At 38.4% G+C, this 134,022-nt stretch overlaps 1 protein-coding gene across 1 annotated transcript; it reads right to left on the reverse strand.

The window, feature by feature from the left end:
* Positions 1-28,918: 28,918 nt before the first annotated feature.
* Positions 28,919-112,051, reverse strand: pcdh1a (protocadherin 1a). Its single transcript, XM_075486297.1, has 5 exons — positions 111,391-112,051; positions 103,740-104,554; positions 100,724-102,910; positions 48,247-48,466; positions 28,919-32,838 (listed from the first exon to the last, which is right to left on the reverse strand). Exons 2-5 carry the CDS (start codon positions 104,532-104,534, stop codon positions 32,468-32,470), a joined length of 3,573 nt encoding a protein of 1,190 aa, XP_075342412.1. The 5' UTR covers positions 104,535-104,554; positions 111,391-112,051; the 3' UTR covers positions 28,919-32,467.
* Positions 112,052-134,022: the final 21,971 nt, after the last annotated feature.

Consider the following 134,022-nt stretch of genomic DNA (forward strand, 5'->3'; position numbering starts at 1 on the left):
TGTTGCGGTATTACCATATGATAAGAGGGCTGTGGAAAGTTTCCATCCAATCCTTTCTTGTGAGAAGAGAATGAAAGAAAACAGGAGAAACTTAAGTAATTGGCTTCAGAAGTTGCAGCTTTCTTGCCTTCCATTTCTAGAGTGAGAGGCGAAAACCTGCCATGCTTGTCAAATCTTCTTGTCTCTCAGTGTGATGGCCAGAGAGAAGCAAAATGGCTTCCATCTACTGTATATGAGTACAGGGGAGATACAGGTTCATTTGAGTGTGGAAGAATGTCTCATTATGAAAGTGAAAATACGTGGCACTGGTTGCTACTGAACAGACATCTTAAAAAGGTATTGCAGTTTGAACAAATGTGAAGTTTCATAACTAATTACACTCATATATAGTCTTTATAATATTTTACTACAACATAATAAACAACACAATAACAGCTCTAGATTAGGAGATGTGCATACGTTAGTATGCTGAGCTATGGAGCACTTGAGTTCTTTTAATAGGGAGAGAGCCTCAGGGAACACACTTGTGAAGGACAGTTATTTCACTGCAAAATACCATAGTACAGTTTACTACGCAAAAGTCTCGAGCTACCCCTCATTTCTTTATATTTTGCCTCCAGCGTCAAACTTTCTGGTAATCTTTTAAACTGGTCTTGAGCAAAAGTTCTCCAGGCTTTTTGAAGGTCCTGAAAGTTTTCGTTTTAGACACTGGCTGTTTTTTTCACTGATTTTCAGTAGAGTCCTTATGCCTGAGTATTGTCAGAGGAATGTGTTTGTGTTTGTTAAACCACTGAGCAGTGAATCATTCAAGCGTTAAAAAAGACACCAAACTCAATGAAAGAATCAGTGTTGTGTCTATGTATAACAACACAGCAAAGAACCCGTTTTAAAAGGTATCATTAAGATACTTTGTTACTGGCAGTATGTTGCAAATAGCAGCGAACAGGCTGGATTTGATTGGATATGATTACAATGAATTGAACTCCAACTGAACTGGAATTGGACTGTGTTATTGAAGTGCCTTGAGATGGCATTAGTTGTAATTTGGCGCTATATGAATAAAACTGCATTGAATTGAATTGAACATCCAAAGAAGAGCTTTGGAACACTTCCTGAATACTACTTAAAGAAATTACAAGAAAACTTGTCTAAGACGGTTCAGGCTGTATTGAATAAGAAAGGTGGTCGTAGCAAATATTGACTCTGAAGCTCATTCAAATTGCCTTGTATTCTATATTTCCATTTATGTTTTCACATGTTTAGATGAATCTATTCTCCTTTCGTCCCCTTCTTTGCAGCAATTTAAAAGAAGAGGGATGGCTCAAGACTTTTGCCGGATTTGTTAAATGATACACAGAAACTCTCAAGTAAGTATGTATCTGACAGGAAATTCAGCTCAAATTAGACACCGGTATATTTTGAGGATAAACTGGTCAATACCCTAACAATGAACGAGGCAAAAAAATCAATTTGTTTCTAACAAATTCTATAGTTATGCCTCCCATAATCCTCTCTCCATGGGAAAGCGTTTGTCCTTCTTTTTTTTTAGTCTATCTTTTCATGTAAAACACATCGTTCTTTTTTTTTAATTTCAGGTTGCTTCGTAGAATCCAAACAGCAAACTGTAATTTTGTAAACCAAAGCAGGTATTGTTTTGAGATCTCTTCATCTATTCACATGTCATCACTGTTAAGCTGAATAAATATTGTGTAATGGGTTATCACTGGAATAAGCGATTGCCAAACGCACTTCAAAATTCAGGTCCGTATATCCAGAAATACTTGTAATCGACTGTGTTTTTATTTCCAAAACTGATTAGCTGCTACCACTCAAAGTTTGGCAAGCAGTATCCCCAACTGTTCATCTTTCAGAGCTGTAGCACCATATAGAATTTATTGTGATTTTGTTTTTGAAACATAACACACTCCAAATGTTTTAAGAAAGTCATATTGCATCAAGTTATCCTTAGTAATTTATGCAGTGCAAATATACAAGCATGAACTTGAGTTAAGCTCATTAGGCAGCAAAAAATCTTTAGTCTTAAATAAATCCATTGGGAGGCAATGTAAAGGTGGATTTTTCACTTGGCAACCAAACAGACTGCGTGGCTTCATTGAAATACTTGCTGCACTGTAGGAGATAAACAGTCAGGCTAAAGGATGTGAGCAGGTGCTGCAGCCTAACATTACATCCTGACTCCACTATAAACACAGCCAGCCCTCCACATGCCCCCTACACCTGCTCAACACAGAAAGCTCAAGGGAAAGCTCCAAAGTAAAGATGTAAAACTATGTATTGGTTTGGAACTTGGTCATAGAGTGGATGCTTTTGCAGTAAAACGCAAATAATATGACTTCTTTGACATGGAAATAAAACAAAGCTGTCAAATCAAAGCATCTTTTGCATTACACATGAATCCAATATCATATCATTTGTCAGGCGCTATACTTTTGAAATGAATGCAGATTTGTACAACTATAAAAAAAAGCAATATTGTATCCCCGACATCACTTAACTTACATGTACTGGACATTTGGTTACACTTAATACACAGGCTCTCTTATCTTTAAGAAGGCAGATTCATTTTTTTGTCAATAATTATGAAAGTACGATACATGACAGCAGAATCATTCACTCTATCAAGCTGAATTTGTGCTTTCTCTTCCAAAACCTTTTCATAATTGAATTGTACATCAAAAAATTAAACGTTCCTTTTTCTCCATGCTCACTGAAGATAAAGGACTTGATGAACAGCAGACTTTTACCATTACAGAATTTCACATCATATGATATTGAAAGAAAAATACATTCTTGATTCACTCTGTTATTGTGGTGGGTGTTCGACTGGGAAAATCTTTGGATGTAAAAAGACATGGTGCTTCGGTTCTCCTTATTGCATCCCATATGTGCAGGATAACAAAGGAAAGACCTCCTGAGAGGAAACAAGAACACTCAGTGGTGATATAGGAAACAGAGTAGTGCTGAGTTGTTAAACTTCTAAAGGAGTAGACTATATTCAAATTGAAAAAACAAAAGAAAAAAAAGTTGCACCATAAACAAGATAGAAGACCCTATTGGCTGAGGAAGTGTTGAGGAAGTACACAGAAAACTCAAAGCCAGCGGGAGGTGGGGGGTTACCACAGATGTGTATACTTGGGGGTAATGGGGAAATGGTTTATTAAGTAAGGAACTGTAGGAAACAAAGTGAGAACGAGGCCCACAATGTGACAGAAATAATAGGATACCTTTAATTAGACAGTACTGACAGTGAGAGGTTGTGAAGTCTAATTAGATATATTTAGAAAAAAAAAACACCTCTGAAAGAGAAATCACTCAACTGAATAAGATACTTCAATATAGCTGACAGAAACCAGGAAGGTGAAAGATAGACAGCAATTTTGTTTTAAATCACTGTGGGCAACATTTTAGATTACAAGTGATTAGCTCTTTTGTCTTTTTCATTAGTAAGGGAATATCCTGTCAATTTAGTTTTCATGATACGAGGGCCATCATTTTGTAACCGATCAAATAAGGCTTAGTGACCGTGTAAAGTCGCTCTCCCATTGGGCACAAGCAGGTATTTTCCTTTCTGCAACCATTTGGTAATTTCTCTCTATTACATTAGGGGTAGCAAAATGTAAGAGGTAGCACACTAAAGGGAAATGTCAATACAAATTGGGCAATCTGGCATCAAAAATTGTCCTGAAAATGTTTTACCACAAAGACTGCTTTATTTCCCTTGATTAAGGGGAAGAAAAGCTTTAACTGAGACAGAGTATGTTGGAAAATGGCTCACTTTTTTTGTATAAATTATTGAAGAAAAAAAGTCCATGTGGAAATAATCATGTTATTATAATGTGTTATTTTTTTTGTAGATATGAATTTGATAGAATTGATATGACTAAATGGCTTACTTCCTTGCAAACATACTTATACAAAGGTTACTGTACTTTAAATGGGGAGGCTGAGTCAATAAGACAAGAATTGATTAATTTGCAAGGAAAGACAAGCAACAAGTGTGTTTCTTACATCCATTACCTTTTTGAATCAATACAGCCTATAACAGCAGCAGTTACAAAGCAACATTAACATTTGCTCAGAGTCATGTTTCTACCAACCTGCTAACAGAGAGATTCTACTGTTGCCTCTTTTACAGCTCTGTACTTGGTGTCATCTTACCATTTGCAGGGAAGACGTCTGTCCAGGGAAATGTCTAGTAGTTAAATGTCTGAAGTTAAATGTTCACTATTCTCTAGTCACTTACTTGAAACAGAGCAAAACAGCGTAGTTTTAGACTAGAAGATCTAATCCATAAGCTGGAGAAAAGCTCCTTAGCAATCAGGTAATTCCATGTGGGCTCTCCTCCAATGATCGACTTTCACTTTACAAAGATATTAATCATAGCAGCTTTAAACTGATGTCTAGCTGACTGTAAGTGCCACATGGCCTATGTTGTGACTCATTAAAGTAAAATAGGGGTTAGAAAGTGAATGACTGTCAATGTTTTACATTAACAATACTCTCAAATCAATCTTGAATTCTAACTAAAATCCCATCATAGAAGGAGAACATCAAAATATTTTCCCCACTTGGGATGCGCTCTTATTTGAAGTCTAATCATTTATACTGGAGTTTAATTGAACTGGTTAAAATTTGCAAATTAAAATGAATCTGTTTCCCTTGAAGTGGAGTTCAAATGAGTTGAACCCGTCATTATCTGTAAATGAAGCACTGGAATCTTTCCCCGCAGTGATTTTCAAGCAGTGACTTTTGTAAACTTACTTGATAAAAGGGAGTAATATCTCAGGGCTTGTTGATCAATACTTATACTTTAATACAGAGGCAACATTCACCCTGAATGTGTTCGGAGCGGCAAATTTGGAGAAATCGTTGCAAACCCAGCAGTTTGTATTCTTGACAGAATTCCTCAAAGGGCCTCAATATATCGCTCACATAGATCTCCAGATCAACACAATTTTCAGTCAATATGTAAGCTACTACTTACTTCTCCCTCTGCGTGAATAGAGCTGACTCATCTTGCCAGGCTCCCACTGTGCTCCCAGGACTCCATTCAATATTCCAAACAAGGATGTTCCACTCAGACTGATATTATAACCAGAAATAGCCTATAGCAACATATAAAATTAAATAAATAAAGAGACACATGAATAAATAAAACTGTATAAATGAAAATTTAACAAAAGCAATTGCTAATGCTCTTTTTTTTAATTTAAATTTCACTGACCCTACTGCACTCTTCCTTAAAGGGGCTCACACTGTTAAGGGAGGACACCGACGTGCTTGTTAGCTGATATGAAAGCAGAAAATGGTTCACACAAATGTGTACAAACACACAGTAGCATATAACTCCAATATATAGAACAGTCATCTCTCCCTTTCCCTCCATCTCCTCTCCGGCTAGAATTTATTGCCAAAAACGTTTCCACTGCATTAACTAAGTCCACATCCAATTAATAAAATCAGGCAGAAAAAAAGCTTGTGCAAAACACGTCCATTGCAAAATCCTAGAAACCAGTCGTAAACCACTGACTGCAGCACCAGAAATAAATTTCTGATCATAGGACCAGAAGTAAACAGCTGACTATGCAACTGGAAACAAACAAGCAGCAATGAGACCAGAAAAAAAATGACCGACCCATTGAGCTGGAACTAAACTGGTGATCACAGGAGGGTGGATAGATGACCAATTATCAAGCAGTGAACAGGCAAAGCTCCAAGGGCTTGACAGACATGAGATATGTACTTACCAACCCTCCATCCAACTCCCCTACCCTCACAACAAGCCGATGCCCTTTCAGCTGCCTTCTAAAAGACTTGTTCTCTGTGAATTTCCTGTCCACACTGATTGTTCCCAAGGAGATGGGCCAGTTCCACCTACATTCGGGGATTTTAAGGTATAGTAAGCTGGTGATCACTGTACAATAGGAATGTGGTTAGAATTGTTAAAAAAAAAATAAAAAAATTATGATGTTGAGATAAAAACAAAATGTGTAGTAAGCACAACTATCTTCTTTACATTGAAACAATCTAGATAAACAAGTTTCATCCACACATTTCCTCTGAGTCTTGATTGATGAAAATCTGAGCTAAAAGAAACCTAAAAGCTCAGTTCATCAGAAGTGTTGATTATGTCTTTACTGTAGCTTAAATAAAACAAATAATACATGAATAATATATACTGCAAAACTGTTTGGAGAGCTTCTTATCTCATTTACAGTACATTTAAAAAAATTGATATCAGGATTACTACAGTTATCTGCAGGTGTGATCACTCAGCCCTTCTCTTCAGTCAGCTTATTCTTTTCATTTTCAACATAAATGAATATCAGACTTGTGTTTTCATTTACATTTACCTGCTTATGCCATGGAACTATGAAACAGTTACACTTAAAGGAGAACTCCGGGGCATTTGAAGCGTAATCCCATTGCTAGAGGTTGTCAAATACTGACAGTAGGACACAGACTGGTGCAAATCGGCGCTCCCTGTGCGGCGATTGCGCTGTTTGCGCAGCCTGTCATGCTAGCCAAATACGTGGTGGCCAAGGGGCAAATTCTAACCCTTCCACGTAAAACAACAACTTGCACACTGCAGAAACGTCACACCACTTTATAAACCATCCGACAATAAAGTCACAAGCCTTACCATCAAAACCATATGCATGGTTCTCACATTACTGGCATGGGGACGTTGCAAAACAACTTTATAAACAGCATGTCACTTACCTCTTGTCGGTATGCGCGCGCTTGTGAAAGCCCAAAAGAGTCAATGGACGATACGAAGCAGTTATCTTCTCTAGAACAGCCATGATAAACTATTTAAAACATTACAACAATATTACTGGGCATGAAACAACATGAAGTAATGCTAACCTAGCAGTATATGGTATTGTTGTTAAATACTTGAACGCAGTTTTACTGGCATGGGGACGTTACAAAACAACTTTATAAACAGCATGTCACTTACCTGTTGTTTGTATGCGCCCGCATGTGAAAGCCCAAAAGAGTCAATGGACGATACTCCCACATCCAAAGCAATTATCTTCTTTAGAAAAACTGCGTTCAAGTATTTAACAACAATACCATATACTGCTAGGTTAGCATTACTTCATGTTGTTTCATGCCCAGTAATATTGTTGTAATGTTTTAAATAGTTTATCATGGCTGTTCTAGAGAAGATAACTGCTTCGTATCGTCCATTGACTCTTTTGGGCTTTCACAAGCGCACGCATACCGACAAGAGGTAAGTGACATGCTGTTTATAAAGTTGTTTTGCAACGTCCCCATGCCAGTAACGTGAGAACCATGCATATGGTTTTGATGGTAAGGCTTGTGACTTTATTGTCGGATGGTTTATAAAGTGGTGTGACGTTTCTGCAGTGTGCAAGTTGTTGTTTTACGTGGAAGGTTTAGAATTTGCCCCTTGGCCACCACGTATTTGGCTAGCATGACAGGCTGCGCAAACAGCGCAATCGCCGCACAGGGAGCGCCGATTTGCACCAGTCTGTGTCCTATTGTCAGTATTTGACAACCTCTAGCAATGGGATTGGGCTTCAAATGCCCCGGAGTTCTCCTTTAAACTGCACTCAGTCAACTTTTCTCATGAATTTCAAATATAGGCCTCGGACATGTCTGTTAAGCCAACCTTTTTACTGTTTTTATTTCTTTTCCTGTCATCAGGGGTTGTTTGAACTCAAAGGATATGTTGTGATTACACATTTATAATTATTTGTTATGCTTATACTTCCATAAACTGTTAGTTTTTATGTTTCCTGTGACGTAGCCAACCATTAATCTGATTGCGCAGTAATGTATCTGCCTGTAATATATGTTGAGGTGAAATTTATTTTATAACCCTAAAATGGTGAGGACCTATGAAATCTGGAGCCTGCAGGATAATTTAAATACCTCAAATAAGAAGTGACTTTTGTTGATATTTTCACATAGGGTTTGACAGCCACTCTCAAAGCCATCGTTAATGAATAAACAAAATCAACAGTGCACTCTGTTGGTTTTTAAAGTGATAAGCAATAACAAAGTAATAAGCAATAACAAAGTAATAAGTAATAACAAAGTAATTTGGCAATAAAGCCCCTAGTGAAATAATGTGTTACTGCAACCAAATATCGTCAAGTCTCACACAGAAAAAAATATGGCGCTAGGATAATGAGACAATCAGTTATTTGCGTCAGCTCAAGATGACAGTTGGCTCTCACTGCTCAGCAAAGTCAACCTGCTGCCTGGAAATGTCACTGGGTGTTTCTGTTTCGCACATGATTCCACTGCCATCTACACCAAAATATCCTGAGAGAGGCGAAGACACACCGAACAAAGGGGAACTAACATCTCCCTCCAAGAAGAAAGTGAACCACAGCCAATTATTCCATCACCTTAAGGCCTCTGTGAAAGGTTGACGGATTGTATGCGGCAGGTGATTAGTTTTAAGTGTCAGATGATTGGGCTGCGAACCCTGCACTTAAAGAACTATTACAAGCTCTAATGGAAGGAAAGCTAATATTCCCCCGAAAAACTCCCTAACAAGCTTTCTTTCACTTTTTTAGTCAAACATAATGAAACACTTCAAATGTTGAAACAGTTCTCTCTGTCAAATACCTGGAAACCCTTTTTGCATCACAGCCCATGCACCAGGCTTAACAGTTAACAGGATAACTTAGAGATAGAAGTGAGAACATCTGCCATAATATATTGCCACATAAACCAGATAATGTTAAACTATATAATAAGCACTGATGTTGCGAACTACTAACGAAGAAAAATTCTGCTTATTAGAGTTAATATTTAATTACAAACCTCAGCCTGTACAAATATAATAGAGCAACGCTATCTTCCAACAGCAGACTGCAATACCCTGAGGCATTACTGTGTTCTAGACATGGCTCTTGGTTAACATATAATTTGCTGTGAGATTTCTCCAGTTTTTCAAGTGACTTTGGATGTCTCATACTGTGACCTATTTGTATGTGCATATATCCATAAAGAAGCAATCTGCAATCTTGATTTTGACTGTTTAGTGGATCATTAATCCCCACCATCATGCAATATTCTTCTTCTTCACAACAAACACTTGCATTTTATCCCCCCTTTTCTACCCATGGTTTTGCGAAAAGCCTATGGTGGCCCCTTTGTGTATTTTTCCACCCCAGCTCACAATGCACACCTCTTCCAATCTGTCTTGTATTCGTTTCCCTTCTATTCCAGTCTCTACCTGGTTTGAATTGGGTGACATTAGTCTCAAAAATATTTTTCCTGTAATTGCACTTGACAAACAACCCGCTGGCCCAAGTAACTGTTTATTGACTTGTCTTTTTACACAGCACTGCTGCTTCTCATGGTGCAGTCACTGTAGTTGCTGTAGACGCATATAAGGTACCGGCTTGCACCCATCCCCACCCAAGTGCCACAACGTATAAATGCAATGATCAATTTCAAATTTCTTGTGAGCTGTGGGGAATGCCGACAGTTATACAGGCTATTCCAAAACAAAACAATCTGAGCTTCTGTTCCTTCAGCATTTTCCCTCAGCTCTATTGGGTAATGTTTCCCCTCACTTCACTCTCATTTTCTGTGTCCCTCTGGAAGAAACAGCTAAAAAAAAAGGGGGCTAATAATAAGATGAAGAAAACAGGCATTTGGAAGCATCTACAGTATATGATCTGGTTTGCCTGCTACTCCAGATTAGTCCAGTTGCATAAAGCATGTTATTGATATGCTCATTACTGTTTTTGGATAGTTTGCAGGAGTTCACATCAAAGGGAAAATAAAAAAATCAGGTCTTAATCAAACGCCATGAATTTTCCAACCATAAATTTAGAAGTCCGACTTCTGACAGCTGTTCTGAGAACAAGCTGGGGCCCAATAGGATTCCTGTATTAGTTAGTAAAAGAAGGAATCGAAAACAGTCAACCTGCTGTGTGAATCTATCTAATCTGTTAACGGTACCACGTACAACTCAGAATACAACAGAGACCAGTGTAAACTCCACAAAGCTAGCCTTACTTAATATTGGATCTCTGTCCAATAAGTCACTGTTAGTTAATGACTTCATAATTCCACACAATTTAGATTTTCTTTTTCTGACAGAAACATGGTTAACAGAGAGCACAAGTGCTACTGTTCTTAATGAAGCAGCTCCCCCAAACTTTAGTTTTATGGATAAATGCCGAAATGGGAGGAAAGGTGGGGGGGAGGCTGCCTTATTTAAAGATACATTCCAGTGTAAAGAGATATCATTTGGTGAATTCACTTCTTTTGAATATCTGAGTTTTATTTTAAAGGGTGTTCCTAAAATCCTGTTCTTAATCATTTACAGATCTCCAGGATACTGTGCAAGTTTTATTGATGATTTTTCTGAATTATTGTCTGTTATTTCGACTGATTTTAACCATTTTATCTTGACCGGGGATTTTAACATTCACATGGATAATATGACGGATGGTACTGCCAAAGAATTTTCTTCTGTGCTGGACATGTTTGGTTTGTGGCAGCATGTAACAGAACCAACCCACCTTCGAGGTCACATTCTGGACCTGGTCATTTCTAAAGGTGTTGATATTTCTTCTGTTGTTGTTATTGATTTGGCCTTGTCTGACCATTTTTGTATTTTATTCGATTTACATATTACTCAGAATGTTCAAACAACGAGCTTCTCAGTTAAGAAGAGGTACATCAATGAGAAAACAAGTGCTCAGTTTAGGGAGGCCATAGCTATGTTACCAACAATGAGTGCAGAGTCGGTTGAAGGAATGCTGGATCATTTTAACTTGAAAATTTGTAATGTAATGGAAGCTGTTGCAACGATAAGAATCAAGAGCACCTTGATCAAACAGAAAACCCCATGGAGAAACACCACTACGGTCAAAAACCTGAAAAGAGAATGCAGGAAAGCTGAACGTAAATGGAGGAAAACAAAGCTTCAGATTCACTATGAGCTGTACAAAGAAAGCCTGCATTGTTATAACAATGAGCTGTGCAAGGCCAGACAGCTGCATTTATCTGAAATGATTAATAAGAATGTCAACAAGTCTCGAACTCTGTTTGCTATGGTTGAAAAACTCACAAATCCTCCTAAACAGTCAAACCCAGACCTCCTCTCCACTGAGAAATGCAACGAATTTGCCAACTTTTTTAGCCAAAAAATCAAAACAATTAGACAAAACATTAACGCAACACAGACAAACAAGAAAACTAATCTGTGTCTAAAACCTAGAAATAACTCTGACGTTATGTCACAATTTAATATTGTTAATTTAAAAATCCTAGAGGAAACAGTTCGGCAGCTGAAATCAACAACTTGTTCTCTGGACATAATACCATCCGACTTTTTAAAAACTGTTTTTACCTCAGTAGAAAGTGATCTCCTACGAATAGTTAACAGCTCACTGGCATCAGGCATTTTTCCCAAGTCACTAAAGACAGCTGCCATTAAGCCACTCCTAAAGAAGAGAACTCTAGACGCTTCTATGATGAACAACTACAGACCTGTCTCTAATCTCTCTTTTATATCCAAGATTATTGAGAAAGTTGTATTTAACCAGCTCAACGACTTTCTGAAGGAAAGTGGAAGTCTTGATAACTTTCAATCAGGCTTCAGACGTCATCACAGCACTGAAACAGCTCTGGTCAAAGTGTTAAACGACATTAGGTTGAATACTGATTCTGGTAATGTTTCAGTCCTGGTTCTGTTGGACCTCAGCGCTGCGTTTGATACTGTAGATCACAGAATCCTGTTGCACAGGCTGGAAAACTGGGTTGGGCTTTCTGGAGCGGTCCTTAACTGGTTCAGGTCCTACTTAGAAGGCCGGAGTTATTTTGTTACAATTGGCAGCTATGAATCTGAGCGAGTGGTCATGACTTGTGGAGTCCCCCAGGGGTCAATTCTTGGACCTCTTCTGTTTAACTTGTATATGCTCCCTTTGGGTCAGATATTGCAGAATTTTAACATCAATTATCACAGTTATGCAGACGATACACAACTTTATGTGTCTCTGTCACCAGACGACTGCAGCCCAGCAGACGTGCTGTGTCAGTGTCTGGAGGAAGTAAACACCTGGATGAGAGATAATTTTCTACAATTAAATGAAGACAAAACTGAGATCATTCTGTTTGGTAGCAAAGAGAAGAGGGTCAGCGTTGGTAAATATCTTGAGACTCGGGACCTTACAATCACTGACCAAGTTCGTAACCTCGGAGTGTTGATAGACTCAGATCTGACTTTCAGCAGCCACATCAGAGCTGTCACCAAGGCAGCTTTTTACCACCTCAGAAACATCAACAGAATTAAAGGTTTCCTCTCCCAAAAAGATCAGGAGAAACTCATCCATGCATTCATCTCCAGTAGACTCGATTACTGTAATGCTCTTTTAACTGGACTTCCCAAAAAGAGCATTAAACATCTGCAGCTCATCCAGAACGCTGCTACTAGAGTTTTAACCCGGACTAAGAGATCTGAACACATCACACCAGTTTTAAAATCTTTACACTGGCTTCCAGTCAGTCACAGAATAGATTTTAAAAGCCTGCTGATGGTTTTCAAATCCCAGAACGGTTTAGGCCCAAAATACATCTGTGATATGTTCAGAGAATATAAACCCAGCAGAGCTCTTAGATCCAAGGACTCAGGTCAGCTGGTCCAGTCCAGAGTCCAGACTAAACATGGAGAAGCAGCATTTAGCTGTTATGCTGCAAATAAGTGGAACAAACTGCCAGTAGAGATTAAACTTTCACCAAATGTAGACATTTTTAAATCCAGGTTAAAGACATTTCGTTTCTCATGTGTCTATGCATGAAATATCTTTTAACTTATCTAGACTGTTGCCTGTTTTTAAATTCATTTAAATGATTTTATTTGTTTCTCTTTATATTCTTTTATGTATTTTTAATGCTTCTTGCACTCCCTGCTGCAATGCTTTTATTTTATGTAAAGCACTTTGAACTGTTTGTACATGAAATGTGCTATACAAATAAATTTGATTTGATTTGATTTGATAAATTTATGTCTATAACAGATTTGACTGGATTTTGAACAGTATATTCAGAAACAATAAGTTGGTGGCTATGAAGAACAAAAAAGAAAATTCTCCAATAACCTCTTAACCCACAGAATCAATTGCTAATGGTAATGAGGGAAGATAGAAACTGTTAATGTAGTTTAGATATCCAAAGACATCTATGTATATGCTGAATACGTCTTATCCGAATGCAAATTGTGTGTTAATGCCATTTGGACCCATAGAGGGGGCTCATTAGATTACTGCATAAATGTCATGTTTATCAGATTTTGAGCACTAAATAGAAGAATTAAAAAGATCCTTTAAGACTACAAAGAGTTAGCGTGCAAGTCTCCTCTGGCAGGCAGAGAGCTTGTGTATAGTTTGGAACAAAATTTGTAGCTGACTGAAATCCAATACTGATTGCTACTGGCCTGCATGCCTTTGAGTGTGTGGGTGGTTTACATTAAGCTAAGTGAATATTTGGTACCACAGTCAGCCCAGACAGTATTTGGACAATGAAATACTGTTTGAGTTTTCGTCTCTATTCTCTGTCTAATTTAAATGTTCAAATAGATGATGCTAAAGAGGTTAGTTCGTTTCCATTTTAGAGTACATTCACTTTCAAATTAATATTCAATGAAGTGCTCGTTCTTTTCTTTTCATTTTAGTGTTGGAGCCATTATGTGCCTGCGGTGCCTGGAGACACAAGTGGCTCTCCATAAACAAGGGGCTCGTTGTGAGCCGAGGCCAGCAGCACTGAAGCACCGATCACCTGTTCAGCTCAATAGCCAACTCCTCTCCTTTCTACTCTGCCAAGCTACACCACAACCAGCTGGTGGCAATCTTCAATTACAACACCTGAACCGCATTAACTTGTCAGCCCGACCCTGAAAACCAGCAGGTGTGTGAGGCAGAATTGCAGGGGCTCACTGGGAAATGAAGACTAGAATTAGCCCATGTGAAAGGAAAGGGGAGTTGTTTTATTAATTTTCATTGTTGAAGATTTTTGCTCACTGTATGTACAAATTAGAGATTAGTCATGAAAAATTGCGCTCTTAAAGAAAAAGTGCAATAAAAACAGTTGAGTTTTACAGCTTGGAATACTGTATCAGTGAAACACATTGTTAATACTGATGATGTTTTAATGTGCAAATGAAATTATAAGCCATCACAATTTGCCTCTGGTAGAATTTCATTACTAATTTGGATGTAATACAAACCCCATTTATCTAACTGATGTTTCCTACTACAGATGTGGTAAATTATATCCTGACAATGGAAAATGATTAGATATTTTTCGCCTAAAGAAATATGAATTTTGGCATTATAAAGCGCTTGTTTTATGTTTTTGCACTAATATCCTCAGGGATTATTGTTTTTATTTAGCTTATTGTCTTTAGTGCTGTTAATGGTATAAGAGGAAAATCCATGAATGGGGTAATTGTTTTTTCGCTCCATTACATTCAGCATTTGGTCACCTTTGCTATAAAAGCTTTTTGTGTAATAGTTAACAAACATATCTCAGGTCGGATAAATACAATTTGAAGTGATAGACAACTTAAGGCTGTGGTTTTGGTTTGAGGACCTGTTGTAATTAGCATCTTTCTCCACAAAACTGACATAAAATTGCACTGTATCCACCTACACAAACACTGACTGCAGCTGTCGCTATCTAATAACTAATAGTGAATTAGTATTACCCACACAAACACAGTTTCTGACAGTCAAATATTAAATTAGTTAATTGATTAATTAAAAAATAACAGCTACAAAACCACCAACATGTTTTACTGTTTAAACTGAAAAACTTAGTTTCAAATGTGGTTTCTACTGTAATGCCCATATAGCTGAAAATGTCAAAGTCTTGCTACTCAGCCAGAAAAAGAGACTAACCACTATATAGTTGTGATGTCTCAGGAGTATTTTTTGCCCACCAGACATTCTCATTGGGTAAGAAAATCCGCTAAAACTAGCTGCAAACATTTGTGTCAGCTAGAAGTAGCTTGTGTTGGCACACTTGGCTCCTGGCTCCAAGGTGCAGTGTATGATGGTCTATTTCTACTACTTTTAAAGCATGGGTGTTATTTTACTCTAGATTTTTACTCTGAGACACTCATGCATAAGAGACTGGCACAGACTGGGTTGGTGTAACATAGTCCTTATTGGCAGTATTGCAAGCCCGATTCTGTTGGAATGGACAGCATCCAAAGCTTGAATCTGTCGAAAAGTTATATTTTCAGCTGCTTCAGTCCTCGCTGTTCTGTTTTACAAAACTATGCACTTGGCACACAACTATGAATTGTTATCGCGCTATAATAGGGCAGGACTATGATTCTATAAAAACTATAACACTATACCTCACTTCATGTCCTGTTCAATCTCATGTTAACCGTAAATACTGCTTGTGAATCCTGTTTCCTGTTGCTTTCAAAGGCGTGTCTGAATGAAGTGGGAGGAGCATTAATGCAAAAGCCATTAATATAATGTTTCGCTTGTCTGAAAAAGACTTAAAACTCATGGGCTTGTCTGCGTGACTACCCCATAAAAAACAAAAATTCTAACAAATCATCATTTTTAACTCTGAATTGTGACATTACTATATTTTGGAGAAGTGGACAAGCATAGCGATAACAGGTTTTCTTGTTAGACTGGACTGGTCACACTGATGGTAAATAATTATTTTTTTACCTATAATATGGTCATTTACTTTCATCATAATAGAATGAGTACTGTGTATTTCTGAAGAGTTTATTTTAAAGAATACTCATATCCCTAATTAATTTTAACCTTCTGTCCTTAAACCTCAAAGTATGTTTTCCGCTGCAAATATGAATGTTCCAACAAACTGAAATTCAATCTCACTCAGTGCTACAGCATTATAACAATTCTTTAATCTTGGTGCCTCATCATTCAAATTAATTAAGAATCACCACCAGTTCGCTTTAGACTAATTTGCTAAAGTAAGGTTTTGAATAAGGGATTTGTTTTCTGTTTTTTCTCCGAGGGACAGAGTGACAGCTAAATGTTTACAGAGAAGATTTGGCCAGAACTCAATCTGTCTCATGTGTGGTATAGATTAAGTTTATCTATGGCTCCAGCTGGTTAAAGTCTTCAAAAAACATCAATCAGCAAAATATGTTTTGGAAATTATGTCTTGAAGATGTTTTGTGGTTTATTTTAGAAGTGCATATTATTTAAATGATTCTGAAATCAGCAGTTTGATCTGAGCCGGTTTAAGAATGTGTGGCTTGATTTCAGAGGGTCTGTCAGCACAATTGGAATCCTTGCATATAATTTATTAATAACTGAGTTATTCTAAATACAAATTAAATAAATCAGTGTCATAAAAGAAATTATATTTTAAGAGAATAATATTCACTGAAGTAAAGCAATATCATCTCAAAAGTAAAACTTGTCAACAAATAATTAGTTTGATTGTTTAAATTTCTGATGTTTTTCTTGCTAACGTCTCCTCTGCGTCTCCCTCACTGATCAAACCTTTGCCCTAGTTGTCAGCCTTGTGGTTACGCTGCCAGCTCTTTTGTTTGTGTTGCCTGACCTTAGCTGCTTTCCTGACACAAGCTTCATTAGCTGACAATTTTTGTCTTTTCCTTTTTTTTTTTTTTTTTGTAGACATGCATCCCAATTGGCTTGTTTTTGAGTTTTTGTCTTTTTGGATGAATCTTATTTTCAATAGAAAACAGTCAACGCAAGTTTTGCTTCCCCCCAAAGAAATACACAGTGTGAGTGGGAGAGAGGAATAGAGCATGCAGGTGACTGTGTCACCACCCGAAGCAAGTCAGCGTAAATGGTGCAGTAAAACATCATAAAATGGCTCATGCCTGACTCACACTGACTCTTCAAATGCTCACAAGCAAGCTGATAGAGGGCTGCATTTCAACTTTGCAGGAGGCTAAATGGGAAAAGTAACACTGAGGATGTTGACAGGGACTTTTTGATATCAGAAGTGTTTATATTCCTAATGTGTCTACTTTTGTAATATAAGGATATTTTTGTGAATTTTGTTTGGTCCTCTATTTCATCCAAAACACAATGACAACTGAACTTAACCTGACATAAATGTACTGTGAAGAACTAATCACTTACTTATCACTGTTTGCTGTCCCTGTCTGACTCCTAGAGTATGGTTAAACAGTTAAAAAAGTCCCTTATCATCTGTGTCTTTTACTAAACGTTTTTCCTTGACCTCAATAAAAAACAAATGAGGTCAAAGACAGAAGATAGGCTGAAGTTGTGTGTAGTTGGAAGAAGGCAACCACATTGCAATGAGAATCTGACCACACTTACATTAACTGTAAATTGCAGCACCAACACATTTTTATTTCCAACTTGTCACATATTAATGTTCGGTCAAGGGTCCTTCAGGTCACTTTTCAAAACACAGGGTACTGCGTTGTAATCATATTGTAACCCGAAAATATCTGCATTTTGCCAGGTATCCTTCTGCGGTGGAAAGCGATGCCTTGGCTTCAACACTACCAAATGGCAAATATAAAAGTTGTGTTCCAGTCAAACTTTGAGACTGCTTTTTTTCACTTCCATTTGAATTAATTATTTATTTTTTGTTATTTTATACTTTGTTCACTCTAACTTCATTGTCATGAAAATAGAGTTTGTGGTTAAGATTTGCAATTGAAAATATTTCAGGCAATGTTGGGCATCATGGTTAGGTGTTAAAATCCACAATATTAAGATTAAGATCTGATTTATTGGTCATGCATACACACAAAATTTGTCCTCCACTTTTAACCCATCCAGGTTGGCATTCAGAGACAGATGCCAACCTGGAGCGGTGGGCAGCCATGAAGCGCCCAGGGAGCATGGGGGTACAGTGCCTTGCTCAAGGGCACCTCAGCCGTGACAAGGAGGTGGACTGACATCCCTCGAACAATCAGTTCCACCAATCTTTTTTGAGTGGCGAGAGTGGGAATTGAACCGCCAACCTTCCAGTTATTGGACTCTAAACACTGAGCCACAGCCGCTTTGCTGACATATTCCACATTGCAACTGTAACCAACTTGTGACTTATGTTCCCAGGCTGGGATAACCTGTAGTCCAAAAGTGATGCATGTTTGCCCCTGTCTAATTGTCAGTAAGTGGTGAGTTAGGACATGCTTAAGGGTGATTTAATTAATTCAGGAACCTTCATAAGCTCGACTTTTTGAGCCCTGACCATCTTTAAAAAAACCTAAACCACCTTTTAATAATGGTCAGAAATCAAGACAAAAATAAGAAAAAATGTTTTCTCTGAAACAAGAAAAAACAAGTAGTTTACAGTGAGGGCAAAAGTTTAATCAGTGTTTTATTTTACTGACACGAGTGTGAGCTGAGGTGGGAAATATTAGAAAGGTAAATGATTGATGTATCTCTTCAAAGACTGATGCATTGACAACCTCCAGTGTCTGCCCACGTACAGACAGTGTTTTCTTCTCTATTTTAGTCCTACATGTGTTAGGGCAGCTTATGGGCAAGATTAAATAAATGATGATGTTTTACAAGAAACATAACAGGCACACTTCTCCTGAAAACTTTTCACTTCGAGCAAATGTCACGTAATGATCATTTCAGTTTAGCTCATCAATTCTAATGCAGAAATAACCTGCAAGGCTGAAGTAAAAACACTGTGAAGAAATATAGAATGAGGACTCTGAGTAGGCTAAAGACTCCAAATAGCATTTAATTCCAGTAATCTTTGAGCTAACAATCATACCTATATAAATGGTCATGAATAGATGAGCAGAAACACTGCCTCACAGTCTTTGTAGCTGAGGTAGTATTGCATAGACAAGGATGTATGATCTTTCATGCTCTTTTAATTTCCTTTGAAATAATCATGACAATGCCTTGGACTTTTGTTTTTTTTGTTCTGTTTATTTAAGCACAAAGCACCTTTGAAAAAACATCACAAGTAACCACGCAGCGTTTGATCCTTGTAACATTTATATTCACTGTAATAAAAGGCATACATTTTATAAGTCATTCATTTGTATAGCAACCATATATTGCAGTCTTTTATAAACATATAGGTCCCAGGTGCATGGTTTATTATATAGAGTACATTCAGCTTAAAGAAAGATTGCTATTTGAAAGTATTTAATTGGAGACTGCATTTCAAGACAGCCAGCACTGTCGCTAGTTTTATTCTAATTGCCAGCAGCAACGCACTTAATGAAGCGAGTGGTGAAGAGTGTGGGTAAAAGAGTGAGAGTGAGCAGGTTTCCATGGCAACAGCAGCAGCAGCTGAGTGGTGATTTCATCTTTAGGAAAAGGCTACAGAAGAGCAATATTTTCCTGCAGTACTTCCCGTAGCTCCATACTAAATATCTATACAGTAATAGGTTTGTGAAACTGTTACAGAATGGAAAATTCCAAAAGGTCTCTACAAGCCACCAGAGGAACATTTTTTCTCCCAAGCCCACACTTGTATAGGCCACTTCTGAAGTACACCAGTGCCCCAGCTTAAAAGTGAGTCTGCTGGGACGAGCTTTGATTTCTTGCTGTCTGTCTTAAGGTTTGAACAAAGACACAAGCTAGTTTTTTTTCCTGGTTATCTTGCTGATATATATCTCTCATGGGCGTTGCAACTGTGGGTAATGTGGGTGTTGTAACACTCCCACTTTCATTGAAACACTAGACTCCCCCAGCTCCAACCCCACTTTTTGTGGGATTAAACAAAACTGGAATATTTTTAGAAAACACATTGATTGAACCAGTCTGGCTCAAACATGTGAAAAAAGCATGACTTCCATAAACTGCATCTCACCATGGCAGAAGCTGCATTGAAATGCCTGTACCAAAGAAAGCAACAAGCTTCTCCTCCAGTGACATGGTTACCAGGGTAACGAGTCAAAAACTTTTGGAGATTTGAAATATGCTTCATTCAGAGGAGAGCAAATATCCGATTTTGTTAATATTATTTAAGTATTGTTGGGCTGAATAATTCATAATCTTTTCCTGAACCTAACTTTTTATTGCCTAATCATAACTAAACTGCTACTTGAAAGGAAGTATATAATATGTTGAAAGGTGGCTATCTAACAGCAATTTTACTAAGAAATCAAACCAAATTTATACAACTTAAAGTCTTATTCAACTCCCCACCATCAGATTGAATTGATCAGCAAGCTTCAGCCAGATAAACAAATTCAAACTTTTAGTGTGAGTAACGTTTGGATGCGTGAGGTGAGGGCCTCTGAAGATGTCACAAAATACATGTATGTCTATGATTACCAGTATATATATTTTTTTCCAGTCCTTCACAGTATGGAATATTAATGATGCATGTATGTCTTTACTCTTTGTCCCTGCCTTTATTTGTTCATTTTCTAAAATTTTCCTCTGTACATTTCTCTAAAGTTATCATCTATGTATTTCATTATCATATAGAATGTACATTGTCATTTTTTTTAGTTATAGATTATTTTATTTCTCTATTACGCTCCCTTTGCATTTTCTCCCTCTATTTTTCCCGAGGACCATTTATTTGAATGTTTTCTTGGTTACATTTCTCTGACTGTATTTCTGCTTCATTATTCAGTGGGGTTGTCTTTAAGAGCATGTCATGGCCTTAGCATCTCACCTACTGGCTGGTCATCAGGGTGCAGAGTTCCTATTTTACAAAATGGATGAAAATGGCTGCATACAAGCAAAATGTAAATATTTGAGAGTGATATTGCCAGTCATCTTTTTCCTCCACACTGGAGTCAGGTAGTTTGAGCTCTCAGGCTAGGCAATGTATACCGTTTCATATGGTAATACTGTTCATCAAGGGTTATTGAGTGTAATTTGTGTCTATAGTTTAGACACAAATTAAAGCCGCACGACGGATTTCAAGTAATGATCAAATAAAACCAGATGTTATGAAGGGCTGTCAAAGCATGGGTGAAAATGGAGTTTTGATGCTCTCTCTCTCTTTTTACCAAAACATATATTCAAAATTTCATTAAGACCTCAGGATATTGTGTGGAAAAAAAGGGTTTGACAAAGGGCCATTTGCTTCAACTTTGTAATTATCAAATGGATGATAATGGATGAGAGAATTCCGGCAGCAGGAACATGTTGTATGCTTGGGGTGAAAGTGAATCCACAACTGGCTGTTTAACCTCAAAGTGCATCATTCAAACAACAGGAAGTCCCTCATTACACTTGTATAACAGTCGGCACAGTTCTGTTATTTTAATGTGAGGGTGTAATTTTCTATATTTAATCAATAAAGATGACTTTCTGCTGATGATGATGTTTTTTTAACTTCTTTCTCTGAATAGTTATTAAGCTTGCAGGATAAGAAAACAAACAGCTTCTCAGATAACTTTGTTTTTATTTGTTTACTGTGTTTGCTGAAATTGAAAGAGATCTAAACAATTTCCAGAGGCTGAAATCTGTGTTCTGTAGCATCTTGACTCAAATATACCTTGATAACTGTGTCACATACAAAAAAAAAAGGTTGGACAAGCTGGATAGAATAATTGCTGCACTATTGTTTCTTGTAAAGAGGAAAACAATATAAGATTACCTTAACTTTGGTTGTAATGGTTGATAAATGCAGGTTAAATTGGTTGGTCAAAGTAAGATTAGTTGTGCAAAATGTTCAGTATTTCATTGGCATTGCCAACTACCAACTATCTTTTCTTCTCTTTAGTTGGATTAGGTAAACATCTCAAAAACTCTCAGGTCACAGTTACCGCTTATTGCCTTTTTTTTTTTTTTTTGACTTTCCTACCCTGTGTTAGCCTATGTGACTGTAATGATACACCAATGAATGTTCATTTTTGTTTTTGATTATTTTGTGTTTTAACATGTTATACTTCCTCTAGAGTTTTATTACCTTCTGGAAACCTCACTTAGATGCTTTTCTTTGTTTTTTCTGCCACATGCTTTGCCGTAGTGGCTATAGCTACTACGGTTGTTATCAGAACCACAACGCTGATTTTGCTTTTTGGTGAGTAAGCATTGGGCTGATGTGGTGTAGTTGAGATAGATAGTAAGAAAAAAAACAACATATGCATACATACATAATATGTGTAAAGTAATGAAGTAATGACCATGATCTCTCCTATACAAGTAGTTGTAGTGCATAAACCTTACCAGAAAATTGTCTTCCATGAACCTAACGAAACAACAAGAGAAAATCAAAGTCAATGGCAAGTGAATAGAAAAGGGAGAACATAAAACTTCTTTCCAAAGTTCAGGTCTCATGATTGTGGGTCATATGACTTTCCACCAACCTCCCCTCATGCTGCCTTATGAGGACATTGTCCTCTCTACTTAAGTAAACACTTCAAAATGACTTCTGGTGCATTAGCTGTCAGTATATAATATCTCATCGATTGGTGCATCAGGCAGCAAATATCAAAGTTCACATTGTCCATATAACAGAAACAACAGGGGTTTTGGCTGAGAGTTGCTGCTCAGCATTTGACACCCTGAGAATGAAAGCAGGTCAAGAATTCAGCTAGCTGACCGGAACTCAATAACCCTAATAAAGCATCATGTTCGTTTCATTGTTAATTTGTTTATTGTTAACCAAACATGAATATCCAGGGTGGGTGGGGGATGGGGTCCTCACATTGTATTCAAGTCTGGTTATTTTGAAAGAAGAAAAAATTCTTTCATCCAATGGTCTCTATTCGTGCATGTGTTTCAAGTAGGACGCACCATGCCCAGCAGAAGAGGAGAAAGGGGGGCAAAGTAAAGCTGATGTGTTGCACTTGCCTAACCTAGTAAGCAATAGATTAGATAAAGCAAAAAAAAAAAAAACTGCTCAAGGGAACAAGTCAAAATCTACATTGATTAAGGAAGGGCTTTTTCACTACAAGAACATTATGACCTTCTATAATCCACGATCTTGGCTGTGCTAAGAATTGTGAAGTTCTGTGGGGAAAGATGCTCAGTATTGAAACAAGCCAGTATGTATCCAGTTTGGAGAAAATAAATTTCATTGACTTCCCGTTTTTTAAACAAATCTATCTTTGTTTCATTTGTTTAAAGTGCAGTTAAACTGAAGATATTTTAGTCTGCTTTTTATTGAATTATATAAGAGTCCATAACTGTGTTTCACCCAAGAGTTTGTAACATCACAAAACATCACATAAAAATATCTTTCTGTAGCCAAAATGTTTCTTGATGCTTGTGGATCAAATTTAGATACTTCATTGAGAGGACACAGTTTGATTTCCACATTTTTTAACAGTAAAACAAGCTCAAATGGTACTTCAGTTTATGCCAGCTCACTTCAATATTAAGTGAACATGATCTGTAAAGCTGAATTATAAGTCAGGCTGCTCATGAGATATGTATGGCATTATTGATTCATTTTAACATCTTCAATTTATCATCTCACTGGCCTCATTTTTATAGGGTTGTCAATTACAGCATGATCTCAGATCTCTCACATTTGTTTCGAGGTGACTCCTCCGAATAGCAAAACACATCCATGAGTCAAAAGGCAGATAATAACCATAATACTAAGACAGCACATCCTTCAAGTAAGATTGTCTCCAGTAGACCACAGACACATCAATAATTGATAGACAGAAAGCCAGCGGACAGGACAGTGCTGAGTGGCCCTACTGCCTGTCACCGGAGAAATTCCTAGCAGCAAATGGGTCCTGAGGGTGCAAGTTATGATAGTGTTCACTACAACAGAGAAGCGAACAAGTCTAATAGACTAAAAAATTAGAAAATTTAGCCCCTTACCTAAAGTCAGAATTCAATGAGGAGTGGAAATGTTTTGAAGCTTAAAGAAAACCTGTATCAGGGTTACTGAGATCACAAAATATATCTGAATGGTAGAAAATATTCTTTAGTCAAAAACTTACAAAAACATTGATAGTATGAATATTTGCCTAAGACGTCCTTCACTTGCCAGCATTCCATACAACTTTTCCCCTCTTGATATTTCAACAATTGGTGTGTAGAGAGTGCATCTACTATGCTTTAGTTTTGCTCATACATACAACATCAAAAGCTTCATATTCTACCATGGCAGTCCCTGTCCAACTGTAAGGTTAGATCCTATCAATAATATTGGCTTTCTCTCACTCCCTGGGACACGAAGGAGGCTAAAATTAGCAGTAAGTTGGAGCATGGCATCAGAGCAGATAAACTCAGTGAAGTTACTCATGCAAGTTATTTTCCAGCAGTTAGTTAGGCATTTTCAAGCTCTTGAAACTCTTTCCCCATCATTCTGTTGCTTGGAGTGAGATACTAATCAGATAAGCTCAACTTAAATTTTAGGATGAGTCACAGTTAAATTTTCAACAACAATTTCCATTTAAATCAAAATTCTCTGTGAGTAATGAAGAACAACTACAGTAATAAGTGCCAGTTAAGTTGTCGATGTATACAGACATTTTGCTGGAAAATGATTGTTTTTCCTAAAAAATTTGGATATATTTAATGGTATAGTGCTAAAATGATTGTTAAGCAACTTCAGATTTGTTCATAACTACACCTGCGTTGATGTTCTTGTGCTTCAACTATGTGCCACAGCCTTCAGTTAAACCCATCAGCTGAATCACTCACAAATCATTTGCTATTAAGACACAAGAACTATTTGCCTTGTCGTGGGGTTTAAGGGTGAGGGACCTTTGCTCTCTTGGAACATTCATTTAACTAAACAATACGTTGTACACAAAAGCACTCTGAGTTTTCCGAAGTTCTCAATGGTTCACTTGGATACTTTTAATCCTGAATATCTCCAAGAGGAAAACAAAATATGGTAGGGTCTGTTTGAACTTAACTTCGAGCAAGCCCTTCACCCACATTTCCGTAGTGCTTTGTTTTCATTGATGCACATCCATCGACTTCAGCCTGCACTAAACACTGCTAAAAAGGCCGGCAAGAGCAGGAGGCCATGCACAATACCCACGTCCAAGAACATTGTATTGCCGAGAGACCTGGGCATGTAAAAGACAATGTTGCTTTATGTGTTCATGTTCATTTGAGCTTTTAGAGTAATTTAAGAATGTCTGCGTGTACTGTGAATAATTTGACCTCACAGCCTTTCACAGTGAAAGTTCAGTTCTATTCTTAACAAGAAATGCTTGACAGCTGCCCTGCACTCAAAGACAAAAATGTTGAGGACTCAAAGCTGCAAATCAGTGGCATGTGTTCCTTTCTTTCGATAAGCCTTTTTGTGCTATGAAAGAGTCATCATCAATTTACTAAGTGTAAATATGTTCTTTGTTGTTTACTGGAGCTGATGTTGGGTTTGTGTCTGTCTTTTGTGTTTCCTGTTTGTCAAGCTGGTCAAGGTGTGAGCTGCTAGCAATTCCTGTCTCCTCATACCACCTGCTGCTGATCTCCTTGATTGCCTCTACTCACCTCCAGTATTTAAGCCCGGCCTGCTCTTCCAGTCTTCGCCAGTTCATCAGTTACTCTCGTGGTAATCTACGGCCACTGATCTTTTTGAACAGAATTTTGTTGCCTAACAGTTTGACTTTGGTATTGCTGTCCAACTCCCTGCCGTCTGCTTTTCCCTCAGCCCCATTCTGTGTCCTGCTCCTCCGCCTCAGCCAGCTCTTTTTCCTGCCTCACCAGTTCATGTCCTGTACTCCAGCATCCAGCCTCCCTATTCTTGACCTCTAAGGACAATCTCTCATCATATTGTGTTTAAATAAACTTCGGTGGTGAAGTTCAGTCTGCATTGTGGATCCAGTTCTTTGAAAAATCATAACAGCTGATCCTCATATATGTACTTAAAAAGAACAAGTGTCAAATTAATTGTGATGTTCTAAATTCAAGAACTTATCATTCTAGGAAGAAAAACAGTGATTCTTCACAAGACTCATTTAAGTGAAATGAGTCATTTTTGTGAAACTATTTTTTACTCAGTCTCATGTTTTGCCAGTGTTTACTGAGATAATGTGTGAGATGCAAGCAGATAATTATTGTCTATGCAGAAATCTTTATATAACAAAGCCATACATTGACTGAAGTCTGAGCACAATGTTCTCTGGCAGCTATGACTGAAGACAATGTGACTAATGAGTGTAGATTAACGCGATTATACGGGGAAGAGAGTGCTTTAATTTCCAGGGGAGTTAAGATTTTCAGGCCACTGCAATTGCTCAACAATCTCAAGGTCTCTGTTTGATCTTTGAAGTGACTATTCTATGGGTACACTAGCAAAGTCCACTCTTATGAGGGTTTGACCATCAGTCGCAAAGGCATGAGTGCTAAATATCTAAGCAATGTTGAATAATTTGTTCTTAGCCATGCAGGTAGCAGGGCAATGTTGGTTGTTGGACTGATCACTTTGATTAAGGGAGAAATATCTGAGATGAAGTTAAATTCAATCAAATTAAATTAATGGGCTACATGGTGCTTGTTGCTCTCACGGAAAGAGGGTTCCTGATTCAAATCCTGGCTTGGGCCTTTGTGTGTGGAGTTTCCATGTTCTCATTGTCCAAAAATGTGCATGTTAGGTTACTTGGTGATTGACCCCGGGAGTGAGTGTGTGTTTACATGTGCAATTTGTTGTTTTATCACTGTTGTGTAGAGGTGTGTGCAGTCTTGTCCATTATGCTAATCAGTTTGTGCAGCATTCCTCTTTGCATAATAAGTTCCACGGGCTTCAGATCAGTCCCCAGCAAAGAATCCCCTCTACTGCTGATGATGATCAGATGGTACTCTCCACAACAGACTTACAGAAGATATGCAACATGCTGATGTGGACACTGAAGAACCTAAGCCTTTTTAAGAAGTATAGTCTGCTTTGTGCCTTAACTTATAGACAATGTTCATTTCAATGTTTCATTTCTGGTCTAGTTTGTTGTCTAGGAATCTGTAGCCCTCCACCACCTCATCCTCCTGTCCCAGCATGAAAACAGTGTTTGGCTTTTTCCTGGTCCTCTTAAAATCCACAATTGTTCCAACACCATGCCACAAAGTGATTGACCAGGTACCTGTCTCTTGTTCATCACTGACACACTCCACAACTACAGAGTCATTTGAATATTTCTGGAGTTGACAGGACTCAGAGTTGTAGAAAATGAAAAAGAAGAAAATGTGTTAGAGTACAGTCCCCTGAGGTGCTCCTGTGCTGCTGACCAGTGAATAATCCGGGTGGTTGTGGAGGCACCCCCCCTATATTTTCTGAATCTTCCTATATAAAAGTAAAGGGTGAATTATATTAAAAACATGATTCTTATTGTGGTGCCTGCTTTGTCCGGATACATGTGGGCTCTCTCAAGCAAGTGGATGATGTCATCTTTAACCCCAACACCATAATGATAAGGATGCTGTGGTGGGTTCGGAAAGGTGTTGACTTGATTGCACATGAGCCAGTAACAGTATCTCCAGGACTTTCATGATGTTAGATGTTAGGGCCACTCATCTGTTGTGAGTCGAGGAAGATGGATGAGATTTTTTAGGTCCCAGAACAATATCTGCTGCATATTGAAATTCATACAGCCGGCCATGATCTACAAAGGGTGAATCCTAATGACATTCCCTAGTTTTTATACTACCCACAGATCAAATGGAGCACTCACATATATCATGATCAGTTTTTCTTCCTTTAATATATGCTGAGCCAGAATTGTTCACTCCTGTGGGACTTACTTTTACTAACTTTTTACTTTCAATAATATTTATATACAGTAAGTGAAGGTTTTTATAGAGATTTATTTCAGATCTCATTCATAGTGCAATTTCTTGAACCATATATTCCTAAAGACATGCCTTTTTCTACCTATAAACAGTACTTTCTTATTTATGGGGTACAAAAAATTAAAGTCCTATCTGTAATATTCTCTAATATATCATCAAAATGTCAAAAGGCAACAGGGTCCTTTGGCTAAGGGATGTATAAGCAATTTGAAAATTGCTGAAAATCACGTTTTTTTTCTTTTTCTAAAAGTTTCTTTTTGGTTTGTTTTTAACTTGATGCAAGCTACGAGTTTTGAAAAAGGGGTCTGTATATCACCGTAAACATTTTGATGATTTTCATTCTACTGTCATTCCATTGCTAAACTCACCTCCCTTCAGTTCTGACAGGCAGACCTTTTAAGACTAAACAACCATCCACCCCAGTGAAAAGATTTTACTTTTTGTAGTAGGATTATACCTCTAAAGACCTAAAATGAGTGCTGTCTTAAAATTTAATGAGTGCAGTTACAACAGCAAAGACTGGACGGCATAATTTCATGCAGACTTAATGTTTTTTACTCCTATTGAAGAAAGAAAATGCAGCATTCAAGTCTTGGTATTAGATAGCAGTCAAACTTTTTAATCACCTCTATTGTATTAATGCAGTTCACACATGATTACATATAATGGAATGTGTGCAACAATGATTAGTCCAATTAAGTTTGTAGCTTACGTGCCAGCAATCAAATATAGCAGGAATGAAATGAGCGTAAACATCCACACATTGAATGGGTCTTCATTGAATGCTTTCAACCGAGCTACTTTTCCATTAAAAAAAAAAAAAAGCCTGTCCTCTCAGACATCTCAAAATTAACATTACAAGACAGCAGGCTTGTAAGTAGGCCTTGCACGAAACATGTAGCAGCACAGAGCTCATCAGTGCTTTGAATAAACTATTGTGTATCCAGATAAAAGCATGATGGGGTTTGTTTTTTCCTGGTTGAAGCGGCGAACACAGGCTCCGAGACTCTCCTACTTCAAAATCCTGAATGCTTCTTTCTCAACATTCTGGGGCTTCCTGACTTAGAAATGAGGTGCTGGTCCCTGCATGACAAGAATACTAGTTCGTCTTAATTAGCTCTGGAGCGAGACACATTTTTACACAATATAGCTTCAAGGCTGCAAAACCTTTTAAAGAACCAAACAGTCAAAAGTAATGAATAATAATAGAGAATGAAAGAAAGCACTGACAGGAATCCTTTTTTTTTTTCCCCTGAAGTGATTTTATTACAAAGTTCATGAGGACTTACAGTATTACAAGAGAATTTGTCAACATGCGGAAACAGAACGAAGCAGAACACAGGAGTTTAACAAACTGGTAAGATAAGACAATCCACTGTTCACAACAAACAGAAAAACTGATTAAGTCCTCAGGAGGTGAGAGCCGGTGAATGACTACAGTGCAGGCATAGAACGGCCACATTCACACTGACTCAGCAAAGGTCAATCCAACCAAGGCAAGATGTGCACATCTCAAGAAAACATGTTACAATTTTTATATGCCATCGGCTTTTCTCAGAACTTTTAGAAAGCTTCACTTGTATGTACATAAAACTGTACAAAAACATGGCATCACAAGCATTTTATCCTATATAAATATACCAACAATTAGGATAACAACTAGATTCTCTCTTGCAAAGACATATTTTCAAGGCAATTGTCTTTGTTCTAGATGAACTGTGAAAAAAATGAAATGTGCAGTCAATTTCAGTTCATTTGGGAGCGGGCCTTTTGAAATATGAACCAGCACTGACATTTCAGAAAGTAAAATTAAACGAGTAAACAGTTTCTACCAATCATCTTTGGAATTCATGCTAAAATCACCGCCTGCACAATAGCAGACTTGTTGTGAAGAGCTATGTACACTACACCACCAAACAGATTTCTTTATTTTTTTCACACAACCAGTTTGCAGAGAGTCTTTGATCAGTGAGAAAAAAAAAAAGTCCCTTGCCAAATTTCATTACAGCAATTTGTCCATCTGTCTACAGAAATGATCACCATACGATACACAGTACAGAGGCAAAAAGATACTCATGTGAATTCAACATTAAATCAATCTTAAGTACAAATTAAACATTAGTCAACACACTTCAGAGTGTATTTAGGTGCTTTGTGACGGCCTCTTACTTTAATCAAGAAGAACAGCTCTGTGTTTGGGAGAGAGGTAAACACAGTTCATTCAGCATAAGTTCAAAACAAAGGGTAAACTTGGTGATATATCCTTCCAGAAGTGAGCAGCAGGAGGTCATTACTGGCCTGGGTGGAAGAGTTTGACCCATCAAAAAAGAGGCGGGTGGGTAGACCCAGGCTTGTTTTTGTTTTGCAGAGGACTAAGTGTAGATCAACTTCCTAAAAAAATATGAATTATCTGTTAAAATCGTGTGATTGCGATCAGAGACAAATTAGGGGATGCATTCCGGATTTACTGAGGTGATAAGTAGACTTGAAATGGGTTAAGATTTTACCCCAGAGCTGAACCTGGATGCAAAGCAGCTGTGAATCTCAATAAAGTCAAACAATTTAAAGACAAAGTTGTGATTGAGGCTATATGACAGTGGTTTTATCACTCATTTCTATCTTTCTCACTCGTCATTAATTCCAGGTCAGTAATCTTGCCCACTGCTCTTGGTTAATGAAGCGGCTATCAGTAGGCCTGAGATGGGTGCTGTGGGGGGTTGGGTGGGGGGGTTAATCACAGTGTACCATGGCTTGTTGTTTGAATTTGACTCCAGTCGCTAAATGGCTTTGAAAATGGCATAATGTGCTTCTGTCCCCCTTCAGGCAGGAAATTCACCAAGCTTATTTAATCATGGCCATGTCCAGTAATTTCCATATGTTTTCGCTTTAATTATTCTAAACGTAGTTTTAAATGGCAGCATGATGAGGTAAGTGCTGATAAAAATACCCCTTTTAACTGATTGTAGCTCAGTGGGTGGATTTGCGTTATCGGGTGGGTTCCTTGTCCCGGGGGTGTGCTCACACATGCCCCAACTCAGTACTCATTACTCAACCTAATTAGGAAATGTCCATTCTAGGCTCCTCCACCCTAACTCAGAGACACACTCACAATGGAAATACTCTGCAGAGGTGAAAGGTATCTACAAATCTAATCAAATCGATGTTAAAATCAAAGACACCAACTGGCGTTGTATCGCAGGCTACTGGAGTCATCATTAACATCCAATTACCAACTAATACATAGTGTCCTTCAGACATATCCTTCAGATTCACTTGAAAAATCTTTGCAAAGATAAATGAATCCCATAGGCATGCCCTATTTTTATTCTCTATTCAATAGCCAGAGGAGAAAACATGCCTAATGACTTATTAAGCATGTTGTCCTCAATACAAATAGAATTATACTTAATTAACAAGACTTGCAGAAAGCCAAGTCAGAATCTTACTGTTAAACTTTCTGTTTAAGATCAACACGCGTGTTTGCAGGCAGCAGCTACTGACATGAAATAAAATATTAATTTCAAATTTTTTTTTTTAATCTACAACGGAAGGTCACCACTTAAAAATATATACTAATCTGGATTTCGTGCACCTATTTAGTTTATATCAGCTTGATATTAAGTTCCATAAGCACTGAATCTTCCCAGTGGCCCTTAACACTCAAGTGCCCTTTCATTTAAATAGTTTCTCAGGCATTCATTAGATCTACATCAGTTTTTATGGATTGTGAGGGGAGAGGACTATGAGCTGTGCAGGGACATACTTGGAGTTACACTTAGAGCCCATCTGATTGTCACAACAGAGGGGAACTTTCTAGTACACTGGTATAATCGCACCGATGGAGTAAAAGCCAATCAGAATGTGTTTGGTGAGTACTCTGCGTCTGGTCATCATGACCCTGGGGTTTTGTGGCCAAGTCAACCGTTTTCATGATGAACGACAGGTCACAGTGCTGCGAGTCAGTGGAACATAACGTCAGTTTAAATGCTGCCACACAGCTCTCTCCACCAGTGGCAGAGCTCTACAGGGAGCAGTGGTAAAGGCCATTCTACTATGATTAGGGGTCGAAGGAGAGCATGTGCTTGTGTGTGTATGTATGTGTGTATATGGGTGACAGCGTAGAGCAGATAAATGCCCTCCACAATATCGAGCTCCACTCTGGGAGATGGTCTCAATCAAGTTTAAACAGCAGCAGTAAAGTAAAAGCTTAAATATGCAAAAATTCAGAGGCATTTTTTTTTTTTTTTTGGCTTATGCCAGACAAAAATATATGTAGAACACACCATTCAAATGTATTTACAGCTCTGTACATTAAGAACGACCATTTAATTTGATTCTTGGTCAAAAGTGTTATGCCTTTTGATATGGCCGGACTGGCTGTCTATTAAATTATATCTAGAAATGGCACAAGAGCACTGATCACAACTTTCAAATTCAAGAGATCACTTCACAGAATGGGACTTGCCTAACTACAACAATAATTAGTTACTACTAAAGTAGCAGTTTCCATTTGCATTTCCTTTTAATCTTTCTGAATTGTATTTGTTGCGATTTTGAACAAATATATGAGTAAGTGCATCAATTAACTTTGTGGAATCATTCATAGATATGCTGATAAATTAATAATTTAGGTAGGAAATGACAAAGTTCATTGTTCACAAGTGTTCATGCCAATGATTGGATGAGTCAGGGCCTATTGTTACCTACAAAACGGCCGTTGGCTTTAGCACATGGACGGCCTGTTTCTTTCTCTGAAGTGGGTGTATATTTTCTTCATCAGAGTACCAATCAGATAAATATGTTACTCACAGGTAAATTTCTCGTTTTGGGGTGTGGGCAGAAGGGGATGTGGGGGGGAACTCTGAGGCTACGCTCAGGGGCATCTCCTCTAATGGGCAGTCCTGATTGGCGTCATGACCACTGTTGGAATAGGCACTGCGGGAGGGCGGAAGGCGAGATCGGTGCTCCTCGCCACCCAGCCTGGCGCTCCCGTTTGCTAGGCGTCCCAGGCTCCCTCTCTCCTGGTAAGGCACGAAGGTGGAGAGTTTCGGGGGGTTCCTGGTCTTGCGTACAGGAGAGGGATGCCCTGGCATCCAGCAGGCGTCTGAGTGGCCCAGTTCGCTGCACTCGGTTGTACAATTTCCGGTCATTGCCACATCAGGGAGGGAGCGGATATCTGTGGGCAGATGAGAGGAAACAGCACATCAAAGAAAGTTTCTAGTAGTAAAGATCTGAACTACACTATAGAAAGTTGGAAAAACGACATTTTTGCGCAGAAATGGTGTCATCTGAAACATCCCATGGAACCCACCTCCCTCCTTGAGGTCTCTGCAGCTGTTGCTAAGCAGTGAGAGGCAGTTGCTATGTGGCTGTCGCTATGCACTGTGTAATGAGCGCTAGTGTGTGTCTAGTCCACAAGCTGGTGTGGTAGATGCAAGAAACAGCATGCTGTGTCTATGTCATTTAGAAGTACCCAGCAGAAGTTTGTCTGGCTTCATTGTAATATATCATCATATAGTTAATATGTTTAATGGAAATATATTTAATTACATGTCGTTTGTATGCTGTAAATAATACACCAAATGTGTATCAACCAAAAAAAAAAAAAAAAAGACTTGGACAATAAACAAAAAAGCACACACACTGGAGACATGCAAGGTTTTGGTTACAAAGGGAGTAGCTGGATCCCTTAGGGAAAAAACCATTGCTGAATGAGTTATTGATTGACAGTGCTGAAATGAGTTTCCTGCCCTTGATTATCATCCATTTTTTATTCAACTGTTTCTAATTAAATAAATGGGTCCACAACCCAGTGACCTCATTTTAATGTACAGGCTGAGAAACCTCCAAAAAAAGTTTGCTTAAGCTATCACTCAAGTATATCACACGCTTCTAAAGGCACCAAACATTCGGCATGTTTGTTCACCAGAAATGTGCATCTGGCAGCCAACAGATTTTCTAAGCAGCGCACCTGTTGACAAGCTAAACATACAGCCCAGATTAAATGGAAATACCACTCAATTTATCTTTTTTATCCCTTCAGCCTCATACTGGGACAGGCGGATCAATGTCTGAGAGAAGAGCAGACCAATAAGATCTGTGCGTCTGTGATGTCACTGAAATGTAAAGTTCTGAATGCTGTGATGAATGCATTACTGTAATGCCACAAGGCTGTCCACACCATGAGAGAACATGTCCATCATGGATGCTCTGTCTTGTTTTGTGGCGACGAGACAGCGTGTAAATGAGACTAAATATATTCCCAGAGAGGGCTGAGAGCTCAGTGTTGCACACAAACACGCACAACAAATGGAAAGATGTTGCTGCATGTGAATGATGCAACCACAAGATATGACGTATTCTAGGCAGTAGTAAGAGTTCACAGTTAATAGAAAGAATGCCAGCTTGACAGTAAGCTTATGCGACATACCATCTGTATTGTGTTCATGGCCAGTGGCAAGATAATTAGCCCACAAGTGTCAGACCTTTGACGGTGGACAAACTGCTTCTGGTTTACCACGCCTTCAGTCAATCAAAGGACAAAGTAAGACAGCGTTTGTTAAGACTTTCAACCCCTTTTACTGTTCAATAACACGGAATGGAGGCTATTTATCTTTAATTTCATTGTCCCTTCTGGTAACTATTTATTTCTCATGGGTAATCCAAATACAATTGTCCCATTGTTTATTGCATAAATAATGATTAGACAAAGAAAAATGGATAACTTGAGCTATTGTTCCAGTTAATCTCATTGTTCCTGTAATCCTAAATAGCTAGATGTTTAGGCTGTTTAATGCATTTACTTCACAATTGACAAATATTCTGCTTTATTCACGCTTAATTATGCCATTATGCGTGAGTAAATTCTTCTCTCTGTTTACTAGGTCATTGTCATTGAGGTAGGATTCTTTTCAAAGGAAAGATTTATATCCTTAATTTAGAGCAAAAAGTGTAAACTTAAACAGTAGATGGAGCTATAAAAAATGAAGACATGATATGTATGTGTACCTGTGTGTGTGTGCATGTATACTGCCTTATGCATGACGAGTGGAGCTTCATTTTCTCAACACTGCTAAGGGAGTCGTCTGTGAGCATCACAGCAGAGGAATGGACTGCAGAGACCGCAATAGATGTTCATGGAGAGTAAAAGAGAGGTTTGAGAAGTGCGCTTCGAAGCACAGGCACAGCCATGTAGGCATCTAACCCAAAAGGATTTCACACTTGATTAAAACCTCTCCACAGCTTTCAGGAGGTTTATGCCTCACCAAGAGGCCCCATGTTATAATCAGCGCAGCTTCACATCTACAGTTCAAATCAGTGTACAGAAACAAAAAAGCTATATTCATGGAGGTTTTCTAAAACACTTCACACGTCGCATTTGGGCATGTTTCTGTCTTTATGAATTAGAAATTGCCATTATATGTGTGCATGTGATCCGGTTTGGTATGAGTACAAGTGCACCTCACTCGCAGTTAGCTGCTGAAAGGGACAATTTTCTCTTTTAAGTCTTCAGTCCTACAATAGAAAAGATGAAAGAATCTAAGGTTAACACGATTGCCATCTCTTGACTGACTGTAAGCTTGGTAATCGGTTTCAGGTTGAGTGTGTTTAAAAAAAAAAAGATAACATGGACTAATTAAAATGAATGCCAAGTAAAAGAAAACATTTTCTGAAAAACGACACCATGCACCAGTGACAAGAATTCACGCTGCACATTCTGAACCCTGCTTATTATCATCATGGGCCAGAAAATCAGCAATGACAGCTAAATACACGTCTAGCATGCCAAAGTCATGTCATTTTCTTCTACTGGTGCCAAATCACATATTGCACGTCATTGAGAGAGAACATCCATGCTCTCATGCCAGCGATTTTAGTAGGTCACTACCTTATCTGCAAGTGTTTTATCCATATTTCATTTAATGAAAAAGCATAAAATGTTGCTTTGGGAAACACTCTGATCTTAACAGACAGTTTAGTACTTTCTTAGTTATTTCTATTCCAGCTCAGAACAGTTTTTCACCATGTAATAATGATGAATTTATTGTGTTGCTCTGACAGCATGTTATGATAGGATATATCATTTGTGAAAGCACAAGTTTTTACATTTGCTTGGACTGACCTTTCTGTCATGCTCAAATCCCATTTCCACAAAAAGATCAATTCTCATAATTATACTTTTGTGTCTGCCTTTTGCTGTGGCCATAACCCATCTGTAGCTGTAGTGTAGTTCACTTACAGTACGACAAAATCCTGTCTGCTCTGCAAATAAAAACATACTCCCACACTGAGATGAAATGATCATTGTTTGAATATTCGGTGGACATGATGAAGCAAATGAATCAACCTTGGGTTAAGGGACCAGCCAAAGGCACTGTGGGAAAATTGGTATTTCTTCGCATAGTCAACCCTGTACACCTACTGTACCTATATCTGAAATAAATCTGCTCACACTCTGGAACAAGCCCTTTAGACTTTATAGTCTTTTATATCATGGATGAATAGCCAAGGTGGGCAATGGAAAACAGATGGGCTAACCACAGCACTATTATGCCAGTGGCTGAAGCAGGGCTGAGTGGAAAATGAGACGTTGTGATTTGGTTTTGAAGAGCAGTGATTCGATGACATTTCCTCCTCTCTGCACAGCAGAATTCCTCTCCTGTACTCTGTGAGATAGATTGCACCTGTACCTTTCGTCCAGTTATTAGGTTCAGTCCCATCTGCTTGGTTACAGCAATATCATTGAAAAGAAAAACAGTACTTTTTACCTTCTCCCACCTCCAGCACCACAATAGATACTCACACAGTGGACCTTTGGGGAGCTTCTAAAAGCACCTTAACTGCAGTGGCAAAACATGCACTCCACAGTGCAGTTACAGAGTGGAGGTACATGCAGAGCTTAACCCGCCGGCTGACAGATACATGTGAGGGGTGGGTTTGCATGCTGCTTGCATCAGGGTGCCAGTGGGAGGTGTTGAGTGTCTGAGGCAGGCTTTCTCATCGTCTGATCCCCTGCCCACGGGCATGGGGGAAGCTGCCTCTTCCTGAGATTTCACACTGCTCTTCTCTGTTTGATTGCAAATGCTGCCTCTCCCCACCGGCTGCTTTCCAGTGTGTACGCCACACCACTATGATCGATGGCTAACAAACAAATATGAGGGACCCACAGCTCATGGAGGGATAATGTGCGAAAAATGTTTGAGAGAGTGCGATAGATGAAAATGGTAGAATTGTGGCCCGTGCAAACAGTTTATGGAGTATGTAACAGTAGTAACAAATGGAAAAGTTCTAAGAAACAATAGGCAAAATGAAGAAAAACAACAAGAAACCCAGCTTTTGTATTAATTTAGCTGTGACATGTCAAGTTTTGTTATTCAAGTAAGCAAAATATACCTAAAACCTTTTTTTCTCCCCCTGCAGAGGGCTACATTTTTAAAAGAAGGAGACTTGCTTCATCCGCACAAACATAGTGTTGACATGGAACATTGTAACTGAGCCCAGAACATTAGGGGTGTTTGTAACTCTTGAAACACACATAATATCTCATCAGCAAAATCAAAATGTGTAGGAAACTTGGTCACCTTAGATATACAGAAAGAGTTGAGTTGTCCCTCTTAGGCAAGAATTGCTTTAGTCTTTTATTGCTTTTTAAAAAAAAAAAAGAAAAACTTGGTGCCTCCCTCTATAAAGCCATAAAGGGAATTCTGTTATTCTGAGGTGCAAAAGGTTAAATGTTTTTTGGACACAGGTTAAGTTCCAAGCCAGACTGTCTACATAAGGTGATGGCAGGATAAGAATTGGTTTGAAGCAAAAGTGTCAAAGTCTCCTTCAGAGATGCAGTGAGATCTGAATTCTTGGCTTCCTGAGGAGGCGAGCCTCTTGCTGACAAAGGCTGATGAGTGGACATGTCGGCCAGAGGCACATCAGGAAAAGATGCTGTAGCTGCTTCAGTGGGTGCTGTTGCACCTCCTGTCAGAGCCCTTGCCATCCACCATTTTGTATTAGAGTTCCTTTATTTGAAGACTGCCTTTTGTATCACTGCATTTGACAAAGCCTTAGCACCTGCTGACAGATCACGCTATGCACCAGCTCCTCCAATTGAGAAGCTGATATGCAGTGTGATATGTCAACCAGCACTAAGGCTTTGTCAAACTGTGACACACACATAAGGCTTCCTCTGATAAAAGCGATTCAAAACATTGTTGGAGGACTGTGAGTAAGGTGTGCTAAATGATTATATAGTTCCTATTCTGAGTAATGTAATTGTTTCTCTGCTAGTGTGCTGAGCTGAGGTGTTTGTGAAATGCATGAGTGGAGAACAGCTTCATGCCTCTGACCACAGCTATATGTTTGACTTGAAGGCCAATTACTGACTGGAAATGGCATTCTGAACCTTCACAACAAAATATTGATTCAAAGCACCAGCCAATGCAAAAAACAAAGCAAATTACTCATTATGAACATTAAAGATTCAGCGTTATGATTATTCTCGTCAACCCCAGCAACTCCAGTACCCAGTTTCTAGACTTTTCATTTGCTAAAAAAGTACCACTTTTATTTATGTACTGGATAAAATGGACTCTAAATAGTCTCCTCATTTGCATTAAGACGTTAAAAGATTTACAGCACTGTATGCCATGACCATATTACAAAAGTTAACCTTGTTAAGAAATGCGGCCCGTAATCCTTTACCAATACCTTTCAGTGGAGTAGCTGGGAGGTTATTAAGAGTCTTTTTCTTTATGAGAGGTCAACTGGGACAGAGTTTGATGTGCATTTAGAGATTGAATAGCATTAGCCATCAATGTTTCACTCTAAATGTGGAATTAGCATTACTTCTTCAGGCTAACGCAGGTAATTAATTAATGCTGCTCATTTAAATCTTTACTGTGAGCTGTTCCACACACAATGAAGGGTTTAATACTAAACAGAGGGATGCTGATTAGGATTAAAAATTAGTATTAGAAAGAACACCTAGTTATTTATATATGTTTTAAATATAACTTAAAATGCAGTCAAACATAGCAGATGGCAAGTACTTTGTCAATTTTTTGTCAAGTTGGTCAAAATTGCTGGAAAGGCAACTTAATCTTGATGAGTGTTTTTTTTTTTTTTTTTCTTAGCAAACAGTGAAGTCTTATAATGTATTTACTCGTGCCTGGGTAATTACATTTCGGCCCATTGTGCTACTTCCTGTCTGTGTTTCTCTCACTCCTGAAATAGGAAACCTTCTATTTCCCATTCAGGTTTCTGTGTGATTAAATTAGAAAAGCTCAAGGAAATATAGAAGGGATCCCTGTGGTGTGGGGTTGTAACTGGACGCTATATATATATATGTATATAAGGCTAGAGAGATGAAACGGAAGATATTGCCATGGTAATTTCAGTCATTTTCAATCATCACCTACTGATTCTCCGTGTTATTGTGTAATACTTATTTTAATACACACTTCTGTATTCATGTCTAGACCCAAATGTTCCTTCTTCCTCTTGTCTGAATGCTGAATGTCTTTTTCTATGCCCTTGCTTTTGAAGCTTTCTGAATGCTTTAGGCCCTTTTTGTGGCCCTTTTAAACTGCCAGCTCTCGATGCCCTCATGCCAGCAGGTACAATTTGTTTAACTAGGAGAGCTTAAAGAAAAGGATGAGGTGTTTATTTCCTTGAAGTGAATTTTCCTCGAGGTATTTTCAGATTTGAGCTTTTATCAAGAAATGTACCTAGAATATTGAAGAAATATCAATGGTTCTATCACACCACAGTATGACCCTGGCAATTTTTATTTGAATCACTTACGAAAAATCTTAAATCTTAAAAAGATCTTAAAAAAATCTTAAAAAATAAAAAAACTCTATACATGAACTTTATCTCTTCTTATCAAAGAATAATCTAATTTCTAATTTCCTCTCCAAAGAGTATATTCGTATGCATGCCTTTCATGCTTATATCTGACTGTCTTATTGACATGGTAAAGGGATGTCTTCCATCATCCGTTTGTTGTTCTTCCTCCCCTTTCGATCGAGACTTTATCTTGTTGCTAATTCTTCCTTTGATCACCAGAGTCTGCTGTGTGAAACATTGGGTGAGCCCACATTAGCTTCTAATTATCCTAAACCTGTGCAGGACTCTAAACTGAACATAGAAATGGTAGACACAGTTTCAAAGAGTTGTTCTGTTCTGTAGCAACACAAGTCTTGTGGGCTACACAACCTTGCCCATGGCTGTGGTTGTTCCATGACAGCTTTTATCATTTGGTCATATATCACATCCCTCAACCAGAAACCGAGTGGTCAGGCTCAGATTTATATCAGAGAACTGTGTGGTCTGGATATATTGCAGGTGAAATGCATGCATCAGCACAACTGATACACAAAGATAACATTTTAAATGAATAGACACAGCAGATATTACGATAATGCTACCAAGGGAGATAGATCATTTCCATGCCCAATATGGACAAATATCAACATAATTTCCCAAAATCTGATATTTTGAGTCATGTAAGCAGCCCATGCAATGGCTAAATAACCACCGTGGAGAGGTGAATCTTTATTTGACCATTTACTGCAGATAGAGACTTGCTGCATGACTGACAATTCCCTGGGAAACTCAGCATGCTAACGCAGTCAGATGGAAAGCTCTATTCACACAATGCTCTGCACAATACAGTTATGTGTTTGGAGCAGGACAATTCAAATTTATAACGTGATGGAATATGAAAATTGCCTTTTGTGTTGCAGAGAGGCAACAGGAAAAGAAGAGCAGCAATATCGCCATGGCGCTCTGCTCACTATGCCCTCTGCCAGGCAATACCTTTTCTGTCAAACCTTTGATTAGGGGAAGGGGAAATAGCACTTGGGATCAAGAACATCCTCGAATTTATCATTTTTAAAGGAAACTGTAAATTTCAATCTTTAAATGTGAATTCAAACAGAACCGCAAAACACAGAAGGCAGTGGGGGGTCATCAAGTCGGCTTTTGAGGCCAGCGTGTTTCCTCCCTCCTCTGGTCTTCCTTACTGATCTGTTGCATTCAGCTGCGGGTATTTGGTGCAGAATTGCTAACATTCATGTTCTTTGATGTTCAAATCCCAGAACAGACAATGATTTAGTACAATAACACCATTAATTTAATATGTGCTCAGATATGGAAAAAAAAAAACCTTTGGGCAGAGGAAGGATCACTAAGGGACACTTATTGTTAACATCTGGCCAGTGAAGACCATACCTGCACTTTAATGCTGTCCTATGTATCGCAGGAAAATTAAGTCGGTGATATAAATTTTTTATCAAAAATACCATACACTGACAGAATAAAAACTACAATATAAGATGATGATATCAAAATTTAATGCACTTATGTACAAATTGGGTCAAGTGCACAACAGTTCCTCTGTTTCTAGCTTTTGCTCCCTGCTTGGCTAAAACGCAGTAAAGTAGTAAATGCTATGTTTGAACAATTTTGGCCTTATTCATCATGTTTTGCTCTGCCATGTGAATATGGGTAGTTGTGAGCTCTAACATGGCAATCAAAGTAAAGGAAGACAAAGCAACAACACAGCCGGAAACAAATGCACAATGAGACTGAACATTGGTGTTGTTTATTCGTTTTTTTTTTTTTGCATTCAAGTGTCTCCTCATGCCATCTGTTTTTCAGTGCCTGTGGCGGCAAAATGTTTGATGGGTACCCCATCTCCAGGCTAGACACTGTTTCAGTAGACAGCTCATCCAGATAAGTGACAAGTTTTGGGGCCTTGCACATGGCATAACCATCTGAAAGGGAGCTACCCAAAAGGAAAAAGAAAGAAAAAACTATCTATCTTACGATCTGATAAACTATAATTGATAGTTTGGAATAAATTGCATGACCATCCAAATATCTGCAGAATGGATTTGGTAGGAATCAGTCTAGACTAACAAGTGCTGTCTAATTAGACCAAAGATCCCACAGAAATACATGGAGTAACCATGCTAACATCGTCATGCAATATTCTGTCACAATTATTCACTTTTTGGCTTGAGAACAAGGATTCTTTGGGGATAAATCACACAGTGTAAGCTTTAAAGCTATTAAAAAATGCCAGAGATTTTTAGAATTGGAGAAGTAATCACTGCGATGTGGCATTGATCAAAATCTCTGTTAAGCCCCAGTCAAAAATGCTTTTGATTCAGTGCAATAGGCCAGTAAAATGTCAGTTATGTCACCTAAAATGCATAACATTGTGATATGCTTGGCCATGAAAGAAAGCAAGACTAATTCTAGTCAATTTTATTCAGCTTAAGGAATGCAGACTATTGACTGAATGATATACCATGTTGACACAAAACTGAAAATTAACCATTGATTATTTTACAAATGGAAAGAAAAAATGTGCTGCCACTTTCCAATCTGTTGTTAAGAGGACCTTTTTAGTTTCACACAATCTAGTCCTCAATGCATTTGTTCAGTCCTTGAACTACTGGGAATTCTGTAATATCTTTAAGAAAGCCTTAAAGCCAGAACTTCTCCATTCCTGTGAGATTCACTGGAAATAAGGAAATGCATGTCAGACCCATACAGTACAATTCAAGTCCCTCAAGTGCCATCCATCATTGAGGAGCAGAACACTAGTTAGAGGGAGGTTCAGCAGCTCACACTATGATGGAGAGATGACCCCTAGGGCCTTTCTCTGACGCTGGCTCGTATAGCCAGACCAAGTGAGGTTGAAGTGGAACTGGCCCAGAGCCAGCTAGCCTCCCCGATGCACAACGTTATACCTGCTCTACGAATCACATCTGAGGTGAGACCGGGTAAGAACCACTGAGAGCAACAGAGCTCTCCCTCCACTTTCTATTTCTGCCTCTATAATTATCCTTAAAGTTTCGACTCAAGATCCCCTGGACCTGCAGGTGCACACTCAGGTAAAAGCGGCATATCCTATGGATCTGAGTGGTACCAGGCTGATTGAGAAATTTCACTCTGTGTCTTTATGAACTAGTACTTTCAAGCTCAAATTTATATACACATTACCAGCTCCAAACCTGCAGCTTCAGCATGTTGCTGCCAAGACTCACTGGCATGGCAAGAGTAGACAACACACTATCCAATTTTTTGCCGAAGTATAGAGAGCCATCCACTTTTGTTAAAGTAATACATGAGCACATCTAAAGCTTAGGGATACTGGCTTAGGCATTCTGGCTCACTCATTCATTTTACAGGCTTAGTGCTAAAACCGGACATTTTCAGTGGTGGCATGGTGTTAAAAAGCACTATTTATGGAACCTAATGTGAGATCATATACATGCACTTTTCTTTCTGCCTGTAATTTTAAACACTTATCTGGGTTTCCATCCATGTTATATTCTGTCAGATAGGACATGAGTTAACTAAAATGGCAATGCTTGAAAAAAAAAGAATGCCACTAGGAAATGTTTTAAACATCTTTTACTCTATTTTTATCAGTTACGCTTAAAGTGCTTTAACTATTTAAGCAAAATCTCATCCTCTTGTTTTATAAAAGACATCATAGCTCAGCAGACAATAACAATGAAAATGGTCAAGTAAATTAATCAGTAAGTTTAGAATAATGATAATAAAAATAATGGAATTATTACAAACCACTCACATATATTTAAACTGCAAGAACTCCAAAATAAATTTCAGGTTTAGACATAAACATCCTTTTATCAGTGATGTTATCAGTCTTTAAGTAAGCTGGACACAGTGAAACTGCAGAGAAATCGCTTTTATGTGTAAAAGTCTCTATGAAATTAAATGCGAGGGGTGGATTTATTGGGATAATGGGGCTTCTACTGTGGTTTCATTTCGATTTCACATGTGGCTGCAATCTCTGCTGCACGATAATTCATTTGACTCTGAAAAACAATAAGCCAATTCCATACTTTGCTGAAGTTAATGGTCTGAGATTTGATAGCATGCCACAATGCCCCTTTCAAAGATCTGGCCTGTCTTCCATAATTTGACAAATACTGTAATGTGTGTGGCCGAAGTTTGGCTCGAGTGCCTTGGTGTCATTGTTGGTGATCATGCAAGCGAAAGCACATATTCCATTTCAAATTGGGCGAAGGGAAATGGAGACACATTCAAAAAGATGACGTGTTGACATATCATCAGTGCCACTGGATTCAGCTGCATTGTCCCATGAAGTAATTTGTAAAAGGGCTATAGTTTACCACTGCCGATGGTGTCAAAGCTTTATCCAGGTTAGAGAATTTAATTCTGCTCCAGTTAGGCTCTTCCAGTGACCTATTTGCTCTGAAATAAAATGGCAAACAATTGGGTGGTAAAAAAAACAGCAGCAGCTAATGTGAGCAAAGCATAACGCTGGTATGAGCGCTAGATTAAAGGCTTATGACTCATGACAACTAGCCTAAAGGGACCACTTGTGAGGACCTTTTTCCACAGAAGCCTCCACAAAACTGCAAGTCCTATGCCCTGTCCCTTCTCTGGATGGTGGCAGCATCAGCATCAATGCTGGCTTAGGTAACAGTGCTGGTTCAAGCTTTCATAGTCTACCACACACCATAAGTACAAAGCGGCAGGGACACTGGCAAAGCCAACCCCAGCATCAACACACAATTGGGCAGTGACCCAAACTGGCACCTAAAGGCTTTACACAAGTTCTTCCTTTAAACATTTATTTGTTAAAAAAATTTCTCATGCTCGGAACATCCAAACAAGATGTTAAGAGAAACTTCATAAAACTAATGCAGTAATGGCTAAAACAGTTGAACCCTGTCTGATACTGATAATGGCAGGCACTAAAAGCAGAGGAAAACCCCTGACAGGAGTTCGAAAGGGACAAATCTGACGCTACAAGCGTCACATGTGAGATGTAAGGTAGGAAAATCAGACAGCATTACTAAAAACCTCATTATCATGCAAACGCTATTTATTCCATTTTATCTCAGCCTTCTCAATAGCCCATATGGCAGTGGGTCCGCAGAGAGGAAGACACGGGGAGGAACCTCACGCTGGGCAAGCGGCCACATCAAAATTCCTCCATCTGTGTTAGATTGAGTCTGTGTGTGTGTGAGTGTGTGCGCATGTTAGTACCTGTCTTCAATCAACTTGTGTCAGTGCTAGCCCTCACATCACAGCCAAGAAGACTAACAACTGATGCCTGGAAGAGTGATTATTGTTAAAGTTGGACCGGACACGAAGGGATTACTGGTTAAATCTGAAAAAAAAAAACAGGAATAAAGATGGAGCGCATCATGGGGGCCGGATGAGTCACACACAAAGTTCTACAGCAGCAGGAGGTTAAACTCGGCTATTTATGTTGTTTGTTATGTGACTCCAAATGTGTTCTGAAGCTCAAAATCCACTCACCGGATTTGGCTAATAACATTGATGTATGAAAAGCGGGAAAAAAAAACTGACATCAATGTATGGCTTTTGATACATAATTGATGAGAGCAATTGAAAAAACTGAGTGGTAATAAATCATATCAAGTCAATTCTGGGATTAAAGTTGGCTAAAGCTGCCTGATCCTTCATCAGCCTGATACATCAATTCATTGTGTTTTTAAGTCATATTCACATACCCACACAAGATGATGTCTCTAACTGAATCGGTCGTCAGCAAATTGTGTAAAATAACATCACTACTTTCAACATCTGACCAGAAACATCCAAAATACAGTAGATGGACAGATGGTCAAGACTGGGCCTTACTCTGATTTCACAGGCATGACAAATCCTGCATTTTAACAGCAACCACACACATAAGATAAGCGGTTTTCATGCGGTGTGAAGCAATCAATTTAAAGTGAATTACAGAGCTCACTGATTATGATGAGAGTCTATTAAAATAAAATAGCACTGTAATCAAAATGATTTACAGATTTGGGTTGCGATGCAACACCCTCTCCTGCAAATAAACACGTGAATGTATGCATGGGTGCATGTACACACACACGGGCGCGCGTTCAATGGACATGCAGTTTTGCACGCTACACGCGTAAAAGTGAGAGTGGAAAATAAACATGGAGAGACTGAAATGGAGTGCACTCTTGACGGCCTGGAGATAGGAATTAGGAAAAGTGGGAGGAGGGAGCAGCTGCTCAGGCACACAAGAAAAAGATCTCCTGAAATTAATTGCTGCAGATTGGGCAGAATGCACGTATCAAAACATTTTATTACTGTAGTTTGAATTTACAGTTACTTCCTAAGCCAAGGACCGTAACGAAAAATGTTGATTTCTACTTCAATGAAGCTGTGACACTGTTACAGACCACACACACACACACACATATTTTTTAAGTTACTCAGTTAAAGAAACCAAGGTTATATTACGTCAGTCGGCAACAAACGAGAACAAATAAAGGATATAACTAATATAACAAATAAAGTCATAACTAATAACGCATGCAGGTAATAAACCACATCTAGAAATAAAATATTTGTCATTGGTGTGTGTCAAAAATCTGACTATTTAAACCAAGACAGAACCACTATCTGGAGTAGCAATCATTTTATCAACTAAAGTGGATTCCAAACTACATCATATTCCACTATAGGCCACTGGCATTCTCTAAAAATGTAGATTTGCGAGTGTCAAAATTCCACTTGTGAGACAAAACACACATCCATGTCAATATTTCTAGGGCCCAGTGATGCAAATGCTGACAGTCTGGGGTTCATATATTGCGTTTTATCCAACTTAAATGGAGTGGCACATCATGCTCACCTCCCCATTTTTTGCCTGTCAGTCATCTTTACTGCAATGAATAAAGCTGTGCACCAGTACAACCTGTCACTCTGCCACTCAGATGCTTAAAAAAGACTTCATGTCACTTTTTCAGGTGGAGCTGGAGAGGAATTCCTGTGTCTCATTTGATTGTCTAATCTTTGTGGGTTTTCTGTTATTTCCCTAAAGTGAGAATGATATTTTAATTAGGTCTACCTTTGGTTAGCAGTTCATCTTTGCGTCTCCCCGTCTTGAATGCTCATAAGGTGGGCTTTGCTTCTTTGTCAGAGGCTCTTAGTCCCCGCTCCCTTTTACTATCTCACATTTCCCCCATCTTGTGCCACCTTTTCATTCTTTAACTGCTCCATCTCCATTCGCAATCTTGCTCTCCTGCTGCTGACAACAAAGAACGTCCTGTCTCACGAAAAAAAAAGACTGTGTTCTGCAGATGGGAATAACACAATAAACAGCCACAACAACGGAAACAAAGGAGAGGAAAAGGCATGAATTGCACATCCTAAGTGCATGGAGAAAATGGAAATGGTCAGCTACCGACTCCTGGGTGACCAACAAGCCTGTATATGAAATGACTAAATCTATCTATTTAATGGGATATGAAGAAATCTCTGACCTCTACAGGGCCTGGGGGAAAAGACAATATTGGCAAGGCTTATCCTCTCCTGCACACGCGCCGCTCTTGAAGCATGGTGCCACTTCTTGACGCAAACAAACATTTCCAATAAAGATGAATAAAAAAACTAATGAGACCCAACATGATTCTCAAGTAAAGAGGCGATACGTCACAATGGAAGATGCTATTCCAATAATGGAGGGTTGGTATCTGCTGTCTTGGCCTGACAGTTATACACTTCTGCCTTTGATCCTATTTTTTTTTTTTCTTTCGAAGGCCAGAAATATTTTTGCGCACATGGTGTACACAACTGTTCCACTTACAATGGATACATTTGTATCTATTCCACCTACAGTGTGACAATCTCAGTGTTAACATTGACAAGCAACTCAATCGATTCCTTGCCGATATGGGATTGCGACCCTTATCCTGAAAATCCATAGCTTCTGCAAAAAAGCAAAGCCTTGCATGATGTTGTGATAAAGCTAACAAACTAATGATCTACAAATATATTGAGAAGAGTGAGATGTTCTTGGTAAGCAGTAAAATATCAAATATGTAAAAATGTCTAGTCCAGAAAGCGGTGCAGTGAGACATACCATAATAATTGGAAATGCACATGTGAATTGCTTATTGCATGTTACAAAACAGGTAATGGATTATATATACAGCTTAAAGCACCAAAATTAGGACAGTGTTCAAAAAATGTTAGTTAGAGTTTCAGTTATGATCTGTTTTTGGACCTCTGCTGTGACCATCAGCCTGTGGATGGATTACTGTGTGAAGAAATTATGACATCTGCAGACCTAGGCTGCTGTGTAACTTAAGTCCACCTAGAGGCAAGGAAATGTTTACAGCAAACACAGTGTTGTCTGCACAGATGTCATGGTTCAGATTTATTTAGAGGGCAAATGCTCCATTAGTTGGGCTTTTTAATTAGCACACTTGTCTGACAGAGGACCTGCTGATGAGGGGAAAGGAAGCACTGCTTACTCTGGCCCCAATACCACACACACGCACACACCGAACAGATCTGCTAAAAGACCAATAACATTTCATGCAGTCATCAACAAACACAGCAAGTGAACGTCACAGGTGCCACATCGTCTCCACTCTGAAATACACACATTACACAAAAGAATCACCCCCGAATGTCTCCATCACCAACAACAACTCACACACGAAGAACAAAGCCCGTTAGAGACATTTACATATAAATGAATATTCATAAAAATAAGACAGAGTGGAGGGTATTGTCGCTGTACCATTTTCCGGATGTTCGGTTTCTCCAATGCTCCCATCTGGGGTGGTTCTCTCATAGTGGTCCTCAGGCAGGGTCAGTGGTCCGATGCGAGGACCAGACGATGACTTACTGCTGGGAGTCTCCGATTCCTCCAAGCCGCTGTCATAGTAGCTGTGCTGAGAGGCATCCTGCAGGTCCTGCACAGGGTTGGTGGTGGAAAAGGTCACTCGACGATGGGCATGCTGAAAAACAGAGACAGAACATGTTTCTTCAACACCAAGAGACAAAATTCCAAATGTATTTTTCAGATACATTTTCTTTGTGTTTGATGTCTCTCTAACGGTAAAAGCTGGAGCTCAAAAAGCACCAATTCAAAACTCCAGTCTGAATACTGCTGACCCTTTAAAGTTCACTCTTCAAAAGTCAGAAAATAGTATCAAATATTAAACACCTTTGAATATTGAGTAGTCTTTTGCACAATTATTATTCTGGAGATTACACAAGGTATGAATATATGAAGAGAATGGGGTTATTGACTTCAGTAATAAGAATGTGCAAATTGGAGGCAGCAGAAATTACTGCAATCCACACTGCATTACAAAGCATTTATATACTATATATACACTATATATATAAAATACTATATATACAGATAACAAATGCTATATGACAGGTTGAACTTTACACTACAATGTCAAAACGTTTCCAGAAAGACAGGTTGATATTGCGGTCTGCCTCTAAGACAATAAAATAGCAGTTGTTGATGTGAGGTGTATTTCATCTTATTAAAAAGTTGAGATGGAGGTGGAGTATGTACAAAGAAGCTATTTACATGAGCTATTTGAAACCATTTGCAGGATATAGCAGCAATAAAAAGAAATTCCCATGTATGGAAACAATCTTTATTCATATGCATGAAGTTGGATACAAACTTGATAAAACAAGCATCACAGGGAGTCAAAGAAAGTGAGAGTGTGAATCGTATCATTATTGCTGTTATTATCATTATTAGTCAGACAGAATTGTCACTGTCAAATTAATTCTGAATACAATGATTGGTGTACTAATCAGTAACCTCAGTGATCGGTTTTCTATCTTTCTATTTCTCTTTTCCAAGCTTCTGATGTGCAACCCAGCCGAAAGTAAGACAATATTTTTGCAATTTCACACTAACAGATTCCCAAGAAGATATAGATAAGACTAACTAAAAAGAACTTTGAGAGGATAGTTTAGGACAAGCATGCTTTTGCAAGCATCATAATGTTATTACATACAGTTTAGCTATTCTATGCAGAAGGGACTTGATCAAAGAATAAAAAAGTAAATTAATGAATGAAAATACTGATGGATTCCTAAATTTGATTGCTAGAAGTCGAGCAGATCAGCATGTAATGAATCATTGGAGATCACACCTTTTATCAAATTGAATGGCTTGTAAATACAGTTAGGAGACCATTAAATTTCCTTATCCAAAGATCAGTTTACTAATGGCTACTTACCACCGATCCACAACAGAAAGATGACTCCTTACAGTGAACGTGCAGTCTCACTCTTCACCCCACCCCCACACACGAGCTCCTCTCGTAAAAGTCAAGAAAGCACTGATACAGCAGAACAGGCTTGCCTCTGCTGTACTAGTCAGCCCAGATCAATATAACTGGCCAGGGCTTTCTACCATTCAACCACTTTTCAAGCAAACAGAAAAGAAAAGAAATGCTTTTAGGGCTTAGGTAAGAGCCATCAACACCGTAATACCATCAGTGGGCTTTACAACATTTCCAGAAAGCTGTTCATCTCCCCATCATCTCGACCCATCATATTTCTAACGGCGCACTAATGCATCTCTTGGACTTTAACCCAAATAATGATTATTAGAGTTGTAGAGTGACTAATGTTTTGTTTTGACTGGATTTCTTTTTTTTCCCCCAATAGTACTGCCACATTGCTAAATCAATAAATACTACATAGTAAAGAAAAAAATAAACTGTCTTGGACTTCTCAGATACCAACAACATGAAATAGAACTAAAGCTACATTTACAACCAACAATATTATTTTACACATAAGGAAACTGAATTTCATGCCTTTTTTTCAAAGAGTTATTTGCATTCTGGGAACACAAATGAAGAAAAATGGTAATATGGTTTATATTCTTTACATTAACCACACTCTTTGCTTGGCATATATTCATATGGAACATATTTAACTGTAGATATATGCTTATTAGCCATGCATCATACTGAAAAATGCACTCTTTATTACATTTAAGAAGAACACAAATTACATTGATCAATCTACGTTATATCAGGAATAATACAATACAAAGTGAAAATAGACCTCACAAAACAAAAGTTCTCAAAACAGAACTCCTCCACCACAAAATATAAAAAAAGTTTCTTTACTGTCTCTTCTGTGATATTTTTTGAAAATCTGCAGTTGATCCAAGCAACTTGACTGGACAATTTACATATTCCAATGGTGCATTCTTAAAATAATTGGTTGTCTTTAAGGCTCCACTTCTCGGTAAATGCAAGGAGGGCATTTAGTTGTCCAAATATGGATTCCTGCTTAAACTTCTCCTCAAGGCATCACCCCAGAGAGTCAGCATGATATGATAACTAGCAAAGGCTGCAGAGATGGGGAAATAGATTCCCCTTTCAGTCAGAGCAAGAATCCTTCGCCAGGCCTAGGGGGGCTGCAGCAAGACAGAGGGATGGAAGGGGGGGGGGGGGGGGGCTAAACAGGAGAGGGGAGCTGGTCAGGCAGACAAGGAAGATGCTTTGGCTGAAGGGGACAAGAAGAAGGATTAGATTATGGGAGACTGGAGGCGGGAGAATGGGATTGTTTGGGCATTGTTATATGAGTAAGAAGCTATGGGGCTGAGAATGGAAGAAGGGGCATTAATTATGGCATCTGAATTCATAACCCCATTTAGATTGGGCTAAAATGGCCTCATTTATAATAATGCAATCCTACAGCAGATGGAGAAGATGCAGCAGGATTCTGTCTTTACAAGAGGAACAAGACAAATTTGCTTTGCTGTTGATAAACCGTAACCATTCACCGCCTACCTAGAGCTCTTTCTTTCTGTAAGACTGCCTGACATGTAATGTGTAATTCACTGACACAGAGTAATTTATTATTACATATTACAATGTTGTTATTCCTTCATTTCATTACTATATTCATGATAAGTCAAAAGTAAACTAGGAAACATTTTGTTAGTTTAAACTTCATACTGGGACACATTAGTGTTATTCCACTCCAGTATAATAATATTTTACTTGACCTTTATGTTGCCACCCAAAAAATCCTACCAAGACACAGTTTCAACTTAAGATACAAGACAATAGACTCATTTGTGTATACGGATATAAAAGTATATTCATGATCACAGCACTTTAACCTCCATCTATTTCACAATACAAGTCTTTAAGGTCCTGCTTCTCAAACTTGAAAACCTTGGTAAGCAGGGGGACTTTGGACAAATATTACTCGCAGATCCCTCCCTCTCCATCTCTCTCTCCAAAACTGCCTGTGGAGGAAGCTGCCTGTTATGCACAAGATTTTGTAAACATTATCTCTGATCTGGCCAATACTAAGGCCATTTAGACACCCCTCCTGGCTCTGAATGGTTGTTTTGGCTCAAGCAAGGTAGATGTTGGCAAACCACATAAAGGGCAATGGGGGGAGCTTAAGGAGCCTGAATTTATTTTACAGATTTTTTTTTTTCACACTAAATTTAATTCAGTAGTTTGTCTCATTCCATGGTTTCAGATAATCTGCTTTGTTACTTAAAATGTTAGTTTTGTCTAATTTTGCAGGCAATTCTGAAACATTGGCTTTATTCTAGTCTAGTCTTTGTTTGACTAGACTAGTCAAAGCGAAAAAGTAGAAAAGCTAAATTATAGACTTCAAATGGGCTACATAGATAATTGGCAATCTTTCTGGAGAAAACCTGGTCTGATGAGGAGAGACGGCATCCATCCCACTTTGGAAGGAGCAGCTCTCATTTCTAGAAATACGGATGAATTTATTTGCCACCCTAAAACATGACAACCCAGGGCTCAGACCAGGATGCAGAGTTGTAGTCTTACACACTTCTCTGCAGCTTCCCACCTGCTGCTACCCACCCAATCGATTAACACAAAAGGAGCAAATCCTCTTGTGCAAAAAGAAATTATTAAAACAAAAACTTTAACTGAACAAAAACATCAAACTATTAAATGTGGTTTGCTGAATATCAGATCTCTCCTTTCGAAGTCTCTGTTAGTGAATGAGTTGATTTGTGATCATCATATTGATATATTTTGTCTTACAGAAACCTGGCTGCAGCAGGAGGATCATGTTAGCATTAATGAAGCAACTCCCTCTGACTGTTTAAATGTTCACGTTCCTCGAACCACAGGCAGAGGAGGAGGAGTGGCAGCTATTTTCAGATCAGGGTTACTCATCAGTCCCAGACCCAAGATTAGTTTGAGCTCTTTTGAATATCTGATTCTCAGTTTTTCCCACGCAAAGTGGAAATCCCAGAAACCTCTTGTGTTTGTTGTTGTGTATCGTCCACCTGGCCCTTATTCTGAGTTTCTGTCTGAATTCTCAGAGTTTTTATCCCAGTTAGTGCTGAGTACAGATAAAGTCATTGTAGTGGGTGACTTTAATATTCATGTAGATGTTGAAAATGACAGCCTGAATATGAACTTTAATTCTATTTTGGACTCTATAGGATTTTCTCAGAGTGTACACAGACCGACTCACTGCCTTGGTCACACCCTTGATCTTGTGCTGACTTATGGCATTGAGAGTGAACAGTTAACAGTGTTCCCTCATAACCCTGTCTTATCTGACCATTTTCTGATAACCTTTGAGTTTACATTACTTGACTATACAGTTTCTGAGAAGAAATTTACGTATAGAAGGTGTCTATCAGAGGATGCTGTAACCAGATTTAAAGAATTAATTCCATCATCCTTTTCTTCACTGCCATGTGCAGATATGACAGAGGACGACTACCTAAACTTTACTCCAGCAGCACTTGACTCTCTTGTTGACAGCACTATAGTTTCAATGCGTACAGCGCTGGACAATGTTGCCCCTCTGAAAAGGAAGGTAATCAGTCAGAAGAGGTTGGCTCCTTGGTAAAATTCACAGCTGCGTGCTTTAAAGCAGACTGCAAGAAAGCTGGAGAGACAGTGGCGTTCCTCTAATTTAGAAGAGTCTCAGTTAGTCTGGAAAGATAGTTTAATAACGTATAAGAAAGCCCTTCGTAAAGCTAGAACTGCTTATTATTCATCATTGATAGAAGAGAATAAGAATAATCCCAGGTTTCTTTTCAGCACTGTAGCCAGTCTGACTAAGAGTCCGAGCTCTGCTGAGCCAGTTATTCCTTTAACTCTCAGCAGTGATGATTTCATGAGCTTCTTTATTAATAAAATTGTTTCTATCAGAGAGAAGATTGATGGAGTCCTTCCCACTATTATCAGTGATGTATCATCAAGTACAGCAGCTTTAGAAGTATCTTTAGAACCTGATTTGTATTTAGACGGCTTCTGTCCAGTTGATCTCTCTGAACTAACAACAGCAATAGTCTCTTCTAAACCATCAACTTGTGTTTTAGACCCAATCCCAACCAGACTGTTCAAGGAGGTTTTCCCATTAATTGACACTTCCATATTGGATTTGATCAATCTGTCTTTGTTGACAGGATATGTACCTCAGACTTTTAAGGTTGCTGTAATTAAACCTTTACTTAAAACACCTACTCTTGATTCAGAAGTGTTGGCTCATTATAGACCTATATCCAATCTCCCTTTTATGTCTAAAGTTCTTGAAAAAATAGTTGCAGCTCAGCTTTGTGATCATTTACACAGAAATAATCTGTTTGAAGAGTTTCAGTCAGGATTCAGAGTGCATCATAGCACAGAAACTGCACTGCTGAAAGTTACCAATGATCTCCTCTTAGCCTCTGATAGCGGACTTGTGTCTGTGCTCGTCCTGTTGGATCTCAGTGCTGCATTTGATACGGTCGATCACAGTATCTTATTACACAGACTTGAACATGTTATTGGGATTAAAGGAACTGCATTAGGCTGGTTTAAATCATATTTATCTGATAGATTTCAGTTTGTTCTTGTAAATGAAGAATCTTCCTCACACACCAGAGTAAGTCATGGAGTTCCCCAGGGTTCTGTGCTTGGACCGATTCTTTTTACTTTATACATGCTTCCATTAGGTAACATTATTAGACAGCATGGCATAAATTTCCATTGCTATGCTGATGATACTCAGCTGTACTTATCTATAAAACCAGATGAACCCAATAGGTTGGTCAGACTACAAGCATGTCTTAAAGACATAAAGACCTGGATGACTCAGAACTGTCTGCTGCTAAATTCAGACAAAACTGAAGTCGTTATCTTTGGACCTGAGCGTTTCAGGGAGAAATTGTCTAGCTATATAGTTACTCTAGATGGTATTTCCTTGGCTTCTAGTTCTACAGTGAGGAACCTTTGAGTTATTTTTGACCAGAACTTATCATTTGACTCGCATATAAAACAGGTTTCTAGGACTGCCTTCTTTCACCTTCGTAATATTGTTAAAATCAGGAACATCTTGTCTCAGAGTGATGCAGAAAAACTAATTCATGCATTTGTTACTTCAAGATTGGACTACTGTAATTCTTTATTATTGGGCTGTCCCACATATTCTCTGAAAAGCCTTCAGTTGATCCAAAATGCTGCAGCCAGAGTTTTGACGAGAACTAACAGGAGAGATCATATTTCTCCAGTTTTAGCTTCTCTTCATTGGCTCCCTGTTAAATTCAGAATAGAATTTAAGATTCTTCTCCTTACACATAAAGCTCTTAATGACCGAGCTCCATCATATCTTAAAGATCTCATTGTAAGATATTTTCCTAACAGAGCACTTCGTTCCCAAACTGCAGGTTTACTTGAGGTTCCCAGAGTTTCTAAAAGTAGAATGGGAGGCAGAGCCTTCAGTTATCAGGCCCCTCTCTTGTGGAATAAGCTGCTAGTAAATGTCCGGGAAGCAGACACCCTTTCCACTTTTAAGACCAGGCTTAAAACTTTCCTTTTTGATAAAGCTTATAGTTAGGGATGGCTCAGGTGATCCTGAAACATCCCATAGTTAAGCTGCTATAGGCCTAGACTGCTGGGGGGCCTCATCTGACACACCTTTCCTTACTTCACTCTCTTTATGTATATGTGATATTATTATGGTCATTAACTCGTGTTTCCCTGTTCCAACAGATATCCTTTGAATGGTGTTACAGTGCCGCCGCCGCGGCAGCCCCCTCCCCCCCTTTCTGTCTTCTCAAACCCCAGCTGGTCGAGGCGGATGGCCACCCTTCCTGAGTCTGGTTCTGCCAGAGGTTTCTTCCTGTTAAAAGGGAGTCGTTTCTCTCCACAGTCGCCTCAGGCACGCTCAGGCCGGGAGATTGGACCGAAAAACAAAAAGTTTTCAGTGCAATCTGTTGGTTTTCTTAGCTAGGAAATTGTTTTTGAATTGGCCCTATATGAACGAATTGGATTATTTTATGAATTATGATTATTATTAATTAATTGAATTCCAATTGGCTTGAATTGGACTTACTATCTAAGTGCCTTGAGATGACATTTGTTGTATTTGGCGCTATATAAATAAAAAAAAAATGAAATGAGAATGTTATGTAAGTTGAACATGCTTTTATAGCTTTTGTTGGCAACAAATAGCACTGCACAGCCCTTTTTATCGATCTGTCTAAAGCTTTTCATACTGTGAACCACTCCATCCTTGAAGATAGATTATATAAAATAATATATATATATATTTATATTTGAAAATGACCTGACGGACAGAACTCAGTGAGTGCAGGTAGACGACTGCACTTCCACCTCACTCACTTTTACAAAAGGAGAGCCACAAGGGTCAGTCTTGGGGCCACTTTTGTTCAAACTTTACATCAATAACATCAATCACAATATATCAAATGCAATTTTTTATTTTGCATTTGATGGGCATTGTAATTGAAAATTCCCTTTTATTTAACTGCTCAGATTCAGCAGCTTGTTAAAAAAAACAAAAAACAACTGAAACTAGGTTTTTTCTTTCGAATAAAATCATGTCTCCCTTTTGAATCTAGAAAAAGACTGATTCCTCTTACATTCATGTCTGTGCTGGACTACGGAGATGTCTTGTATATGCACACCTCCTCTCAAAGCTTACAGTCCCTGGATATTGTCTATCACGGAGCTCGGAGGTTCATCACCAATTTTAAATCTCCTACACATCATTGTTTGCCGTATGCTCATGTTGGATGGTCTTCTTTGTCTGCTCGTAGACTCAATCACTGGCGTATTCTAATTTATAAGTCTATTCTAGGTCTGCTCCCATCCTACCTTCTGACCTACATCAGTCAGAGGAGCACACACTATATTATCATAATATAATCTTCGTTCTTAGGATCTTTTTTTACTGTCTGTTCCTAAAGTCAGAACTGAACTGGGAAAAAAGGCATTCAGGTTTGCGGCTCCATTTACTTGGAATGAGCTTCAAAAAGATCTGAAACTTAACGATCTGGTTTCACTGGACTCTTTTAAGAGGATGTTGAGAGACTTGGAGGCGGACGCATCTGGCTGCAGATTTTGACTGATTTTCTTTTTATGATTGCCTGTGTTTGTCTGAAACTGTTTAATGTGCTGCTGCCCGTCTTGGCCAGGACACTCTTGAAAAAGAGATTTTTTTTTTATCTCAGTGAGGTTTTCCTGGTTAAATAAAGGTTAAATAAAAAAAATAAAAAAATGCTCATTGTTTATTTACAGAACACCTGAAATAAATGAAAGCATGGATTCATGAGCACCTTCTCTCTGTCTTTCACTGATGTGCTGAAGCTGACATGTTTCATAGTTAATGCACACAGTATAGAAGTGTTCTGGTGAATTACAGAGACTTAACAGCTTTTTTCTGAAAAAAAAACAAAAGTTTAATTTATCAGATAAAGTGTATCAGATATTGAACAAATGGAATAAAACATAATGATTTAATAATTCAGCTTGAAATGAAGACTTGTTATTTCAATTGTTAAAGACTGAATTAGACTGAGGACTAGAAAATTCTATTAAATTCTAATAAAATGTACTATTGTAAATAAAGACCTACGTATTGAAGGTAAGGCAGGATCTTGGGATTAAGAGGAGAGAAGCTTGTTGCCATAAACTTGAAAGTGTATTTCAGGTTATGTGAGACTGCTGGTCCATATTACATTTTCTGCACTCTGAGATTTACACCAAACGCATGAGGAATGGTGGGGGTGGGGCGTGTGCATGTTTGTGTGGGTGGGTGAGGGGTAGTGCTGTGTGATTTAAATACAGAACTTAAACTTTCTTTTGCATTACTCTGTATTTGACACATGACAGTGATGTGACATCCGCAAAGCTGTAAGCCCTGTTAGTGAGTGGCAACAGCTGCAGGAAAACGTACAGTATATCACCACCTGTATCACTAATGTTGTCTGGTGTGATGGAGGACTCCTGCACTGGGACGAGATATTGCTTTGGTGTGAGAAGATACATCTTCATTATTCACCCAACCTTTGACTTGCTTCTTTGTGTCTTTATTGGAAAAATGCACCTGCAGTTTATGAATGCGCTTATGCCTAACAGTTATATTTATATCTAATCCCTTGCACATAACAGTCTGCACAGTCTGTACAAACGACTGGATTTAAATCTTTAACTTTGTAAAATTTTATATTAAAAAACAAGTATGTATTTTCCTGCTGCTTGAAGAAATAAGAAGAAGTTTCTGTTGCAAAAAGTTGTTCCTGAACAACAAGGACAGCATCTCGATGACTCTGCAGCGTCTCTATTACAACTGCTGATTTGCACTACTGATCCCTGTTGGGACAGCAGGCCCCCACTACTGCTGTTCTCTCGCAATACACTGAGTTCTCTCTCTATTCAAATTGCCCTGGATTTACTGGAGACCACTCTGCCATCAGGTGCCCTGTCATCCAGCCAAGCCGCACTGATTGCCAGTGTACAGGCCTGCTGAAACTTATGCAGATGGAAAAGTTCTTCCATCTTCTATGCAGAGTCCCAGAAGACTCATAGGAGAGAGATGTGGTGTTTTAATCTCTGTGCTGTTCTTCCAAGTTTGCCAAGTTAGTCATTTTTTGTCTGATCTACGACTGAATATTTGGTTATTAAGCTGGTGACGTAATTGTGTGCATTTTCACTAGATGTTACTGCACTGCAAGATGATGGTTAATTGCACCTATTGCACATTTTAGGTCAAGATCCTTCCCTGTTGTGTACTGGCAGCTGGGTACACCTCACTTTAACAAATCACCAGTATTACTGAAGAACATTGGTAACAAACCCTCTGTAACCATTGTAAACCCTTTTAACCATATCATTCTTTATTATTCAATCTAACCTGAGATTTAAAGGTTGAGACAGCATCTGGTTTTGGAGGCATTAACCTCAGAATTTCCGAGAAGAATCCCTTGTTTTCCATGTGCAAGGAGTAATGTATTTGACACAGTTAAAGTGTTGCCAAAGTTTTCCGTTTAATCTTTTATTACACAAAGGTGTTGCTTGAGCTAAGTCACTGTGGCCAGTGAAACATGCTGAACATTATGAATTTTACAACGCGGAGCGAACCACAACAAAAGCGTGATTTTTATAACTTTGAAAAAGATCAAAACAAAGCTAAACATTACCATTGCTACATTGTGGTGTCTTGGATGCAATTTGTAAGCAGAAAACACAGCTTCTGCAGACACAAAAACAGAAGAGTCTATTTTCCTCTAATGACACCAAACTAAGAAAATAGTGGGCTTCAGGTGGTAGGGTGTATTTCACACAGGGACTGGTGGAGAGAAATCAATGGTTTTAACCAGTTATGATGACAAATGGCAATGATAGACTCTCCTGCAATAGCCACAACTTTTCAAGCTGCAGCTAACCCATGTGGCCCTGTTTATCAATACTAAGTTGGGGTATACCGTTTGTGTACTGATGCTGGAAGCCATATTTTGCCTACTGAATCACGGTTATGTGTCTCTGATATTATGAAATGGGTTTTTTGCCCATGTTAAAGGAAACGGCTGATGTCTCAGTGCCCCTGTGATATGAAAAATTCAATTTAAAAGGATGAGAGAAAGAATGGTGCACGGCCTGTTTTCATTCCCTCACACTGAGATATGAGAATGATGTTCCATTGTGTGGAGGAAATGATGCCAATCGTGCTGCAGAGAAATTCCTTCATAATTCAATTCAATTTCTTCTAAATCCCAATGGCAAGCTCCTCTGCCAAAGAGAGGCCGAATGACAGAGACAAAAAGGGAGGGCTGGAGACTAAGATGGAAGAACAGGCACTACAGATTGAGACTGAGACAATGGAGAAATGGAGACAGTCACAAAGAGCAGCCACACTTTGCGAAAGGTAAGAGGGGGAGACAGTGATACAAAGTGGAGGAGAAAAGGATAGAAGAAAAATGTTTTGTGGAGATTAATTTTAGTCATGGTGGCATTTCAAGTTTAGCCAACTAATACTCTACAATTAATTCTCAGTGACATCTTAAAGAAGCAGGAAGGGAAAAAAAAACATTGTTGAAATTAAATCCAAATTTTTGTGCGATAGTTGAACCAAGTTGAACAGTGGTGTCCAGTGAACCTATACATAATATACACATATTAGCTAAAAACTGTGCGTCTTTGATAGCCCCCCCTCCCCAGTGTAGCAAAATTTCCATTTAGTTACAATGTTCGTTCGTACATCCTGGCTCTGGCATTTTGGCGTGTATGCAGGAATCAATGAGCTGCCGCTTTGAAGGCCCAGAAAAAAAATGAGCTGCACCAACAAATATGACAATGAAGAAGTGCACCTCTCAGTGTATGCAGCAAGCATAAAACCATAAAGACTGAAGCAGTTGCAAAGGGAAATGCATATGGAACTGTTTTTATTTCCCATATCCCATTATGTCCTCCATTCTCACCCTATCTACTGCTCTTTCTCTTTTTACACCCACACCCACACGCACACTCACACAGTTGTTTTTGTAGGTGCAATAGCTCCAAGGCAAGCAGCGTGGAATTGGAGTCTTCAAAGAGTCTTGGATTATCAAAGAGACACAGCTACCAGAAAACTAGGGGACACGCTGGAGAGGGGGAGGGAAGAACATAAGCGTGATGTGGGGAGGGGAAAGTGCAGAGGAGTCAGCATGGGTTTGGGTGGAGGATGAAGTGATCAGACAGTGGAGGGGTGGGGGTGAGGGGTGCATAAAGACCAGAAGTCCCTTTGTTCATTTACTGTAAATGGAGAGAAAAAAGTCTGGAGTGAATGCATTAAAAAACAATCAAATAGACCTTAATAGTCTTGATAGGCAAGACTGAATTTGCATTCTTTGCCGTCTGAGCCGTTACCTATTCCAGAGTGTCTTTTTTTTTATTATTTCAACTGGAGCACTGGCCTTGAAATATCATAATGTTGTCACAGTAAAATCAAGTATTACTGCAGCAAGACCTACCAAGTGTGAACATAACTGCCACATCTAATGACAAATCTGACTGTTCATGCAATTCCATAAGACAGGATGTGGGAGTGTTGGGGTGAATGCATCACCCTTTGACAAAAAGCTCTCAGTCAGCCTTTCTGTCCCTCAATGAGTTATGGATGTCTTTTTTTCCCATTACAAGAACACTTCTCACCATAAAACACATTTCAAGTCAGTGTATAAAACTGATTCTGGTTGGTTCACTGCTGGCAGCTGCAGGGCATTCTTCAGCAATGATCCTGTCCCATTGCCACAGCTACCACACATAACCCTCCCACCCGCAATGACCTGGTTTGAACTAAATTATGTTCCTTTTGCTTCTTAAGAGAGCATATAATGATTTGCACACATAATGTCAAAAGAAAACCATAGCCTTAAAGGTAATATTCTTCCCTGCTCAACTCCAAGGAAACTAGAAACTTGGGCGAATAAAAAAATCCCCCTGTCTGTACCCATTTGGTAGTTTTGGGACATGCCAAACCCCCAATGGTGGGGCAGTAATTTGTTCTGACAAAGGAGGAGTGCAGAGGAGAGTCGTGCAGAAGAAAGAAAGAAAGAAATTGTTGAAGTCAACACAAAACACGTGGAGATGCTCTGTACTGTTTGTAAGAGGTCACGCCATGTTTTTTTTGGTGTGTTTTTTCTTTCCATTGATGTGTTTGGTCACTGCAAAGTTACCAAGGCCAAAGTTCACATGAATTGCTTTGAATTGTGTCATTGACAGCAAAGGCTTTAACGTCTGTTATGTAGTGTATACACACTGCAATTTAAAATACGGTATTTGCATAGAGTCTGCCAAGTACCTAGTCTGGCAGCTCTCAAACTCAGAAAGAACAGACATTTTCTAATTTGCCATTTGTGACAAATCAGCTGACCATGAGCGCGGATGGGGCTTTCATTCTTTAATGTCTTGCTCTACCGTTTAGTAGAACACATTTTTTTAGTAACTAAACTGCAAATCATTCAACATTTGTGGAAGTAAACCTACATAAGCCATCTCTACCACTCAGTTTTGGCGTGCAGTGCTTAAAGTGAGCATACTGTATGTTACTTAATTGTTTTTTTCAAATGTTAATACTTTTTTTATTAGGCGGCATCTCAGGCATATGATCCGTATTATCATTGCCCCAAGGAAAAACTGCAAAGAAACATGATTCTATTGCTTTTTTTTCTCAGATAAGGAGCCTGAAAAGTAAGCGCTTTAAAGAAGCACAAATTAAAACGGAACGTTTCATGTAGAAGGTGCCAAGAGATGCAGCAGGAATGTGCAGTCTAGGAAAGATGTTTTTATAAACATTGAAGGATAAAAATGTAACCTGGAATAATCCTAGGATAAAATAATTAACCTGTAAATGAGCATAATATGGGCTCTTTTACTGCATTTTTTAGTCAAGGTTCTGTAGGTACTGTATACAGACGCAGACAAACACATGAAACTGCCTAAATATAGTCCAAAACATTTCATATCCACTGCTATTTCTAAGGCACACTTCCTGTTATAATGAAGCAATGCCATTTCGATTATTCTAAGTACAGCGACTATATAGCTGAGCTGCGTTTTTAAACCTTTCTCTTAATATCAAATAATCCTTGTGTTTGTAATACGTTCTGATAGTACCAAACCATTTATCTGAGCTTTTATGGGTGTAATGTGCAAGTTAATATAGATACATAACATTCATACAAAATCAGAGCCAGGTTATGATGTACATGAAGGCTTAATGAAATCAGATGATGGGATGGAGAAACAGAAATGTACTATTCTCTAGAGCCAAGAGAGATTTGGAGGTGAGGGATAAGCTTTTGGGAAGCCAGAGAAAGGATCAGTGGTGAAACTTAATTGGGAAGGGCACAGGATTAAAATTTTGATTGGTTTAGGGTTTATTAGGTGATGTCTTTCTACTGACACTCTCATTGTCTTAAACTATGGAGCCTACATATGCTAATGTTAATCAACTAAATGAGTAGAAGGCAATTTTTAGAGTTACGAGTTTGCAAGCAAAGCCTGAAATAGAGGCAGGACAAAGTAAGTTGGCAGGTCAAACATGACAACACAATGCAGTTAAAAAAAAAAGGGTCCACAACGGTGGAGAGGTAAATCAAGAGCTGTTGCTTGTCACATAAGAAAGGGATGTGTTTTTCTTTTGATCATTTGGCTTTGGATAAACCTTACAGTCTTATATATTTCTACTGAAATGCTGTTGCCTCTTAATCTCTATCTTATACATACGTAACTGTTGATGAATGGGGCTGTTAACTAAACTGTTATGTATTTATGTCCTATTTTTTCATGGATAATGTGTAGAGAAAAAAATTAGTAGACTATATTCTTTCATTTTTTCAGTGTAAACTTTGAGCTAATCCACTGACCAAGACGTTAAAGCCGGTTTAGAAGCTAATGTACTGTATCTGCAGTCTAATTTACAGCACAAATAATATGCAGAAACTACCAAAACAGTTGCATTTATGAGAAAAATAGTTGTGAATTATTGTGGCTATAATGTACCTTGGAAATAGACCAACAGTAAATGAGAAGCAGGGGAGGCTTAAGATGTAGACAAATGTTTAGAAACCTGCACAATTTAGAGTAGAAAGACTAATCTTTGTTCTCATTAGATTGCTGGCTTGACTGTGGTTCTTTATGAAAGTTTACCTGTGCTTTTTTTACATTTATATGCAAATACATTATACTGTTTTCTGCCACGGTGCTCATATCGTATGTAGTGCCTGCACAACTTGAGCACCATAAAAACATCAGCAGAAATCTGTATAATATGTAGCGAGAGTCATTGTCTTTCACCTTCATGACTGGAGATGCACATCAGCGCACATGAAAAGCATGGAGACGTTGATTTTAATGCTCACAGAAATTTGGTTTCAGCTTAAAACCTGACAACATGTGACCTCAGCAGGATATTTTGGGAGGCACATATTTGCACTGTGTGACTCTAAAACAAAAATATCACTTTTGTGAAACCCGACTGGAGAAAATCTCAGTTCTCCACTGCTGAAGAGTTCGCTGCTTTTTGTGGGAGTCAGAGTAGCTGCTTTCAACATTGAATATGATCGACAATTTATTCTAATTAGGCCCCTATTGGTGCACTGCAGGTTAAAAAATGTTTGCATCACAGTTATCTTATGATACAAACTTGAGCCAGCATTTGGGTTTGAACTTTAGTGTAGAGTTTCTAATTTTCTATGCCAAAGGCGAGGGAAAACAAATTTGACATAACTGTCAGAACTTGGCCCCAAAGTTTGTCAGCTCACATCTGGTCATACTGGTAATGATGCTGAGCAGACGCTTTGGCAGTTTTGCAAATTGCACTGACAGTGTGCATTTGGCCTTTGGGTTAAGAGCCCTCTAATGGTCAACTGTGGCTATATTTCTTATCTGAATAAATATCCCAAGTGATTATTCCAAATTTAATATTGAGAGATGTGGTGATAAATTAAACATAATTAAAGCCAAACAGATTTTAAGAAAGGCACAAAAAGGACTAAAGCCAATGGACCCATTTTCTAACATACTAATTGTAAGCAGAAACGGATCACAGCAAGCAGCTCATTTGGAGTGTTGGCATGTGTAACTGCTGAAATAAATATCTCTGCTTTTTAGTCCAAGAAGTGTGGACTTCTCTTCTCAGCAATAAATCACAGCCTCGTCAGACATGAATTATAACTGATTATCACCCTTTACTTCTTTTTCTTCGTCTAACCTTGCAAGCAGTTTGCTCCAAGTTCTGAGAAAGCAATCGATATTTACTGTTTTTAAGCCCAGAGCAAAAGTTGCATGGTCACCACACCTTAATAGCTGTCTGTGTGCCAGTATTAACTTCGTCAGTGTATCCATGTCAGCAAGGACTGGTAAGCTCAATTGCACAAGGTTTATGTCAAGAACATACTTGATGCTTCATTAAGTAGACACTCAGTGTAAATTGTAGATGGCTTGTTAGGTACTTCATACATTCTTTCTCCATTTCTCCATTCCTTATAATGGGCTATAATATCAAATACACATCTTCCTAACTGTGCTTCTGGAAGACGTATCAGAAATTGACGCAAGAAGGGAGAGACACAAAGAAGATTGGCTGATGTGGAAGTAAAAAAATCAAGCATGAGAGAAATTAATTCTCAGTATCTACTCCCTGCTGGGTACCTTATTGTCTCTCAAACTTCCCATCTACAGAGTTGATATCTATGTTGCTGCTGCTGCATCTGGCTGAAAAACAAGCATATACTTATATTTGTTTGACATGCAGCATAATTGGATTGGAGAAAGGGATGAAAAACCTTTCAACCATACTTAAAACTTACTTTAATATGTGCACAAGACTGTGCAACTTGATATTTAAGCATGTGAGTGTGTGCCCATGGACATGTACGTGCTGCTATAAATAGCCTCTCTCATGGTCTCGCTTGTCTCGATTTGTTACCTCGCACCAGAGATGTCCCGACTGGTAAATACATTCAAAGATCTGGATGATTTTGGAAGAGTATCTGCATCCTTGCAATCAGAATACTTTTTTAGATGCAACTTGATGGGGAGCCCTCATACGCTGCCATCTTATCAAGGAACTGGAAAATCATGTTTAATTAGATTCATAGTGACCTTTTTCATCTCTGGGTACAAGCTGCCGAGGCAAAATGTGTTCTCAACATTGATCTTTCCGCAACCCGGGGATTGAGAAGACCAAGGCGCAGTGAAACAAGGCAGAAAAACAACATATCGAAAACCATCAGATGAAGAGATTACTCTGTTTGAGTGTGCTCCTCTGTGTGCTGAAGCCTTCAGGAGTTTGAGCGTTTTTTTTTTTTTGCAAGAAGAGCTCTGTAATCCACCAACTGAGTCTCAATCATAGCGCAAACAAACACACACAAGTATGAAGTCCTGCCCTCTGTCTCATCGCTCATTTACCAGACATGCACGTGTAATCCTGCTTCTTTTCTCATTCCTAAATCCTACCTCCTATCTCTTCTCCCTTTGCCTCCTGCTACCCTGCTTCCCCTTTCTTCAACAACATGGTACCAGTGTGCAATGATCTTCCTGGAGAGATCAAACAGAGGATGACTTAGAACTTCAACTCATTGCAGAGCATTGATAATTAGAACACTGAAGGAACTTTTCAATGAGAAACCCTTAAAAAAAACATAAGCGCATTTGCGTCATACTCACATTGCAGCATTTTGATACTGTGGGGCAATACTCCAGCCACAGTTGATACAGATATGGCATGATATTGATGACCATTTTGATTCTGATTTGATTTTAATCTACTGATGAAATTTTGGTGGAGTGCTCCACAATGGGGTTTGAAGAAGGCCACAAGCAAAATATCTAGTATGAATACTCTATTGCCATGTCCTTTCAGTGCTCATTTGAGTCATATCTGACGTATTTATGTCTCATCATGTCACATCGTTGCCATCAGAGAACAACCACCATGAACCATTTAAATACTTTGGGCCATGCTGTCACTTCCTGTAAGAAACATATGTCTGATAGATGCATAAGAAGGGGCACTCAACTTGATTCTTTCATAGCGCTGCAGAGACGTTGGAGCTCAAAGTTGCTGAATTTCCTGGCAGGAAGGGTTTCTGTAAGGATGCCTATTTAGTCAGATGAATAATTAACTGGTTTGCTGTATATTGAATGACATGCAAAAGGTACACAGAAAGCACAGGGAAATGCTACAAACAGAGGCTTTATCTGGATATAGAATGGTATAGTGTCTTTTGAAAGAAGTACAAGTTAACAGTTGCACCCAAGAAATCTATAATGATCCTTTGTGTGCTCTTTAACAGAGTTGCCTGGCAACAGAACTAGAGCTCTGCAGTGAATTAAAGTGTCAAATGAAATACATTTGTAATCCAAAGGAAACATGGATTAAATTCTAGACAGTAGGTGTGCCTCTTGGACAAGATTTCAATAGCTAAGGTGGGCGAAGTGAATTAGAAAAAGGCAAATAATTTTCTGTGCCTCAATAACTTTCTGAACACTGAATGTGGATGCTTGAATGAGCACAAAATAAGCACAACTAATTAACGGTATAGTTTTAAAATGGACGTTCTTAATGGATGCAGTTATTCATGTGCCTTCAGCTAAAATCTATGGTCTGTCACAGGGCTGGACATGAAGCTGATAAATCACGATGACACAGAAATTAAACTATTTCTTATGGAACTGATTAACTCATATACAAGCCCCTGTTTGAATAGCATATTTAATTTGCACATTTGGAAACTAGAAGCTGCATGATAAAAACCGGTTCATGGAAAACAATTCTTCTTCTATCCTTTATACTTGAACAAGATGAGAAATCTGTGAAACACTCTATCAAGCCCCTTATCTTCTACTTTCTGTCTCAAATGCCACACGCATATACAAATAAGCAGCCTGCTTATTTCCCACTTAACAATGTTAAGAATTTAGACAAAGGGACCAAAATGAGTCACTGATTGAAGATAGAATCAGTGCCCGCGCAACTCATCGTAGAGCCTCTCAATCTCACATATGCATGATTAATACATCAAACAACATCAATTCTTCTTCCTCTTCCACTTGTCAATGAGCACACACACGCCCACATACACCCACATACGCACCGTACAGGCAAGCACATGCACACGTGAGCGTCTCCCCCTATGCACACACAGACACAATGTACCCAAATCCTTCCAAGACTGCGCATGAACGTGCAGACACTGCCCCCTCCATCATGGTTAATACATCAAACAGCATTAGCTTCCTGGGTTCCTGAAGCTTAGACAGACATGGTTCTGACAACCAGTGATTCCTCACTGGCTGCCTCCCCCTCCAGCTTCCCCACGTTCTTTATTCCCTATGAAGTATGTTTGGGTGGTTGCAGAACATGCTGCCAAAATAGATTCACTTACATATTACCTTTGCTTTTTGTAAGCTTGTATAATGTCATGTTAGAAAGCCAACTCTGCAGTGAGATGACATTGCTGAGGAGCTTAAGAATCTTTGGAGATGTAACAACAGCAGCGAGCCCTGATCAACAAACCCTTTATTTTATAAGATTTCAATATTTTTTCTGACATCGGTAAGTATTTATAACTGTACATATCATAGAGTTGCTTTTGTACCAGCATCAGCTCACTGAAAGAAAATGAAGCCCCTGATCAGCATAAGAACAAACAGGCCATCAAATGCATTCAAATCTAACCTTTGCAATTCAAGTAGTTCATTTTAAATTCATTTTTTGACTGGTCATACTATAACATCAATGAATCACCACTGAATGCAGAGAGCAGGTGGCTCACTGGATCATGGACTCATAAAATGGACATTCATTTGTATATCTTTAGCATAAAATGGTGTGTAATTACCATGATAAGCCGGCTTCCTTACAATGCCACCCTGCATACAATCTCCATTTGATTTTATCCTGCTTTCAGCAGGACATTGATTTGAACAGGATTTTGGAGATCTGGGCATAAATTAATAAACAGGGGTCCTTGCATATCCTGTACTGAACCACAAAGGAAGCATTAGGCATAGTCTGTCCTCCTAAGTACTGTTGACAAACCGCCAGCTTTTGTGATACTTTCAGCACAAAATGAATAAACACAAAGTTCTCACTTTTCTCCATTTGTTTAAAAAACTCTATGGGACTTTATGAATTTCTGAGAAAAGCCTTTAAATTTAAAGCCAAATGCTTTCTTTATCCCAATACAAACTCCACCATGCTGTTCTCTTTAAACTGTGATCTATTCTGTTTTTTTTTCTTTTTTTAAGAGTGAACATGTGATTTATGAATGAGCTTCTGGGCCTAGAAAGACAGATTCAGCACTAAGATTTTTTCACAATACTTTCATTGGCCTAAAGTAGTAACATTAAGGCACTTAGCAGATTGCTTCTTGAATTTGAATGATATCCAATGTGCATAGCTCCTCAATAAATGCAAAAACAAAATGAAAAGAGGTTGTGTATGTTATGGATAGCCCACTAAGCTGCTGATAGTGTAGCTTAAGTGCAGGGAGACTCACATGTGATCCGCTATACTGCAAATCCTCAAAAAGAGGATAAAGAGGCTTTAAAATCACATTTACAGCACTGGGGCAGCATCCCGCTGATAAATACAGATCATGGTGTTTGACCCTGTCCATCAGTACATTGAAGAAATGTTGGCTCCTACATCATAGAGTCACAAACTAACCTCTCTCTCTAACAGATACATGGCTACACTTCAATAACTCTAAATAATAGTATCGGTTTGTGAAGCCTAAGAACCAACTGGGAGCGAGTCAACAAGGAGTCCAAAATTTTTCAGATATTTGCTCAGTTCCTTGACATTTTTGATGTTTCAATGTGTAAGCAATCAATAGGCTTAGTAAAAGCCAGCATGCCATATGTGTTCCCTAATAACATTTAACAACAACAACCCTAAATGTCAATACTGATCACCATCTGCAAGACATTTTCAGTAGTACCTAAATAAACTCCACCAGATTACAAGAGTGCAATGGCAGCAGGTACATGGATCTTTCTTTTCGCTATGGGTGAATTGTTATTGCCAGAACTAATGACATGCAGTATGTCCCCAAGATGTCTTGGATGCTCAGGAAAACTAAGCTTTAATAGGTTAATGCATCAAAATAGCCTTTTTAGTTAATTTTCCACACATAAACATGCATGTATGAATGTCATTAATTGTTCTGTTAATTTTATAGGTATTCACTGATTGATTTATATCCTTATTGAGGGTTTTCTCAAGGTATATAGCTGTTTATCAATTCTTAGTTCTATTTTGCTAGAGAGAAACCACTCAAAGTTGCATTAGATGTAATTAATGGATATCTAAGTGACTTTTCATATTTTATCAGCTTTGAAGTGGTATAGATGTAATTTTCTTTTTTTCCCCTACAATTTTGCATGAGCTAATCTATGGAGTAACTATTCAATTGTCAAAACCGATTACTGCTAATTGTTTAATTTTGGCAAAACAACAGGAACTAAATTGACACATGTTTTCAAATGAAAGACATAGTATTTGTAGGTATTTCATAGTGTAAACGGTGACACAGTTCCTTAATGTTAATATTATAGAACTTGTCATCAGGGAACTAAATAATTAAGGTGGATGGTAAAACACCATATATAAGCAGACATGTCATGTTTATTTATTTATTCATGTGACAGAAACTCAAAGGAGGAAATTCACTAACCTGTGCAATGTCACACACTGTAGCATCCCCATGCTATAGTCTGCAGCTGTACTTTAAAAAAAGATGCATGTACAGTACAATAGCAAATACATACTTAAGTGACCACACTGATTAGTTGTCACTGAAAAGCACAATGAGAAGTTTTTTTCTTTAAATGATGAGGAGAGCTGCACCATGGCATGCAAAGCCAGTCTGCGGGCAACGCCAGCACTAAGAACTGGTGTTAACTAATTTGTTATTTTGAGATACTGACGCTTCAAAACCAGGTCAGACATCTATATGTCATATAATTGACACACGCATGCAAAAGCATTCAATCACTCACATGCTCACTCCACTGTGACAACATGACATTATGGCTTTGATAATAATCAGTAACTACAGTAACATTAACCTACTCCTTTTCATTTACTTGCTGCTGGTGATGCTGTTGCCGTTTGTTCGTTGTGTGTGTCTCTCAATTTACGTTTCTGCAGGTGCTCCTGACAATCCTGTACATGGCCGCAGTGTGCTTTTTTTTCTCTCCATAGATCTAGTAGTAGTAGTAATCTGTTTATTTTTACTCTCTGTGTCTATCTTTTCAAGCTCTCTTATTTCCTCTCTCCTCACACCCCCACTTTCTTTAATTTCTCCTGTCAAGTATTATTAAAAAAAAGAAAAATATGATAGTGCTGCAAGATATGATGAGAATACTTGCACTGTGGGCTTTGGCTTTGCTGATGCCTGTGTCTCTGAATACAGCCATAAAAAATAAATTAATAAATAAAATAAAAACGTACATGCATGTTAATGCAAACAAAAATACCTTGAGCTCACCTATACCTATTCCTAGCAAAGAATAAATGTCAACAGTAAAGCAACACAACTATTACACAAAGAAGATAACTTCACTGGTGGTAACTAGTCCTTCTGTGAGCAAAAATTCACAAAGTGTTTAAAAATGACTGTTAATCCATCTAAACCTATAGCGGTGGGTAGATCATAAAGTGTATATCTGTTAGTGAGGATGCATTCCTTTAAAACACCCAACTTAGAAAGACATAGACATAATTCCTGACTCTACTAACTGCTTAACACAGATTTTAAGAGGCTTAACTATTGTAGATAATAAAACAATGGTGTTTCATGTTCCTGTACTTCTCAACAGTTGCTACAATGCTACATAACATGAGATGTTTGCTTATTACAGACAGGTTCAGCTATACTGACAGTGTAGGGCAAACAACATTGCCCTTTTTGTGAATTTGTGAACTGATTTATTGTTATCAAAATTCAAATACTGTGGATCATCCTAACTATGCTATTTGACTGAGATAATGAACATCCAATCCAGGATTTTAGCTGTATTTTCTTCCAACAGACATTAGAGGCATATGAGGAAAAAGGATAGCTCAATTTCCCCGATGGCATTTTAGTGACATTTTGATGTGAGGCATCTCTGGTGAGCTGGACGGAAAGAAATCTACTACATATGTTCAAATAAAAAATGTTCTGCACCTGGTAACCACCAACTATATCATCTATCTAAGATCCAGTGCTGAATGCAAAATCCACATGCATACCCTCCGTCAATATAAGAAAATTAAATGTGCATTCTTTAATACATTTTTGTAGAATTTCCCTCATAACTAAAGTGAGCTTACACATTATGATGTTGGCTAATGCTGCTCCCGGGCTTGTTGAAGCAGTATCGCGTAGGTTTCTGTAAGTTTTTGAGTAGATGTACCTGAGGCCAGTTTTGATGAGGGTTAGAGGCGGTTTGTCATGCTATTCCCCTTTCCAAAACTGAATGAGAACAGACCTGGATGACTCATCGGCAATACAGTAGTAGGCTCCTGCTTTATTTATGAGAGCTGGTGGTTTTCTCCTGCTTGTCTCCTAGGCCTAGTGATTCATGAATGGACCAGACAGCCTGATCCTGCAATTGTGGAGGTGCACTGGGAGCAGTGGATATTGAGGATTAATTTCTTTCGTGTCAGACTGTTATTCCCAGCCACGATCAAATCCATCTCTCTCTTGCTCTCCATCTACAGCCACTTTCTCATTTCTCAGTTTAATAGTGCCAAGCACAATTATTTGTCAACTATCTGACAAATGGTCTAAATATTATGATAGAACATCCCTCTGATATACTGTAGTCTATATTATGTTGTTAGTGGTAGTGATGATTGAGATACTATTAGTCAAAATCTGGCTTGTTTTTGAGCATGTATACTGAAGGGGTTTCATTACGTGAATTGGGAACCAAGTCAGATAGAACAGTTGGGCTATTATCCTGCTGGATGATACAACTGAAAGTTCAAAGAGTGAATGAAAGTCGAATATCTGGCAATGCTTATGCAACAATGCCTGCTTTTTGTCCTATAACAAGATCATTTTTCTTTCTCCCTGACCAAACCTTGTTCTCTTGGTGATCAAATGGGGAAAGCCCTCTCATTTAATTGACCTAAATGCTGAAAATCATGCAATATTCTATCACAGCTGGAACACTTACAGAGAATATTTGACATAAACCCTGTGTCTCCAGTTTCAGTGACACAGTAGGTTTCCAGAGCGATCTTGGAAGGAGATGAATGTGTCCTGGTTTCAACAGCATGTGTCCCTAGATATTCAGTTTTTGGCAGATTGTTAAATATTCCTTTCTAAGTAATGTTCCTTCTGCATCCTGACCCACAAAAATCAAACCATAAAACAAACAGCTATAACCCCATGTGGGGTTATTTCTGCAGCTGCTGATGGTTGCTCAGCTGCTGGCATTGCCAGTCAATCATAACAGAAATACTTTGAAAAGTTCTCCTAAAATTGTTTCTGAAGCAGCCCTTTCTGTCTGACAGGAGACACTGCTGACATTCTGCATTTCACCTCAAAAACAACAAAACTGTTTAACAAAACATTCATATTAAGCAAAACAATGAAATTCAGAAAGAAGGAAAAGCAGAGTGAACCATAACCTGACTGAGAATACAACAGGCCTGTTGTGTTGTACACATGGAATGTTTTCTTGAGTCTGGCTGTTTTAAACAGTTATGCATGCAGATATCTATGGTTAAAGTGAATTGACCAATAAGTTCAGCACAAAAGATTTCTAATGGACCAAAAGAGCATTTGCATGAATTATAAAAGAAGCAAGCTCTGCAGACTTTAAAAGACTGATGAGACTATTTTCCTCTGGCCCACTTTGTGTTGTTATTAGATAGCTTCCTGGCTGATCAATGTGTTAATTTGATTTATAAAGAACAAGATGTATTGAACTTAGCAATTACTAAGAGCTGTATGAAATGACAGCAGAGGCTCCATGCACACCCACAAAAACCCATTTTCTGATTGACTGTAGCTTTGATCTATGAGAAAACAGACGCAGATCTGCACTTTACATTCTAATCCCATTTAGTGGTATAATTGGTTTTTGCATAGTTGTATCATAGTTCAGCTGTCACTGTCAAATCTCGCTATTTTTACCCAATGCTTATCATGAATCTACTGTATCCCAAAGTTCAGTGGATCAAGGTTGCTCACCTCAGTTTTGCATTGTCCTCTCTGACATTTTCCAGCAAAAATATCTGCCACCGCAAAAGGCTTTAGAATTCAAGCATTCCTGATACACCACTCTGCCACAGTAAATATCACAAGATAAGCTTCTAGCTTCCAGCAAGGTGGAGCTAATAACCCTCCAAAACAATGCATTAGGGCTATTTTTCCATGTTATCCTGCCAAAATGGAATTCAAAGAGGCTTCTTTGCTGGTGTCTGTGTTGCATGCATATATTCTTCATTCTTTTGTCGTAAAAAAGAGACTTGACCTGGAGATTACTCCTTTTGTTTTAGACAGTGACAAGACAGGTTTAATTTTACAGATAACACAGGAACCAAATGCGGTGTCTGGGCAATAGATATGCAATATTGCTTAAAGACAAAGAAACTAGAGAAAAGAGCGCTTTGGCTAACTGGAACCTTCATTTCATATCTGTGATTTAATGTGATGATTGCTACTGATTGATAGCGTTACAGTTTCAGACTGTAATTTGACAACTTTATATGCTAATATAAAATAGAAGATTCTCTATGTGACTTATGTACAGTGCTTAATATTTTGCCCTGACCACAACTGTAGTTAAGACTTTAACGTTTTGTTAAGGATGAAAAGAAGGAGGGCTTCAGTCTAACTGGGTTCAGGTTAACGTTTTTTGCTTTATTTGCCCTTTTTTAATGTACAGTGTCACAGTTCTGACAGTTCTTTGATATGTGCCTACCATAATTCAGCTAGAAAAATAAATGGCAAGTTTGCTACAGTAAATATCTCTAAGAATGAGTTTTCATTGTGGGTAGATAATTCCCTGTGGAAAGGATAGAATGGGTTTCCTTCATCTCCAGTCAGACCTAACTTTATATCCAGGAGGGTTATGATGAGAACAAAACCAACAGGACTCAGGTAGCCCTGGAGCAAACAGTGACCATATCATGAGATAAATATTAGAGGAAATAGATGGAATAATTCCACACAGCTCAATGGCAGTCAAGCAACATGACCCAGCCACTATTTCTCATCATGACATCCTCTTCTTAACAGCCAAGCAAATATGAGACAGAATTTCCTTTCTTTTTCTTTCCATCTTTCACTTTCTTACCCCAGTCCTCTGTCACTCACTGTCTGTGGTCTGCTGGGTGTAAGAGCATGTCTGACACATTTCCATTAGTGGGGAGACTATTCAATTACCATAGCTCAAGATATTTAAACCTTGCCAATTACTGAACATCTCCCCTTTAAATTATGCATACACAGAGCTGATAAGGTTGTGTGTAGTGATTTCTCCTTTTGACACATTGCAAAATGTTCTGCTGTGTCAGACTCACTTCCTCCGAGTGAATGCTGCCTATTTTGTTTCATCAACACACCCATGCAGGCCTTAGATATCACAGTCATATTAGACATGAGCAGCTTGGATCTACAAGTGTCACTGCCTTAAAGTAGTATTCAACTCAAAAAAGGACTTTTCCTGTATTAAATTTGAGAATGATGAAATTTGCCTGTGCCTGACACATTTCTGTTACCAGTCGTTGCCTCTAATTTTTTTAATGCCCAATCCAGCAAACAAATTCTGTGTGCCCTCCAAGCACATCTGATCTTGTATCCTAGCAACCCCCTCCATTTCAAACACTCCTCCAACATTCTCACATCAGCCTACTTAGCAATCCTACGCACCACTTCCAACCTTCTGCCTTTGACCTGACCCCATCACCAGGTGAGCTTTTTTTTTTCTGAAGCAAATTACACATAAAACAATAAAGACAAACCTCAATTTCCCTCTACTTCTCTCTCTTTTTATATTCTATTCATAAAGACTACAGTTCATGTTTCTAAGTTGCACACACCTTGACACTGAGTGCAAAAAGGTAGTCTGCTTTACAGCTATCATTCACTTAGAGTAAGAGGAGTTTTTGTGACAAATGAAAGAATATTTCCCTCTTTTGTGCTGCTGAAATTAGCTATTTCCATCCTCTCCTTCAACCAGATTGATGAAAGAGGAGCAAACAATTTCGGTTTATAGGAGGTTTCGTCCACAGAGTCTGAAAAAATGTTAACTGGAAGCAATGTGGGAAAGAAATTGATGTGCTGAGGAATTGAGTTAAAAGTAAAATGTTACGATTGAAAGTCCGTATTAATTTTGTATTTAAATAAAGTGTTTTTAATAGTAGCTGACTTGTGAATTCTAAATAATATATAATATTTTTGCTGTTGCATTGCTCTCCATTATCACAGAACTTCCAATTTAACCTATTTCTAGAACCTTTGATAGGAATTTTATGGCTGAAATCGAATTGGTAAAATAATGTTCAAAATGTTTAATACACAAATAATTATGTTATTTCCAACCCACGGCAAAACAACCAGAAAGATTCCAACCAATTTGTCAATAGTGAATGTACCTGTATGCCCAGTACAATATTCAGAAGTTATAAATGGACCTCTTATACTTTCTGAAACGGGTTTAATCCAAAAAGAACTTAAAAAGATTATTAAAGATGATTATGAATTAATTGGTTACTGGAGAAAAGCTTAGTTGGATTACTGGACTTACCTCTTTCCCAGCAATGACGAACAATGACATCAAAAAGAAATGTTACCTGATTCCAAACAGATGAGCCAAGTCATTTGCTTGTAAATCTTATGAAAACACACAGCGTGCCACTGCTGTTGCTCGATGATGTTTGATAGCTGATCTATACTTAGTTTCACATGATACATGAGAACTTAATACTGTAGCAAATACAGCCAAGCATTGCAGTAAACTGCAGAAAATTTAAACTAAGAAAATTTTATTTGGCAGTGACCGGGTTTGTCAACTGTTAAAGATTTACATCATGTATTTACAACTGATGCAAATAGAATGTATTGTGCAATACATTATGAAAAATTTCATCATTCACGTTTGCCATACCATAAACACACTCCAACATCAGCATATATATATAAATACATACATTGGTATCTTTCTCATATATTTCTGTACTTTGAAAGTTCCGGTCCGTAAAAGAAAACGTTTTTAAACAAAAAAACGCCTCACACATAAGCTTTGATTGGGTCTTGTGTATTTAAAAAAGCAAGACATGCTGCAATGTGCTGGTCATCTGTTCCTGTGAAATCTCCTGAAGCTCTTCCTATATTATGGGAAGCCTTGAAGATCAGAGAAAAAAATCAATTCCCTGGAAATACTCATAGCATTTCTGAACCGAACTGCCCAAGGCAGGCAAACTTTGCCAGATTCTTACAATGAGGAAACACTTATGACCAAAACTGGCCCGCATCACAGCAACATCATGTAACCTCTGATCTTATCCCGCAGGAAATGGCACATTGAAGGACCACTTTGATAAGAGGAATGATTTCCGGCTGATTTCCGGGAGGGAAAAGACTTTTTTTTTTGCCTTATATCAAATACTGTCATAATTCCTTGAATCCCATAATTTTTCTTAGACATCTTTACATAACAGCAAATGTGATCAAGATACAGATTAAAGGTGTCAGGATGACTTCAATGGGGCTGTGGCATATTATTAAATACATGTCAAATTTAAACTGAATGAATGAGGCGCATTCTCTTTCCCAACCTATTCAATCACTATTATTGTGACTCACAGGAGAAAAGCAATTGAAAAAAGACAAGAAGAAGGAAAGAAATAGACACATGGAGATTTGAAGTGCATTTGCTGTCTTACAACTCACTGGACATTTTGATAAACATGGTGAGGTCCCAGTGCAAACTCATAAATCATTTAAAATTAAAGAAGAAGACTAAGGAACTGTGTCCCCAAGAAAGCAGAAAAACAGAAGCCAAAACCTTATGTATTTTCTAGAAGTGAGGAAAATGAACTCAGTTATGCATTATTACTTAGGAAATGAAGGAAATTAATTGAATTATTTTCAAGTCATAAGGGTAATTGTTTCTGAGTCGATGACTGTTTCCAACAGGGAGTCAGACAAGCTGAACGACACAAACAAGCTCCCAGCTGGAGCGATGCATCCACAAAATCACAAAATCAAACCAATTGCAAATTGTTCGTATCAAATATATACCCTGGCAGTGTTAAAAACGCACTGAGCTGAAGATATCGGGAAATACTTTTTTTTTTTTTTTTTTTTATCAAAACCATGAAAACAAGTGGCCCTTTTATTACAGTCTGAGATCGCACACATTGGAGCAGCGGTTCTTGGTTTGGCCAGATGACAGCAAAACAGATGAAAAAGGAAGAGTTATCACTGTGACCCTAGTCATAATTGAAGTGTGATATCCTGGTTATACAGGTTCAGCATTACCTTGTTTTGCTTTCTCAAATGCAGCCAAGTCCCCTCTCAGTAAAACCCACAGCCATGATATGAGAAGCTGAGTATTCTGCTCCAAACAATAATCCATTAGCTTAAAAAAATGCCAACCAAGTTAAGGACAATATCACAGAATTACATGCACGGAGAACACAAGATCAACACCGTGTGTTTTATGGATGACTACAGTCAAATTTAAGGCTTATCACACACTTGCAGCACACTGATTTAAGACTGTTGCTTATCCAGCTCAAACAGAATCACTATTAAATGCAGAGACTATTTTCAACAAACTCTTTAAGCTTTCACAACCAGACACCAAAAATGTTCAGGATTCTGTTATGTTGTATTTGAGCTTATCCATCTCTGCAGACTGTGTGCTACCTGGTTAACAATGTGGAGATACTCAAAGGAAGCAGAGTGAGTGAGGATAAATACAGTTCCCGTCAGATAACAAATACCGCAGTGAGTGTCTATCATCTGTGCAAATCTGGTAACCAGCAAAATATTTGTCACATAAAGTAGCATTGTTGTGGCTTTTGAAATGGTAGCACTGCTTTCCTGGAGCTGGTGGACTCTGATCATCAACAGAATATTTGGAGGATATCTAAGCTTTTGGTGAAGTGTATGTGTTCTGTCAGGGGTCAAAATGTTGGGCTGCTATATTTGATGAAATGTGGACTCGTTTTGATGACTTTTATGTCTTTTGCTACTTAAATTGTGGCTTTCACATATCCCTGACACTTTTGGGGAGTTAAAGGCAATGCATCACTGGTGACCAAATGTCACTTTACTGAACATTTAGGGCTCCTATACACTAAGCTGATGTAAAGAAACAAGAGGCCCTGCTGGGACTCTCTGTGAACAGACAAAATAACACTTTAACACAATGCAAAAATAATGTGTACGTGCCAGTCTGGATGTACAATGTATAACTTAAAAAAAAATACATAGTTTCCAGTGCAAGACTGGCAGGTAGTTTGTACATTATACAATAAGTGGAAGAACATATAAAAAGAAAAATTACATCAGTGTGTTCTTTGTGTTTTTAACACTGTCAGGGTTGGTCATGATTATCTGTTGTTCCTCAGTTTCTTCATGCCACAGGACCCTGTTGTTACGAAAGTGTTGCATGTTTAGGAAAAATAATGACAAATGAAAATAGACTGTTGTGATATGTTAAGTTAGCCGTTTCCTTTCTGTTGTCACTGCTGCCTCCAGTCTCGTGCATTCATTCGCCGTGATCGAGCTCTCTCCCACAGCGCCTATTCCACAAGTCGAATCTCTTGAAAAAAATACAATGACAGAGTCTGACAATGACGACGGGGAGCACACCCCAACAATACAATACAGACAGACATTCACCGATGCTCCAGATATCAGTAATTGTGTAAACTTTCAGTGAATCTTCAGCCTAAAGCATCAGATTTTTCACTGCAGAAGATGTTGAACTCATTTTCATTAGGTTTTTATGTGCTTTTAATATGTCTCTGCTTTTTTGTTGTAGTTTTCTTTTCTTATTTGTGTTAGCCTATGTCCTGTACAACACTTTGGTCAGCTGTGGTTGTGTGATGTAAATGTCTTTTATAAATAATTTGAATTGAGTTGAACCTTACCAGTGACCTCTCCTTGGTTTAAATTTTCCTGCACAGACTAATGAGGGAATTTGGAGCAACAAATATATGGCTTTGCGTTTTCTCTATTTTTACTTGATTTAGATTAGGCTTTGATTACTTTTGATTATGTTTGATATCTTTCTTTATTTTAAAAAAAGGCACTCGGAGATGCTTGAAATCAAGTCGAAAAGCTTTTTGGCTGATAAGTAAGAATGGTACAAAAAAAATCTACTGTTCCAACCCTTTTTGTGGGAGAATTACTTTAAATGTACTTGCATTTCTGGTAATGCAGAAAGCCTTCTGTGATTGTGAATACATTTTGCATGAGTTCTTGAGTTAAAAACAGCACCAGTCTGTTTACCATATTAACCCTTTCACATACAGTACCTAGTGTCAGTTTGACTATGTTGAATGCAAATTTCTATGGGAGTATTCAAAAAATGTACCTTTTGGTATGCAACAGTGAATACAGCTGCAGTGGATTCATATTGTCTGAACTGGAGTGGAAGCTGGACAATTGTCCTACTGTAGGATGCCCTGAAGCACAAACTGTGCAGTCATGGAAATATCAATGTGCTACACTAAGCAAAAGAGGCCTTAAATGCAAACCTACTCCAGCTGTGCCACCAAACTTCTCAGCAGATGGAGCCCACTGTTCAAGCCTCAGCAGATCTATGTCTTTACCAACACTTTATGGTACATGTCTGTAGGGTTTTTCTTAGGTAGACGATGGTCGTTTGGGAAAGCAGTCACTCCTTATTCTAATAATAAGATAAAGTTTGAGAAACTGACATTTTTCGATTATCATCGTATGCACCAAGAGAGAGCTACAAATGCATTCTTATTTGAACAGAAATTGATCAGAAAAAAATGATTTTCTTTTTTTATATGTATAACAAGTATACAGTGCAACTGTGTGCATTACTTCAAAGCGGACGTAAAAAGGAACATTTCACCATTTTGATTGCTCGCTAACCCTGATTGCCTTGAAGTATTATAGTTAGAAGTAACAAAGTCAGAAAAAAATGGACAAGCGCCTAAGGGAGTGCTCCAGAAAGAACCCCGTCCAAAAAAGAGCCAGATGTCTGCAAAACCCATGATAGCTGCAAATAAATAAATGAGCAGATGCGTTACCAAATGAATCTTCAAGCAGTTAGTGAAAGAATGTTGAATACTGATATTTTCATAGGTTAGAATAACAGTTTAAAATGAGTGTAAGCATAATGTTTCTGCAAACATCTAATCATAATACACAAGTGTAATAATCCACAGAATTACACAAACACACATGAAAACATGTCCGCTGTTATTGCTCTAAAATGACAATGTAGCACTAATGAAAAGGCAAGCGGGAAAGCTGCTTTGTTTTGTTATATCAACAACAACGTCCACATTCTCGGCCAGAGACACAAAATAATCAATCCAATAGTATAAGAAGGCTGCCAGTTATTCTGACCCCAAGACAGAAGGGCATGCAATAATTCTTGTGGCAAATAATTAGTTTTATCACACAATGACATGGGTCACCCGTAAGGGCATGATTATAACAAGAGAACAATATAAGAAAATGTGCGGTTCAGTGGAGCTCTCAAAGGGGATTGCTTCTTCATATCTTGTCAAATTCCAGATGACATTTCATATGACTGCAAACCAGAAACAATCCTTCCCTGTATGAGCTGCTGCTGCCTCAAAGAGTCATTATGTTGAGAGCTGAAATTCCACACTGCAATGCTTTAGTCTTCACTCTAAGAGCTTTGTTTGTACTGACACTTAGCAAAAAGGAGGAAGGGACAGAAATCAGATTTAAAAATCGATGCTGTTTGCAGGGTTTCTTTGTCTAATATATGCAAAAATGTCAGAAATGTGAACGGAAAATATGAAAATTGTGTAAAGACATTGTGAGCTGCCTTGTTTCCTATTAATCTCTGCCTCTAATTGATTGACAGAATTTACTTGAGGTTGTATTATTCATCACAGTTTCTATTACCACTGGCGAGCTGTTCTCTTAATGGCACGATGTACAGCTGCTGCCTAAAGAAAATGGTGTGGCAAACATGCAGATTTTGCTATTTTATTTACTCTGACTCCCATCTGTGTCGTATTGACCATATGTTAAATAACATAGCCTACTATTTGTTATTCCAATTACAGCCAGTACACTGTATTTTTTAGCTCAGTCTGATGGATTTGCATTCATCTAATGTGTGCAGTGTACTGCTACTTAACAGACTGAGAATTTGCATTATAATGATTTAGAACACCGATGCATTTTTAATGCTCATAAACAACAGTGTGCACTGTAGCTTTTTTTCTTTCACAGAATATATTCTCCACCACTTAACTGTTTGCATGGCTGCGATATTTGTAGCCGGTGCTAGGTAGGAAATTGCTCTTGCTTCTATATGAGACTGATCGTGATAAAAATGTCTCTAAACAGACGCACAAAGACAGATGTTTAGCGTAGAATTTGAGGCACCACAGAGGTGAGCTGCTGAGGTAAAATACATTGACATTGGGTACAGCCCTGTAGAAAATGCTTGTAACTTTGCTTCGGAGACAAACGTGTTCGTCTCGTCTTGCAGTGAAGGGGACCTGATATTTCGATTGTTATGAATGTCACTTCTTTAAGTAAGGCTTCAGATTATTTTTCATTTTAAATGCCCTGATTGTCTCGAGATGCTGTACGTCGTTATTCCTTGACATGTCATATTATTATCCCTTATCTTGGATACCTTTCGTTAAAACCTTTAGAAAATACAAGGAAATTGTACATGTCATCAATGTTTTTAACAAATTTGTCAACACACTTTTCCTAGAGGATGCTGCTATCAAATTGTCACTGTGTACCAACAACAAAGGAACTCAGAGAGGACAGCATACCATGAAGACCTTTTTTATCTATTTGTTTTGTCATAACAAAACAAATAGATATGCTAATACTTGTCAATAATGCTGGACAATGAAGGATGACATTTGCAAAATAGATGACATTTATATAATATATACTGTGGTGCTCTGGCCTTATGATCATCATATCTTGATAGCTACATCCCTGGTCTTTTTTGTCATTCTGTCTGTCCAAATACAATTTACATGAAAAAATATAGGAAAACGTATTTCTCTCTTTAAAATTAGAAACTGCATATCTACCTAAAACCTTAAATTCAATATCCATCGCATTGTGCTTTATGTCATCTTCGTTCTGTCTTTCTGTGTAGCTGTACAGGACAACTTAACTCACACAATAGATCCACAATAAAGGGAAGATAGTCAGCCGAGTGTCTTAAAGTATTAGGGTGGCCCTAAGCTTGTATCTTATCAGGTTTCAGTCCAATACACAGGGGGAGAAGGCGGGGACAAAAGGAAGCCATGCAATTAATTGTCTTCTCTGCTTGGCATCTCATTTCAACACTGCAGAAGGTCTATTACAAGAGCAAGACAGTCATTAAACCTCAACAATAATCACTGCTGAGCTATGCCTTCATCATTCATGCTACTTCAGTGTCTTGTGGTTAATAGCACCCACCTATGACAATTCTACTCAAAAGGAATAAAAATTTTGATACAAGCAAGGTAATTTACACTATTTAAATGACATGTTAGCCTGCGATGGTGACATGAAATAGAAGCATAGAGGTAATTATGGTGTTCTAGAATCAATTTATCAATGAAATGGACTAAATAATCCACCAAGATGACTGTGTAATAGAATGTAATGGGACCTCTTCAGTTGCAAACGCTTTTAAAGCAGAGGAGCACAGAGAATGGGGAGTATAACTGTGGGAGGCCAACAAGAGCACGAAAAGAAACACAAAAAGTAAGTAAAAACCTGGAGCTGAAGCATCTCAGGCTGAAAAAGAGCTTGGTAGGTGAGAATGAATAAGATAGGGGTTAAGGGCACTCAAGAACAAAATGGTGGGGGGAAAGGGGAAGAGACTGAGGGTGAGAAGAGAGTCTGAGAGGCATAAAACTGGCAGTTGGGAAAGAAGAGATGGTTCATTTGTCACTGTCAGATCAGTTTGTTTCTCCTTCATAACTGCAAGGACGAGATCTGGCCCACAACCCAGCCCCAGATCCTCTCCCTCCCTGAGCCAACCACCCATCACCATCTATTCTCCAACTTCTGCCAGCACCTGCCCTCACTGGAGATGTGGATGCACCCATGCTACAGCGCACACTGCACGCTCACAATGTTGTCTGCCTGTGTGGACATGCTCACTGAGCTTAATCAAATGTATGCCGCAGTAACAGAAGCAACCTATAGCCTGGAGTAAAATCCACTGTCCATAGACATGCCTAAATTATATGACATTCTTTTCAGATGAAAATGTACATATCACGAGGCATATCCTTTCAATTGTAGGGGATTTATGTAGGGGATGAATGTTTAATTTAGACTGAGTTTAAGATAAATATCGGACAGCTGCTTATAGCTCAGTTTGACCATGGCCCCTCTTTCTTCTCTATATGGACCTCCTGCAATGAAGTGGAAGCATCATGCTGATATAGCACTTCTGGATGCATCACTGGCAGAATTCAACAAACTTTTATTGGCTGAGTATCCAGCCCAACCTGGGCCCTGTAATGAGTACCATGGTGGTGCTTCCTCAGTAAAAATCTCTCAGTTGGAGGTTAGAAACCACTTTCTTTGGCTCAGAAAATATAGTGTGGTTGGCAATCATATTGCATGTTCATCCCCCTGTGGGTAATGTGTGTAAGCATCCTTCACCAAGTGTAATTAACCTGATCTGTTTGGGTTGTGTAGGTAGGTCTGCAATTACTGCACCTCACTGTGAGATGTTTCTGCTGCTCACAGTTATTTGACTAGTTTCCCAATGATAGGAATGGTGGTGTTTGTTTACTTTCATTCCTTACTTTGGAGTATTGCCTTTGTTTAAAGTAATTGCCTTCTAGCTGTAACTGTCTTATGTCAGCTGGACGTTTTCCTCCATATCTTCCCTGCTATTCACAACTACTTATAAAACACACACCCTGTGGTATGCTTTATCTTAAGCTGTAACTACACATTATTATAATTGTGTTTCACTACTGAAAACTGCAGATTTGCTCACTGACTATCTTTAAACTTCTTGATTAGATTTTGGGATTGTTAGTGAAAAGGGAAACTGAAAATAGCAGACAGAGTGAAAAACATCTTAAAAGGCATTTATATTGTAGGTTGATTACAAAACTCCAGTATTACAAAAAACCAGTTCAACAGTTATACGAATAGTTATATATGAATTTGAAATGAACCAATTTTTGTTGCTTAATAACTCTCATGGAAATGTTTGATGTGTCAAAATGTCCTCAAGTGAAACGTTTGGCATAAATAGAACTGCCATACAATGTCACAAATGTTAATGAAAATCTTTGTTGTTCAACTAATTAGGTAAAAGCTTTATAAAAAAATCACAATGGAACCTTTTGATTTCCTTGTGCAGTGTTGAGCATGTCAAAATTAATGAGATTATTTCCTTTTGACAATTTTCTGCCCTTCCTCTTTCTTTTTTCCGTTCCATTAAAAAAACATATGAGCAGTAAAGGTTTCTAATCACATTTTCTTTACCTCATTGACTGACTGACAATGCATTTAAAAATCGTACTAACAACACCGCACTTCTTATTCGTATCGGGAAGCCCATCAAGACCCCCTTTTTGAGCCATTTTTCAAAGATTCTAGATTTCAAGGCCAGACACCCTGGGGCTTGGACCACATCATTCGTTTTAATTTTTATGGTTTCGTCAGAATCCTCTTGGCCAATACATAATACATTTAGAGTTACATCATACAATAAAGGCTTCAGCGACTGCTAAAAATTAATAAAACACATCAATAATTTCAATTTACAATTCTTCTTTTAAGTAAAATAGTAACTGTCTGCAACTGACAGTAAAATATGCATTATTGGTTTAAAAGGGAAGAAGTGGGGGAAAAAAAATCTCATATTTAAAAATAAGAGATTCTAAATGTTTTTTGCTTCTCAGCTATGGTTGGATTAGCCTCTGTGGGCTCTGTGGCAAATTGTGTTGCAGGGCATTTATTGACCCCCGCTGTGCACAACAGGTTCTTTCTTTCCACATGGCACATAAAATATCCAGCACTGTTGAGGAGAAAAGATGAGTTGAATACTTGATTAAACCAATGGTTTTAAGATTTTTATGTGTGTTGGCCTGGCAACAAAAGCGTTTTAAATATGTTTTGCTGAGATTCATGGAACAGATCTTTCTGCTATCTAAATATGCCAAACAACCCATCCTTTATAAAGAAACTAACAACAAGACCTATTGAGAATGGATATAATGAATAGTTGCAAACTCATCTCGCTTCTAACTACCTTGCCCAATGGAGGCAATTTGACAAAATCTCCAAAGCTAGAGTTTCTCCACAGGATCTGCTATACACAAAAAGAGATCCAATGTAGTTGACATTGTGTTGCAAATCTACATAGCCTCTGATGATTGGTAGTAAACCTGGGTCTTTTCCCCAATTGGTAATCCAAACATGCCCCCAGCTGTCTTCACACAGGGCTACAGGAAATCTGCAGCAAGAGAACTATGATAAGCAGCTTTTTGCCTCTTCAAATGGCAATACATTGCCGTATCTTTTCAAAACTAGATTGCAGAAAGAAGTACTGTGCAACACATAAAAAAATAGCCAAAATGTATTCATAAAAAACAATGCATGACTTTGATATTTGTCTTTGTTAGAAAATAAGCACAAAACATATCAAATAAATGAAAACTCCATTCATTAGGCAGGGTTAGGATGAATATGGATGACGTTTAGCTTGATGATGTGGTATCTATCAGCAGCTGTTTATGATATCAATAATTGCCATAAAAACCTCCAAAAAGACCAGATGTTTCAAGGAATGTCGCAGCAGACATCCTGAGCCCATTTTCCAAAAGATAAGACTCCAAAATAACAGCTTGAGGCCAAGTCAGTGATTCACCTTTGACTTGATGTAGGATTTAGAATTTCAAAGTCGCTATGAAAAATTTGTCTGACTGTAGAAGATTTGGGTCAGTCTCATCAAACATAATAAGCAGCACACTAATCACATGAGAGGCAGTATGCAGAAACCTCACAGCTGTATGCGATTGTTCCAATTGAAGAAGGGTGAAAGAGCACCCATTTGCTGTAGAACATGTTCAAGCAGTTACAAAAACCTCCGAAAAAACTCAATAATGCCTATGGTGTTTCATATTTGCTATAATACTTTGCATCGTGCTGGTTTTCTAACTGGAAAAAGTAACATGTCATTGCATCGAGCAGCTTTCATCAAACATCAGTGAATTCAAGGATGGTAAAGATCACCCATGTAGCATAACAAATCAAATATACATGCCATTTACAGCAAAGCTTTACATGTGACCATATCTGACACTGAATACATGTTCTAGTGAGCACATGGTGCTTTAATGACAAATCAAATAAGTTTTATGTCATGTGTAACTGTGCACCTCTGTGGCTGACTGGTCTTAAAGGTGTCTGTGGGCCAGAGTACTATCCTAATGGATCTTAATGGGTTTTATGGTGCGCTACAGTCTTCTAATGTGGTTGCATGTCTGATGGGGATGCCACTTTCTGGCCCTCCTGGGCCCTGTCTAGGTTCCTAATCTGACTTGAAGAGAATAATACATAATGCCTTGCTATTTGTATAAGTAAGAGTTATACAAAGTGCAGAATTATTTATTTTTTTATTTTTTTATTGGGGGGGGGGGTAAGAATAGTAAGAGTAGAAGAAGCCCTGGACTTAAAGCAGTGGAGAGAAAAAAATGCCATGGCATATTATTGAGGGACACTTTGGTGCTAAGCTGCTTATTGATAAAAGCACTAATCTGCCTGGCAGAAGGTAAGGAGGCTGGCTTGTGTGGTGATATAATATCTTAGCTACAGGCAATGCCATCAGGAAGCTGAGCTTCCACACAGCTTTACCTAAAGGAGTTATTTCATTTCATTTTTTTTTTTTTTACATGAAAGACTGAAACCGACCATGTGCCTCTAACCGAAAGCACATGAGCCTGAGGGAAAATGAGAGCAGGTCATTGTGAACCACTGGATTTTCATCAGACATTTAATCAAACTTGATCAATAGGGAGAGACCATCACTTTTTAATATGTGTATAGATCACTTGCATTACTTTAATTATTTTCAAAGAGCAAGTCAGCATTACTGAGTTTTTCATCACATCAAGAGGGCTCATGGCTGGCAGGAGTAGCTGCGCAAAAAGATCAGTTACAGTTGCCATTTAAGAAGGCCTGAGTCAAAGCCCCCTATGCCCTTTTATCATTACAATGTTACATTATTTAAAATGTTGAACATATTATAACTATATTGTGATTAGGGAGCCTCCTGGTTATAATAATCCCTTTGGAGGTTTTTTAGGGCATGACCAACTGGGAGAAGACCCCAGGGCAGACCCAGATCACGCTTGAGGAATTATATCCCCTCTGACCCTGGAACAACTTGTGATCGCCCAGGAGGAGCTGCAGAGTGTCGCTGGGGATAGGGATGTCTGGGCTTCCCTGCTGTCGCCTCCACAACCCAACCTCAGATAAGCAGGAGAAAGTTAAAAGATGGATAAAGTGGGTTTCATGGATTAAAGCAATGTTTGTGAAAAGTGCCAACATTATTAAACAAAGTATTTGCTGTGTGCAGCCGAAAGCTCATAGAGATACAATGACTCCTTATTAAGCTGATATTCATGATGCCGTGTATGTTTAAGGATCAAAAGCCAATGTTGTTGAGACATTTATCTTGGTTGCAGAATTACTTTATCCTGCTGTTGAAATGTTAATCACCTTGTCATGTTGGATCAGTCCTGCTGCATGATGCCAGCAAAATCTGTTTAAACAACAGGAAAACTGGAAGTAGCAAGTGTCGCACCGAGTTAGCACACTTCTTTGGCACATCTTCCAACCTTCAAAAATGCTTTGCCTAAAAAATACAGAAAATAACCTCCTGCCCCTACTTCCAGTAATTGTAGCTGTAAAAGCTCCAGTAAATGGACATAAAGAGACTTTCAGATAGGAGTTTGTCTGCTTCTTAGTAGTGCTTTAAAGAACGGAAAAGTTTATTACTCAACTGAATACATGTTTTTCACCCATTTTCCACAGCTTTCAATTGTTCATCATAACTTCTGGCCAACCAACCTCAAAGGGCTAACTCTGTTCATTCTGTTTAGGAGTGAGGCGCAAATTAAATCAATCTTCTTGTCCTACTTGAACGGATGGTTCACTCATTAGGACAGGCCTGATAATTGAAGTCATTTGCATCCTTTCCATTCCTTTGCTCTCTTCACGTTAATCATTCCCAATTCAAAAATTTATCTGGAGCATCCTGAATCTTTGGCTCGTCTGTAGTGAGAAGCTACTTAATATTATCTGCAAAGAATGTCTATTTCCATTGTTTTTCTGAAAACAATGCAGACTAAATACAAAGTGATTGCATATTCATGTTGAATACGTCAAAATAGTATGGTTTTAATTTGTTTATTCCTTCATTTGTTCTCCAGACAGAATTGTTTAGAAACAACATAAAAAAAAATGCAAATTCACTGTATTTTGCACCAAATATAAATAACCCTTCCCACTAAGGTTTAGTCAATTTAAGATAAGAAATTGTCGTTTATACTCGTTTTAACATCTAATGCTTATTTTCAGCTTCATTTGAAAGCTAATGTGCACTTGAGATGCACATAAGGCGTGTTCAACTTCACATCATGACCCGTCGATTCAGACTTTTAAAATAAAACCACATGATCATCTCTCATTATCTACTTGAAATCAGCAAGTCAGCCACTCAGTTGATCTGCAAAAGTGTGGGCAGATTAATACATTTTATTTAGCATCCCATGCATTAAGTCAAATTTGACTTAGGTCACAAGAAATTAAAGCGAGAGCATCCCTCCAAGTTTTAACCGTTGATCTGACACTAAATGATTCAGATATTATGGAAAGTGGCACACTTTTTAAAGTGTAGTAGAAGTAGAGAAATACAGCGGCCCATGAAGGGTGCCAAGAAATTGTAATTGTGCTGAGCATAGCAGCTGATGTATGCATGTAGTGTTTCTGCATAAACCTTGATTATTGAGCTGTGCCATCTTTTATACTGTGCAGAGCCAGACTGTAAAGCTGACATCCATCTCCGTCTACTGTAACTCAAGGTAACACATGCTTTCTCTATCCTGGCATGATAGCCCACTTCAAAGGATGTCTGCAAATGCAATGTGAATATCACTGGCCTCCATTTCCTCCTGCTTGGCACACTTTTTAATAACAATGAGCAGATGCACCAAAGTAGATACAAATGGGTATAGTTTAAGGATGTTAGACAACAGCCTGCTATATTTACACACTGAGACAATTAAGATGCCATTATAGTTAAAAACAATCAGCTTGTTGTGACTGGAATCATTCATATCAGGTTCCCTTTTGATCATTGGTTTAAACACTGGTTGATACCTAACCCTCAGTTGTAGTTCTGTCCTGTTTTGTTTTTCTTACACACAATAAAAAAAAAAGCATTGACTTAATATTGTGTAGACCTCACTATTTTTTTCCCCCTCCTAAACCTTTCAGAAGACAGGCTTTTTTTCCAAAGGAACAGCAGAAACTCTGTGCATCTGGGTTTCTGGATATGCGTTAGTGTGTAGTACTGCCTCTAGTGTTGTGATGTTGACTGACTATTTCTGTCAGAGAGCTAAATATCTAAAAAGATGCCTCCTGGTCTGTTATGAACGTACACAGGTTTGGCTGCTGGAGATATATAGCTGCAGTACCAAGAGGAAGGTCAGGGACAAAAATTGGATTTGAAGGAAGAAGTGAAGAAACTGAGTTAGAAAATCAACTATACACCATATATACATGCATGTTTGTAGATCACTGTGAATTTTTAAGAATGGTTTCCTACCTATACCTATAGGTTTTCTACTGATAATACGAGAAGAAATAGAAGAAACACAGACAACTGCTTTTGTCAAAATACTTATTTGCTTATTAAGATCTGTTAAACTAATCTGGGTGTTCATTTTCCCCTTGTTCATAACACTTTTTGTTATGTTTTTTAGACATCTGAGGTCTTATTGACAACTACTTCAAGCAGTTATCTAGCAAGCTAGCTGCGAGTAATTTGTCTTTCATGCCCAGCACCTTGTAGTGCTTACAAAAAAATATAAATAAATCTTAAAAATACTGACCATGACGCAGGAAAGTACACCAAGAAAAGCAAGTCAAATTTAGCCTGACTTGCGACTGTTTTCTTACGCCCGATGCACATGTGGCAATATGCCATTCTTAAAGTCAGTTCATGATGTCAACTAGTTATTATGATGAGGAACTGTAATGCTACAACAACTGAAAAAAGTTGTCTAATTTTTTTTTCATGTATTGAAAGACAACCTTCTTACATGTATATTTTATCGATATATATACATAGCAAAACAATGTATTTTGCATATTTCATCCTTCATTATATAATTTATCTAGAGAGAGGGAGAGAGTAGGTAAATATATATTCTCAGTATGTGTGTGTGTGTGTAGAATACCATGTTATTTTAAGAAGCGTAAAGATTTTTTTTAGAATGCTTCGACTCCATGTCCGTTATACCGGATACATTGTCGGTGCGTCTTTGTGCTTACCCATCCAAAGCAAAATAAAATAAAAGCACGCACCATTTCAATGTAATTCTGGCACAATCAAAGAGCTCTGGAGTCCTCCTTGGTTTTGTTTTAGAATGGAAAACAAAATAATACCGCATGGGAGTGGCAAACAATCATGAGGACCTGTTCACAGAATGGCATTTAGTGTTTTCTGCTATTCAATACGCGACTGGTGAATGACACCAAGCTTACTGTTACACCAACGATTTGAATAAACTCGATGTTTTCTATTTCTCTTTTATGTTGTCTCAAAGATCATGCCAGCACTTATTGTATTTGACTTAGATATACACATATAAATGTATATATTCATCTTTGATAAGTTGTCTCAATTTCAAACCCACATCTCGGCTGCAAATACTGACACACACATGGTTTGACATCCACTGTAGCAGGAGTTTTGTGTCATCTTCCTCTGCTTTCATTCAGCATGAGGCAGGAGCATTCAGACACAGCTTCCTCCTCTTGTTCGTCTTTGTTTGTCATTCCTCTTCTTCCCACAACCTGTCCCACTGCAGCTCACATGACCTTATCACCTGTCTACAGGGTGCTCCTCATCATCAGTTAGTTCCGGTATTTGTAGCGGGCAGCTCACCGCCAGGCTGTGTTCCCTCTCTGCTTTCAGCAGTTTGGGCAGCCTTCTTGCTATATATGTGACACTGCCTGCCCAGCATCTCTTTGTCTGTTATCTCTGTGACTGCATCTTACCTGAACATCACTTGTTGTCCTGCCTGTCTCTGTGCCCTGTGTGTCTGAATCCCCCTCCTGGTTGAGGGCTATAAAGCTGAAATTGTTTCTCCCAATGGTGTCTGCATTCAAGTCCAACTTCCTGTGACAGTTACCTGAATGTTGAAAGTATATGATCTGGACACGATATAGTTTGGAGCTAGAAGATTCAGTATTTATAGAGGGATCTGGGAGGAAAGGGAGATGATGCAAGAGGCATCATGGCAAACAAGTCCACTGTGTACATTATTGTAGATACTTGTGTTATGTGCTTTCTTCAGTAGCGTATTCAAAGTTAAAAATGACTCAAACCTACAAAAGAAGCTTCTTTAGAATATGCTCCTGTCATCGTTGTGACGATGTTTGATCCAGCCATGCCCTCAAGGCTGGATCAAAGAACCACACATCCATTACTTGTAGCATATCCATTCAGTGTTCATTTCCATGTCACAAACATCACATGATCCAAGCCTGCAATGGTAGATTTCTCTCTCCAAGCTTTTTGCTTTAAAGTGTACATGTTGCTTTAGCTGTGCTCATGTAATTATATTATCTGACGTATTGAAATGCAAAGTGTTCAAATGTTGCTTAAACAGAACAAAAAGTAACTACCTTTTATTGTAATGTCACCATCTGATTCAAAGTGTAGGATATATATCTGAAAAGAAGGTGCTTTAGTAAACTAAGGTTATCACAGTGTATTTCAGTGGGTTTGCTAACCCAAGGCGTATTGTGTATTCGAAACAGGGAAATAGTGCAAAGAAGTTCAATGGCGCAGTGCTTGAGACTTAACAATACACAGCATTTTTTCAGTATAATGTAGTGCCAAAGCAATGTACTGAATCCTTCTTTGCCACACAGGAGGCAAAACAAGCTATACGGGCAGGGTAAATTACTCCAGCATTACCTCACTTTCCTACTGGCCTTCCTTTTCTGGGTAATCAGCCAGGGCAAATATGTGCAGCGCAAAGAACTGTGAGCGTGCGCGTGTCTGTGCTCGTGTCTCGTCTCTGAAAAATACTGGAGGGCAGACTGGAAACGGAGATAGAAAAATATAAGAAAGGTAAGTGAGCAGCACTCTCTGCTTCCCCAGCTTTATACTGAAATGGAGATGACATGTCTTCAATGATTTCTAGGTTCCACTGGTTTTGAGTACAAGTCAGAAAAAAATCATGTGTCACGTTCTTGTAGAACAAGAGCAAATTATGCCTCTGGCCTCATCTGAAATACACCTCTGCTGACTTCAAACAGCTGCATCGAACTAAATTGGGCTAATCCCAGCTCAAAGGGATGCCTAAAGTTCACAAAGTGTGGGCCCTGCTTAACAAAGAAGCAGGTTAATTAAGGCTCGACTTACCCTACCCCTTTCCTACTCTGAGAATCCACCGCATTGGCATTAGGTATCCGTAAACAGGAATGGAGATGAACAAGTAGCCCAGAGGAGAACCGCAGTTATTTATTGTGGATGAATAAACCATTGAGAATTGTGTGTATATAGAGAGCGCATTTTCAGCTTGAAAACGGCATGATTGCCTCGTAGCACATGATCCTCAATTTTTCACACCACTCACTTTTGTTCAAATTTAAAATTCTCATTAAGCGTGGTGTGAAAAAAGGTGTCGGGTCTCGGACCCAACAGGGCTAATTATCAGCTTTAATGACTAAGGTGAGTCACTGGTTTCTTTAGCAACCATCATGCAATATCACACGTTCAAGAGTGATGAGGGGGGAAACTGGAACAATGCACAAACCTAAGCCTTTCCTCATCTGTGCAGCCTACTGTTTGCGTCTTCTAGATATGACAACATGTGTGTAGCAACATGAAGCCTGATACAACAATCTTTGAAGCAGCTCAATTTTTAGGATGGTTGGACAAAAACTCAACGCAATGCAGCTAAGAAAACGCATGCAAATGGAGGAGCACACTGCAAATGAAGAAAGGATGTTCATCAATTTGACAGCACTTGTGCTGAAACACACAACACTCACAAAAAGACCACCGCAGTGCAAAAACTGTCAAGAAAAGTAAACACAGAAAACATGACCCAAATAGCAAGACAACAGCTGCAATGTCTCCGGGGCAGGACTGGGACATGCTTGTTTTTCAGTCATTTGTGAGTTATATATATTTTTATTTTTTCATCCACGTATGAAATACTTTTTATCTGCTGTCGTTTACATTGCAAGACAAAAAGCTCAATTTATGCTTGCACATGTCACGTATGCTCTAGCTTCCATTTAGCCTGACATGAATAGGAGCAAGTGTGACTGGTATACCATTTGGTACGCCATTCACATGGCATATGGCTTTGCTCAAACGTAACAAAAAAGTTACAAGTAACAATTTCCAATTGCATCAGGTTTTCTCTCATTTTCATAGTTCTGGCAACCTTTGTATGGACTCAAGCGGTTCAACAGTTGCACATCTACTCTAAGATGCTCCCTCTTTTTTGTGTTGTAGTACTCTTAATACCAATGAGGTGAGCAGCATCCAGTAACAAAAGTTACTGACGCAGACACATGTAGAAATGCTCACAACAGCATGAGTCACTTCTGCAGACTTTGGCACCAGCCCGTCGGCCCATAACCTTTTGTTGTGTTGCCTGAAACACTTTCATTGTCGTCTGCGCTATTTGCTGTGCGATTATTTGCATGTGTTGTGTACAGTTGCAGCACAGTTGCTTAAAAGCTAATGGAGATGTTTTCTTTATTTTCAGCAGGGAGGTCTATATGCATGCGTTTCCTGAAACTGTAGTCTGTTGAACTCCCTAAATACAATTCAAATCAACAACACTTATACTGCACCAAAAAAACCTTGAAAAAGGTAATATGTGTCCATGTTTGTGCATAGATCAAGTGTCTGCATTAAGTATATCATGGTGTGAATATGACAACATCACTTATCAGTCACTATACCTGATGAATACCTATTACCTATCTATGTCTCCTCATATTAACTTCACAACAAGTGCTGGACATTAAACATTTTTCAGTACAGGATATTGCCATAGATATTTATTGCTTTGAAAACCACATTTTCCTAGATGTAAATGTCTGACCAGGCTCAATAACAAAATAGTGGCACACACCTGAGAATGGTTTAACTTGCCAAGGCCCTGAGGAAAATTCTCAGTGTCCCTACTTTAATTACAATATTACCCAAACAGGTGCAGGCTGTATGAAAGCAACTGTAAAGACCTCTATTGATATTCAGCGCAGGGGAGCTACAGCAACTTATAAGTGAGTCAGTTCTTTTTTGATGTTGGTTGGCTCTCACTACTTTTTCTTTTTTTTTTTTCAAATTGACCATTTTACACAAATAATTAGCATATAATTCTAAAGCGTTTTGACAAAGGACCAAAGAGAAATGGAGTCGCTTTATTGGCCTCAAACAAGCACATCATCTTCTTTTCTGTCCCTGATGCAGAATTGCTCTGTTTGCAAAGAGGCTTTTAAACAGTTGGCAGAAAAAAGCCCTGTCCATGGCACTGAATTTCATTAGTTCTGGAGAGATACTGTACAAGACAATTGTGGTATGAGGGTTTTGATATTTTGATTTTGTCTCTGTATTATTTATTTATTTTTTATATATATATATAAATATATATATATATATATATATGTATATATATATATATATATATATATATATATATATATATATATATATATATATCATTCTTACTGTTATGCAATGTTTTTTGTTTTTGTTTGTTTTAATTATTTTTTTGATGGACAGGTTAACAGGTTAATGTTAAAGAGAGACAGGAAATGGGGGAGAAAAACTGGGAGAAGGAAACACAGCAAAGATCAGCACGGTCGAGACTTGAACCGGTGAGAATTGGCCCTGCCAACATGAGACATGCTCCTTACAACTCAACCACCAAGCACCCCCTTTTGTATCGTTTTGACCCAGCTCTCTTCAACTGTTTTTAAAGGAAATATGTCTGTTGTACAACATTATATCCTGGAAAAAGGACATTCAAGGAATTCTGTGCCTAAGTGGGTTAATCTAAAGCAATTGAAGGGTTGAAAATTTCCCTACAGGGCCTTGGGAGAAGATCAAAATGTTTCTAAATTGATGGCAGTACTCTCTCGTAGTGTAGGGAAACAAAACAAAGACATGCCTTGCACATATAGCTGGCGTGTGCTAGGTGGATAGTGCTGTGATCTAATTAGGACATCTTAAATATCTGTTGAGGCTTTGGCATCCTCATCAATCCTTTTGTGGGAATATAGCACTTAAATATTCTACAATTCTGCCTCAGGCTTTCTTCAAAGCTAACATTTATAAGAGAATACACTCCTAAAGATAACCTTTGATGAAAATTAAATTATTTCACAATGAATAATAAATAGTATGAACAAATCTAGAGTTGGTAAACACAACAGAATAGTTACTGTAAGTAAATATTAGAATTGTAGCGGTCATACAATGCAATACATGCTTTACTTACACCACAAATCCACCATCTAATACTTCCACCATTATTTGCATATATACATATGAAGTAAAATACAGTACATTAATGTATTGTTGCATTTACACATTGATAGATATCATTATTCTTATTCCCATTATAACGTATCACATCTGCCAAACCTACCACATTTGAATATGTGTGATTTGCTGCAATGTAATGGTAATGCAATTATGAGTCCTGTGATATGCTGCCATCTGTCCTGCAATCCTAACTCAACCCAAGGACAAGATGAGCTCATTTTTCCAAACATGTCTGCACTATCACTGTTCCATATTCAGTCAAGTACTCTCAAAAACATTTGCACAAAGGTCCACACGTGTCCATGTCACAGCTCTCTGATCAAATCTTTTCAACAGTTTGTTGAATATTAATTCATATTTCATACAACTGCAGATTGTAGGTAGTGAGGAAACGGTCCAAAACTGAAGGCTGAGAAAGTTGAAAAAGGAATTAAGCTTATCCTTAGGAGTTAAATAGATAATATAAAAATTTTCTCCCAAAAAGGTATGGTTCCATATAATCAGAATCTGAAAACAAACAAGATGTAATTTTTAGGCAAAATCTAAAAAAATATATACTGTCGTTCAAACCTAGACACCTGATCAAACTGCAAATGAAAAGCCATTGTCGAAAGCAGAACAGTTAATTAAAGCAAGGGCACCATTCTACATCTGTCACATCACTTGGCAGTTACTTTAATTATATATTTTGGTCAATCTGTTCTTCCTGATGTGAGAGGGGATGCCATACATGAGACAACATCTGCTGAAGTATGTCACACGAGTTTCAACATCTGGCCATGTTTTTACACATCCTGTCAATCACTCGAGTCATGTCTCATTCGCATTTATGTTATTGTATTGAGAAACCACATACATAATACTGTCAAGAACTGAGAGCTTACAGCTGTGCCGCAGTTACAATTAACACCCTTCCACTAAGCAGTGACTCTACACACAAATGCTGAGATTGGCAGTACACACAAAAACCCAGACACACCCTGTGGCTTGCAGTCATTTAGGTTCCTAATGCTGTCAATCAAAAAGACAGTGGTGAATGTTCTCTACGCTGACTATACCCACAAAGGCTTGTGATCGCCTAAGTTGTCAGCTAGCATCTGCTGAAACTACCAACCAGTCAACCGTGAGACCGGCTCTGAAGATATCACCACAGAAAATGTGTCACCTACATGTGTTCAGAACTCAGCGGCGTGCTTTCCTCTTCTATTTTTGCTAATTTTCATGTGCCAAACATTATCTGCAAACCCTTGGAGTGTCAAACTGTTTTGTACCTGTGACAAAGTGATGTAGGAAGAGTCATGAAAGCCCATGTCAACTTGTGCTGGATGAAAATAAATTCTATGCATCAGTGTCAAATATTTTCAGCACCAAATGATAGCCATCTTTTGAAAACTGCTGCGACAACATGAATATAGCATTGTTAGATCTAGTTGTTGCGTGATTCACAAAAATATCACTCAGTGAAGTTCAGAGGGTGTCAGTCGTGTTAGGTTGCTAATCATACCCCGCATCAATGACTGTGGTTGTTGCGAACAGGCCCTGTACTGTGCTGTCTTTGGAGTTGGGAGTTCTTTGAAGTTATTCCATGAGAATTGTACCTTTAACACTGTTTTTCTTTTCTCTTTTTTATGAACATTGATTGAGCATTCAGTATATCATTAAATAAAAAAGAAAGATGAGTTTCAATAGCTCAAGCACTGGGTCTAAATGGGGGGATCAAGACATCTGGACGTTTTGCTATATTATATAGTGCATTATTCTATTTAAAGATAACAGTAGGGGTCAGGGTCTGCCTAATCCCCTTCTGCATACACACACAAATATTCACACTGCTGCAAATGACACAGAAACCTAAAGACACACTATCTTTCTATCCCAAGACTACATTTTTTTTCTGTTTGTAATCCCCCCTGAGCCTATTAATATTTCTGTTTCCATGGCAATATGAGTCTTGTTCAGATAAGAGGAGATAAGAGCATAAGGAGTAGAGCGATAAGAGCAAGTGACCTGCAGAGATCAGAACACTGGAGGTCAGGCAGGAGAGCAGAAGGAAGTAACAGAGAAATGAACCTCGCTTGCTCAACTATACTGTCAAACAGATAATAAAGAAATAAATAAATAAATAAATACAACAGGCCATCACGGTCATCTGGTAGTATGACAAATTGACAATTGTGTGTCAAATTTTAACCCCTAGGAATGTTACAATGCAGCAATATCAAGAAACAAAATGTGTTCTATATTGCATCTGTACCTCTTACATAAAACACATTAATCTGGTCCATGCGCCCATTGTATCTATGTATTGATGTATGTATGTATGCATAAACTATGTATATATACTTCAAAATTAAAATCCACATCTCTCTATATTTTTCCTCATAGTGAATGATACTGAGGAAAAAAAAGAATGACAGAAACAAATTTTTCAGTATAATTTAGCATTTTTGCAGGCCAGACTGATAATACAATAACTTAAAGATGAACTGAAACGAATGTTCATCTATCATTCAAATGAAATTTTTGTCTTTTTCTAAAACCATCAATCGAACTTGAACTAAATTTTCCGGGCATAACTTGTTAAAACGTCCATTTAAAAGTGTGAATTATATGGCCTTTGGTGCGAAATTGGCCACGTGACCGTGACGTCATAGGGTTGACTCCCTTATTTGCTAGTATGGCTGGCTGCGAAAACAACATACATTTGATGGACCTATATCTCATAAAGGAACCAAAATTCTGATACAAACATCAGCAGGTCGAAAGAACACACCTCTAACATTATGTGGAAAAACTTTCGTTGAATTTAAGCCACACAAATCGATTTAATATCTATATTGTAGAGGCTCTCTGCACCTCCCGTATGGGTAATGGAAATGAAAGTTACCATTTTCGGCAAAGGATCGACGGGCACAAAACAGCCATCGCTCCTACTACATGCTGATTATTATTAAGATGTTATCAATCAAATGACACAATAGTGTATGTTTGCTGTGGTAAACTGGAAAAGATTTGAACATGCCGGTTTCGCAGATATGGCATTCTGCTGCGCTGTCTTTGACACGTTGAAACCTAATGAAGTGGCACTTTGAAATCCAGCCACTTAAAAAAAACGTATGTGATAATAACATGGTTTTAATGTAAGCTTAATAAACAATGGCGTGGATTAACGGGTCGGAGATCCTCCAGTGCGCGGCCCCATCTGCGGATCCTCACGGGTCGGCGGCAGGGAGATGGGCACCCGGCCTCGGCACGACTGACAGCAGCCATCGGTAGGACTGATCCACGGAGCCTCGGATGTCGTAGCCGGCGCAATCACCGGAGAGACCAGACAGTAGATGGCGAGCGTTGTTGGTGGAGGGCAAAGCCAGGTGGGCTTTCAGCCGGCATATTACTCCACCTCTCTTTCCACGTCTTCTGCGACGGCTGTTGCGTGGCAACCGACCAGGTAGATGCCATAGGTAAGACGGTACAGACGCCAAAACAGGTGGCGGTGGCTTTGTCTGATCGTTGACGTGATCGATATTATGTCCACAGAATCTCTGATTTTCAAGAGACTCAGGCGATCATGCATCAGTAGTGATGAAAACGATAAAAACATGACAAAACACAAAAAAAGCTTGCAGAGGTAGACGGCCAGCCACTCACAACGGCGCCAAATTATAGCTGGATATGTGTGCAGACCGAAGAGCAGAGCGAGCAGTCCCCTGCTTCCGAGCAGCAAACACCGTAACAGCTATCGGCAGGCGGCAGCAGGCAGTGATACGATCCACCGTGCTCTTGTCTTTGCCTTCTCCTTGTCAGCCTCAGTTCCAGTATTTTTTAGTTTGGGAAACATGTGCAGAGAGATGCCTTCAGTGAAGCTGCTATTTTTGCAACTAACACCATTTGGCCCTCCAGCAACACAATATTTTCCACCGTGCTTTGATGTCTTAGCCATAGACGCCGCCATTACAGTTAGACTACTAGAACTTCTGTGTCAACCCTATGACGTCACGCATAAAAAAATGAATTCGCACAAAAAGACAAAATGTGGCTCCATTTGAGCCCGTTTTAACATGACTTCCCGGATAAATTATTATCCAGACAATATCTCATTTTAATCGCAAGGCTTGGAACCTTTAGAATCAGCAGCAAAAACTGTGAAATTCCAACAATTAAAATTCGTTTCATAAGTCCTTTAAGCCACTCACATTATTGAAATTTAATGTCACGTTACTGTCTTTTGTGTAAATGACAGCAAATTACTGTAGCTGACACCACAGCGCTAAGTGAGAGTTTAAAAGCTGTTGTGCACAGTGACATTTATGGAAGAACTGAATTATCCTTTTTCAGAGCCCTAAAACAATACAGCACACCAATAGTACGTTCCTTTAACAGACCATCTAAATAGCATTTACATTTAGTTGGAGTTGACTTTACCTGTTTGTTGTTATACTTCAGTTGACTGGTCTTGTAGCTGTAATCAGAATACTGGTCTGAGCCGGTGGAGTTGTCATCTCCTCCTGTTCCGACAAAGGTGTTGGCTGCAGGGAGGTCCTGGACGGCTTGGTGTTTCTGAGATGCTGAGGGGGACTGAGCTTGCAGCTGGATGGAAGGCAAGGGAGAATTGGAGCGGTAGTGCCTGCCTATATCAGGGCTTCCTGGTGAATATGTTAAGGGAAGGTGTATCCTTGGGCTATCATTGACTCCATCAAGGTTAAACTTGAGACTTTTTTGAAGGCTGACCTCCTCATCTTCCCCAAGTGGTTTCGGGGATTTCTGGGGTTTGCCTTTCCTTCCTCGTTTGCCTTTGGTGTTCTTTGGCGCCTGCTTGGGTGCATATAGGTCTTTTGTTTCTTTTTTGCCAGCCTGATAGCCACTCTTTGTTTCTCTTTGAATGCGGTGTCGAATAAATACCATCACCAAGATCAACATTACAACACCTGCCACACCTGCAAGGCTTCCAAACAAAATGTTACTACGTTGTGCAGCAAAACCATTGTCGGGATCACCAGCAATGTCTCTGTCCAGTGGAGTGTAAAGACTGTGTCCAACTAAGGCTTCCACTAAGCTGACATTTGAAATGGTTTCATTGACATAGATGTGAACCAGGGCAGTAGCATGGCGTGCAGGCTTCCCCCTGTCACTAACTCGCACCACCAGACGATGTAGTCCTCCGTGTTTACGGGTCATCTCCTTTGCCAGAGTGATCTCTCCACTAGAGGGGGAAATGCGAAATAACTGGTAAGGGTTTCCCCCAGCAATACTAAAGACGAGTTCTGCGTTTGGCCCACTGTCCAGGTCTTCAGCCTCTACAACCTCAACATGGCTATCTGGGGAAGCTAAAGGGGACAAGAGCCTGAAGGAGGAGTTGGAAGGCTTTGTAATCACAGGATCGTTGTCATTTTCATCCAGTACGTTGATGGTAACACCCACATATGAGGACCTGGGTGGTTCACCCCGATCCACTGCCTTTAGACGAAATGTGTAGCTACTTTCTTTCTCCCTATCAAAAGAGATGCTTGATAGAATTGTGCCTGTTCCATTCTGAACAATAAACTTCCCCCCATCAGGTTCTACAGAGAGGTGAACATGAGCATTTTCACCTTTGTCCATGTCCTGGACTGTTACCATACCAACTGGACTGAGCGGAGGCATGTTCTCCAAAACTGAAAAGCTGTAGCCACTAAGCATGAACTTGGGGTCATTGTCATTACGGTCAAGAACTCTTATCACAACAGTTGCTGTCCCTTTATGAACAGGTGAGCCTTTATCTGCTGCAGTGACCCGAAACTCATAGCGTTCTTTATGTTCACGATCAAGCGGGCTTCGAGCTCTTACTTCGCCTGTGTTTGGGTCTATCTCAAACAAACCTTTGATGGATGAGTCCGCAACAATATTATAGAGGAGCTCTGCATTAGTGCCACTGTCAGCATCTGAAGCAGTAACGTCCAAAACCTTCTCCCCTGGTTGGTTTTCTTCTGCAAAATCAACCTCAAATAAGGTTGGGGAGAATATTGGGGAGTTATCATTAACATCAGTCACCTGAACCTTTAAGGAGTTTGTACTGGAGAGTGCTGGGTTTCCAGAATCCACGGCAACAATCTCTACTCTGTAATCCCTGACTCTTTCATAGTCAAGAGGCGTGGTGGTCTGTAGGAAATATTTCCTCTTGTTGTCACTGGTCGAGTCGCTGGCCGGGCGTAGCTGAAAGGGCACATCTCCCGCCACCACACAAGTGACAACGGCATTCTCTCCTTCATCTTTGTCAGACACCTGCACCAAAGCAACAGCTGTCCCGACTGGCATGTCCTCTGATATGTTAGCCACTCCTTCGCTATGAGTCACAAGACCAATCCCACGGATCTCCACAGCCGGAGCATTGTCATTTTGATCAGTCACCTCGATGGTTACAAATGTCTTAGAACTTTTAGGTTGAGGACCCTTATCCCTCGCCACCACGTAGAAGGACAAGCTGCTGATTTCTTCCCTGTCCAGTGGTCCTTTGACATAGATAACACCAGTGGCTCTATCAATCCGTAAGAGTTTTGGCACTGGATCTACTGCTTGGTGAAGGGTGTATTCAATTTCTCCATTAGAGCCCATGTCCGAGTCATTTGCTTTGACCTACAATTAAAACAGAGTCTCTGATTAAAAGTGTAAATTGCATGCCTTAAATTAGAGTAAGATGTAAAGCAAACCCATGTAGGGTTGTCTATACTAATAATTGGTCAATAAATAAACTAATTACTTAATGAAGGGGTGTTTGATCAAGAACAGCATGCACATACAATTTAGAAACATGTCTTTATTGGATTTCCTCTGCTTTTGATACTTGCGACACTGCTGCTTTTTTTTCCCCCCTTTCTAGATTAACAGGAAAACATACGGTGAGATATTAGAGCTGCTGTTTCTTTCATGACAGTCAGTGAAGATTTCACAGCAGTATGCTGAGAAAATCCCACACAGAGCATCTTACGCCTACACTTTGACATTGTGCTAGTCTTACTCTGTTTCCACAAGTGTAATAGCACAACAAGCAATAAGCAGCTTAATTACCTATAAAAGCATAATGTGCTAAAGCTCTGATACTTCTAATATGACTTTAATATGTGTATTAGAAGTAAATTAAACTTGCATATAACTTGTTTCAGAGAAAGAACACTTTGGTTTTCCCAAAGCTTTACCTTAGAGGGCAATTTTTTTTTTTAACATTTAGATTAGTTCGTGTTTTTTACTGTTTCAAATGCCACAACTAGAAAAAGTAAAATATCCATCTTCTAGAACTACCGTAACAATATGCAAAAACTAATGTTCTCAAAACATTTTGACAAACTATAAATCAATTGCTGTATTTATTTGCAGCTAAAAATAATATGAAAAATTGCGTAAATAAACCAGAGCAAACAAATGACTTAGATTACATTACATTATTTTTACACGACTAAAATCTTACCTGCAACACAGAGTGGCCAACCGGACTGTTTTCTGAAACTTCTGCTTCATAAGAAGACCTTTCGAACTTTGGTGAGTTATCATTAGCATCGGTCACGACCACTCGAAGCAAAGCACTGCTGTAGCGCTGGGGGTTCCCTCCATCCACCGCCTTGATCGTGAGGTCATAAGAATCCTTTAACTCACGATCTAGGTTGCCGAGGACAATGAGCTGTGGGAGCTTCCCTCCCCTGTCATCAGCCACTTGTAAACCAAATAGGGTTGCTGCATCTGGCCCTGCAGTCAGCGCATAGTCAGCCACTCCATTCCTGTCTGAATCCCTGTCTGTAGCTAGAGGTATAGAGAATAATGCCCCCATTATGGTGTTTTCAGGGACAGAGATGGTAAGCACAGAGGAGGGAAACTGTGGGGTGTTGTCATTGATATCCTGCACTTCGATGCGTCCTTCAATAAGTCGGGGGCTCTGGTTTTGTATCAGATCTGTCACTGATACTTCAAATTCCAGGTAGCAGGGCTTGCCCTTTGCCAGGGACCGGCAGTCCCTTAGGGTCTCTCTGTCTATGGGAATCTCTGTTGTGAAAATGTCTCCTGTCTTCCCATCGACACGAAGATAAGGGGCACCAACCTCTAGCTTGTAGAGGTGACCTGAATCTGGCAGCCCCTGGTCTGCTGCCAGGCTACCAATAAGAGTGTTGGGCGGCTGCTCCTCCTGGACTCGGTACAGGATACTGCCTTCAGCAGAGCCACAGTGCAGCACCACGACCCAAAACAGTACTATTCGGAAATTCAGTTCCATTAGGTCATCAGAAGATCTGCCTGCAAAATGACAAAGAGAATCAGGGGCCAAGATTATGATAATTCCTTTAAGATATCTTTCTTCAATATTCTCCAATAAACCACTTTCTATATGTCACAATTTCCACAGGCGAAGATTACTTAAGTTTTACTTTAAAGTGAAATATTGGAGCCCACATCAGCAACTCTTAAAGAGCACAGATTAACATTTATTCAGCAGGGACATGAAAAAAAATCTTCATTATATTGCTGTGTTGTAGCTGTATGCATGTAAAATGTTTTAGTTTTGTCAATAAGTTGTACAGCACTTACAGCAGGCCTCGAGGCAACACAAAAAGGGATTTTTTCCTTTTTAATGTAATAATAACCATATCCCAGCATGGTTTCTTTGCTTTCCCAGAGCTTCAATGGATATCTCTGTTTTGTGAATTTCATGTCGGAATTAATGTCGGAACATGAAATTATATCTTGTGAGCTCCGAAACAGCAAACTAGAAGGCCAGTGTGAATTGTTTTAGCTGAGTAATCAAATAAAAACATAATACAAAATCTCAATCTCACAACCTAAGATACTCATTATTTCCGTATTACACTATTACACATTGAGCGGGGAAGCAATCCAGCTCCAAAAGAAGCTATAGTGTAAAACCTACCCTCAGTAACAAATCCTTTCTAACCTGACAAGATGTTGTCCATTCAAAGAGATCAGCTTTTCTATTTTTCTCCAAAAAAACCCTTTAACGGTATTTGAGATATTTTTTTTATGTTTAGTTTTTTTTCTCAATGCAGATTATGCAACTTTGCCATTATCATCACATGCAGTCTTTAACAATGAACAATTCAAAAACTGATATTTACCCTGCATTGATACAGGCTAGCTCAAACATTGCAACAATTGAGTTTGATGTTGCATCTTTCAACTCTGTAATTACATTCATTACTTGAGTCTCTTAATTGATTATTTGATTTCTGGCTTTAATTTTCTGTTTTCTTTTTTTCACAGAGCAAAAATTTTAGATGATAATTACTGTGTTTTTACTGAGAGTCTGTGTCATTTCCTGAAATGGTAGCAAAACATTGAGGTTAAGTGTCAAGGTCTAGTGCACTGGGAAACCTAAAAGTGGAAACATTTTCAAACTTTTGCCTGCATGGTGCATCAAGGAGTGCACTAACGACTGTAGTCATGTATTGCTCATTTTGATGCTGTCAGTGCTGCTGCCGTGAGTGGAGTTTATTGCAATGGGTTTGTGTTAGTGATGTACTGTTTGAAAATACTGATCGATACCGCCTGTTATGGCCCAGGGATTAGTTAGACTAGACCAATCCATATTCAATACTGTTTCTTAGCCACTGTCTTAATAATAGTAGAATAATTCAATTTCCCCTACTTTACTTGAATCAATAAACTCAATAAAAGGTCAATTTTGCACAGCCTATTAAAAAATGTTAGTGCACTAACTTCTTACAATTACAATTTATGTTTAATTTGAAGTGTTATATTATTTCAAAACAAAGAAATTGGTTCCAGTTGCTGTCAGAAAATGTTTTCAAATGAAAATAAAAGGGCATAGGTGTCTAGTATAGTTTAGGAATTAGAGAATGTACAAGCAAAATCAAAGCACCCTAAGTTACTGGCTTATTGCTGATATAGATAAGCCTAATTACAGTAAAATAATAATAATGTCATTCAGTACAGAATGAGTACAATTTACATCTGCTCACATGAAACAGTGTTGTGTTTCAGAACGAAGTAAAGCATGCATATTAGACCGCAAAACACAAATGTACAGAAATCCAATGACTACATTGAAATTGGAAGTGCAGGTTATTGATGCACTAATTGCTCAGCCATCGATGTGTCCCCTTTCAACATTTGCAGGGGGAACCTCTGGTCGAAGCGGTCATAACCAGTGAGTGTGCTTCGTGTTCATGTGTGCAAGAAAACAAAAAGGCAGGCTGAAGCAAAATCGTAATCAGCATGTAAATTGGAAACACATTTAAGTCAACACTTCAGCCTTGTGAAACCATTTCTAAATCAGACTGTAAAGATTCCATTTAGCTCTTATTGTATTTTCACAATAACATTTTCAATAAAGAAATGCAGATGTATGTATAATCAGTCAAATGTTAATTGCAGAGGCATTTTATGATATTGTCATTTGAAGAATATAATTATGCTTTTAAAATTGCAGAGTATGACACATATAGGTCTAATAGTTTGTGCTTTAACCTACTTGACACATGTATCCTTTTCCATCTCTTTCTCTTAACATTCACGGTTGAAATCGAGTTATCTTTACAAAATGGCCACTCAAAAATGAAAATCATAATTGATTTCATAATGTTTTGTTTAGCTGGGACTGTCCCCATGCTATTACAGCCACTTCTACAATGAATAAGCATGCTTTGATAGTGACATGATTGTTATGGTTGATGACACTCATGACTTAATGTCTTCCAGTTGGCCTCATGCCTGTCTTCCAGATGGCACTGTGCCTGGCAGCCCAGTGAATTGGTGCTCTTTTTTTCTTTGTTTACATTGACATTAAAATTCATGTTCTTTGTGAAATACGGGTTTTGCTATTTCTCATTGGAAATCTTTTGAATATCATTAACAAACTCCCTTTGTTTTTTTTTTTTATTTTATTTTCTCAAATTCCACAACTACAGATATATCAGAAGCTGGATGGCATCAAATATTTTTACTCCAAGTACTCCAAGAATGTGGCTGGGGGAACTGTACTGAGATTTTTCTCTACTGGATCATATGACACTTAAAATACTGCTGTATGTTTCACAGAAGTTCATACCTGGACTGCAAAAATTGATCAATTAGAACTGCTGAGGAGCAGTAGGAGTGACATTTTCTGCATCTCAGCGTTATTTCTAGAGAAAAAAAAAACAAAAAGAAACTTATCATCTGTCATCCCAGATGGTGTGGTAGACCCATAAGACTGCAAGCTGATTAAAGAAGATCACAAATCAACACAAATTAAATGGAGAAGGAATAAGAGGTTAGTTACTCGAGTGAGTGCAAATGCTTCTGTCTTGTAGAGTTTGGGTCAGCTGCTTGAAATATGACAAATATATACTCCATTGTAAACATGACAAGTAGTGACTGAGACATAGGCAATGCAAAACCTATACACACATATATGTATTCATTTTTTGTTTGTTTCCTTAACGTAAGGCGATTAGGGTGCCGGAATGCCAAGAAGACACGTACGTTGCAGCATTTTTCCGAACCGCAATTTGTTGCAAAAAGCAATATGTAGTGAGCTAGACTGAGATTACTGAACATGATCCACATATTCTAAATAAATGGCTTTCCAAATACAATCCAGGCATCAATTTTCTGACTGAGGAGAGATCTTTAAATCTAATAATGAATAAGCACTCCGCACAGCCAGATGCTGTGATGGTTTCAACATTGAGAAAAACTAAAGGCATCCTGTGAATGAAAGAGGACCGACAAAGAAAGTCTGCCTTATGGGTCCACTTCCTGACTCTGAAGTCACAGCAAAAAAAGGTTTTTACAGGAAAATACAAGTCAACACAATGATTCAGGCTCATCATATCACCTGGGAGTGTGTTGTCACTCGTAATATTTGTAATATATTTCAGATATTTGGCTAAATCACCTCAGGGGTGAAACAAGGAATATTTTCCACCAACCATGTTTTTACAAAGAGTAAGAAGAGTTTCCACAAATCATTTGATGATGATAAGTGAAACTATGTTAGTTGTGAACCATCGCATGCCTTAATCCACAACGAATCTCCAAATATCCATGACAAGATAAACTGCTTTATGTAACCATAAATGTTTTTTTTTAAGTAATTAAAGGAAAGTGGATCTAGATAGCTGTAAAAACATATGCAAAAGCAGATCACTGGAAAGTTGAAACAACTTCAAAAGAAACAGAAAAAATCGGAATGTGAACAATTGATGCAAGGATAGGCTACTATCCTATAACAATGTGCCCCTTTTCCTGTTCCTTCTGATCTCTTATTTAACTCACAAATCTACCCATTGCCTCCAGTGCTACATTTAATGAGGTGAATTCCTCCCAGGAACACCTTCTCCTTAAAGCAGCCGGTGCTGCTGCTTTGGTCCTTATAAAGGAGAAGGTGAAAAACCTCACTGGTCGCTAAGCATCAGTCAAAGTACAAGTCTGATTGAGTCCCTCATGGTACCCCCACAGAGTGCACCACCCAGCTGACCCCACTGCTCAAGAGAACATTTCAACTTCTACAAGTCAACATCATGGCCAATTTCAAATTGTGCAGTTATTCCCAAAAATACACTCTGTGCTCTAATGACACCAGTGCTGAACTCAGTCACAACATTGACCTCTGAGAAACTGGGACCACCCTAGCTTACATGCCAGACCCAATCCTAAATGAGCTGGAGGAAAATACAGGCATATCTCTACCACTGTTGAGAATCCTGTGCATTCACTCTGACTTTCAGACTCCATATGCGTCTTCTGAAAGAAACTTTTGAAATACAGGCACTTGTCAAACTGTCTTTGGGAACTCTGTGTTATGAGGTGAGTGTTAGGGAGTCATTCTAAGGACAAGGAGTTGTGATACACAGTAAGTGCATATGAACCAGCAGATATCCTCTTATCAATGAAATGTAATACATATGTAACAGCTGGAACCAGCAGATCCTATGTAAACCTTATTATGCTTGTATAAGTATTTATTACTAGGGAAATTACATGTTAGAAGATAGAAGTAAAATTACTGATTTCATACAACATAAGTTCTATGGAGAGTATAATTTAATTCCTGATAATAACATTACAGGTTTAGCAGTAAAGTTCTATTTTTGAATTATTTTAAAAGGCACTTAAGTAGATGAAAAGTGTTAAATGTGTTATGGAATATATTTGGATGGAGAAGCAAAACGGACAAGAGAGTTGTGTGGCTTCACATACAAGTGCGCCATGTCATAATAGATTGAAAAAAATGGAGGTCAAAATGAAGAACAATGTAATCATATTGCAGAACATGTGTGCCTGTTCTGGTTGCCATAGAGACAGACTATCCACAGACTGAGTCAACTCACCAACTAGGCGACACTAGGTGACATTTGCTCTTTAAGTTGGCTGCTCATGTCCAGCAGATACGACTCGAGTGCAGACCTAACTGAGGCATAATTGTAAATAAGGATCAGGCTTGTGTCAAGAAGAGCTGGTCATTATCAAATAGATGATTTGTACTCATTTCTTGTTCTGCAATAAATAGAGGAGAGATTCTGATCCTGCAGTGCCACCAGAGCCCTGCATAACCAGCATTTTCACCTGTTACCTGCCACAAATCAAGTTCTTGAATTCCTGCTGTAGGTTGTGCTCGTCGTTGCTCAGCTAGCTTGGAGAGATAACGGATGATTTAATGATTTTCTCAAGTGATGTGATTTGATATATTGGCTGACTCCGCGCCTTTAGCTAGTATAACAGGTAAAATCCATTACCCTCCCTCCAGCATGATTTATGATGGGTAGTATCCCGGCTATAAGTCTCCTTACACAGCTGATCTACCAATAGAATTTACTGCAAAATGTTAGGCTGTACACTTCTACTGACTGCAAACCCTGGCCAGTGGTAATGAGAAAGCAATGGCCTTTGGTTGGGAACATTTGCTCAGGGCATGGCCATTTCATTTAGCTATATGTAGGCTGAGTCGCACAAAAACACTGATGGAGGGTCACTGCAATCACACACAAAAAAATTCCATTAACTACACTGAGATCAAAGAGACTGCATTCAGACATTACTAGATTTCTTTGGAGGGAGGAATGTACATACTGACAGGTCCCATCATTTATATTCTTGGCTGGTTTTAGTCACACAAACTCACACAGACCAGAGTTTCCTTGGTTTTCCTATACTATAGATAGATAGATAGATAGATAGATAGATAGATAGATAGATAGATAGATAGACATGGGGTAAATAGTGGGTAGGGGTCTGTTTTGATCTGTTCTGTTTTGACGGCCTTGTAGCCTCGCCTACTGTATGTGTGGGAACTTGGACCGACATCACAATGTAGTGCAGACTATTAAAATGTGCCTGGTGGTCGGTGAAGTGGCGAGAAACAACACCCCAGAATCCCACTGGAGAGCACAAGAGACTACCCATGCGGATGCACTGATCAAAGATTTTATTCCTCCAATTACAAGCACGAATCTTCCCAAAGGAAAAATTAAAAAAAACAAAACAAAAAATGTCGACTACTTATTAAAAGGCTTCGTCAGAATTATTTCCGTCGATAATGTTTCGCATGAGTAAAGAGCGCCAGATAAATGACGATTAGTCTGATGTTGGCAGCAAGTGTGAAGTAAAAGGCGAGAGAGGAGTGATACAACTGGATCCCATTTTCTGCCTCGCAGAACCATAATGATATTATAAAATGCAATTAGCCGATCGCCAGGACATATCAGATTGAAGCGCATGCACTCGCGATGTCGCTTAAGTGTGCCGATGTGCAGACAAGCCATCACTCACACAGACTGGAACTTCAGTCTCCTCGGATGTGTCTTAATTGAAATGCATCGTCTAATCAATCATGCGGCGCATCCTTATTGTGGGTGACATATCTGGACTGCTGCCTCTCCGCCACAGCATCCTGTCAACCTGTAACACCCAGCAGCTGCTGTCTTCGGCTGCGCGTGACTGTTTTACCGGAGGCTAAAGTGCTACACGGACAACTTGTTGTATTAAAACATCTACTGAGTCACGGCCTGCGGAAATACAAAGCGCTTCAGATAAGTAAGTGATATTATAAAAAGAAACTTCAGCTACCGTGCCAACCCATTAAAAACTTTTCGGGGTTACAATAATATCAGTACCTGAGCCAGAGACTTGTATTTGACCGCTTCTCGCGTTGGGAGCCGATATGCTGCCAGGGGCAGGTGTCCAACCCCCAATCCTCCGTCACAGTGCCAACACCAGAATCAATTCAGCAGCCACAAAATCCACCCTCAGTATTGAGAAGTTTCTTCATCAAATATCGGGGTCCTGTGACCGGCGTCTTCCAGAAATCTCGCGGAACATACAGCCTTCTGTCGACGAGAAGTTCGGAGCAGTTTTTGTGGTAGCAGGCTGCTTTAAAACAGAGCTGAAAAAAGAAGAGCGTTACTCCATAAGGGGACCCCACTGCGTCCCATTTTCAATCCTCAAAAAAAAAACTGATCCCTGCCAATATATGCACTGGCTGTCGCATCCCTTTTGGTCCAAGTTTCTCAAGCGCTTCCCTTGGTGTAAGTGGCTCAAGAGCGCACGCTAAAGACTCACTGGATTTCTAAACCACAGCAACACAAATGTCATTTCTGCAGCGTTGAACGGAGCAGCAAACCGATTCTAAACAAGGAGCCCATCTGAAGCATTTCCAGAGAGCAAGTGGTGAGATACTGTGGGCAGGTTAGTTGCTCCCCTCTCTCCGTCTCTCCTCCTCTCTCTACTAAGAGCGTGGGAGGAGGTGGGGCTCCTATCCACCGCAGCGCACAGCAACTTCACACTCAACATCACATTATGCCACGGCTGCCTGCCGGAAAATTATGTGATTCCAACAGTTTAAGAATATCTCATCAAACTGGGTCATCTCAGACGGGGGAATGTACCTTATTAAATAAGCGCATCACGCAATCACTTGTGCCTCCCTTGTACTCTTTTTCTCCTCGCTGCAAAGCGATCACTGTTTCTGTTGACAAAAATACTGACTGTACGGCCTGTCTAAATTTGATGTAACAGGTAGTGTGCACTGACAGTTTACTTGTTGATATGCATTTCATGTAGCAAAATGAGTGGCCTAAAATGGGAGCTTTTTGGTCACTATTTATTCATTTGGCGCCACCCTCAGGCGGTTAAAATAAGGAAGGGAAGTGGTATCTGCTTAGAAAATTAGAAGGGGTTGAATGTGAACACCGTGCTTGTGGCCGTCCTGTTGCACACTATAGGGTAATGTTGTATTCTTACCAGTGAAGACTATCATAGCAATGATAAATGTAAAATGATATGTTATTTGTGCGCATTTGGGATGCACAAGTCAGAACTCACATCAAATGTTAAAACCGCAGCAGTGTAATAAAAACAAGAGAAAAAAAAAGTGATTTTGCTGGCGGCTATAAATCAGCATGGCTCAGCAGGGAGTGAAATCCATCCCATGCTACAGTAACTCTCTTCCTTTCTTCCCCTAAACACTGACGCCAGTGATCATAACTGCTTAAGCATAAAGCAATGGACCAGGAGCAATGAGTCAAGCGCAGGGTTTGTCACAAAGGAAAGCCTTGAGCAATGCACACCCGAGAAAACTTGATTTCTTATCTTCCCCAGCCATTCTCCAGCAAGAGTTTATCAGTGTTTCCAGTCTGTGATCCGTTACTCCTCCCCCATCTCTCATTAGCAGCAAACACACAGCTGTTGGGTTACCTCTCCAGGGCTCCCCATTAAGAGCTGCCACTCAGGCTTACAGTGTCCCTGAGCCAATCATATTAGAGCTCCCGCCCACGCACCGCCACTGCTATATGTTGCTCTTCAAGAGCCATTCTAATAACGTTTAGGTGTTTTCACAGGTGGCCTGGACTAGTCTGAGAAGAGAGTCGTTATGGTTATAAAGAAGAACGTTAGAGGGACAAAAATGAATGTTCCATATAAATAAAAGAAAATTGGGGAATAATTAGGAAATGATTTGTTAGAGTGACCAACAGAACAGAGTGAAATTATAAGCATCATCTGTGTGATTCATAGGTATGAGCACAGTAAAGTCATTGTTTGCTTTTTAATCAAATAGTATGTGTTTTGAATGTACCACATATAGGCCTATTATCAACGGGATGTGAGTGACAGGGTTTTTATCAGGTATGCTGCATTCACATTAAGTCAGACAGCAGAGGCGGACCAGGGCTGAAAATCAACAGTAGCATTGTGTGCTTCAGTTGAGTGTGGGCTGAAACACAGCTCCATGAGATGCCTTTATTACTCAGTGTAGAGAGCACAGGCTGGTTTGTTTCTCTCTCACCTCTTCCTGGTGGTCATATTTAGAAAAGAGAGGGAAAACCAGGAAAAGGGAAGGGTAATAGGCAGAGGAAAGATCAAAAGAAAAGCAGAGAAAGGCCTCAAACTCTTTGAAATTACCCAAAAGAGTGCACACTATGCACTATCTGGCCAGCACATTGTCTGCAGCCAACACACTGAAAATTACAGCCTCATACTTTTGCTCAGATTTTTTCCAAAGTGGACCAAGTCCAACCAACACGTTCAACAAGCATCAATTTGCCAAGTTTTCTCAGAAATAGGCTTTTTGAGGCCCATCTCCATTTACATCTATTGATGCTGGAAACTTTGAAGCTCGGCAGGCTCGACTACTCCATTGGCAGACTGAGTTTTAGAATTGAGCTCATGGTTTGTTTGCTATTTTGGCACAGCATGTGAATGAGATCTGTACATTTACATCTATACGCGCATACCTTTCCTCCTTTTCAAAACACACACACTCTGATAGGAGGCATGTATAACCCCCCCTCCACACCCATCCAAACAAAAAGAGAAAAAAAGAAAAGAAAACATTAAATGCAAAACGTAGAAAAATGCATGCAATACAAAAACTTATGTAAAGTAAGGAAGCTGTGATACAAAAGACTGTCAGGTTATAGATTAAAGAAAATCCAAAATGAATGAAAATGAACAAAACAAACTGCTTTAGAAAAATGTTTAAATGTTTACAGCAGTCTGATTTTCAGCCTCCAATCCAGTTGTAAATTGTTCCCCTAAAAAGCCAACTTACAAAATAAACTCAAAATCTTTCATGTGCTGGCCTGATAAGAAATTAGACAGGATATGTTTTTCTTTGAGCTCTTCTTCTTCAGTTAAGTGAGCTTTATATCTGTTGACGAGTGTCTGTCGTTTGAAGGAAAGAAAAAAATCAAACCTGTAAGCAGACATGTGTCTCTCTCTAGCTTTGTGCATCTAACACACAGATGGAGATGACAAAACTTGACCTCTCATGCAGCATTTGAGAGATGAGAGTACCCACTGTGACGTCACTGAGGATGGACAGACGTGCTAAGGCATTTAAGCCGCAAAGGCTTTAAAGTAAAGCAGCAGTTGTGCCGTAAGTGATCCAGTGCAGATTTACTCCTTGAATGTCACGAGGGAAAATTAATAAATGAAGAGACAGACAGACATAGTTCCACTGTGGAGAAAAATATCTACTATCTTTCTTCCCAGCCCAGTCACAACAAGTACATCTGTCCACATGTCCAAAACATAGTGGTGTCATAGTATTTGGTAAAATGGCAGCATCTCCAAAAGCTGTAGGGGAGTCTAAATGTGGCCTAATAGGAAATTACAACCCATGTATGGTAATATGTTTCACCTGTAACTGTGTAACCATGTATTTTTGTAACATATTGACATAACCAGGTGCTCTGATTCTAACTATTTGCAGGTCAGAGAACAGAATTCTTCTATTTGAAGAAAAAAGGATTCGGAAGCAGGTATAAAGTGAAACAGTGCAATGACTGGAAAATATCAAGTGGGATGAATCTTGAACGAGCAATTTGTTGCACAAAAATTCCAAGAATTAGCATCTTTCACCAACCCAAATAAATGCTAGTAGGAGTCACATTTCATCACAAATGATAACACATGGAGACAAACTTAAAGTGCATGTGTGCAGGGAATAAGTGAGGAAAATGTGGTCATTCTACAATTTTAGATCCTTTCCTGTGAAACTTTTCAGAACATTTATAGCTGTGAACCAACAGCTATTGCATGTTCTGAAATGAAATTGGGTTGTTCTTACATTTTCTTTTCTATTTATGCTGATAACAAGAATATGTCACATTCAAACCTGCAGCAATCATCATGTGGGATTGAAGCAGTCACAGACGTTAACAGCTGTTACATTACCAGTCTATGGTGAATTTTCAATACACAGATGTGAAATAATCCCTATTTTTAAATAAACACAATTTATTTAAAGGAAAGCTAACAGAAAGAGAGGTCCATTTATTTAGCTGAGGGGAAGATAAATGATGAAATAGCCAAGAGTATTTTATAAAGTGACATAAAAGATATACAACATCAGATCTAAACAACTCCTTAACAAGCCAAATGTAGATAAATGATGAAAAATGGTTAATGGTTGACAAATAATATAAATGGTTGGGATACAGCTAGATGTGAGCAGCTGCCGAAGCCATTAGAGAAGCTAGATTGAGGATGATGGATAGTTTCTCTGAAACTAACCATCATGCTCAGTGACATTTTATTTAATTTTCATCAGCATTTCCTAAAATTTAACCAGCTTTCTTTTGTAACATGTCCAAATTCACAATTATTTAATCCATATTCTAGTGTTTTAAATATGTAGCTTTCATTAATGTAATTCTTATCATAGAAAATCAAGCTTTCTATTTTTTTACCTTGATTGATCCAGACTTTGTTGTGGTACCTGACCTGGATGCATTGATGGATGGGTACAATATATCTACATCAGGTTCAGATTTGTGGAACCTTAATAGATTAATACATTATTGTAGGGACATAAATGCCCCTTGAACATGCACTATAAAATGACATTTTGTCTGAAAATTCCTCCAGGTAATATGTTTTTCAAATCAATAAAAAATAAAACTTGAAATAAACAAGCAAATAAAAGAGAAACCATCATTCTCCAAGAGCTGTCGTGATCTAACTTGTTAATGGTCATCAGATTTCCTCATGGCAGGATGGCATCTGAGGAGATTTGAAAGAGGGGTGCTTATAAAGCTGTCAGCAGCACATGGACATTCACCATCACTCCTGTCATGATTTAGCTTGGTCTATCTGATAGTGTGTGTGTTTGTGTTTGCAATTACAAAGGCATAACGATTTACCCTAACATTTCGACCAGCAAATGTCAAGTTTGTTATTGTTTCCGAACATGTGCATTTCTCTTTTTTATACAGTATCATACATGAGACAGGTGAACTTAGCAGAAATACAGGAACTGATGCATAACAACACACAAGAAATTGCATAAGCCAACAAAGCCAATAGCAGCTGAAACTCAGTCTTAATAAGGTGGAGCAGCACTTCTTGTACATTTATTTTTCCTGTGTACGGCCTGATGCTTAACTCCCCTCTACTATCCCCAACACGGTATATGTTGGCATCCATCTGATATGCATCCTCTGCTGCTTCTTATTTAGTGGACAGAATACACAGTGAACTTTAATCAAAACAAGAGAGAGCATTTGGACTTATGTTTGGCCCCATGTGGTTTAGTTAATTAACAGAATGGGCTCTCCAGCAGGCAGAGTATTAAGAAGTGGGAGGATCTGTATCACTCTTCCTCGTTGTAGAAAATGCAATTTCTGAATTCAGGAAAACATGGCACTTTAGAAACAGCTCCTTCATCTTCACTAAACTAGACTTCAAACAATCAGCCAATGAATAGATTATGAAAACTAATCGTGTAACACTTTAGTAAGTGGACTGAGTATATGATTCTGTAGGGAGAAGTAATCCTGTTAGTGACATGTAAACATGCCCGTGTCTTATCCTAAAACATCCTCATCTCACAGAGTGCACTTATTCTAGGTTACAGTGGTTGGATGTGAGTTCTTTTTTTAACATGTTTTAGGGTTTCTTTTGTGTTTAGACATGCCATAAGCTACAGTAGTTTGCATTTCCTTCTTCTTGCTCATCGTCTATGTTTGCCATTGGGCCGGGATTATATTCACATGATCCTGACAGTAAGGGATGCAATAGCAGCAACAATAACATTTCTGTAAGTAAAACAGTAGGCTTTGGAGGCTCCTGCTGTCATTTGCTGCAGAACACAGCGGCTAACGCTGCACCATCAACAGAAGCTGGGAAATAGAGGAAGAGAGAAAATTAAGCTACTTAGCCTTTTAGTCGTGCTTTTTAAAAGATTAAATTATGTACACAGTTATAGATAAGTGCTATAGATTTGAATGGATTAGCAAATGGTAGCATTCATCCAGTTCTACACTCTGAATCAGGGACTTGCTAATTGAATTGTGGATCAAGTTTTTTTTTTCTTTTGTGAAAACATCAAAACTTAGATTTTTTGGTGTATTGAGTCGAACCACTTTGTTGATTAGAGAGTTGCTTTCATGGCAGTGGAACTATTTCAATGTTTTAATCTTTTTAGTGTAGTTCATTAATTAATGTAATTGTGAGCTCTGAGCTCTGAACTTTGATATAGGTGCATTATAATTCACATGACTATAAAATGTGTGTCATCTGCAGCCACTCAAAGGAATAGTGCAGGAAAAAAGACCATTTGTGCTATTTTGTGTGGTAGTAAAAGACATGTTGCTTCAGATATCTATTTTGTCACACTGATTCAAGCTGAATGAATACATGACAAAGACAATGGTAATACTCATAATAAAAACAAAACAAAAACAGATTGGGATCTTTCCTGTATAATTAAGCTAGTTGTCTTGACTACATCACTACTTGTCCCTGTGCATTATGATGGACTATGTGGCATCAAAAAGGAGATTATTTGTAAGACTTAATTTAAGCCATCTTTGGGCAGAAAATGTGCTGCCTCACTTTTCTTTCTGACTTGGTATAAAAATGGCATCATGAAATCAGTGTATGTTACAATAATTATTATGAGGCATGCCTATAAATTTCTTACATTTTCTGGTAATTTCTGGCTTTAATATTTATGTTCTTGTGTGATGGCAAGCCACACAGGGTAAGAGCCACACCCTACCACAATTTGTTTTTCTTTAATTTACTTTGTAATTATTACTTTGAATATTCTTTAATTATATAATCTGTTGTAGTTTGTTACTTTATTTCCTTTCAAGGTTTATATGGCGTGCACACATATTGACACTGCAAGGTAAATTCAGTTTTATGTTGTATTAATACTTTCTTTCTTTGTTGGAGTTACCTGGGTTTGGTGTTTGGTTTCCCCTTCCTGATGGGCAAAAGGTGTGGCTACAGGCTGAGATACATAAAGTACTGCCGATGGCCTGATTGGACTGAACCAATGCTTCATGTCAAGTGGGGGAAACTGAAGGGGGTGTTTAGATGTATCTCAGTGGGGCTGTGTTAGTAGTTATGTGGCAGCCTTGTTGTTTTCACCTATTGTGTGTGAATGGTTTAGCTAGAGACATGGTACATGGTGTTAAGATTTTCTGCAGTGATCCAGGTAAAGTGAAGGCAATGCTATTTGTGGCAAATGATTGACTTCTGATGACTGCCAGCAACTTTGTCCTTACTGACTGGACTCCGTAGTTTTGGGGGATAGGCTCCAGCCCCCCACAACCCTGAGTTGGATTAAGTGGGTGTAGAAGATGGATGGACGATACTTAAGACTGCATATTTAAGATTTATTAAGGAACATGTATTTACATTTTTACTGCATTATATTATTAAGTGTATATGTAACAAAAGGATCTTACACTTGAAATTATTTCAGGGACAATGTATCATCCAAAAAAAAAAAAGTAGTTATGATGGTGTAGTTATGATTTCTATGAATCATGTAAATTCCCATAAGGTCAGACCTCTACAGACATTTGGGGAAATAAACAGCAGTATATCTATGACAGACACAAGATGAAAAACAAACAAAACAATGTCCTCTCACTTGACATAATACAGACATTGTTGTGAATGCAGCAAAGCAATTCTAACAGATGAGGTGTTCCTTTGAGAACAGTAGCTTTTACACCTAAGCCACCAATGAAAGAGGTTGACATATACACTGGTTCATTGGTTCAACGTTCATAAATGTTACCTCCACTAATTGCATTAGCTGGCTGCAGATATTGGCTGGAGTGGGAATAAATCCTCTTCTGAGGCTCACCCATGCAACTTTATTAAAAAAAAACTTTTTGTCGGATTAAAAGTAACACTACTTCACAAACAGAATCTTGTCCTTTTAAGCCACTATGCTAACATACTGCAGGTTGAGTACAGTATTTAACTTCTTTAAAGTGCAACTAAAGCCAAGTCTGGTGTTTGCATGCAAACACATTGTAAATGTTTCAAAATAAGAGTTTTAAAACATAAAAGACTAGTTATCAATCAAAAGACTGATAACTATGTATATTGCACTAAATCGTGTAGTTAGACCTGTTTACAGTTTTTGTAAATTATTATCAGGATAACAAGACGGAGTGGGTCTGTATTTAAAAATATGTTATGAATAAATCCATTACAATGCATTAGCCTTGGAAGAGAGAATTATGCCATCTGGCTGTGTATCAGACATCGAGCAAGCTAACTGGTCTGCCTTCGTATGGAAATGCATCTTCCCTGGATGCCATAATTTTGCAGAACCTGGCCTGCCAACTGAAATTGCAAAATTTAACTACAGTATTGCATATGCTATAACAGCAACAAACCAGCTCAGGGACTCAGATTCATGCTTGGTAGATTGAAGGACCAAGTTATTGATCTGGTATCACGGTTGTTAAGGACCTGTAGGTGTGCATACTTAATGGAGTTACATACACCACGAGTAACACGTACTGAATTTATATTGTGAGGAGCCAAGGCAGGATCATGTACGGCAGAGCACACTGAACTCTCTGAAAGAACCTAATTACAGGAGTAACTACGGTCAGTGAAAGTGCAGATGATTAATTTTGTGCAGAGCCCCATTGATAAGATGAAGATCATTATCAACACCTCCCAAAATATTGTGATCAAAATACTTATTATCTGCAGTGTACATTTGTTATTTCAAATCTAAGTAGTTTAATTTTGTTAAAATGGACTCAGTTCTGTTTGCCCAGTTTGTGTATTTAATTTAAGCTAGTCTGAGATATGTCCCCAGCGTCTAAGATCAGAGAGCACTGCTCATTTTATTGTGATTTTAAAACCTCATTTTTACACATAACGTTTTGATTATTCATATTAGACTGGATAGTTAATGATAAATTTTTCTGAGACAAACTTAGAATGACATTTTTTTCTGCTTTACTTGGACGTTAACAATATTCAACAGAGTTCTTTTAAACTGATTTTGTTGATGTCACCTTGCAAACAAAGTTAATTTGTGTTTGCGTCTTATTTTGCTGTTCAGGATATTGTGAGATAAAGCAAATTCATTTGAGCACAGGAAAACAGCCAAAACATTATGCATATTTTCTGAGTATCACCGAAAATAACATGCGGCGCATTCAATCAACCTACACTTCCCTATGTTTGCTCCCAATTCTTCTACCAGCTCTCACAGAATTTTATGAACATCTGAAGAACACATTAAAACAGTATTAGATTCTTGTGGATGAACATTGGCAAGGATATTATCAATGCACCATCTAACCCGCTGCATAGCAATCTCTTCAAAATGAAAAAGCTTTTTCACGGTAATATATACATATTCAGTTGTAAAAGATGAGCCAATTCTTTCCAAATCACTGCCTGTTCTGCTTCAATTGATGGATATACATATATATAGCACACTGCAAGGGTTATTAGTAAGGTATCACACATTATTCTGAGTACACAGACAAGAGTTCAAGAGGCATGCCCACAGTTTTTCATTAAACTAATTGGCAGTGCCGTTCTCACCTCTTGTGTCCATCACATTATTCCCCTGATGTTGGTGTAATCTAAAATACATTTTGACCCTTGTGGAAAATAGAATAAAGGTAAAAAAAACACAGACTAATGCCTAATGTCTCAAATTACTGAAATCTGGGTCACACTCGATGTGTTAATTCCGCTTGTTCCAAGTGATGCTTTGATACAACGTAGACAGCTAAATTATGACCTAAAAATGCAAAGAAAAAGAGATAATTCACAAAGGACTAACAAAACTAATGGTTTTATTGAATGTGATCCACTACTTTTTGGAATAACTAAAAAGACAATGTTTTATATATTTATATATACACATGTATATGTTTAAAATCATTTCTGTGACTCGACAGCTTCCACCACTCGAGAATAATTGACTGGAGCCAAAAAGGAGCAAAAACTGGCTTTATTACACACTTAAAGATAACAGGAAAACTCTTTAAATAACTAGTAGTACAGAAAAGGGCCATGTTAAAGGTGTGCTTAATCTTGCTAAGGAAAATGTACATACTGAAATGAGGTAGTTAGCTTTCAATGCTAAATCACAATAGTAATTAGTATTAATAACTATAAACATAAAACTAATGACATTGTGTAAAATAGTAACACTACTTTTTACGGGCAATGGTGTTTAGTAGAGAAAGCCTGTGTCGTTGTAAGCATAGGGACCAGAAGCTGAAGTTGAAAGGGAAACAATATTAAAAAGAGTGTCAACGGTTACACATTTCAGATAGAATATAAAGATATATGAGCCAATTATGTAACTTGTGATAGTTTTGGCCATACGACAGGCTTAAAAAACAAGCAAAAAAAAATTGTATGAAAGTCAATTTCATGTCCTGCATGGACAGGATGTTGGTGGAATTGGACTTTAAGTCTTTTAGAAATTTCATATTAAGACTATATGTTTGCCCTAGAGATGAAGTCAACTTCTTCAAACAAAAATAATCCAAGGGTGTCAAACCCTATGTGATGGTGATGTACAAAGCTGTCCCTTAAATAATGAGGAGATTTGTAGATGTCGTGTGGTCCCAGCTCTGAGAAAAATACAAGTCTCAGGAGGGAAGTCCGCATTTCACATTGGAATAAACTTCTGTTGAGGTTTATTCAACAACATAAGGACACAATCTGCTTATACTATAGTCAATGATGCTAAATTTTAGAATTTTACCGTCATTGTCAATTCGTAATGCTCTTATTTCAATAATATTATGTGTCATGGCAGATAGATACATCATAGTTTTTACATTACATTTTACATTGTTTGACATCATTGTGCTTAAAATAAACATATACATGTATCATATTGCTATTATTATGGTGTCATGGAGTTGCTTGTGGGGTTACTTGATTGCAGAAATTACTAAAACAGCCCCTGGGTGATTTATAACCATGAAATGGAACCCCACCACCAAGTGGTTTATGTTAGGAAAGGCTTGAGTGTTTACCACAGAAATTAATCTGTCACCACTGTTGTTGATAATGTTGTACATTTAAGAGTCACCAGCAGATAATGAGCTACTCATTAGACTCAGATATAAAAAGTCAACCAAGTGCACAAGTGTCTTAAACTTGAATTTCTTCTAAAGTCAAACAGCATCTACTGTGATTGAAAGCAAATATGAGAAAATGACCCCACTGCTCACTTATCTCAGCAAAAAGTCCCCAATGAGTTTAAGCTCTCAGTTGTTTTATGCAAATTGTCCTTGATAAAGTATAATGTTTCAACTTTACTTTATCTAAAGAAACAAAGATGAAGTAGGGCGTGCTTTGGGTTATGACTGCCCTGCGACGATTAGTGAATTAAGTATTGGCCAGCAGTTTCCACTGTTCTCACTCATACTGTAGATCCCCCGTCCTCATTATGTCTCAATTTAAAAAATATGTATATATATATATATATATATATATATATATATATATATATATATATATATATATATATTGTAAATTATCATTAAAATTAAATTATTAAATATATATATATATATTGTAAATTATCATTAAAATTAAATTATTAAATATATATATTAAAATAAATATATATATATATATATATATATATATATATATATATATATGGGAATATGTATGATTGCAGTAGATCGTGAACCAGTGACTGATGTTGTGGCAGCTACAAACATAAGCCTTACTTGCACTAACCTCTATGGCTTCATCGTGAGGATGTTGTTTGGTGCATACGTGCAAAGAACAGACAGAACCTTACTTCCTGCGACTTGCAGCCGCAGCTCACCTCAGTGAACTCCAACATCGAGGCGCTCAGCTGGGGGCTTGTGAGTATGAGCTTAGTTGAGGTCTTTGAACCACTCTTAGTCATTGTCGATACAATGGATTTTGTTCCTTTTTTTTCTTTTTTACCACAGACTTTTAAAAATCATACATACCTGTCACTTGAGGTAGATAAGACAAACCTGACTAAACGGTTTACCCTTTTCTAGGAAAACAACTGTGGAAGTATAAACCCTTCATCTCATGTATCATGTATATTTTATCTGATGTTTGGAGTGTAAGAGGAATGGTTTTATAAGCAGCTCAACGGACTATAGAGACTGATGAATAGGTAATCTGGTATTGAAAACTGAACTTGAAGTCTCCCTGTGCTTTCCATAATGGAAAAGCACGGTCAGTCCTATTTTCTAAAGTATTAAGCATGATCAAATCTTTATTTCAACTGTTCACAGCGTTTTTTTCTAGTTCTAAGACGAAGTCACCATTGCTGATATCAAATCGATATTCAAGTGATGTTTATAAATAACACTAATATGAATAAATACATCCATTAAAACAAAATTAAATAAAATTGACACAAATGTTTCCTATAAAAGTTGTGTTTTTGTAAGTGTTGACCATGCTGTTAGAAAAGCAGAAACAAATATGTAAACAGGCGATTAGGAATCCACAACCTTATGGCTTTAATGGACATTTTGGTTAAAAAACGTTCTACATGACATCTATACAAGCCCATGGCTTAAAATTAAAGAGATTTATCTTGCTTTATTGTGCATCCAAAGCTTATTGAAAAATACAGAGGCTTTAGGCTGCCAATAGAATACTTTAGGGAGAAGAGAGTAGGCAAAACATCTGGTCTCTAAGTTTTAATTAGACTTACCAATAAGATTTCTTTAAGTTTACGTTATTTGAGAAGTAATTTTCCTTGAGGAAGTGCATTAGATATATATAGTTCTGTATTTTATACATACTGTATCTTTCTGTCAACAACAGATCATAACAGATGAAAAACTGAAATAATGGATTAAAGTACTTAGAGTTGAACTTTATTGAGTATTATCAAGAAGCATGTGCCTACAATGTTAACAACCAAACCATTTCTCAGTTTATTTGTTTGATTTGTGATTTTATATGGTAAAATTAGAAATGTTCAACTGAAGAGCAACTGTAATCTCCAGAAAACACCCTAAAGTGAGTTTATATCACACAGGAAATTAAACTGCTGCTTTATTCATTCTCTGAATATTCTTTGGGTTTCTTAGTCACCCTTGGACATTGTATTTTAAGAGTATACAAGCCTGCTTTTGCATAAGCTCAAGAGGCTACAGCTTTTCATTTTAAAAGTGGAGGTGCTATCTGGCTGTTATCCAAGCCAAGATGAGCAGCTTAATAATGTAAAGCCAAGAAAGCTTTTTTTTTTGTCTATATATTTATCTAAATGAAAGATCCCTCATTTTCTCTTAAGACTTGAAATTAAGAATTTGTGCTTAAAGAAATTATAACGACTGTGAAACATGAATGTATCAACAATGTTTTGATGGGCTGAATTGTAATTTTGAGGATAAATACACTTTTGCAGGTTATAAGTTTATATCATGGGGTCTGTATTCCTTTATGAACACAGTCAATATTATTCTTTATGTAGTATAATATAAAGAATAATATCTTATTAATTGCCTGGGCAATAGTAACCCGTATTTTTGAAGGGGTATGTTTTTCACTCCAACTAGGATGAGGCTTGCTGTAAGAATAGTTTTCCATATCTCTTTATTTCTCACAGACACAGTTTAGGTAATCAGGTCCCTAACTACGTCAGAGACTTGATGTAGATAACAGCTGCTTACTTCCATCTGTGATTTGAGCCCTCCCTCAGTTGATCCATGTTGTGATTGAAATTGCTGGGTAACAAAAGGAATGCTGAAATTACATGTTTACTCTTTGCAGAGAGTTTGGGCAGTCTGGTAATTTGCCATCACCACTGGTGATAGCAAAAAAAGGAGCTATAACTAGCTATCAGTTGGAGAGTGGAATTAGATTTAGCTCATTTAAAGCTGCAGTCTGCAGGATTTGTTGTTGTCATACGTAAAGTCCTAATTTTTGGCATTTTAAGAGTTTACATGATCTATCAGAACGCTTGAAGTTGAAAACGGTGACCTCCGTAGTCGCAAAATGCAAGAAATGCTTATTTTTTAACCGAAAAATAAAAAGTTATTCAACTTCCTGTCCCGCCGCATCAAAACACATGAGAACTCGTGCACGTAGACGTGCACGCCAGATGCGCTTACACGACTCCTCATTCATCAACTCACCTGTCATTTGCGATCATGGAAGACACAGTAAGTAGACAAGCCCGTGATGAAGTTCAATAGTCTAGATAAATAAGCGTGGGGACGAGCCTACCTTGTATCGCGCGTGCACAATCGGTGATTGACAGGCAGCAGAGCCCAGCTCGTAAACCTGATTGGTTACCTTTTACCGGTCCGGTCTGCAATTTTGTAAACAAACCTGCTGGCTTTGGAGGGACCTAGCGGGACATATAGGGGACCTAGAGAACTCATTTTTTTTTGTATTGGGGTATTTAATGTACTACTTTCAGAATCCCCGGACAGTTCCAGGCATTATGCTTGAAAAAGAGTTGCAGACTGCAGCTTTAAACTTTCTGAGCAGTGTACAATCTTGAATGGCAACTGGATCCTCCAGAATGTAGCATGTTGAGTGACTGCTGTTTGCTTGTTAAAAAAGGAGGGAAACATATTGTCTCATTGGTTGTGCTGTAGAGTATAAAGAATATGAAAAAGAAAATATAATAGAACACCTCTTACTTGAAAGATATATTGAACCCATGTTGCTGTTTCCATAGAAGATCCCCAGTATATTCAGAAGGGGAAAAAAAGTAGCATTAAACATTATATTTCCACTCATCCATCCATTTTGTATACCCGCTTAATCAAATCAAATCAAAATCAAATCAAATCAAATTTATTTGTATAGCACATTTCATGTACAAACAATTCTAAGTGCTTTACATAAAATAAAAGCATTGCAGAAGGGAGTGGAAGAAGCATTAAAAATACATAAAGGAATATAAAGAGAAACAAATAAAATCATTTAAATTCATTTAAAAACAAGCAACAGTCAAGATAAGTTAAAAGATACCGTGCAGATTTCATGCATAGACACATGAGAAAAGAAATGTTTTTAACCTGGATTTAAAAATGTCTCTATTTGGTGAAAGTTTAATCTCCACTGTTCCACTTGTTTGCAGCATAACAGCTAAATGCTGCTTCACCATGCTGCTTCTCCATAATCCAATTAAGGGTCGTGGTCCCAGCTTTTATTGGAGGCAGGGTACACACTGGACAAGTCACCAGTCCATCACAGGGCCACACAGAACATCGTATTTCTTTACTCAAAAACTCTGTTCTCTTTTTATAGTGTTGATTCTACCTAATGCATGTAATATGTTTGAAATTGTGAGTTTGCATATGGTCTGACAAGGGTGGCAGATTGAATTTTTCTGCCAGTCTCCTAAAGTCTGTTCATCTTCTAAAGTCTCCCGTCAGTCTGTAAGACCAACTTAGATAAAAGTGATGTGCATCACTTTGCATTTATCATTAAAACTGTTTAATGTGAGTAAAACATGTCCCAACTTTGGGATCAAGATTTTTGTATATAATGAGTTTGTAATCATGCAGGAAATAGGCAGAAGTTAATTTTGAAAATAACAAATTTTTTTTTTCTGCCTCGCCATGCCATGAAGAAACCTTGCAAGCTATTCGAAAAACTGTCAAGAGATGCACTGATTGCAGTTTTCTTAGCCTATTCTGATTTCAGATTTTTGGCCTGCCAAATCTTTTTCTCTTAAAAACTTTTGACCACTAGCACTTTTTTTTATAATAACTATAATCAACGGCATTAAAAAAATAAATAAATTGTATTAACGTGATATTTAAGTGTAAAGGCTCCGGTATGCTACTCCGTAGGTATCCGCCAATTCGACTCCTTGGTCATGCAGAGGCTCGTAATCCTTTCGAAGTTCTCCGTCGGGATGTCGGATACGCAAGGCAATTCACCTCCCGATTAGTAGGCATCGCTACGCTAGACGACCTAATCTAGCGACGTCTATCATGAAAGTCGTTGATTGATTGTTTATCTTCCGGCTCCTTCCGGCTCCCATCAGAGGATTTCAACACTTTTTCTCTTTCTTTTCAAACACAGCGTTTCCCATCTCACACTCCCTTTCAGTATGAATCTGTGTTCTTTCAGTGTGTGACGGTAAAAATGTTGACCAGCACACAGTAAACTCTTTCAAAAATGGCGGTGTTGTCGTTGTGAGAGGAAGGAGCTAAACCGGAAAGGTGATTCCGGAAATGATGTTGTTAGCTTACCAATCGCAACCCTTGCAGTCTCCGCGAGTCTCCGTCTCCTCGACGGATAGTTAGGAATTTTTGCCGACGCACGCAAGCAACGGAGAGCGTCTCCGGGACGGTTTCCGACGACGGAGAGAGCTCTCCGTTGCTCTCTGTGGCCTTTCCCGAACGACTGTAAATTAGGCTTAATAAACACATGATCATGAATAACTTCATAATTTATATATATATTTTTATCTCAAAATCTAACAAAGACATCCATATTATATTTTTGCCTTTATGCATGTACTTCCAGGTACCTTTAGGATGTGCACATGTAGACCCAGTTCAATCACCTAAACAAGTGTCTGCGGCTGTTGCTGTGTGAATGGCCTGTTTACTGACCAAAGAGAAAAAAAGGCAAGGCAAGGCAATTTTATTTATGGAGCACAATTCGTACACAAGGCAATTCAAAGTGCTTTACAGCTACATAAAATCATTCCAAAAAAACATAAAAAATAATCATTAATTAATCAAATTAAAAGTGAAGAGTGCAGATAAAATACTTTCAGGTGTCATATGCACAGCTAAATAGAACTGTTTTCAGCCTGGATTGAAACATTGACCGAGTTGAGGCCTGTCTCACATCTTCTGGAAAACTGTTCCAGATTTTAGGAGCATAAAACTGAAATGCAGCCTCACCTTGTTTAGTCCTGACTCTGGGCACCAGCAGGAGACCCCTCCCTGAGGTCCTCAGAGTCCCAGTTGGTTCATACGGCTCTAACATATCAGCGATGTACTTTGGCGCTAGACCATGAAGAGACTTGTACACAAGCAGAGCTGTTTTAAATGTTGGCCTATCACTAATCAGAGTCAATGGAGCTGAAAATTTCTTGATGCTGATGATCAGCTGATCGGTCAGTGAATCCCTTGTGTGGTTACACACCTGCTCAAATTGAAATATCAAAGATCATTTTAATGTGGCATACCACTGTGTTGTGGGTGATTGGTACAGCCTCAATTCATGTCTCTATCAGACCACATACACCGTATCATAAGAGAAAACCAGTGCAGAGAAACTAAAAGGAAATTGTCTGCCATGTGTGAAATCTCCCAGCAGTAGGTGTTGTCAGAATGTGGAACCGTGCAACACTGAGCTGAAAAGGAATAGAGGCGCTTATCTAAACTTTTACAATCTCACCCAAATTGACATGCAAATCATTTTGACTGTGCTGCCCATTTTTTTGTCTGATCCAGGAAAACAACCTCATGTTGCAGTCACAAATACATGATGGCAGCTTTAAATTTACTTGACACTTTGATACCGCAGTGCAACCTTGGGGACTGCATTTATTTGAATTATTCAATTGTTGTCAAATGTCTTATCATGAAAAATTATTCATACCTTTTAATGAAGGCACAATGAGAAATCAAATTGTATATTCTTGATGTTAGTTTGATTAGTTGTTGTAATTGTGCCTTGGAGAGTTGAGCAATTTATTCGGAATAAGGTATAACTGATTTCTGGTAGCACACACATGGAGTGAAGTCTTATGTTATTCATAAGTAACAATTCTTGGGCATTTTTTATATGTCTACATTGCCAAATTGATCAATGCTTACACTGATAAACCAGAGATTGTGGTCATTTACCTCTCAATGGGAGGGATGTCAAAGCCCAGAGGAGAAAAATTACATTTTGAAGTGTTGGTTTTCTATTTTTATTTTTTTCTGAATCAACACAGATGTTAGATTTATCACCAGTTGCTTTATTTAGTACAGGGATACTGATTTCAACCTGGTGATATGTTCATGAATCTTTCTCCACTCTCTAATAAAGGGATCACCAACTGCACAATAAACTGAGCTCCGTCACACAAAAAAGATGGCACACTGTAAAATGTGTGAAAAATATAAAATGTTGAAAGTAAGATATTTGACTTATTCATGAACAATACCATAGCTTTTGAATTTTAAGGCAACAGCACATCTTAAACAAGTCAGGACAAGGAGCAACAAAAGACTGGGAAGGTGGTATTTTAAAGAAACAGCTGTAGAAGCATGATTCAAATATTTAGTTTGATTTGGTCACTAATGTGACTGGATGTAAAAAGAGCATCTTAGAGAGGCAGAGTCTCTCAGAGGTTAAGGAGGAAAGAATCTGAAGACATCCCTGTACACATAGAACACAAGGAATACGGACAAAAATCTATATTTGACACCAGTGATCTTCTGGCCCTCAGGAAGCACTGCATTTAAAACATCATGGAAGTATCTTCGTGGGTTCAGGAACGCTTCATGTTCAGAGCTGAATCCTACCCCAGCTCGATCACATTTTAGAGAAATAAATATTTTTTTCATATACGTCGTAAAATATCTCACTTTCAGTGTGTGATCCATTTTCTGCTTTTAACAATGAATAAAATAATAGTTTATAAGAGCAAAAAATCGTTGCATTGTGTTTGTAATTATGTTTTACACAGCATCCTAACTTTTTTGGACATTTTTTTTTTTAAACCTAGGTCAGTTTCAGTAAGTATACTTCATGGGCTCTGCAACTCCAAAACTACAAGAATTTAAAGGTGACATGACAAAAAAAGAATCAAAATAATGTCAAAAAGGTTTTCTTTGAAATGATAAGGATAATCATTCTTTCGTGTGTACGAGAATAAAAGTGACATTTAGAGCTATCCTTTGTGAACCTAGCCGACACAGAGCACCAGTTTGGTGAGCAAAAAGCTTTTGAAATCCAATTCTGGAGTCCTCAACCACCTATTATGGTACCTGAATGTTTTAAAGCACAAGGCTGCTTTGCGAGGTCACATTCTGGAAGAGGGTGACACATTTATGCAAAATATAATATATGAAAATGTTGAATTAACAATTCAGCCATGTGACATTTTGTGAGGTTTTTTCTACCCATGTATTTAGGAATCGGGCATCACCATAATCTGAAGCAAGATCATGACTGAGATTTCCAATGGTTTGAGTACCGTCACCCTGTGCTGTTTTGAAGTAGACGCCATGATGTGGAGGAAATGAGAGGGTTTTTGTGTTTAATTAATAATGCTAATGAAACTTAATTAGAGCAGCTTATGAAAAATGCATTCAAATGAGAGATGAGCTTTATCCTTAAATAACAAGCCTCCTGTGCAGGATTTGGTGTCCCATTACATGCTAATTAGACTGCACCAGGGACTCTTAATGAGCACAGATCATTTTCATCTTTAGCATAGCTAGACCCAACTGCTTGTGACCATGTATGCGGAGATCTCTTTTCATACGCATCTATACAGATTACATTATTACCGCTTCACAGTGTATAATGATAGTTGTGAATTTGTCTGGACTCCTATTATACATAATTTTTACTTTACTGATTACTTCTTATTTATACAAAAAGACACAAAAAGATTACATGAAATAACTGCCTTTTCATCTGTGATTTAAAAAAAAAATGTCTGTAAAGTGACGATTTAATTTGAATTATTTACATTTCCAGCAGTGGATATGAGTAGCCTCAGAGCATGGGCATACTCATATCTTCTGTGAGTGTCTCTTAAAAAAGACCTTGTAGACTGCAGGCTATCAGTTCACAGTTTAAAGATTTGGTCTTCAAATATGATTCTGCTGTTCATTCTGTGCTCACTGTATCAAATCCAAATCCAATCCTAAATGTACATTTCTAAATATGCATTGGTATTTTTGCATGCAATTTTATATGTTAGTCATGTCAGTTATGCTCTTTTTTCATAATGCAAAATGTAAAAATTAATAGATTTCTGTTGCTAAAAGGCATGTCTTTTTATGTATACTGTTTTCTGTTAGTACTTGGATGGTCTTTATGTAGAGAGACGCTGGTGAACTAACACAGTGTGTGCCATCTACAGCTTTATAACAGCTTAGTAACATCACAGCTCAATTGCTGAAAATGCCTGTATACCCTGCAGGTAAGGGTCTATTAAATCCTCCTACACTGTGATCCTGCTCCCACGCCTGATTCTATCTCAACCTGTAAGGCTTTTGGTCAGTAACACCTATTGCAATTTGCTTCTTGTGAATTCCAACAAATTAACCCTTGAAAAAGGAACAAAGCAATCACTGATTTCATAGCCAACGTATGACAGTTCATGTCATCTGATAAATTATCAGTAGGATTCGTATAAATATACTAATTAACTATATAAGCTGTGTCTTAGCGCTGAAGAAAGAGAGGGAGCTGGATGAATGGGTGGTTGTGTGCACTCTGTTTTACACTGTCAATTTGGCAGACGCCTGCAGGGGCTGGTGTGTTACCATGGAGATATGAGCAAGGCATGAAAGAGCAGCAAGGTTTGCCTAACAGGACCAGTCTTATGAGGACTGATAAAATGAGAACCTTTCTTTAAGCACCTCACATACACTTTATGCTTATCCAAGACATCCCAGAGCTCTTAACCATACCAAGATTTGTAAAAGCATTGAATCAGAACATTTTGTTTTGGGATAAAACGCTGCTTTCTTTCCAGTATTTAACACCAATATTTCCATACTATAATTAAACATTTGTTATTGGGTTGATATCTGAGCACATATTGATATAAGGAAACAAACATCTTTGGAATGAGAATACATGTTTACTGATGAAAGGGGAGATTTTTATCACAGACTCAGTGGTTCTGCTGCAGTGCTATTAGAAGCATGAGTTCGTGTCTGAGTTTCAATTTTTTTAGTAAACAATCCAGGGCGATGTTTCAGAAATAAGCGGAATTTGAATTCATTCTGTGCAAATTCAGATTCTTCTGTAGTAGGTCTGATATACTGGGATGGAAAATCATCAGATGAGTACTAAAGGGTAATTAAAAAGTCTATTTTTATTATTGTATTTACAAAAGTACAATAGAGGATTTGCACTGGTGAAATTGAAGAGGGGCAGCACTACAGAAAATCATATCATTGGTCTCTTGCAGTGTGTACCTAAAGGCATTCCCTTAAAAAGACCTGGTTTATTTATTCAGACTGACCACTGCAACAGATTGTGTCTGACATCTTGTGTCACAGAAAAGCAGGTTTAAAAATCTGAAGGTCTGAGTCACTGTTATATTAGACACACTTACAAGGAGAGATGACTTAGATTCAAAGAATGAGTGAGACAGATATAAAGCACAGGCACAGACACAAGGGACACATAAAGGATGCATCACCTCTCTGCCTGGGTCACTCTTCTTGAAGCTACTCCTGTGTTTTCTCGGTGCTACGCTTCAGGACATTGGGCCTCATGCAAGAACCGTTCGTACGCACAGATTTGTTCTTAAGTCGTGCGTACGAGTGTTTTAAGAGAATTTGCGCATTCACCAATCTTTTCGTATTTTACGTTTTCTTTCAGGTACGAACAGAATTTACGAGTGATCCAGACCTGTCGTAGGAGATTTGTGAAATAGTCCGCTGTTATTCCAATCAAGTTTGCTTGACCAATTGATTGTATATTTAATTACTTTGAAGTAAACATAAATGAATATATACATTATACCCCATAATGATGCTGACATTATTCTGTTTGACTTAAATTATGCAATAATTGAAGGTTAATTTGACTCTGTACATTACAAGGTCAATGGGAAGCGTAACAGCGGCTGACTTGCTATTTTTGGATGCCTTAGCGCGCCAGGCTCTTGGAAGAGAACGAATAGATATCCATGCGGAGACAGACGAATGGCTGACATCGCGATTAAGATTCCCAAGGACTGTGCTGCTACAAATATGCAGCTTGCTAGAGGCACAACTCCAGAGAGAAACACGCCGATCAAACCCAATTCCACACACGTCCACGTCCTCACCACCCTTGGATTTTTGGCCACTGGAACCTTTCAGAGCAAGATTGGAGACAGATCAGGGGTGTCCCAGTCCTCTGTGAGTCGTGCGCTCCCCTTGGTCATCAAAGCTCTCATCAGTTTATCACCTATGGTACATCAAATTCCCATACACCGCTGTCCAACAAGTACAAATTAAGAGGGACTTTCATGCCCTGGCTGGACTGCCAATCATAATTGGAGCACGAGACACATATACGCATCAAAACACCCGTGCTGTCGTGGAGCGCACTGAGCTGAAGGCCAGGTGGGTGCGTCTCGATACCTCGTTCATGGCGTAATATTGCCATGAACGAGGGTCTCCACCTGAACCAGCCCAGGCAGACCAGACGGTGTGGTGCCAGAAGACCCCCTCGTTGACCACCCCATCAAAGTGCCATCATGATGAGGCAACAACTGATTGCACGGCTTTAGTTGCAGTCATCGAGCGCCTGCTCATGGCGAAACTTTTTTTTAAGCCATTTTCATA

This window comes from Odontesthes bonariensis, chromosome 16 (assembly GCF_027942865.1).
Source record: "Odontesthes bonariensis isolate fOdoBon6 chromosome 16, fOdoBon6.hap1, whole genome shotgun sequence".
Lineage (NCBI taxonomy): Eukaryota > Metazoa > Chordata > Actinopteri > Atheriniformes > Atherinopsidae > Odontesthes > Odontesthes bonariensis.

Excerpts from the sequence above, each read along its gene's own strand:
- pcdh1a (XM_075486297.1), bottom strand. The coding sequence starts at position 104,534 with ATGGAACTGAATTTCCGAATAGTACTGTTTTGGGTCGTGGTGCTGCAC. Across the intron at positions 48,467-100,723 it reads TGAAGTATAACAACAAACAG|CATGCCCATCGTCGAGTGAC; the intron begins GTAAAGTCAACT and ends TCTGTTTTTCAG. Across the intron at positions 32,839-48,246 it reads AACCGAACATCCGGAAAATG|ATATCCGCTCCCTCCCTGAT; the intron begins GTACAGCGACAA and ends ATCTGCCCACAG.